Source organism: Acomys minous (genome assembly GCF_964271855.1).
Source record: "Acomys minous genome assembly, chromosome: 10".
In the NCBI taxonomy this organism is placed as follows: domain Eukaryota; kingdom Metazoa; phylum Chordata; class Mammalia; order Rodentia; family Muridae; genus Acomys; species Acomys minous.
In genome coordinates, this window is record NC_140491.1 from 106,042,561 (window position 1) to 106,186,739 (window position 144,179).

The 144,179-nt window shown below is 45.1% G+C and overlaps 2 protein-coding genes and 1 long non-coding RNA gene across 6 annotated transcripts in view; 1 reads left to right on the forward strand and 2 right to left on the reverse strand.

Annotated features, from left to right (window-relative positions):
- Positions 1–8,143: 8,143 nt before the first annotated feature.
- Positions 8,144–108,879, reverse strand: SLC25A12 (solute carrier family 25 member 12). Of its 2 annotated transcripts, XM_084799459.1 has the most exons (18): positions 108,575–108,879; positions 107,557–107,610; positions 83,512–83,654; positions 69,776–69,891; positions 60,482–60,621; positions 52,373–52,519; positions 49,795–49,933; positions 49,084–49,177; positions 46,810–46,894; positions 37,310–37,391; positions 35,386–35,544; positions 32,119–32,171; positions 31,790–31,870; positions 22,326–22,466; positions 20,262–20,400; positions 16,969–17,127; positions 10,646–10,736; positions 8,144–9,204 (listed from the first exon to the last, which is right to left on the reverse strand). In XM_084799459.1, exons 1-18 carry the CDS (start codon positions 108,584–108,586, stop codon positions 8,997–8,999), a joined length of 2,043 nt encoding a protein of 680 aa, XP_084655585.1. In that variant the 5' UTR covers positions 108,587–108,879; the 3' UTR covers positions 8,144–8,996. The 2 variants fall into 2 exon arrangements, with proteins under 2 accessions (XP_084655585.1, XP_084655586.1); XM_084799460.1 differs by lacking the exons at positions 83,512–83,654; positions 107,557–107,610; positions 108,575–108,879 and adding an exon at positions 64,786–64,889 and having other exon boundaries at positions 69,776–69,837.
- Positions 108,880–125,315: 16,436 nt separating this feature from the next.
- The window catches only part of HAT1 (histone acetyltransferase 1), a 47,887-nt gene continuing 29,023 nt past the window's right edge, over positions 125,316–144,179 (forward strand). The window contains exons 1-3 of one of the 3 annotated variants that reach the window (XM_084799468.1): positions 125,316–125,431; positions 126,768–126,872; positions 141,133–141,208. In XM_084799468.1, the coding sequence (XP_084655594.1) occupies positions 125,425–125,431; positions 126,768–126,872; positions 141,133–141,208 (188 nt within the window). In that variant the 5' untranslated portion in view covers positions 125,316–125,424. Of the gene's footprint in view, positions 125,432–125,590; positions 125,864–126,767; positions 126,873–141,132; positions 141,209–144,179 lie in introns of those variants that run through there. The other 2 variants (XM_084799470.1, XM_084799469.1) reach the window with 2 other exon arrangements.
- The window catches only part of LOC311607601, a 311,851-nt gene continuing 300,239 nt past the window's right edge, over positions 132,568–144,179 (reverse strand). Inside the window, exon 3 of the long non-coding RNA XR_014782652.1 lies at positions 132,568–132,585. This is a non-coding gene — a long non-coding RNA (uncharacterized lncRNA). The remainder of the gene's footprint in view (positions 132,586–144,179) is intronic.

Genomic DNA, 144,179 nt, shown 5'->3' on the forward strand with positions numbered 1-144,179 from the left:
ATAGGGAACGCTAAAGACTAAATGCACGTTTTCTTCAATAGATTTAAAACCTAACTGCAAGGGACAACAATGTGAAAGGTGGAGTCATAACATGTAACAACAGATATGTACAGCAGCACAGGGAGGGGACAGGGCTGTGTTAGAGGAGTGCTTTTCATTTTGCTGAAATACAGCTCACCGGAGATATTACAGGGTTGTTATAAAGTAACATGCTTAACATACTTGTTAAGTTTAAATGATACACCATAAAAGAATGTATTTTACCAAAAGCTCATGAGGGAAGAGAGAGGAGGCTGATCTGCAGCTCGTGGCAGAGTGCTCCCTTAGTTTCTGCAAGGCCCTGAGTTCAGTACCCAGCAATAAAAGGAGGAGGAGGAGGAGGACGCCGAAGGAAGGAGAAAGAAAACAAAGGGGAGGGTGGTGGGGAGGGAGAAAGAGAAGAGGGGAACAGAAGGAAAGGAGAGAAGGAAGGACAGAAATGTGGGAGATGAAACTACCAACAGTGACAACAAGGCTGAGAGAAATGAGACCAGGGTTGATACACTGAAATAAATTGTATTTCGGGCATAGTGGCACACAACTGTAATCCCTGACTCGGCAGATACGCTCCAGACTAGCCTGGCCCTCCTAGCAAGGCTTCGACTCTATCTAAAGAGGAAGCCTGGAGTGGTGCTGTGCCTTTAAGTAGTAAAGACACCAGTAACAATAAAATGCTTAGGGATACATTAACTGTACCAGACCTGTAACTAGTGGGAGCTACTCTACCATGTTAGGGCTGCAGTTCTTTCCACACGCCCCCTAGGGTTCCAACAAGATCCCTATCAAACCACCTTGATTAAAAGATAACTGGGGGAAAAAAAGCACATGAAATAAAAAGAATTGGCAAGATGGGGCTGGAGAGATGGACCAGTGGTTAGGAGCACCCACTGCTCTTCCAAAGTATCCGAATTTGGTTCCCAGCACCCACATCAGACATCTCACAACTGCCTGTTACTCTAACTCCATGGGATCCAGTATCTTGTTCTGGCCTCTGTCAGTGCCTGAACTTCAACACGTGACCTTCATACACAGAGACACACAAACATTCTCATACATTTCTTATCTAGGGGCTGGAGAGATGGCTCAGAGGTTAAGAGCACTGACTACTCTTCCAGAGGTCTTGAGTTCAATTCCCAGCAACCACATGGTGGCTCACAACCATCTGTAATATGATGTAATGCCCTCCTCTGGCCTGCAGGTGTACATGAATGCAGAGCACTGTATACATAATTAATAAATAAATTCTCCCCCCCCCCCCGAGACGGTTTCTCTATGCAGCCCTGGCTGTTCTGGACTCACTATGTAGACCAGGCTGGCCTCGAACTCACAGTGATCCACCTGCCTCTGTCTCCCAAGTGCTGGGATTAAAGGCATGCGCCACCACACCTGGCTAAATAAATAAATCTTAAACAAATGTTTTTAATCTAAAAGTTGACAAGTTAATCTTAAATATATACAAATAGAAAAAAAATTCAACATAGTCAAAACAAATCTGAAGAAGAACTAAACTGGATTATTTATCTTCCCTATTTCAAAGCTGAATTGGAAGCAACAGTGCTCAAGATGGTGATGCTGGTATATATCCATAGAGGGGTAGAGATGAGTGAGACTCCATACACAGACCCTTACATGCATGGTCAGTTTAGGCACCAAGGCAACTCACTGAGAAGAAAATGATACACACATGCCCACATACACGGAATAAGTAAGCATACATTTTTCTAAAGGACTACTTCAAAGTAAAGCTGTCAAAAAACAAACAAACAAACAAAACCCTGCACTTCTAGACTGGGTTCAGCTTCTAGTACTGGAGAGAGTTAGATGACACAGGGGAGAAACAACCAGATAAACAACGAACAGTATGAGGCATTCTACTAGACAGCTGTCTCATACTGTTATCAAAGTGACAGGGACTATAGCGTCAGGCTAAGCTGTCTGACCAGCGCCCAGTGCAGCCATCTTGTCTGGCTCTCGGTCAGAAACTCAAAGGCCCCTTTGGGCAGGTTGGGGAAGTCTGAGTTGTATGGATCAACCGATATTATGAAGTCTTCATTGATTTTTTTTTCTTAAAGCAGATTTTAAGATTTATTTTGAGTGTTTAGCCCGCATGTAAATGAATTGTATGTGTTCCTGCTGCCGGTGTAGACCAACAGAGAGTTCCAGATCCCCTAGAACTTGAGTTACAGATGGCTGTGACCTGCCACATGGTTGATGGGAACTGAACCCCGGTCTTCTGCAAGAGCAGCAAGTGCTCTTAACTGAGGAGCTTGCTCTCCAGACCTTTCTTGATTTGTTTTCCCTACTGTGCAGCTAGAGGATACCCTCGTTTGAAGACAGATGCACACTAAAAGAGGGATGAAGCGCAGCATCTCCAAATGACTTCCCATCGGCTCAGCAAAACACGTGAGTGCTTAGGAAGGAAAAGTTAGAGCGTATCAGTGAACCTAGTTTGGGTAGAAAGCTGGAAAGAATTCATTTTGCCCTTTACAACTTTTCTACGGGTTTGAAATTTTTAGTAACTATAATGCAAGAGTACAATGTTTTCTTGCTTGGCAGAAAACATTTTTAAGACCTAAAACTTGTAGCTCCAGGCAAGGTGGTACCCACGTAGAGTTCCCAGAGTGTGAGGTGCTGGGTCAGGAAGAGTGAGAGCTCTGGGCTGGTCCAGGCTACACAATGAGACCCTGTCACAAAAGCTAAAGGATAGAAATATAACTGAGTGGAAGAGGGCTTGCCTACCATGCACAGATCTTGTATTGAACACCTAACGCAGACATGTACACTCACACACACAAGCACACGCACATGCACATACACACACACATGCACACACATAAACATATACAGATTGGCTACAGCATCCAAAAGCATGAGGTAGCTAAAAACACATATAACAAGAGATGTGCCAGGCGGTGGTGGCACATGCCTTTAACCCCAGCACTCGGGAGACAGAGGCAGGCAGATCGCTGTGAGTTCGAGGCCAGCCTGCTCTACAAAGCGAATCCAGGATGGCCAAGATAACAGAGAAACCCTGTCTCAAAAAAACAAAAAACAAGCGATGCACAAGACCCCTTTGCTGAGTATAAATTTTTATTAAGACATGAAAAATTAAGGAGAGCTATAATATGTTCCTAGATCAGAAGCACCCATTATAATGATACAAATTCTTCCAAAGCAGCTTACAGATTCATTACTGTTCAATTAAGTGTCAGTGTTTTGCAAAATGGGTTTTGATAGGCTGATAAAATATACATAGAAGAGCAAAGAACTGAAAAAGAATCATAGCTTTCAAACAACAGGGCAAGGAGCACTACACTGTGTGTCAGGAGTGTGTATCGTACTAGGTACAGAAATTAACAGACAGCGTGAGAACCTGTGTGAGAATTAGGAGAGCCCAGAGACGCGTGTGCTGAGTCTCAGTAAGCAGCGGTGAAGATGCTTCAGGGCAGCTGGAAAGGATAGACTTTCAATAAACAGTCCTGGCAACTGGCTGCCATTCAGAAAGCAAAGATGGACCCCACATTGCCAGAGACACAGAGACAGTTCCAGATGGAACGAATCCTGAATGTGAAAGGCAGCACTTGAAAGTAAATAACAAGAAATCATGTTGCTTTTGTTTCTGCTGTTGGTTTTGGGTGGTTCTGAGGAGCGAACCGAGAGTCTTGCATGTTCTGGGTTAGCATTCTTTACACTGAGCAGCATTCCCAGAGCAATAGAAAAATGTTTTTTAAATGAGATGCTCAATAAGCTAGCCATAAGAAAAAAAAGCAATACATTTAAGCATATTAGAATTAAAATGTTGATTTATCAAAACCATCATAAAAAGACAAGGCACAAATTAGGAAAATGCTGTGTAAAACAAACTCATAGTAATATCCAAAACTTATGACGAACATCATGGGCTGGAGAGATGGTTCAGCAGTTAAAAGGACTTTCCGCTCTTACTGTCGGGCAGTTCACAACCCCTGTAACTCCAGATCCAGGAGACCCAACACTTTCTGACCTCTGGGGGCACTGGTATACTTGTGGTGCACACCACACACACACACACACACACACACACACACACAGAGAGAGAGAGAGAGAGAGAGAGAGAGAGAGAGAGAGAGAGAGAGAGAGAGAGAGAACACGCAGAGGGTGCTCAAGGGCGAGGATAAATCTTTAAAGAGGAAAAGAACAGCTAATTCATGAGATTAGGCAAAAGATTTTAACATGTACTTTTTTTTTATAGCAAAGATGAATTCTAAATGGCCAACATGTGAGGAAAAGGCAAATTAAAACCACTGTATAGGTAGGCATGGCAGTGCACACTTTTAAACCCAGAACTCTGGAGGCAGAGGCACGCTTATCTGTGAGTGTTTAAAGACAGCCTGGTCTACATAGTGAGTTTCAGACCAGCCTAGGCTACATAGTGAGACTTTTTCTCTAATTAACTAATTATTTTTCAAAAATTTACCAAAAATCTAATTTTGGTAAAATACATAAATCAAAACGCCTGAGGAAAATGTAACTTAGTACAAGAGCATGTGGGAAGAGTTTGGTAGGACTGACTAAAGGGTACAGCAAACCCTGTGACTCTGCTTCCAAGTGTCATCGTAAAGATGCACAATACAGAGCCAGTGGGATGGCTCAGTGGGAAAGCATGCGCCGCACAAGCCTGGTGCCCTGAATTTTATTCTAGGAACCCAAGGTGGGAGTAGAGAAAGAACTTCACAAAGCTATCCTCTGACCTTCACAAGTGTGCTGTGGAGCATATGCAAACATCTCTCTCTCTCTCTCTCTCTCTCTCTCTCTCTCTCTCTCTCTCTCTCTCTCTTTCACACACACACACACACACACACACACACACACACACACAGGCACACACACTCAGAAACAAACCACCCTTTTATACACTAATAATTAATAATAATTTTAAAGGCACACTCCAGAATAGATTTCCACAATATCTATAGCAGCATTGCTTATAATAATCACAAGTTGGGAAAACAAATTTCAGTCAAGAGTAAAATAGAAAGTGAATCATAATGCATCCATACCATAGAATGAACAAACTCTTAACTACACACAACGGCAAGGGGTGAACCTTACAAACGTGTTTGGCAAAAGAAGTCTCAAAGGTATATAATTTCATTCATACAAACTTCAGAAAGAGAATAGGGGCTGGAAAGATGGCTCCGGGTAAAAGCGTTTGCTGCACAAGCCTGATGACCTGAGTTCGAATCCCCCAAATCCCACATGGAAAAGGGAGAGAATTGATTCTCAACAGTTGCCCTCTCACCCCACACAATGTGCTGTGGCACCTGCACACCAGTATTCACACACACACACACACACTCATACGCTTCTCACACATGTGCTCACACACTCACACACACACACACACTCACACACATCATTGATACACAATGAAACAAAGGTGTATTGGCATGCACACTTAATTCCAGCACTTAGGAGGCAGAAGCAGATGGATCTCTGTGAGTTCGAGGCCCTCCTGGCCTACAGAGTGAGTTGCAGGACAACCAGAGCTACATAGTGATACCCTACCTCGGAAAACAAAACAAATCAAAACAAAACAAAACACAAATTTATGATGGTGTAGTAACACACAATGAATAAATGTCAGGCTTAGTAGTCCAGACCCATAATCTTAGCACTGTGGAGGCTGAGGCAGGAGAATCACAAGTAGGAAGCCAGCCTGGACCACAATAGGACATCTTGTCTCAAAAAGAGGGAAGGGGGCTAGAGCATTTAGGGATGTGTATATGCGAGTGGTAAAACCATAGAGAAATGACGTGATGCTTGTCAGGGGTGGGGTGGAGGGGGACAGCATGGAAAGGAGTACATGGGTAACTCCTGGAGTAAGAGAATGAGTGTTATCTTAACATGTATGCACACTTTTCTGTGTCTGTGCCTATATGCATTCCGTATGCCTTCTGTATATTTCACAAAAAGAAAATAGACACATGATCAGTACAAATGAAAAGACAGCCAGATGCGGCCGCCCACAGCTATAACCCCAGAACCAGGGAGGGGAGACAAAAGGTTGCCACAGGTTTGAGGCTAGCCTGATCTACACGGGGAGTTCCCAGACTCTGAGGTTACAAGAGTGAGACTCTGTCTCACCAAACCCAACAAAAACTAAAAAGACATTCGTTCGAGCCGGTTAGCAAATAGAAAAATGCAAACTGAAACAGTGAGCGCTCTTTATGATTGGCCTGTGAGACGGGCATCTCGTCTACACCCCCACCCCCCACACCCCCACACCCCCCATAACCCCCCACACCCCCCACACCCCCACCCCCCCCACACCCCCACATCCCCACACCCCCACATCCCCACACCCCCACACACCCCCACAGCCCCCCACACACACCCCCATACCCCTACACACACCCCCACACACCCCACACACCCCCACACACCCCCACACACCCCCACAGCCCCCCACACACACCCCCACACCCCTACACACCCCCCCACACCCCTCCACACCCCCACACCCCCCCCACACCCCACACACACACCCCACACCCCCCACACACCCCCACACACCCCCACACCCACACACACACCCACACACACACCCACACACACACCCACACACCCCACACACACCCCCACATACACACCCACACACACCCCCACACACCCCACACACCCCCACACACCCCACACACACACACCCCCACACACCCCCACACCCACACACCCACACACCCCCACACACACCCCCACACACACCCCCACCCCCCACACACCCCCTACACACCCACACACACCCCCACACACACCCCCACACCCCACACCCCCACACACCCCCCCACACACCCCACACACACCCCCACACACCCCACACACCCCACACCCCCACACCCCCCCACACACCCCACACACACACCCCCACACACACCCCCACACACCCCACACACCCCCACACACCCCACACACACACCCACCCACACACCCCACACACCCACACACACCCACCCACCCCACACCCCCCCACACACCCCCACGCCCCCACACACCCCCACACACCCCACACACCCCCACACACCCCGCCAAGGAAAGGAGGCAGAGACTTCTGTGACAAGCAACATGGCAAGATGCATAAAAAATATAAACTACTTGAGGAATCAGAACTCTCCAACAAGTAACATGCCTGCTCGTGGCACGCACGCCAAGTTCTCCTCCTCTGACTACAGTGTTGTCTGGAATAACGAGATGACCATTTTAGAAGGGCTTCGTACTCCATACAGTGAAACAATACCCAGCTACCAGAAACAAGTTGCGTTTTTTATAAACTGACGCGGAAAGATCTCAGAGACATACTAAGAAAAGCAAGTCACGGAATCACAGACACACTGCATAGCCCCGGTTTTAAATATAGCAATATGTACATATGTAGATATATGGAAAACAGATCGCTAATGTATGCTCCAACCTGTCAGCGAGGAGTAACAGGAATGGTGGTTGAGGAGGCAGTGAGGACACGTTGTCATCTTCCTCTGTACACACATGTATGTAATGCCATGTTCCTGGGCTACTTGTATCATTTTAACAAGCACAGCAAGGACAATTATGCTACGTGTCCAGTTCTAAAGAGACTAATCAAACACATTTAGAAATAACTTCTTTCAAATATCTTTTGTTCCTCGGGCTTCTAGAGAGCTCCGAGTTGCCGATACAGGACTGTCAGCCACCAGCTGATGACTGCGACGGGTGCTTGGTGACTTGGCCCACCTCCAGGCCCGACCCTAATAATCTCTGCACACATCCTCACATGCTGGTCCTTCGCCACAGTTGTGCTTTCCCAGGGCACTTTGCTAAAGTGTGGCTGTCCCTCAGAAGGAATTGTTAAAGAGTTAACACACCCCAGTGTCTGAGTAAGTGGGCTCCAGCTACACTCCTTGTGAGGACCCATGCCCACAAAATCCCCACATAGAAACTTTTCCTTCTCTCTTCCCTAGTTCTTGCCAAAGCAGAACATACATTCCCTAAAGGTCGGAGGGCCGCAGGCCTGATCACGGCTTACTTAGTCAGTAGCGAATCAGACGAAAAGCGCCATGCCCGCGCTGATGAAGGAAACCGACTCCATGCAGACGTTTTGCTGTGCTTTTATTTTTGATTTGTATTATAGTATACGAAGGGGAACTTCCAAACTTTACTCTTTCAACATCTTGACCTTTACCGTGGTGCTGCATACCAGGAAAGAAAAACTAAGCAGGCTGTGTTGGAGCCCACCCCATTTCCATGTTTGTGAGGACAGGAGGAGCAGCTCCATTTGACAGGAAGATTACACTCAGCTGCAAACAACTGGAAACACACCAGCACACACAAAGTCACCAGCTGGTCCTCTGGCATCCACCGGCACGCACCTTTCCCAAGCATCTCTTACGTAAGGCAGCGAGCATTAAGTTTCCCTCTGCCTTTTGTCAGCAAACACCTTCCTGTTCCAGGATGGAAAACAAACTCAGACTGGATACATTCAACACCGATGTCTGATCTCCATAAGTCACCAAGAAGAGAATGAATTTAACTTTAGTACATTTATTCTTACATGATTCTTAATAAAACACTTTCAAAACATTCTGTACAGTTCAAGCCACTCAGAACTGCATTACATCTCTATAAATGTGATTTTTTTGGGGGGGGGAGGGGGTTATGAGGTGCCAAGATGTCTCTGTACAAAGATGTACAATATGTACATTCACTGTAGGTACAAGCTGTGCGAAGCAGAGTCTAGCACACGTGATTCATGCCAAGGCTCAGAAAACGTTTCAACAAATAAGACTAAAGCTTGAAACTGCACTGTGGTTTCTCCCTGGGCATATGATCACTTTAGAAACAATACACACATATAGAAAGTGGTTGACCCCAGCGCAGACAGTACCATGCAGCTGACTGGACACGGTACCGGCCGTTCTCCTGGGCCTCGGTCTGCAGTTGCCATGTCATTGAGCTGCTGCCACCGCCGCTGCTGCCTTGGGCTGAGCCACAGCTACACTAGGAGACTTAAACTTGGGGAGATAAAGGCCAAACTTGTTTTCAATGCCAGCGAAAGTGGCTGTGGCAAGTCTGTAGCCACCGATGTGGTCGGGGTTGGCAGGAGGGAGGTCTGCGATGCGTGACTTTGGTGTTGGTTCTGAGCCAGAAGGTTTGCTGCGGACAGGAAAAGAAGACAGTTAGCTTGGGGTTGATGGAGACACTGACACTTGGAGCATGGCCAGTGGCACCCACACACTGCGAAGAAGGCTGCCTCCGCTCTCCCCGTGTTGCCTCTTGGGCATCAATTGTTACCTCTAGCCTCGCCACACAATACCGCTATCGTATAGAAGAAAAATGGCCCCACCTACAGTGCTTGTATATGTAAACCTCAGACTTCCAGGAGGAAAAAAATGCTCTGAATTAGTGATAGTCTTTGGGACGCTGGCTACGGATGGGCTTCTTCTATGTTCTAATTTTATGCAGGAAGCATGCATGAAATCCACTGTAAAGGTTTATGTATTGATATAATTCAAAAGCTTCTTAAACAGTGGGCTCACAAAGCTTATCATCCAAAGAGAAACAGATTTTAGTCCTTGCTTCTACAGTCTATGAAGCCAAAAAAAAAAAAAAAAAAAAGCCAAATATCAGTATTTGCACACTGCAGTAACAACACTGCTGTTCCTGCGTCTTTTCTATGCATGGGTCCCTCCACTTGGAGCCACAGCTATTCCCCTGCTGAGGCTTGCAGCAGGAGAGAGGGTTCACAGGATCATGAGATAAAGACTCAGAAAAGCACCTGGGCTTGTGGCCAACAGCTAACAGTTGCTTGCTTGCACACTCAGCAAGTGACTGCTCTTCTCCCCAGGGGAGGCCTCGAGTGCTCAGCGTAGAGCAGGTCAATTTGGAGCTTGCACCCTACAATGACTGAGCCTCTTTGAAACCATGTGTGTGAACTAGCTGTAGGAACATCTATGTGCTTAGTGATGGGGGAAGAATCAACTATCATAAATGGAAAAGCAACGAGAAGGAAGCTCAGAGCGTGACTGGTGCACATTTAGATTAAATAATCCAATAACAACCTAATCTTTCTCTCTCTCTCTCTCTCTCTCTCTCTCTCTCTCTCTCTCTCTCTCTCTCTCTCTCTCTCACACACACACACACACACACACACACAAAATGGAGGGGGCTGGAGAGATGGCTCAGAGGTTAAGAGCACTGTCTGTTCTACCAGAGGTTCTGAGTTCAATTCCCAGCAACCACATGGTGGTTCATAGCCATCTATAATGTGATCTGATACCCTCTTCTGGCCTGCAGGGGTTCATGCAAGCAGAATACTGCATACATAATAATTAATAAATCTTTTTTAAAAAGGCAATTATTCACATAGCAATTTAATTTGATGCCTCCCTAAAATGTCCACCAGTTTAATACTGTCCCCTGAGTTCGTAAGGTTTGGCTCGCCTAACGTGGAAGCTTTTAGAGCCTGTTGCTTTCCACGCACTGCTCTCAAAGGCCCCTGTTGCACGCCTCTCTCAGCATTCCCGAAGTGGGTCTACAAAGAGAACAAGCGCACATTGGGCTTGGTGACTTCTTTATAAGAAGTGGCTGCACTTACAGGCCTCCAAAATCTATGTAAAACCACCGCTGCAGAAGCTCATAGGTGACCAGAGTGACACCAAACTGAGGAGAGGACCGGAACACTCGAGCTGAAAAGACAGACGGGGTAGGGTAGACTTAACATCTGCATGGCTGTGGCAAGGCGTCCACTGAGTGACAGAGACAGGGCCTGAAAGCCCGGCAGCCACTGTGGAGGACCCCCACCCCCACCCCAGCATCTACCTGCAGTCCCTGTGCAGGACCCCACCCCCACCCCAGCATCTACCTGCAGTCCCTGTGCAGGACCCCACCCCCACCCCAGCATCTGCCTGCAGTCCCTGTGCAGGACCCCCACCCCCACCCCAGCATCTACCTGCAGTCCCTGTGGAGGACCCCACCCCCACCCCAGCATCTACCTGCAGTCCCTGTGCAGGACCCCCACCCCCCCCCCAGCATTTACCTGCAGTCCCTGTGGAGGACCCCACCCCCACCCCAGCATCTACCTGCAGTCCCTGTGCAGGACCTCACCCCCACCCCAGCATCTACCTGCAGTCCCTGTGGAGGACCCCCACCCCCACCCCAGCATCTACCTGCAGTCTCTGTGCAGGACCCCCACCCCCACCCCAGCATCTACCTGCAGTCTCTGTGCAGGACCCCCACCCCCACCCCAGCATCTACCTGCAGTCTCTGTGCAGGACCCCCACCCCCACCCCAGCATCTACCTGCAGTCTCTGTGCAGGACCCCACCCCCACCCCAGCATCTACCTGCAGTCCCTGTGCAGGACCCCCACCCCCACCCCAGCATCTACCTGCAGTCCCTGTGCAGGACCCCCACCCCCACCCCAGCATCTACCTGCAGTCTCTGTGCAGGACCCCACCCCCACCCCAGCATCTACCTGCAGTCCCTGTGCAGGACCCCCACCCCCACCCCAGCATCTACCTGCAGTCTCTGTGCAGGACCCCACCCCCACCCCAGCATCTACCTGCAGTCTCTGTGCAGGACCCCCACCCCCACCCCAGCATCTACCTGCAGTCTCTGTGCAGGACCCCACCCCCACCCCAGCATCTACCTGCAGTCCCTGTGCAGGACCCCCACCCCCACCCCAGCATCTACCTGCAGTCCCTGTGCAGGACCCCCACCCCCACCCCAGCATCTACCTGCAGTCTCTGTGCAGGACCCCACCCCCACCCCAGCATCTACCTGCAGTCCCTGTGCAGGACCCCCACCCCCACCCCAGCATCTACCTGCAGTCTCTGTGCAGGACCCCCACCCCCACCCCAGCATCTACCTGCAGTCCCTGTGCAGGACCCCCACCCCCACCCCAGCATCTACCTGCAGTCCCTGTGGAGGACCCCCACCCCCACCCCAGCATCTACCTGCAGTCCCTGTGCAGGACCCCACCCCCACCCCAGCATCTACCTGCAGTCCCTGTGCAGGACCCCACCCCCACCCCAGCATCTGCCTGCAGTCCCTGTGCAGGACCCCCACCCCCACCCCAGCATCTACCTGCAGTCCCTGTGGAGGACCCCCACCCCCACCCCAGCATCTACCTGCAGTCCCTGTGGAGGACCCCCACCCCCACCCCAGCATCTACCTGCAGTCCCTGTGCAGGACCCCCACCCCCACCCCAGCATCTACCTGCAGTCCCTGTGCAGGACCCCATCCCCACCCCAGCATCTACCTGCAGTCCCTGTGCAGGACCCCCACCCCCACCCCAGCATCTACCTGCAGTCCCTGTGCAGGACCCCCACCCCCACCCCAGCATCTACCTGCAGTCCCTGTGCAGGACCCCACCCCCACCCCAGCATCTACCTGCAGTCCCTGTGCAGGACCCCACCCCCACCCCAGCATCTACCTGCAGTCCCTGTGAAGGACCCCACCCCCACCCCAGCATCTACCTGCAGTCCCTGTGCAGGACCCCCACCCCCACCCCAGCATCTGCCTGCAGTCCCTGTGCAGGACCCCACCCCCAACCCAGCATCTACCTGCAGTCCCTGTGCAGGACCCCCACCCCCACCCCAGCATCTACCTGCAGTCTCTGTGCAGGACCCCACCCCCACCCCAGCATCTACCTGCAGTCCCTGTGCAGGACCCCACCTCCACCCCAGCATCTACCTGCAGTCCCTGTGCAGGACCCCACCCCCACCCCAGCATCTACCTGCAGTCCATGTGCAGGACCCCCACCCCCACCCCAGCATTTACCTGCAGTCTCTGTGCAGGACCCCACCCCCACCCCAGCATCTACCTGCAGTCCCTGTGCAGGACCCCCACCCCCACCCCAGCATCTACCTGCAGTCTCTGTGCAGGACCCCACCCCCACCCCAGCATCTACCTGCAGTCCCTGTGCAGGACCCCACCTCCACCCCAGCATCTACCTGCAGTCCCTGTGCAGGACCCCACCCCCACCCCAGCATCTACCTGCAGTCCCTGTGCAGGACCCCCACCCCCACCCCAGCATCTACCTGCAGTCTCTGTGCAGGACCCCACCCCCACCCCAGCATCTACCTGCAGTCCCTGTGCAGGACCCCACCTCCACCCCAGCATCTACCTGCAGTCCCTGTGCAGGACCCCACCCCCACCCCAGCATCTACCTGCAGTCCATGTGCAGGACCCCCACCCCCACCCCAGCATTTACCTGCAGTCTCTGTGCAGGACCCCACCCCCACCCCAGCATCTACCTGCAGTCCATGTGCACGACCCCCACCCCCACCCCAGCATTTACCTGCAGTCTCTGTGCAGGACCCCACCCCCACCCCAGCATCTACCTGCAGTCCCTGTGCAGGACCCCACCTCCACCCCAGCATCTACCTGCAGTCCCTGTGCAGGACCCCACCCCCACCCCAGCATCTACCTGCAGTCCCTGTGCAGGACCCCACCCCCACCCCAGCATCTACCTGCAGTCCCTGTGCAGGACCCCACCCCCACCCCAGCATCTACCTGCAGTCCCTGTGCAGGACCCCACCCCCATCCCAGCATCTACCTGCAGTCCCTGTGGAGGACCCCCACCCCCACCCCAGCATCTACCTGCAGTCCCTGTGCAGGACCCACCCCCACCCCAGCATCTACCTGCAGTCCCTGTGGAGGACCCCCACCCCCACCCCAGCATCTACCTGCAGTCCCTGTGCAGGACCCCACCCCCACCCCAGCATCTACCTGCAGTCCATGTGCAGGACCCCCACCCCCACCCCAGCATCTACCTGCAGTCCCTGTGCAGGACCCCATCCCCACCCCAGCATCTACCTGCAGTCCCTGTGCAGGACCCCCACCCCCACCCCAGCATCTACCTGCAGTCCCTGTGCAGGACCCCACCCCCACCCCAGCATCTACCTGCAGTCCCTGTGCAGGACCCCACCCCCACCCCAGCATCTACCTGCAGTCCCTGTGGAGGACCCCACCCCCACCCCAGCATCTACCTGCAGTCTCTGTGGAGGACCCCACCCCCACCCCAGCATCTACCTGCAGTCCCTGTGCAGGACCCCACCCCCACCCCAGCATCTACCTGCAGTCCCTGTGCAGGACCCCATCCCCACCCCAGCATCTACCTGCAGTCCCTGTGGAGGACCCCACCCCCACCCCAGCATCTACCTGCAGTCTCTGTGCAGGACCCCACCCCCACCCCAGCATCTACCTGCAGTCCCTGTGCAGGACCCCACCCCCACCCCAGCATCTACCTGTAGTCCCTGTGCAGGACCCCACCCCCACCCCAGCATTTACCTGCAGTCTCTGTGCAGGACCCCACCCCCACCCCAGCATCTACCTGCAGTCCCTGTGCAGGACCCCCACCCCCACCCCAGCATCTACCTGCAGTCCATGTGCAGGATCCCACCCCCACCCCAGCATCTACCTGCAGTCTCTGTGCAGGACCCCACCCCCACCCCAGCATCTACCTACAGTCCCTGTGCAGGATCCCACCCCCACCCCAGCATCTACCTGCAGTCCCTGTGCAGGACCCCACCCCCACCCCAGCATCTACCTGCAGTCCATGTGCAGGATCCCCACCCCCACCCCAGCATCTACCTGCAGTCCCTGTGCAGGACCCCACCCCCACCCCAGCATCTACCTGCAGTCCCTGTGCAGGACCCCATCCCCACCCAGCATCTACCTGCAGTCCCTGTGGAGGACCCCACCCCCACCCCAGCATCTACCTGCAGTCCCTGTGCAGGACCCCACCCCCACCCCAGCATTTACCTGCAGTCTCTGTGCAGGACCCCACCCCTACCCCAGCATCTACCTGCAGTCCATGTGCAGGACCCCATCCCCACCCCAGCATCTACCTGCAGTCTCTGTGCAGGACCCCACCCCCACCCCAGCATCTACCTGCAGTCCCTGTGCAGGACCCCACCCCCACCCCAGCATCTACCTGCAGTCCCTGTGCAGGACCCCACCCCCACCCCAGCATTTACCTGCAGTCTCTGTGCAGGACCCCACCCCTACCCCAGCATCTACCTGCAGTCCCTGTGGAGGACCCCACCCCCACCCCAGCATCTACCTGCAGTCTCTGTGCAGGACCCCACCCCCACCCCAGCATCTACCTGCAGTCCCTGTGCAGGACCCCCACCCCCACCCCAGCATCTACCTGCAGTCCCTGTGCAGGACCCCACCCCCACCCCAGCATCTACCTGCAGTCCCTGTGCAGGACCCCACCCCCACCCCAGCATCTACCTGCAGTCCCTGTGGAGGACCCCACCCCCACCCCAGCATCTACCTGCAGTCTCTGTGGAGGACCCCACCCCCACCCCAGCATCTACCTGCAGTCCCTGTGCAGGACCCCACCCCCACCCCAGCATCTACCTGCAGTCCCTGTGCAGGACCCCATCCCCACCCCAGCATCTACCTGCAGTCCCTGTGGAGGACCCCACCCCCACCCCAGCATCTACCTGCAGTCTCTGTGCAGGACCCCACCCCCACCCCAGCATCTACCTGCAGTCCCTGTGCAGGACCCCACCCCCACCCCAGCATCTACCTGCAGTCCCTGTGCAGGACCCCACCCCCACCCCAGCATTTACCTGCAGTCTCTGTGCAGGACCCCACCCCCACCCCAGCATCTACCTGCAGTCCCTGTGCAGGACCCCACCCCCACCCCAGCATTTACCTGCAGTCCCTGTGCAGGACCCCACCCCCACCCCAGCATCTACCTGCAGTCCCTGTGCAGGACCCCACCCCCACCCCAGCATCTACCTGCAGTCCCTGTGCAGGACCCCACCCCCACCCCAGCATCTACCTGCAGTCCCTGTGCAGGACCCCACCCCCACCCCAGCATTTACCTGCAGTCTCTGTGCAGGACCCCACCCCCACCCCAGCATCTACCTGCAGTCCCTGTGCAGGACCCCACCCCCACCCCAGCATTTACCTGCAGTCCCTGTGCAGGACCCCACCCCCACCCCAGCATCTACCTGCAGTCCCTGTGCAGGACCCCACCCCCACCCCAGCATCTACCTGCAGTCCCTGTGCAGGACCCCCACCCCCACCCCAGCATCTACCTGCAGTCCCTGTGCAGGACCCCACCCCCACCCCAGCATCTACCTGCAGTCTCTGTGCAGGACCCCACCCCCACCCCAGCATCTACCTGCAGTCCCTGTGCAGGACCCCACCCCCACCCCAGCATCTACCTGCAGTCCATGTGCAGGATCCCCACCCCCACCCCAGCATCTACCTGCAGTCCCTGTGCAGGACCCCACCCCCACCCCAGCATCTACCTGCAGTCCATGTGCAGGACCCCACCCCCACCCCAGCATCTACCTGCAGTCCCTGTGCAGGACCCCATCCCCACCCCAGCATCTACCTGCAGTCCCTGTGCAGGACCCCACCCCCACCCCAGCATCTACCTGCAGTCCCTGTGCAGGACCCCATCCCCACCCCAGCATCTACCTGCAGTCTCTGTGCAGGACCCCACCCCCACCCCAGCATCTACCTGCAGTCCCTGTGCAGGACCCCACCCCCACCCCAGCATCTACCTGCAGTCCCTGTGCAGGACCCCACCCCCACCCCAGCATTTACTGCAGTCTCTGTGCAGGACCCCACCCCTACCCCAGCATCTACCTGCAGTCCCTGTGGAGGACCCCACCCCCACCCCAGCATCTACCTGCAGTCTCTGTGCAGGACCCCACCCCCACCCCAGCATCTACCTGCAGTCCATGTGCAGGATCCCCACCCCCACCCCAGCATCTACCTGCAGTCCCTGTGCAGGACCCCATCCCCACCCCAGCATCTACCTGCAGTCCCTGTGCAGGACCCCACCCCCACCCCAGCATCTACCTGCAGTCCCTGTGCAGGACCCCACCCCCACCCCAGCATCTACCTGCAGTCCCTGTGCAGGACCCCACCCCTACCCCAGCATCTACCTGCAGTCCCTTTCCAAAATGCTGATGGCCCTTCTTCCCGGAGAATCTTTCGGAAACAGTCGATGACCCCGGTGTATGTTGTCTGGCCAGCCCTGGCGGCCACTTGCAGTCTTGTCTTGATGACATCAGCAGGGGTCACCAGAGAAGCAGCAGGAACACCTTTGAGGAGAAAGCCACATTTACTCATCCTAAGGACTTCATGCATCCAACACACAATCCACAACCGGAACCATAAGGGGACAGCAAAGCTCCTCAGACAGCGAGGCATAAATGGAAAGAGAAGATTCCCCAAGCATGACAAGTGCTTCCTACTGAATCAAGGGGGGAAATTTGTGGGTTTGTGTGTGTGTGTGTGTGTGTGTGTGTGTGTGTGTGTGTGTTTCCCCTAGATTAAGGAAATCTCTCTAGTTTGTACCATCCCAATGAACAACGAAAGAGAGAGAAATTCAGGAGTAGTGATAGGAATCCCCAGGTTCCCTTCCTGGCGTTAACAACCTTCATGTTTTTCATCTTTAAAGAAGATGCGAGTGTAGCAGCCAGGCATGGTGGCACACAACTTTAATCCCAGCACTTGGGAGGCAGAGGCAGGCGGATCGCTGTGAGTTCAAGGCCAGCCTGGTCTACAAATCAAGTCCAGGTCACCAAGGCTACACAGAGAAACCCTGTCTCAAAAAAACCAAAAAAAAAAAAAAAAAAAAAAAAAAAAAAAAAAGATGCAAGTGTTTTTATGTACAACAGACTGTACGTGGCACTAAAGCGTGGTGCTCCCAGCTGACTCTTGCCAACCACACAGTGGGGCGAGTGTCAAAAGCATCAAGCATTTGCCAGTTTGAGGCGCTAAGGGAGAAGTGACCAAGCCTCCCCTCCTACCTGCTCACATGACAGCCACTGTAACCTGAGAGCAGGCCAGGCTTCAGGTTAAGGAACAGCAGCCCCCCTGCCCCTGCCCCCATCATCCAAAGGCCACTGCCTTCCCTGTGCCTCAGCTCCCTGGGGTCACCTGAGAATGCAGGAGCAGCAGCAGGACACACGAGATGGGTTTCTCAAGCATGGGTTTGGTTCATAAAACAAAACAGACCTTGAAAAAGCAGCATGACCTTCCCCAGGGGGAAGGAATTCAATTTGGCCTAAATATCACGGTCTCACTGCCAGGCAGATGGAGCTGCTGGCCCTGGGGATGTGTTAGAGACCCATGCCAGTTGGACCAGCCCAGCACACCATCCATTCAGAGGAAAGCAGGTAAATCGCTGACCTTCTGAGGCAGGTCTCTAGCCGCTCTCAGTACCTGCTGGGGAAGCGTGACTGGTGATAATTAGAATAACTCGCCCTTCTGGGACCGCGTCAAATGTCTATAAGCAAGGAGCTGGTGCTGCCTGGGAGCTGCTTATGTGGTTCCATAGCCCACTGGCAAATGCCTGCCTGCTACCCTGTTCATAGCAGTCTGATGAGTACAAGAACGGAGCTAGGGTCGGGTTGGGGGGATGACTTGGTGCCAGGTTAAACAGGTCACTTGACCAAATTAAGCGAGATCACAAATGCCAGAGATCAAGGCATTTGCTGGAACCCCAGACAAGGGCTCAAAGCCCTGGCTTCTTGTTTTTTGTTTGTTATTTAAAATAAGTTGTCCCCTGTTGTCACAAGCAAGAACAGCATATTCATCTCAACACTCCTGAAACCCAAGGCTCCTATTATTAAACACACCATACTTAGGCCAAGCGGTAGAAGAGGGTATCCCAGCAATTAAGAGCCAAGCAATGGCATGGGAGAGATAGCTCTGTGGTTAAGAGCACTGGATGCTCTTCTAGAGGACCTGGGTTTGATTCCCAGCAGCCACAAGGCAGCTCACAACTGTCTATAGCTCCAGTCCGATGGGATTTGATAGCCTCTTCTGGCTTCCTCCAGGAACAGACACGCACATGGTTTACATACATACATGCAAGCAAATGCACACACACCTAAAAGTAAGTAAATCCCTATTGTTGTTGTTGTTGTTGGTTTTTTGTTTTGTTTTGTTTGGGGAGAGGGGAGGGTCGAGACAGGGTTTCTCTGTGTAGCCCTGGATGTCCTGGGACTCTCTTTGTAGACCAGGCTGGCCTTGAACTCACAGAGATTCACCTGTCTCTGCCTCCCAAGTGCTGGGATTAAAGGTGCCACCACCACCCTATTGTTTTTTGAGCCAATGTCTCACTACGTACGTAGCTCTGGCTGTCCTAGAACTAGTCACTATATAGACCAGGCTGGCCTCAAACTCACAGAGCTCTGCCTGTCTCTGCTGCCTCCCACATGTTAAAAAAAAAGACCTAAGAGCCTAGTCCTGGCTCTGCTGAGTTCTGTGTGGGTTCATTAGACAGGTCTTTTCTTTCTCCTGCCATTTCTGCATATTGCTGCATCTAAGGATGCCTGGTTGGTCTCTTCTATTCCAAGTCAGTTCCCTGGTAACCCAATAGTAAGGATGGACGGACAGACAGACAGACAGACACACACACACACACACATCCAGCCTCCTGCGCCCCACCCACTGCTGTGAGTCAGCTCCTTCCTGTCAGGCTCCTCCTTCTGGTAGACTCTCTCCTGCGCCTAATCTGGCGCCTTAGACTACATGAAGTTCTTCCTGTGACCCGCTGCCTCATCTTGAGCCTCCACTCTTATGCCGGCCACAGAGGGAAGGCAGGACGAGCATAACGGAAATCTCTAAGCCCACTCAGCCTACACAGAGGGGAAGCCAACTGGAGCAACCATGACCAAGCTGAACGCTAAAGTCAGAGAAGAGATGAAAATGGAGTTGAGAGCGGAGAGTGGTTTTGCTGCAGGGGCGTGGTTCCGTCTGACGAGAGAGCTGTGATAGCAAAAAGACATGGCTTTGTGAAGCTCAGCTTCTGAGCCAACTGGAGAACCTTCCACCCTCCAGGACAAGTACAAGGAGCAGGCAGGCACCGCACACCAGCACTGCGTCAACAGAGCCACGGATCTGGCAAAAAAAACTTCTCCACCTTCGTTGGCTGCACCCAAGGTTTCAGGAGCCCAGGAGGCTAAGAAACGTGCTAATGACGGGAGCCCAATTTAGATGGGCAGATCTAATTTGGCTCCAAGTTGCTAAGCTGCATTAAGTTGTTTATCCACATTATGCAAATGTAATTAACTCTCATCAGAACCACAGTGCATCCCCACAAAGGAGAAAAGGCGGTTATATTCAGCTAAGTCAGATCCCAACAATAACTTCCAGAATAAAGGGCAAAGTCAGAGATTCTGTGTTTCCTAAGAGAGCTCTTTTGGTTAAGAAAGTCTGTCGTTACCTGCCATGGCTCCAGCTGTTAGGAGATTGATGCCTCCCACGTGTCCATTCTCGTCAGCCAGGAGGAGTTTGCAGTGAGCATACACGGGAAAGTAGATTGCGGAGAAGGGAATGTCTCGGAGGAAACACGCCTTGGCACCCTGTCGCACGGTGAGGAAACAGCGCAAAACAGTGTGTAAACACGGCTTGAATGCCTGGCTGGGAAGTGGGCAGGCATTGGTGACAAGCTGAGATGTCCTTCAAACAGCATTAAAAGTGATGTGAGGGTGAGGGACAGTGGACAGAGTAGACATGCAGGGCACGGAAACTTTTGAAAGGAAAGCGGTTATCCATCTAGGCTAGCCTTGAAAGACTGCTGCATTCTGACAACGAGGAACTTTCTAGCATTTCTAGACAGGCTATATTTGGGGTTTTAAAAATTAATTTTTTCCTGTTGTGGTAATCACACGTGAAACCTGTCCTCTCAAGCATTTTAAAGTGCTGTGCAATATTAACTCCGAGGAAGTTCTGCTGCAGGTCTCTGCAACGTGTCACCAGATAGCTGAACTTTCTGTGCACTGAGCAAGCCAGGCCAACATCTTAGGACTCATAAGGATTTTCGGACTCCCCAGATTGCTTGGCCTGCTCAGCTTTGCTAGGGGTGGGGCTGGGGGGCTTGAGTGGGGATCGAACTGATAGGGTGAAACAGGATAGGCATTAGACTCAGATCCCCAAATGAAAGGCTGGATTCCTAAGCCATCCCCCAAACTAACAAATTACCAAGTCATCCTCAATCAGTCCCAAGCCTTAGGAGGGGCCAGGCAGAACTCCGGAGGCAACGGAGAAGGGGACCCGTTCTAGGGAAGGCAGAGAAAAAAAAACCCCAAAGCCTTCCCTCCTCCTTCCCACCTCACCTTCCACTCAAGACAGCCCTGTCCTGGCCACGGGGAGGGCACTGAACACTTTCCTGGGTGTTGTCAGCCGCCCCTGCCAGCCCAGGCCTGAAGCTTTACCTCGCCAGACAAACGCTACACCCAAGCGTTCCCCGATGGCTCTGTTTTTATAACAACAACAGAAACACCCAAGGCCTCTCACAGGATAATACAGACAGAAGCAATATTTACAAATTCTGCTCTCCAAGGGAATCTCAACAGATGCAGGGCAGAGTGGAGGCATTCACAGACGTGCCTGGCAGCCAGGCTCCCAAGCACCCTGTGGCTGTGTGGCTCTAATCTAGCGGTTCCTAATTTCTTAACCACTGAGCCATCTCTCCAGCTACCCCCGCCCCCGTCCCTAATTTGTAATTTACACATTTCGGCAGTTATAGATCCATAAATAAACTCAATGCTGTAGAAACACAGTCCCCTATAGAGGGGAAATGTCCGTGTTTTCCCTTCTACCAGGGAAAGGAACGGAAAGAAATACTGTCCTTGTTAAAGAAAAATGCTGGCTTCTGCTCCATTACATCTGATCTGTAATGGCAGCAGTAGGTATGCCTGCGGGGGGAGGTGGGGGGACGGGACAGGGGGGCAGGGAGTCTGGTGACTAGGGGAGTTTTGTGAAAGTACAGTAACGGTTGTTGTTTCTTAATGGAATTCATTATTGACAAATCCTCCCACTTAACTTCTTAAAGACTCGACTCAAATGCTGCCAAATAGTATCGTTTTACCACCACCACCGCCACCGCCACCACCACCATGATCGTGATGTTTAAGACATAGGGCAGCCCTCCTGGGACCATAAGAGACAAGTAAGTATTCAGATAAAGTAAGCAGAGGATCAGACTGCAGGCCTTGAGCCATCCATCCCATGGAGAAAGCCGTGAGCCTGAAGCCAGAGGTCCTATGGGACAGGTGTCTTGCCAGCAGCTCCATGAAAGCTAAAAATGTTAAGAGGAGCACGCGCATGCGCGTGTCCATCCCGCTGCCTTTAACGGACGGTCCTGATTTCCTTTGCGTTTTCTATCCCATAGGTCACTCTATGGGATAAGATAGCTCCTCAGCTTGGGGTGTCACTGGGTTTCTGCACTCTCTCATGTTACACTGTGTACCGCAGCTTCTCCACACAGCCGAAGGAACCGACCCACCTTGTACAGCCCAAAAAGTCCCAAGTCCTGGAGCACATTCAGAGCGCTGACTCTGGGTCCCGTGGTGATCTCCCCTGCCACCTGCAGACGAATCTTCACTATCTCCAGAGGGTTGGTAAAGATGACCTGCGAGCCTCCGGCCTGCAAGCAAGGGACACAGACAAGCTCTTTCCACGTCGGAGCTGACAGGGGTGTCAATGAGGGGAAAAGGCACGGGAGACGTCTTTACTTTTTACTGGGGAAGGAAAGGCCCACGTTGTGCTGCTGCAAGGGGGTCTCACGAAGATGTCCCAAAGGCCCCTCATGTCAGTCTCTGGGTTTGTGTCTACGTGAGGCAAAGTCCCAGTTTGTAGCTCAAACTGGCCCGGAGCTCACTATGTTGCCCAGGCTAAGCTAGAAGTCACAGCAATCCTCCTGCCTCAGCCTGCAGAGTATTGGGATTATAAATGTGAACCACTCCAGCCGGATTTAGGTCTATTTCTATTTGAAACACCAAGACCGGCTCTCAGAGCTGATCTTAAAGGATAACATCAAGCACATTCCAAGCAGCAAAATCAATAAATCCACTTTGGAAAACAAAAGTGAATAAAGATGTGCAGGGGTGGGGGGGTGGGGTGGGGAGGGTAGGGGGTGGGGGGGGGTGGGGGGGGGGAGGGTAGGGGGTGGGGGTGGGGGGCTCTGGGTGAGAGGGAGTGCTCAGCAGAGCATTGATTTAGCCCAGCAACTTGCAGAAAGATGAACACAGCGTTAGCCCCACAGAGGTGCCTTCATCAGAGACACACCTCCTCCCTCTCTTACAGAAGCTCTGAGCCTGGACCAGCCGCACCCACACAAACGGAAGGAATTTGAGGAGATGAGATTCAGTATCATCTCAAGACAAAAAAAAAAAAGGGGGGGGGAGTCTTCAAGACAGAGCTGGAAAACAGACTCTCAGAGTACAACACCCCCAGATCACCACTCCCGTGGTGACTGAGTGACAGATTTGATTTTAAACAATCAGAGTGAATTTACATCTGAAATCTGCCAACTAGTAAAGGGGAGGAAAGGGCTGTTTAAAATAACTGCCACGGCTCCTTTTCTGGTTTCCGTAATATAAAGATGATCATGTGTGCCTGATCACGTAGATACAAAAAATAAATAAAATATATATTATCTCCCTTCAGGAAGCGCCGAACTCTCATCTGTGCATTTCTGTCTTAAACTGCGGCTGTTTACGTTCTATAATCAAAACTATATTCATACAATACTCATAATTGTAATGGTATTCACAGAATCACCATCAGCATTGCAGCCGGAACAGCCGCAGCACACGGCCCTCTAAGACAGGAAGTGTGCACCTGGAGGGGCAGCTCGGTTCCACAGGTGTGCAGACGTCACCTCAGTCCCTCCTGAACACCCTGGGGCCACAACACTCTTCAGTGCTTCTGGTTCAAATCCTAACCTTTCAGCCCCACCCCCACCCCCCACCCCCTGACTTGGAACCCCACACCGGCCCTAGACCCCTTTCCTCCTTTAGGCAGCTGACTGTCCTGACTTCCCCAGGGAACTAATCCCCTTTTGTGTCGACACAGCACAGACCACGGCAGGCACATAGGTCCCCGGAACAAGGCTAAACTGACCCAATTTTACATGTTGATTTGCCTGCGTTTCTTTCTTTTATAATCTGCTGCTCTGCAGGCAGACGGGAGCGTTTTCAGTGTTTCAATCTAAGCAAACAATACTTCCAAAAGGATTGCTGGGTGAAAAATTATGTTAAAATGATAATCCAAGTAATTACTCCTGTAGCTAGAACTAAAGACCAAACCAATTGAAAAGTTTACTATTTCCCTGCAATTGCTTTTTTAAACAATGGTTGTAAAGACTGTCTTTGGGGAAACATGCATTATATTCTCACTAAAGCAGATTAAAAGAAAAAAACTATACATTTTTATTATAATCCCTCAGATTTACCACCAGTGTGCTTTATTTAGGTGCTAAGTGTTAAATATGGACATTAGGTTTAAATAAACAGAAAGTTCTTTCATGGTTTTTGTTTGTTTGGTAGTTGGTTGATTTTTTTGAGACAAGGTTTCTCTGTTGTAGCCCTGGCTGTCCTCGAACTCACAGAGATCCGCCTGCATCTGCCTCCAGAGTGCTGAGATCAAGGCGTGCACCACCACTGCTTGTTTATCCTTTCAGATTTTAACCGTTGGTGGATTATCACACCTGGTCTGCCAGCCCCCAGCTCCCTTCTCTTGAGAAACTTCTCTCATCTGAGGCTCTTGGAAATGACTGTCAGATGGCTGCGTTGTGCATTCCTTCAACAGTCCTCCACGTTTCTCAGTGTACAAGTAACTAGCTTTCTTCTAAAGCTGCATGAAAACAGTACAATCAAAGAAAGGAGCCCATGACACACATTGCACATACAGTCACATGAACTGCTATATGCATGAAGGTGAGCGCCTTGGTACCCATCAGACGCCCTGGAACACAGAAGCAAACTGTCAATACAGATCTCTCAGCGAGGGAGCATGGCAACCATGAACAGTGACCCTGTAGCAAGGCACACAACTATCAGGTCATCTCTATGTGGTCCTCGGAGTTTGAGGCCAGCCTCAGAACAGGACAGTCAAAGCTACACAGAGAATCCCTGTCTCAGAAAGGAAATAAAAAAGCTAAAATCATTTATGAACATGAAATATTTGCTATACATTTGATTAGAATTATATAAAAATCTACCTAAGATTATCAAATTTTAAGTGGCTTACTATTAAAACATGATTGGCTGCATCCTGTGAAGAGAGTGTGAGTAGCTGGGGAAGGGTGAACCACACATCCTACTGAAAGTCTCAGACACAGGAATGCATCAGTGATCCTCCAGAGCGCACTTAGCAGAGCTGGCATCTGAAACAGCGGCCTCTTTCCAGATCTCCTGCCTAGGTTTGATCATTTTAACATTTTTGTGATTTTTAAAAAATTATTTGGTACTAGGAACTATAGATTCAAAACTTTTAAAAGCATATATATATGTATATGTATGTATATATATATAAACAAATAGAGCTAGTGATCTGAAATAATAGGCAAAAACTATTTAAAATTTGAATTAAGTCATACACATAGCAGTGGGAGGGGCTGGAGAGATAGCTTAATACTTAGGAGCAGAGGCTGGGAGCCAAACTCATCTTTAACTCCATTTTTAACTCTAGTTCCAGAGCTCTTATGCCCTTTTCTCATCTCTGATGACACCAGACACTCACAAAGTGATATACACACCGCAAAACACCCATACACATAAAATATATCCCCAAACCATAATATACAACCACCTAGATTTAAGCTGATATTGCCTAATTTGACATACTGCTAGGCTCATCATGAAGCAACTTCTGTTATCTATACTGTATTTTTGGTGATTTATTTTTTATTTATATTTATTTATTTTTACTCACCAAACCAAACTTCTAATTCTCTAACTGCTAAATTCTTCATCAGATTTTTACTTGTTTTTCTCAAAGAGATACACTAATAGTAGAACAAGCTTAGCAGTTTTGTTTTTCAGAGTTAATCTGTACTTTTGTTGTCCTAGAACCACACTGAAAATACATAAAAGAGAATAAATCCCATTTAGAATGAGAGTTAACCATACACGAGGAAAACAATATAATAATCACAGCGCTCTACTTCTCGCCCGCTTGTCTTTTAATGAAAAATAAACCAACAAAAGCTGACAGCTGAAGTTACTGGGGAAAGTTTAACTCAGTCATTGGGCTCTTGTGTGCCTGAGGCAAAGGGGATGCACACAGGGTTAGTCTTTTTGACCTTCTGTCCCCAACGATATTACCCCAAGGGCTGGGTCTACAGAAAGCCTGGGAACTGGCCCTGTGTGCACCGAGGCCCTCGCTGCTGCTCACTTCTTTGAACTATTGTCTTCAGTTATTTAAAACCATTTCCCTCCAGCCACAGTGGCCAGTTGGTGGAAGCCTCACAGTTCCCTCACAGGGTCTGAGAAAAACCCAACCTGGTGTTCTGTAGGGCCACGCCATCAACTGGAGTAGACGCACAAAACGTATGCATTTAAAGTAACCAGAGAAAAATCAACAGTCACAGAGTTCGTTGTCTCAAGGACAGACAGCAGGAACAAAGACTGTGCCTTACAGACCAACAAACAGCGATTTTTTTCAGCCCCGAAAGCGACAGTTTTAAAAGAATAAAAGTCAATATGTTTATTGCTGGGTGATATATTTACCAATGTTGTTATGAATCCAGTACCATGGTCTGAGTGAGTGAGTGAGTGAGAGTGTGTGTGTGTGTGTGTGTGTGTGTGTGTGTGTGTGTGCCCCGCCCCTGAAGATTCATAGGTTGGAACCTATTGCCCAGCATGACAGTATGACAAGGCGGGGCCCGGAGAAGCAACTACATTCTAATGGCTCTGGCCTAGCGGGTGGGATTAGTATGCTACAGAAGATGAGGGCAGCGGCTTTGTCTTCCCTCCACATGAGGGCACAGCAGCAGGGTACCCCTGAGACCCACGAAGCAAGCCCTCACCACAGGGAATCTAATGGTGCCTTCATCCTGGACAGCCCAAAATTGTGAGCAATACATTTCTGTTGATTGTCGTTACCCAGTCTATGGCCTTTTGTTATAGTAGCCAGAATGAGCTAAGATGGGAGGTTAAAAAAAAAAAAAGAATCCCTGTGTCCGTATCACACTTCACGTGTGGCACAAAGGCACATGGTGTCTATGTGCGCATGTGTATATGTGATCGTGTCAGTTTGTAGCATGAAGTTGGGATTATACTGATTCCTGGAAGTGGAAGAGGCATGCTGTTTCCACTGCCCTTAAAGATGTGCAAGATACGCTTGTGGAGGAAGGCAGACTTCTTCATCAAGGGAACTGACTAGCTACAGATTTGGGCCTTCAAAACAAAACAACAAACCAGGGGATGTGGAGATGGCTCGCCCGGTGAAGGCGTTTGCCACCAAGCATGATGATCTGAGTGCAGTCTCTGGGACCCGCATAGTACAAGGAGAGAACTGACTCCTGGAAATTTGTGTGTGTGTGTGTGTGTGTGTGTGTGTGTGTGTGTGTGTGTGTGTGTGTGTGTTAGTGCACCAATAAATAAATGTGACAATAAACTTTATAAATAACCAAAAAAATATGTAACAGAGACAAGAGAGCCAACCAATAAATGGCACATGACCTGAACATCTCACCCCATTCAGAATGGCTACCAGATGTATAAAAGAAAATGCTGGAAGGGTCTCACAGTCAAAGAAACACTTCTACGTCCCATTGGGTGCATGTACAGTACCAGCGAGCCTTGAAAACATGCTGCGGGAAAGAAGCCAGACCCGAAAGGTTATATGCTCTGTGGGCACATTTCCAGGGATGATTCAGAAGCGGTGTCTATGGAAGAGTTTACCAACAGCTGCCTAGGATGTGGGGGTGAGGTGGGAAGACGGAAGGGTGATGGCCAATAAGTAACTTTAGGGGGGGATCAGGGGAGGGGGGCTGCTGGTGCGCACAGTGATGAAATGTCCTAAGACTGATTGTGATGCCAGGCGCATACACTCTGTGGATAAACTAAAAGCTACTGAACTGGACACACAGAATGCAGCACTCGAGAGTGACTCTGGTGTCGGTAACGATGCTGTGTTCTTGGGGCCAAGGGGACAGTTCTGGTAGATCTGCATGCACCCTGAGTTTGATGCCCAACATCAGCCATGACATCTGCCTGTGAGATCCTGAACGTGTGCGCACATGCAACATAAAACAATAAAATAAAACAAAAACAAAAATAAAAAACCTTAAGTTAAACCAATCACAGTGCCAGGAAGGCAGCTTATGGTAGAGTACATGCTTCCATATGTTGGGTCTTGAGTTGGAAACCTTACATAAAACACACACACACACACACACACACACACACACACACACACACACTGATTAAAAACACAAAAATGCAAGCCAGGCATGGTGACTCACACCTTTAATCCCAGCACTCGGGAGGGAGAATCAGGTGAATCTCTAGGAGTTCGAGGCCAGCCTGGTCTACATAAAGAGTTCCAGGCCAGCCAGGCCTATGTGGTGAGACCCTCTCTCTCTCTCTCTCTCTCTCTCTCTCTCTCTCTCTCTCTCTCTCTCTCTCTTGTAATTCATTCATTCATTTTACATCTCAATAATTATCCCATCCCTTGCATCCTCCCATTCCTCCTTCCCTCTCGCTTTCCCCCTACTCCCCTCTCCTATGACTGTGACTGAGGGGGGCCTCCTCCCCCTGTATATGCTCATAGGGTATCAAGTCTCTTCTTGATAGCCTGCTATCCTTCCTCTGAGTGGCACCAGGCCTTCCTATCCGGGCAACGTGGTCAAATACGGGGCACCAGAATTCGTGTGAAAGTCATTGCCCACTCTCCGCTCAACTGTGGAGAATGAGACCCTATCTCAAAACAAAACCAGAGAAGAACCAGGAAAGCAAAGCACGTGCCTGCAGATCTGGAAATTTTACCCTATTCTCAAGGCAATAGCATCCCCTCCCATCTACAAGAAACCTGGCCTGGGCTATCGCTGCCCGCCCTTTGCTGGGAAGAGCTTCCTGCTCTGTTAGAACTTTCCTTCCTTGAGTAAGCTAGGAAAACTTTAACACTGGTTAGCTGCAGGGAGAGCCAGTGTGCTTTGCTCAGTGGTGGTAGCAACCACACTCAGCTGAACACCCCGAGGGACACTATATATCCGTCTGATCACTACCACCCAGGGCATGGACACAGGGTCAGGTCCTGTGAAACTGCTTTCCACACTGTTGACCGGCCTCATTCAAGGAAAGAGGTCGTCCTCTGCCCCACAGTGCCTGCTGGTCTATACACAGAAGCTTGGCCATCATCTACGACTTTATTCTCTGGTTTAGCTTACTGGCTTTTGAGAAACACAGCAGGTTATGCTTTAACAATCATCTACCCTGTAGAATGATGGTTCATCCGCAGAAAAAACAAGTTTTGTGAGTGGTGTAGCACCCACGAGCCTAAAGGAGTATCATGAGTTTAAGGCCAGCCTGGGATACACAGTAAGACTCTGTCTAATAAAATTAATTTAAATTAAATCAAATAAAAATAAAAATACCAGCACCACATTTTTTTTACTCTTTGCCCAGAGTCCGACATTACTATTCCTTCTCCTGTCAGCCAATCAAAAATCAGTCATGATTAAACATCCAGAAACAACATGATTAAGGGATAAATTCAGTGCCAACCAAACCTTCAGGGCATCTTAGACTTTGCCTGTAAACAAGAGTCCACACCTAGGAAGAACAAAGGAATCACATGTCTGATTATGGCTTAACCATTTAAGTCACAGAGCAGACAAGAGAGCAGACCAGCACAGAAATAATTAGCTGCTTGGGAAAGAAAACCTACAACCTTCCTTTTCTTTTCCCAGACAGGGTCTCAATTTAACCCAGGCTAGCCTCGAACCCATATGTAACCAAAGATGACCCCAAAATTCTGATTTTCCTCCTGTTAGCCTCCTTAGTTTGGCAGGCACTACCCTTCTATCACAAAGGATGCCTAGCTTTCAAGGGATTATGGGTATGCATATGCTGTGGTCAACATGAGTTAGGAAGCTTCCTAACCAAATGGAAACCAAAACCACCGATTAATATATTTATCACTTACAAAGAAGTGAAACAATTAGAGCATCTACTTACAACATAAGAGGGAGTAGGGTACAATTTTGTGGACACATGTAGGCAGGGGGCTTATTTTTTCTATCATTTCTCACTCATTTTTTCTATCATTCTCACAGCCAAATAAGAGAGAAAGCCCCCCACCCCACCCCCACCCCAAGTGCTGTGTGTGCAAACATGCAAGCCTGGCCTCACCCCACACTCAAGGCAAGGGTCCAGCTGACAAGTCTCATCACGGAGATGCCTGGAGCAACTGCTCCTCCTGACCCCTGGGGCATCTTCTCTGAATTAAAGCTTCTAAGGTCATTGACCTCACCATCTCAGGCTCCATAAGCAAGTGAGAAGGCTTTTGCCAAGACCTCCGGCTAATTCAACCAGAAATCATTAACTTCTCAGGACCAAAAGTAGACCACAAAAGTCTCAGGCAAACCACATTATCAAACGGTGAAACAGACACCCCAAGGAGCACTTGCTGAGCTGCAAACTTAGATGCATCGGCCGGTCTAAAGCCAATGTAATGCTTACACCTTAAACACAGAAGTGTCTGAGCACTGCAAAAGTACAATCGCAACTGCTGGCTCAGGGAATTTGCCAATAGCTACAATATAGGTATAGTCTCTTACTGCCTCTTGCAGCACCATAAGAAGGCTTAGTTAAACTACAAGGGCACCCTCATTCCTACACATAAAGCCCACGGGCCCAATCCACCAGCCCCTCACATTTAAAGTTCTAGAGAGAGAAACGGACAGTACCTAGGCTGGCTATTACATTTCCTTTGACACTTAGGCAGACAAAACTTAAGCATTTAAAAAGTCTAGAAGGCGGGCGTGGTGGCGCACGCCTGTAATCCAAGCACTTGGGAGGCAGAGGCAGGTGGATCACTGTGAGTTCAAGGCCAGCCTGGTCTACAAAGTGAGTCCAGGACAGCCAAGGCTAACACAGAGAGACCTTGTCTCGAAAAACCAAAAAAAAAAAAAAAAAGTCTAGAAGGGAGCTGGAGAGCTGGGCTCGGCAGTTAAAAGCACCTGTTCTTGCAGAGGACTCAACGTTCAGTTTCCAGCAGCCACCAGGGCACCAAACACACATAATGCACTTACATGCGTGCAAGCAAACACACACACACACACACACACACACACACACACACACACACACACACACCTCAAAGTCTAGAAGGGAGAGCTTCAGGAGCTTAAGAGACAAAGCTAATAAAAATAATACTCACAATGAAACCATACAACGGGAAGCAGGAGCAGCTAACAAGGCAAGCCTAGGACCTGATTTCAGTCCCCACGAGCCACATCATGCCACATGTAGTAGCCGTTTGGGGAATCCCAGTGATGGAGGGGGTGGGACCAAGAAGATCCCTGGGGTTCACTTTCAGCCAGTCTAGCCTAATTGCTGAGCTTCAAATGGATGAGTGATTCTGTCTCAAAGGAGGTGGACACTTTTCTTGAGGATGACACCAAGGTTGTACACACACACACACACACACACACACACACACACACACACACACATATACATACATTCATTTTAAAACTTCACTCAAAGGCAATCCTTGGGATCCCCAAGACCCACAGAATGGAAGAAGAGAACCAGCTGAGAGGTGCCCTCTGGCCACCACACCATGGCATGCAACACACACACACACACACACACACACACACACACACATACACACATTAAAGAAAAATGTAATAAAGAATTTTAAAAGGGAAATTCCAATCATACTTCATACCTACCTCACAGAAAGGCTAGAGGGATGTTTTTGCTACAAGAAACACCCAAGATCGACACTTACGCAACCTCCAGCGAGGATCTCTGCTGGCAGTGGGATGGAGCCATCTCTTTTGGTAAATTTGTCCCGGACAAAATCATTAACCTAATTAAGAAGACAAGATCAGTTCATTAGAATTCCCGCATATTTCCTCTGCTGGCACACCTTACGCAACTTAGCAAATTACCAAAATACTTGCCTCATGATAAAAGTAAAGTTTTACCAAATATCTACATACATGTGACATGTTTACAGGTGCTTTGGTGGCATACCAGTCCTGCCAGTATTGATCTTATTTTTTACTTCATGACAATCTAAGTAAATGACATCAGTTCAGTGACAAAGAAACTTACTGTTAGCTTAATGGCCTTTTCTGGTGCCACTCCTATCAACTGTGGTATCAGACCTGGGTGGAAAGACAGAATCATTTGTAAAACACTTGTCGGTATATGAGTGTACAAGCCCAACAAGCAAGTGCATCCCTTGGAGCTGCCCACCAAGTAGTTGAAGGTTTTCATCTAAACGGGGAAAGGGATCATCCTAAAAACTCGTGTGTGTGTGTGTGTGTGTGTGTGTGTGTGTGTGTTTTACAAATCACCAGTTAAATATAATGTCATTTTTCTCAAAGCAGTAATTGTTCTCTTTAACATAGATAGATAGATAGATAGATAGATAGATAGATAGATAGATAAATGATATTTAGACAGACAGAGAAAGCCTCGTTAGCCATTGTCTTCCCAAAAGTACACAAGGGAAGAATGGAGCCTGTGGATTTTCTCCACTTAGTTATGGGTTAGTCCCCACAGCAGCATACAAACACACAGACAGTTTACAGCAGCCAGTGCTTTGGGTTTGGAGAAGCTCAGGGCAGTGTGCTTTAAGCACAGCCAGGTTTTGCTACAGAGGGCAGCCCGTGTAGCACAAAGGAGCGAGGCTGCTACTGAGCATCTGCTTCCGTTATCTTTTATTTGAAAGAAAGCCTCGACTTTAAGGGAAAATGCAGCTTCTAGTACCATCAGTTCGTATCTTCTACAAATGAAAATATATGCCAATTATATATTTTTTATTTACTAATATATGTCAAGCTTAAGGCGTCTTAAAAGACTCCTCAAAGCCAAAGCAATCATTATGCTTAGAACGCTACATTTCCCAGGCTGGCTGCAAACTGGAAAAGAACAATCATATGTAAACAACTCCATCTGTAGCTACCCACGGAGCTCAGCTTTTCCAGAGCATGCAGCTTCACCAGGTTGTTGGCATACTTTCCTTTTTTGCATATATTTTTTTTTAAAAAAAAGATGCTAGCAATAAACACATCTTCTAGCCTTAAAAGCACCCAGTCCAGGGGGAGTGATACGCATGTTGGCGTGCCGGCTCGCTGCTCTCATCTTAAGCCTCCTTGGAGGGTGCTGATGAGTGATTTTCCAGGAGTTGAGTGCCAGCAAGTAATCGTGCATGCAGGCTGCTGTCAGTCAAACTGAATTAACAAACAAATCCGCACACGCTTTCCACGGGCCGCAGACTGATCTAAAACAGGCAAATCAGCAGAGGGCAGTCTTAACTTTCTCACCTTCCTGATCATCATCAGACTCTATATTACTTTTCGCCTTCCTCCACAACAACAGTGGCAGCATGTGTATTTGTTTTACAACTTTCCTCCCTAAAGCTCGTGGAATGTTGATAAAGTACTGATTTGTGTCATTTTATCATTGTTGCCTGCAAAGAAATTTAGCTAATCTGTCAACAACTCTGTCAGTCATCTGACAGACAGAATAACAGGCCAGTTCTAAGCAATATATGACAGTCTCAACAATCACTGTGCTCCCGGGCAGGGCTCCTACAATCCTCTCTAATACAAAAGTCTCTTATTTAAAGGACCCATTTTATCAGCTTAGATCCTGAGTAAAAGCCAATGGCACCCTCCTCTTCTTGCTATGTCACACACCCACATAATTAACAGGATAGCTCCCCCAAACAAAATTTTCTAGAAGTATCTGTCTATTGAGATGGCTATCCACAGCCCAGTTAGATTTCATCTACCAGTTCTGTAGTCACCCTTTGTTACTTAAAAACCATACTGATGGGTCTGGAGAGGTGGCTCAGCGGTTAAGAGCACTGGCTGCTCTTCCAGAGGACCTGAGTTCAATTCCCAGCACCCACATGGCTGCTCACAACCGTCTACGACTCCGAGAGCTGACACCCTCACACAGACATACATGCAAGCAAAATGCCAATGAACATAAAAAAAAAGAAAGAAAGAAAGAAAAGAAAACCATATTGATTAAGAGAAAGGTCATTACTCAATAGTGAAAGATTGGAGACGTCAAAGAAACAAACGACCACAGTGCCACTCTACCGTGACCCCCATTAAGCAGGATCTAGTTAGAAGATCTGAGTCCATTTAAAACAAGTCTTTGCACTGCCAGGCCCAGAACTCCAGATAGCGGCCACCGCTGCCCCTGTAGTACAAGTTATGCAACTGGGATTCTTTTCAGAGCCGAAGGTTCTGACTATTTGAGGAAATGCCATTATACTTGCTCTCAGAAGCAAGGCATTTGAACCTATTTACTCCACACAAAGATCCCTCAACATGTGACTGCCTTCTTTGACTCTGAATATGTCCACACAAATGCCTGAATATGAAACCAACTACAGGTGTTTCCTCTCCTGCCCGCTTATTCAGCCCGTCGCTTTCCTAGGAACAGTTCTAAGCCAAACAGTTTGACAGAGCTCAGGATGAGCTAAGGATTAATACGCCTGGGAATGCAAACAAACACGTACAGTAAATTACTTAAATGCCCTGGACCAGAGCACATTAAAAGTATTTTCAAAGAATTCCAAGTGGCGCCCAAAGGGATTAAAAAATTAATCCCCCCCAGCAAAGGAACCCGAAATTCTAATGTGAAAACACGTAGATGAAAGCCATCCGCTCTTCAAGAAGACAAGTTCCTACAAAGCCCACTGGGGCTGGGAAAAATTCTGTACACTGCTACAGCCTGGGATGCGACAGCCAGGCGCTCAGCAGCAGTCACTGCGAGAGGAGAGAGGACCGCCGTGCTCTGCCTGAGCTGGGAAGAAAGGAGGCCAGCTGAAGATTGGGGGGATGGGGGGGGGGTAGGGTTTTCCCACCTTTTAAGAATTCAGATGATTCAACTAGAAAAGTCTTAACCACGGGTCTCCTTGGAAAAGAAAAAGAAAGAAAGAAAAAAAGACATTTCTTCCCATTGAAACAAGTGTATAGAGAGAGGGTAAACTCACCTTCAAGTAGCACTTGGCTTGGATTTCACAGGGACTTAGTGTTAGTACAATTCCCTCTACATCTCGGAGCAAGGGGCCACTCTGAGGACCTGCCTGTGCTCTCAAAGAGCAGGCAGAGCTGGGAGAGGCACAGGATTTGGATCCCAAGAATTAAAAACAGCAGGAAGGCGGAAAGAACACATCTGTTTACAGACTAATGTGCCAGTCACTGGAAAAGAACTCAACACAGGAACACGAGCAAAGAGGGGGAGGAAAAAGGAAAAGAAACAGCCCTAATTGGTCTCCATAACAGCGAGTTAAAAATCTGCTGATGGCGACAGAAAAATTCCCAACTTCCAGCAGCTGAGATGCGCTTTACTCACCTCGGTACAGTCCAAAGAAACCCTCGTAACGCAACACTTTCTTAAAGCAGTCGAAGCTGTTTTTGTACATCAGCTCCCCAACCACAGAGCCTGTGCCACGCTGGTTCTGCATTCGTGTCTTCACCAGGTCTATGGGATACACCGCAGTGGCCCCCACAGCTGCAAGCAAAGGAACACAGGGAGATGGAGCATCCATAAGGACATCAAACCTCAACCCCCTAAATGAAAGATAAAGCCCAGTGTCTATTCTCACAGAAGACAATCATCTTATTACACTTTTCCTTCTCTTATTAATAGAGCCAAAAGATGGCAGAATGGCAACCAGTGGGTTCCATAAACTTCGAGGAACAATGGATCCAAGGTAGAATGCTTACACAGCGTGTGAGAGCCCGAAAAAAGTCTTTGGTATCTTAAGTCTATGAGTTGGAAAGTAGATTCTGAAACCAGCTCTCAGTTTGCTTAGTGACGTTAAACTGCTATGTATGGGCACCATTTTCTTTTCTTTTCTTTTCTTTTCTTTTCTTTTCTTTTCCTTCTTTCTTTCTTCCTCTTTTAGTTTGTTTTTATTCTTGTTTTTGTTTTTCAAGACAGTGTTTCTCTGGCTCTGGCTGTCCTGGAACTCTCTCCGTATACCACACTGGCCTCAAACTCACAGAGATCCACTTGCCTCTGCTGGGATTAAAGGCATGAGCAACCACATTGCCCATTGGAACCATTTCTTTACATTCTCTATTAAATGCCTAAATATTTCACTGGCTCCTATGAAATGATGGTACACAAACTAAGTGGTTGTAATTTTAAGGTTAGTTCACTGAAGCATTTGAGTAAATTAAGCTAAGCTACAACCATCCTTTGGGGAGAGGTCCTTGACAGCATCCTATCCCTATGTATAGAATTTGGTTGAAAATCAGTCAAACAAGCAAAAATCTAAAAGTCATGTTATAGAATTTCTTGGGGACTGAAATATTTCACAGGATTTAGAGTGTCCTAATTTTTGGCTGTTGAAAACCAGAACATTCTCGGCACCTTCTAAAACTGAGGTTGAAAAGAAAAAATACTAGTCTCCAGTTCCAACTAGTTTTGAAACTTCAGGAGCATTTTAGCCATTTTTGGAGGTCCTTTTCAACACTGGGATTTCAGGTTCTATATGTTTTCTTTGGATTATTTAAGTAAGAATAGTCTCAAGCTGCAGGCATGGCTCAGCAGGCAAAGGTGTTTGGCATCAAGTGTGGCCTCTGGAGCTTAATCCCTGGACCCCACATGGTGGAAGGAGAGAGCCAGCTCTGCTGAGGTGTCCTCTGACCTCAACATGCATGTCCTGACCTGCACACGCACGTGTCATGCACGTGTGTGAGTACACACACACACACACACACACACACACACACACACACACACACACACACACATGTAAAGCTTTTTAACAGACTTTCTAATTTCTGCTATTAGCAGAGCAGGGAGAAGGGATTCTTTTTAGCACATGAACAGCATTTCTGGACACTCTTCAGCCAGTCAAGGGAAAGAAAATTCACAGCCGCTGTGATTCTGTGAGATGTTGTTTTATGTCTTGAGTTTCTGAGCTTGCATCTCAGGTCTTGCCCCTAGGCTGACCCCATAAACTCGGGTTTTCATCTCCACTTTTCACGCTGGCCTTAACTGATGTAATTAAGGTGAGTGGAGTGCAGCGATGCACTTCGGACTCTCCCATCATTACAGAGGTTTTACGCTGAAGACAGACTGGAGCCAGAGGGCCACAGCCATGCTCCGACAAGGGCTCTGATCACAGGTAAGAATAAAGAACCTTCAGAAAGCCCCGGAGTCCTGACCCCCGGGAACAATGAGCTGCACCTTTGCTGAGCTGTCCCCTCTGCTGGGATAACATTACAGCAAGATGAGCCTGAGACACCATAGACATGTCACTCACCTCCAGCAACCGAGCCCAGAGTGAACCTGTATGCAGACTCGGCAATCTGGAGCCAGATAGGCCTGCCCAAGCCAGGAGATTGCTGAGGAGAAGAAATAAGAAAAAAGTCTGAAAAAGTATTACACACACACACACACACACACACACACACACACACACACAAAAGCACTTTTCAAGTTGAAAAAAAGAAAGAAAGATAGAAAGAAATCTAAAACTGAAAAATACAAGACGTATAGTGGGGTTTTGTGTTTGTTTTTGTTTGGAGGGGTTGTTTTTTTGGTTTGGTTTTTTAAAGAAATACCTCAGGGCTAGAGAGAAATGGTTCAGAAATTAAGAGCACTCACTGCTCTTGCAGAAGACCCAGTTTGAGTTCCCGGCACCCTCATGGGGATGCGCAATCACCTGTAACTTCAGTTCTAGAGGACCCAGTGCCCTCTTCTGAGCTCTAGGGGTACCAAGCACTCGTGTGGTACACAGATAGATGGATAGATAGATAGATGGATGGATAGATAGATAGATGGATGGATAGATAGATAGATAGATGGATGATAGATAGAAGATATAAAATGTTCCCCCCAAACACTCCAAAACAATATACTCCAGCAAAAATATATAGAATAGCTTTTTCCTAATTTTCATGTATGGACTGCTACTGGGGACTACACTGTTGTCATTGAGAGGTTTGTATTTGTATGCTTGCTATACTTGCTTTTGCAGTGCTGGGAGTTGAACCCAGGGCCTCGTGGAAGCTGCGTAAGCCCTGTGTCACTGAGACCCAATTCTAGCCCTCCTGAAAGTAAAACTCTTGGGTATGCAAATATACCTGTGTATAACACTTACTCCTCTTCGACTATGTTAATTTCTTTAATAACTTGTTGTTTTAATATTTAATCACTCACTCAGACACTGTAATGTATATGCATTGAGGTGGGGAGGTATATGCAGCCATAGCTCACATGTGGAAGACAATTTTCAGCAATTAGTTCTTTTTTCCATTGTGTGAGTTCAAATGCAGACTGTCAGGCTTGGGAGCAAGTGTCTGCACATGCTGAGTCATCTCACCAACACTTTATTATGGTTTTTGAGACCAAGTCTCATGCCCCAGGCTGATCTTGAACTTGCTATGTAGTTGAGGATATTCTTAAATCACTGACCCTCTTGCCTCCCAAGTGTTGGGATTACAGGCATGCACTACCCATACCAAAAAAAGTCTTGCTCTTAGGAATGTATCAGCAGTGCCCAATATGTAGGCCTTTAATCTTAGCCATCAGGATACAGAGGCAGGTGGGTCTCTGTGAGTCCCAGGCCAGAGAAGAGTAGTCATATCTAACGTCTTTAACAATGATTGCCCTGCTCATATGCCCGCTTCTAACAAGAACCTATGACTTTGCAGGCGCTATCCCATGGGTCCCGCACCTCGGCTAATTTGTCTACATCAATGCATCAGTCTGGAACTTAGTCATTTCAGCATGAAAATATCCACTATGCTCAATAAACAGATTGGAACAAAAGAATAAAATATCTATTTTGTCTTAATGAGTTTTTCAAAAAGAAGAGGAGGAGGAGAAGGAGGAGGAGGAGGAGGAGGAGGCGACAGTGGCTGGTGAGATGGCTCAGCAGCTGAAGTGCCAGCTATGCAGGCCGGGTGACATCAGTGCGACCCTCAGAACCCATGGTGAAGGGAGAGAACTGACTCCCCAGAGATGTCCTCTGAGCTCCACACGTGTGCCGTTACACATGTGCACCTGCACTCGCACACACATACAAACACAGCAATAATAAACAAAACTAAAAGAAGAAAATTAGGGTCGGGCATGAATTCTAGTTCTAAAGGAATGGAAGCAAGGGTTTCACAACTGCCAGGTCATCCCCAGTAAGTTCAAAGCCCATTTGGGCTACATACAGGAGATGCTATCTCAAGAAAACAAAGTTGAATTAAAATATATAGAATAAAGCTAGGTATGGCAGTACGTACTTGTTACCTCAGGTACTCAGAAGGCGAAAGCCAGTGGATCAAGAGTTCAAAGCCAAGGATTGGAGAGATGGCTCAGTGGTTAAAACTGGCTGATCTTCCAGAGAACTCAGGTTCACTTCCCAGCACCCAGATGGGTGCTAAACCATTCTAGTCCCAGAAATACCCTTTCCTGGCTTCCACAAACTACACACACACACACGCACGCACACACACACAGGTAAAACACCCATAAACATAAAATTAAAAACAAGAATTTAAAAAAATAAATTCAAGGCAAACCTTGAGCCCAAAGTTGGATCCTACCTTAAAGAAAAAAAAATGTGTGTGTGTGGGGGGGGGGGAGGTCTTTTCATAAAATAATAGGTCTATGATCCCAAAGAAGCATCAAGTGACCACTAATTCCCTTATTCACATGGGAGATTTCTCCTGCATTCAACAATATAGATTTTTCTTTCAACTCCCTTTCTTCAAAGAATATTTATAAACCCTGCAAAATCCTATGAAAATTGAGGGCTTATTCTGTACTTTAATTCTTAGCTAAAACATCTCAAACTACAAATGCCCAAATGCCTTTTGACAGAAATGTCACCTTCATTCTCATTAAATAGCATTTGTAAGAAAACATACCAGTGTAAGGTTAGCAAGATGCTTTTTTCTTAAGGCTTAGTTATCATTACAACTTATGGTTCCCTTGTAGTCAGGTATGCAGATTAATGTAATTAATGCTATAGGTTTCACGTCATGAATATTCATAAAAGGAACTGGCCCTATAGCTGTCATCCTATTAATGACTATGTACTGAATTGTTAGCATTTAGGTTGAAAGAAAATATTCAGCTCTGAGTAGATCACCTACGGTGAACAAATGGGCCAGGGGCAAAAGCACTCTTTCCCTTATAGTTCAGATCCTGCTCCTAAAGGTTGATACTTAAGGAGGCTAATTAAGTGTTTCTCAATGCAAAACACAGTTGAGACTCTTAAATGACTTTAACTGACTCCCTCGGGAACTTGGAATTTCATTTAAAGAGAGGTTTGTTTTTTCAATCTTTCTTTCTTTCCTTGTTAGTGAATTTATTTGTTAAAGGCAGGATGGGATCGTGTCAGCGAATCAAGCCGCTTTACGTAGCGTGCCAACGCAACGGAGAGAAGGCCTCTCCCAACAACACACACACACCAACGTGGAAGAACAAGAGTAGCTGAAGACAATTTACAGCAAGTGCCTGAGGACAACAAAGCTAGGTTCTACATGAGCTAACCATGTGGTCAGAGGAGCAGGGCAGCGCTCGGGAACGCAAGACAAAGCCACTCAGAGCCACACTTACAACTTTCCCTGCCTCCACTGCGATTCAATGTTTTAGTCTTACAAAGTAAGATTATAACCCAAAGCCGTGACAGAAAGACCAAGGGAGTAGGGGGGGATATAGACTTTATGATGTACTTGTTCTTGTTGGTGTGTTGAGACAGGGTTTCTCGGTGTAGCCTTGGCTGTCCTGTAGACTAGGACGGCCATGAACTCAGAGATCTGCCTGCCTCTGCCTCCCAAGCGCTAGGATTAGAGGTGTGAACAACGGCCACCTGGTTTAATTATCTTCTTTTATTTCTGTACATAAAACAATGTATGTATACTTTCCTCCCAGTCTGAGGGAGTTCAGTGCATTAAAGATGCAGGATATCCCGATCTAAAATGTTTAATAAGATAAAAGACTAATAAGCTCGTAATAGCTGGCATTATCAGCCTGATTTCCTCCCTTTTGAGAACAAGTTTCACTTTTGTGGAACTAGCCAGTAAACTGTAATGTAGGCACGAATCCAAGATCAAAGCTGGCCCAAGAGACTACAAACTACACAAAGAGACAAAGTCCTAAGACTAAGGAAGAACACCCCTGAAATAAAGGTGAAACCACCCCGGTGATGTTTAGGTAGAGCACAACTCGGCTCATTCTGAGCAAACAGCCTAGAGCTTTAATAGCATTTCTCATAAAACAAAACCACACATGCAGCTAGATGCCTGAGAAGGGTCACATAGATCATTTATCCTATACAGTTGAAAAAGTAAATGTGGATCACCCAGAAGGTGGGGTGGGGGTGGGGAGGGTTGTCATTTGCCCATCCTCACATAGGGAAAACCTGGGCTCAATATCCAAACTCTTACAAGCATTAAAAATGGTGTACACCTTTCCTCCACAGCCTTTTATTAACTTTTACTTAGCTCGGTTTCTTCAAATCACAACTTCCATTTGAGGGAAAATGTGGACATAGACCAATTAGTCAGCGCAATGCCTGTCTGGCACAAACCCTGGGTTCAACCCCAGCACTCAGGAGATGGAGGATGAAGGATCCAAGTTCAAAACCAAGCTCTGCTACAAAGTGAGTTCGAGGCCACTAGTTCATTTTTGAGCTGCAAATATAGCTTGGGGTAGAGTACCTGCCTAGTATGCAGGAGCTGAAGTTCAGCTCCCATAACACAAAAGACTCTCCCGATCTCTCTCTTCTCTCTCCCTCACCCTTACTCTGTTCCAAGATACTATTATTTTATGTAGTCCAAGCCAACCTCAAATCTGCTGTCACAGCCAAGGGTGACCTTGAGTTCCTGATGACTCTCTTGTCTGAGTCCCCCCACTTGCCATGTATGGGGATTACAGGAACTTATTGCCACGCCCCCCCCAACAAAGTTACATTTCTAGATAGGTATGGTCAAGCCCACACCTTTTAATCCCAGCCACTGGGAAGACGAGGGCTAGCCTGTGCAACACAACAGGACCCTGTCACAAGCAGAAAAAAACAAACCAACCACTTTCTTACTACATACTATATGCATGCATTCCTTTCCCCTCTTAGTAAATATGCTTTTAAATTTTATTTATTGTCTGTGGTGGTTTGACTAGCCCCCCTCCCCCATAGACTCATGTGTTTGAAAGGAGGTGTGGCCTTGTTGGAGGAAGCGTGTTTCTGTGGTGGCTTTGTTTAAACTACACCCAGTGTGGCACACAAGTCCCCTTCTGCTGTCTGTGGATCAAGATGTAGAACTCTCAGCTCCCTCTCCAGCCCACGCCTGCCTGCACGCTGCCATGCTTCCCGCCATGACGATAATGGACTAAACCCCTGAAACTGTAAGCCAGCCCCAATGAAATGCTTTCATTTGTAAGACTTGCTGTGGTCATGGTGCCTCTTCACAGCAGTAGAAACCCTAACTAAGACACACATGGGAGTGATGCATGGGTGCCCCTGGCTCACACGGAAAAGTCAGCGGACAACTTTGTCAAGTCAGTGCTTTCTTTCTTTTCTTAAATATTTAATTATTTATTATAATACAGTGCTCTGCCTGCATGTACACCTGCATGCCAGAAGATGGCACCAGATCTCATTGTGGATGGTTGTGAGCCACCATGTGGTTGCTGGGAATTGAACTCATGACCTCTGGAAAAGTACTCAGTGCTCTTAACCACTGAGCCATCTCTCCAGCCCCCAAATAAGTGCTTTCTTTTCCACCTGGGTTCTGGGGACCAAACTCAGGTTGTCAGGCTTCTGCAGTAGCGCCTTGTAGCTGCTGAGCCATCTCCCACACCTGTAGGCGCTGTCAGTAAAGACTACACCCAGGAGAACTGTAAAGGCTTGTGTGTCTCTTCGACAGTAGGCAGAACTAAGACACTTGCCAAAGCCGTTATTGCGTGAGGTCACGTGGAGGCCGGAGGCTGCCATCGGGGTGTCCTCCTCTGCTGTTCCCCGCCTTTCCTAAAGCCAGAGCTTGCAGTTTGGGCTAGACTGGCTCGGAGGTGGGGTGGAGACAGGAGGACCCGGGTATCTGAAAAACCTTTGTGTTCCATTTAGAGCTCTGCGTTGCCACTGACAAACGCAAGCCATCCTGTATCTGTTTAAGGAGAAGCCACTCCTGTAATTATATCGCCTCCTTAAAGACAAAGCAAGAAGAGGGATGAAGACTTACAGAGATAGGCGCTATAGAAATGAGCTACCTGGCCTCTGGAGAAACTGCTAGAAGCAAGAACAGTGAGCGAAGAGGAAACAACCAGCAGAAATGCGGCCGCAGAGGAAATGAGGACGCTTGGTTTGAAATAGGGTCCTGCTATGCAGGGTAGGCTGGCCTTGGGCTGAGCACCATCCTTTTCTGCCTCCTGGAGCTGGGCTTACAGGCATACTGGACTGTGGTCCAGCTGCTGAATTGGGATTTTTAAAATAAAAACAATAAATTTAAATTTAATTTATTTGTGAAAGTCAGAGGACATGAGTTGGGATTTTTCAATTCATTAATGTGAACTTTTTTTCCCTTTTTCCTGTGTGTGTGTGTGTGTGTGTACATGCCACAGTGCAAATCCAGAATGCAGAGGACAACTTCCAGGAAATCAGTTGTCTCCTTCCACTAAGTGAGACCTAGGAATCGAACTCAGGGAAGCAAGCTTAGCAGCCAGCTCCTGTGATACCTGTTCTCAGCTGTCACCATGGCTATACCTGGAATTACCTAAAACCTAAGCAGCTGGGTGTGCCTGTGAGGGAACTTTCTTAATTAAATCGTTTGAAGGGGGAAGACCCACCTTCATTCTGCGTCCCGCCTTCTGGTGGCAGCTTATAAAAAGGACAGGGAAGAATAAAGCTCTTGTTCTTTGCCTGCTGGCCCTTGCTCTTACTGGAAAGTTCTTTTTTTTGTTTTGTTTTGTTTTGTTTTGTTTTTTTCAAGACAGCGTTTCTCTGTGTAGCCCTGGCTGTCCTAGACTCACTTTGGATTGGATTTACAGAGCTCTCCCTGCCTCTGCCTCCCGAGTGCTGGAAATAAAGGCGTGCACCACTATTCTTTTCACTGGCATTAGAGATACTTCTTAGGATTCCAGCACATTCTGAAGACCAGCTGAGACATCCAGCCTTGTGAACCAAGCACTGGGTTTTCAAACTTTCCATTGATAGGCAGCCACCATTGGACTAGCTGGACCACAGCCTATAAACCACTCTAATACACACACACACACACACACACACACAGACACACACACACACACACACACACACACACACACACACACATATACTCACTCACACATACACACACACACACTCACACACATATATACACTCACTCCACATATACACACAGACACACATATACACACAGACACACATACACACACACACACACACACACACACACACACACACACACACACATATACACACTACTGCTTAGGCCTGTTCCTCTGGACCAGTAGTTCTCAACCTTCCTAGTGCTGAGACCCCAAACGTAAAATCATTTTTGTTGCTACCCCATCACTGTAATTTCGCTACTGTGCTTTCTGGTGGTCTTTGGAAGGGTCTTGACCCAGAGGTCAAGAGCCGCTGCCCTAGAGAACCCTGACTAATACTGTCCTTTACTCACTATGCCATCCTGCTGCCCCTGACTTGTTTTGAAGAAGCTGGATGAATAATTTTCAGTTACAAGTATCTGGATGCTTGTTTGTTTATGAATTTATCTTTGTGGTGTTCCTGACTGAGTCAGGGTCTCACACACACTACACAGGCCCTCAACCTGACCTTCCGCAACCCCCAGTAGCAGATAGGAAGGGCATCTCCACGGACAGCAAGAGGATGTAACAACAGTGTTCAGTACCTTTTCCCAATTGCACTTTCAAGACTCAAGAGCGATATTCACAAATGCGCAGTATAAAATATTAAAGTTCAATTTGGTAAAAACTCAAATGTTTCAGAGTGAGGCTAGCCTGGATTACATGATTATCCTGTCTCAAAAACAAAACAAAACAAAAACAGGAAGGAGAGAGACTTTGGTAGCAGAAAGCAAGAATTTTGGGCAAGGGAAAACAGAAATCTAAACACTTAACCCTCCACATGCCAGACAAAATACAACAAGAAACAAAGATGCCAAGGGTCTTTTTTCCATTTTCCCTTTGTTTTAACTGAGTAAAAAAAGTTCTTAATTTATTATTAATTACTTATAACTTATTACTAATTAATTTCAGAAAACAAGTCTATGGAGCTCTAGAAGAAGAAATATTTCCCACCAGATCTTTCCAAACCCAATGACATTTTGTTTGTTTGGTTGGTTGGTTTGTAGCTCAGGCTTGAACTATGGCAACCCTTCTGCCTCAGCTTCCTGAGGGCCGGCTTACAGGCACTCACCACGATAACTGGCTGAGTACCTGGATTTCTCATTAAGCTAATTGACAAAGGTGATCAACAGCAAGCTCACCTCCGGCTAGTCACCAAGGGCTCGCCTGAGGAAAAGGCAGACACAACACCTGGACCTTACAACTCCACTTGTCCTCTCCTTCTGGCTCTCACGTTCCCTCCCCATCTCCCTGTTCATCACACAGCTCATAAAGAACAGTGGGAAATAGAAGTTCTTCAAGGATAAACCCAATGAAACATCAGGAGGAAGAAGCCAGCTCCCCCCAAAGCCCTGTGGCCCTCAGCTACACTGCTGAAGCTTGCTCAAATGCTTAGAAGTCCTGTTGTCTGTTAAAAAAAAAAAAAAAAAAAGGTTCCATTCAGTCCTGGAGGTCATCTCATGGGTCTGGCTTTTTCCATTGAGAATATTTATAAAATCCCAAATTCCCAAATGGAGCTGTATTAACATTACAAGATATGGGCCCAGTTTTTATTATATTTAACATTAAAGCAAAACAATTTTTTTTCTGGTTCATTAATTAGATACATTTTCTTTCTCCCTCTTATAATCTGTTAGGCACAACCACAGTGAGGGCTTGTTTCAATTGCAAAACGCTTTGTACTAAAAAAGAAGAAAAAAATCCTGTAAGTATCAGATTAACCATACAAAGTGGCCTGAATACTAATCTTTAAAGATGATTAGGCAAATGACTTGGAAGGAAGTCACGCCTCCAAGCCTTTTGAACTCTTTTTTTCCTCAGCTTTATAAGCTAGAAAAATGAAGCTCAAAAACTAGTTATCACAGCTGGGCAGCGGTGGTGCACACCTTTAATCCCAACGCTCAGGGAAGCAGAGGCAGGGGGATCGCTGTGAGTTTGAGGCTAGCCTGGTCTACAGAGTGAGTTCCAGGATAGCCAGGGCTGCACAGAGAAAACCCTGTCTCAAAAAACCAAAGCAAATAAAAAACCACAACAACAACCTCCAAAAAAATTGTCCCCACATCACCTTGTGATGGTGTGGGAGATATTTTGGTACATAGAACCTCTGAGCTAGGGTTTCTAGGGTATTTAATATTCGTGCCAACTGAAATCTTTAGGGTTGTTATCCTCACCTAATTCAGCTTTCTTTTTTTAATATGCATTGGTGCTTTTGCTTGCATGTATGTCTGTGTGAGGGTGTCAGATCCCCTGGAACTGGAGTTACAGACAGCTGTGAGCTGCCATGTGGGTGCTGAGAATTGAACCGCGGGGGGGTTGGGGGGTTGGGGGGCTGGGGGGTTGGGAGGTTGGGGGGGGGAAGGTCCTCTAGAAAAGCACCCTGTGCTCTTAACCATTGAGCCATCTCTATAGCCCGCCATGTCAGCATTTTTGACGGTGAGGACAGTCCCAGACTGCTCATACCTGTCTCTGAAGCTCGGCCAGGTTGTAAGGTAAGGCTCCCTCAGCCAGCGGAGCTATTCTCTCGATGTCCGCCAGAGTCAAGCGCCTTAAAAGAGAGAATGTTAGACACTGACAAACCCCTCATGTGGAGCACACCTTTCTCCCCCAAACTCTGAAGAGATAGCATTTAAAGGGGCCATTTCCTTATTCACATTTTATGACCATTTTAGTGAGTAAAAACAACAACAACAACAACAACAACAACAACAACAACAAAAAACCTTCAGATTTTATTTATAACCAAAGCAAAACCCTCCAGAGAAATCCATCCCTGAGGAGGGAGTGGAGCTAATGGAACTGAGGTAATGAGCGCTAACAATGAAGAAGTAATTCATGCCAGAGCAAAGGCCCGCACACCCTCCCCTCCACAATGCACACGCCCCCAGAGTCCCAGCAGAAAGGGTAGAAACAAGGAGGAGAAAGATATTTGGGCGCCTTCAAGAGAAGGCACCAGGGTAGGAAGGAGCCTCCCTTTCTTTCTCCGTTCTTTTTTTTTTTTTTTTTTTTTTTTTTTTTGACTTTTACAGTACTCTTCTTCAAAGCCCTTGAGTTTTGAATCATGTGAATACAGCACTAGGAGTGCCAACACTGACTTAAAAATAAGCATGTTCCGTGAGCCAGATAAAAAGGCCACTTCAGATGTAGTTTTGAGAAGGACTTTTAAAAAGCATTTATGTGCATAAAGGAGGCTTTTTGGGGGGGGGAATGCTTGTTGTTGTTGTTGTTGTTGTTGTTGTTGTTGTTGTTGTTGTTTGGTTTTTCGAGACAGGGTTTCTCTGTGTAGCCTTGGCTGTCCTGGACTCTCTTTGGTAGACCAGGCTGGGTTTGAACTCACAGAGATCTGTCTGTGTCTGCCTTTGCCTCCCGAGTGCTGGGACTAAAGGCGTGCACCAGCCAGCATGCCCGGACTTACATAAAGGAGGCTCAAAACACTTGTCTAAAAGTGAGAATTTTAGACAGGTGAGACATGGCCTAGTAGTTTGTGTCAGTCACCAAACACTGCTGGTTCACAAGATAGCTGAAAGACTAAAATGCCATCTCCTGCCCAGCAACACACCATAGGACAAGAAGGCAGTAAGCCACACGTGCATATCCAACTTCTGCAGTCCCCAGATATTTAAAAACTAGTTTTAATTATGTGTGTGTGTGTGTGTGTGTGTGTGTGTGTGTGTGTGTGTGTGTGTGTGGTGTACGCTTGTAAGTAAGTGCAAGTGCCCTTTGGAGCCACTATAGAGTGCAGCAGTATCCTCTGGAGCTGATGTTACAGGCAGTTCTGTGCCACCCAAGTGGATGCTGGGGTCAAATTTGAGTCCTCTGCAAAAGTAGCGAGTGTCTACCTGCAGAGCCATCTCTGCAGGCCCCGTATTTCCGATATTCTCACTTAAAGGACTATGGCAGGTGGCTAGAAGAACCCAGGCTTTTAACAGACTGCTCTCCTCTTTGACTCTGCCCATTTGGTGTCCGTACACGAGGGCTTTTTGTGAAGCTGCATGCCTTTGTATGTTAAATGCCCTCGACACAGTTTTGTGTTTTTAACATATATATGTATATATGGCATAAACATCCGAGCTCGCCCCTGGGGGGACATGATGATGCATCAGGCATGTCTTAAGAGAGTAATGCTCTCTGACACAAACTGGGTACACACTTTCAGAGAAACAGCCATTTCCAGCACTCAAAGAGGACACCACATTCTTCCATGCACTTCAGCCTACTGTCATGAATTTACAACCAAGGTTCTACAAATCACTTGAAATTCAGAACACTTTAGGAAAGCCACCATTAAAGGCATCTTCTCCCTCTCTCCAACTCTGTACTCTTTTCACTTTTCTTCCTTCTCCCTCTTCACTGTCACCCTGAACCCCTCTCTTACTTCCCCACTCATCTCTCTGCTCTTTACTCCTGCTCCTCATCTCCCCTCAGCCTGCCTCCTCCTGCCTCACTGGTCCTCTGTGTCCCCGTCCCCCGCCTCTCTCTCTCTCTGTCTCTGTCTCTCTGTCTCTGTCTCTCTGTCTCTGTCTCTGTCTCTCTGTCTCTGTCTCTCTCTGCCTCTCTGTCTGTCTGTCTGTCTGTCTCTGTCTCCCTCCCTCCCTTCCTCTCTCTTTCTCTCCTATTTCTCTTGCTAAGAACCTATACACTGAAAAAGCTGTTGGTAAAGGAAGGGGTATATGTCACATCCCAAGAGATCTGCCCTGTACTAAACACCATGAAGAATCACAGGAAGGGAAGCGTTACCCCGAGGCGTTATACAGGTCTGCAAGCTGGTACAAGATATCAATTTCTAGTGGAGTAACTTGTCCATAGCGTATGGCAGTCTGGGCAAATTCCTCTGGAAGAGAAAGAAACAAAGGTTAGTATCCCAAGAGTCTAATAAAAATGCAAAGCAAAAGACATTTTAACACCACCGTTCTAAACATGTGAAACTACATTTAAACACTCAGGTTCTGCTTATAACTGCATTCCTGAAAGCCCATGATTTAAAAAAAAAAAAAAAGAGAGAAGTAAGAGGATGAAATTGCAGAAACAGATGAACTAACTTCAATAAGAAAACAATCACTTTCTAGTTCTCACTTCTTTTGCTAATTCACTCTGGTCCCAGAGTTAGAAGATCAAAGTGGTTGTTCTGAGGTCTTCCAAAACATCCTATCATCACTCGCCCAAAAGCAGTTGCCATGGCAACTCATTCCCAGTGCAAACAAGCTATGGCCACACTGCCACTGCCCTGTTTGACAGGTTGGGCCAAGGCTCTTTTCCATACTGTCAGGGGGCACTTTCACCTTGCTGACCTCAGGATCTCATTAACTGCTCCTGGGGTTCCAGGCCCACGTGAAGCCTGAGCAACTGACTTTCCAGATCTCTCGGTTCTGTGGCCGACTTAGACTGGCCACAAGCCTAGCTGATGAAAAGGGACAAATCTGAAGATTCTAATTAACTTGTAAATCTTACCCTTTGTGACTTCAATATCTTTCCTCGTGCCTGCTAACGTGCTGTAGATCTTACGAACAAGCTCCATGTTGTTGAGTAAGGAGTTAAATGCGTTGAAGTAGGAGAAGCTGACTTGGTGCGAGGTGCTCCCCCCAGCAGCCTAGGGAACAGCAACACGAAACGTTTAAAACTCAAAAGTAAGAAACGTGGTTTGGACTCTGCATTTATTTATTTATTTTTTTTTTTCTCAAAGTGGACCCAAAGGAGGCTCTGTCATTAAAACAATTAGCTACCAGCCCATAAAATACAAGGGGCTATCTGACTACAACACGGCCCACTTTGTACCCTTAGGGAAGTCTACACAATTGAGGTTTTAAGGAAGAAAGCAACATCTGGAAGTTGGAGTTCATGGTTCACCCATCGCTAAGGTCAGAAACAACAAATGTAATTATTGCAGATCAAAACCTGCCTACTTAAACAGGATTCTTCAAGACCCTCAACTGTTCAAAGTGTGCTGCAACTGGAAAAATATCAATGTATACTGTGGAATAGTCCCTAAACTTGTTTATTTTTTCCCTATTCACATATACAAAAACCGAGTGCTAACTTTTTTTTTTCCATGCTGTAGATTGAAACCAAGGCCTCCTCTATACTAAATTGTTCTCTCTACCATTGAGCCACACCTCTGGTCTTACTAGCCTTAAAATGTAAGACCACTTAAAGATGATTTGTATTTTATTCTGTGTATACCAGTATTTTGTCCACATGCATTTCATATGCCACACATGTGCCTGGTGCCAGAGAAAACCTGAGGAGGGTGTCAGACCCCTGGAAACTGGGGCTGTGAGCCATCATGTGGATTCTGGGAATTGAACCCAAGTTTTCTGGAAGAGAAGTCAGTGCTCTTAACTGCTGAGCCATCTCTCCAGCCCTGAAACCATTTTATTACATCAACTTTTCTCAATTAAAAAAAAAAGCCATTGTTATTCTTCAGATACCAATAACTGGCTCTCTGATCCTGCATTGTGCATTGTGCAAAATACAGCTCCCCAGAGCTCCCCAACTGGACAGAAGATCTGGTGAGGGTTCACTCTCCATTGAGTTACGATCTCAGGGTTCCCAGGACACAGGGCCACTCACACTGGAAAACAGGTAAGCGGCCTTCATCATTTCTAGAGAAAGAAACTCCTCCCTTTGCCCATCCCTTAGGTATAGTCTCAAAAGAGAAGGATTTTATGTTGTTTTTGTTTGTTTTTCAGTTTCCAAAAATCTAATTTCCAAGCTATTAGGCAGAGGTGATGGAAAGTCGTCACTATTTAAAACTCAAAGAAAGAAGTCCTCGACTTCTGATTTCTCTTTGACATAAATCCTTCGCCTTCTACAGTGCCGATTACAATGGGCAAAAGCGTCTGCCCCCCCCCCCCATATAGGTTTTATTTTTTATTAATGTCAATCTGGACACCAAACGCAGGGCTCATATTCCTTAATATTTTCCTCTGAGGATTATGACTATTTTGGGAAACCGAGGCAGCAGCCATCTAACCCAGTTGGAAAATACAAAATGGACCCCTCCATCCTAATGGACGCTGAGTCAGCCCTTCCTTCTGGAGTTTCTTCCTTTCTTCTCTCCTTCCCTCCCCGATCCCTTTTCTGTCCCTCCTTTCATCTTTGGTTGGGGTTGGGGTGTGAGGTGAGGTATTGGGGGGTGGGGTGGGGGCGGGGAATGAGATGTGGAGGGAAGAGTGACACGTTCCATGGTGACACGTTCCATGGTGACACGTTCCATGTTCAACTTCGCTGAAGAGAAAGCGCAGAAGTTGATCTTTCTACCCCCCGGTGTAAGGCAGGGATGATGATCTCCAGCTGAAACAACAGACGCGCCCACTGGCTCTCCTCCATTGCAAACAAGCAGTAATCAAAACCTTACACACGGCCCAGTGTGAGGGCGAGAACACAGGTACGTAAGGACCTTTTCACCACTGCGTGGGGAAGCAGATGGCATGAGTCTGCTGTGGGTCCACACGATTACCTGCGAGAGATTTGCACTTTGACAGAACAAAAGACCCGCGTCTGGGACGCACACTCTGAAGGCACAGCAAGAGGGCAGAGAGCACTGACTCCAGAGGCTGGTGGCCCCACATTTTCTCCCTGCAATGCTGACGTGAGCGTGGTTGTTAAAGCAGTGCAGGGGCCTGTGAGCATCCTTCCAGCACACAGAGGAAGGAGCCATGGTAACTAGACTGCTAGAGCTTGGGGTGAGAGGTAAACAGAAGCCAAGATGAACGTGAGAATACACTGAAATATAGTGAGCATGGTCTCTTGGACTGGACACTATAAAGGGAAATAAATAATTTGGAAGTAAGTGAGAGCAAGATGGTAGCTTTGGATGAAGCGAGAAACTGAGAAAGACCACTCCCTTACACACACACACACACACACACACACACACACACACACACACACACTGTTTAACCTTCTACCAACCAAACACAAAGCCTTGTTAGTTAAGAGCCATGTGGACACAAGAAGGTGCTCCAGAACACAGTGGTTCAAAACGGTTCAGGAAGTGGATAAAGTGAAAGCCCATCCTCCTACTTACTGAAACTAGGTTCTCCTCCACAAAAGGAGTGAGCATGTGGGACCGAATGGTGACCATGACATCACTGAAATCCAGACCTGAGATCATGCCACTTTTACTTTTGTCTTTCAGCGCAAAGGCTTGCCTCGCATGTTCCAACTGTAATTCCTGCAGGGAAGAGAGAGAAAGAGAGCGCACACATTGAAAGGGAACACGTCCCAAGCATACATTTTGCAAAGAAAGAGAGCATAGACAGACTTCCTTCACATGTCCTCGCTACAGAGAGAAGCAGTTTGAAGCTCTGAATTCACAGCAAAGCTTCCAACTTGTTCGCAAGGCTCATAGATGTGATACATCAGAACTGGCAGTAACAGGAAGGGGTCGGGGGTCGGGGGGGGGGGCGCGAAATGGAACCTTCTGGAAGGGGTGGGGGGAATGGAACCTTCTGGAAGGGGTGGGGGGGGAATGGAACCTTCTGGAAGGGGTTGGGGGGGTGGAACCTTCTGACTTGGACCCATGACTGAAAACAGGATATGGCAGCTACGATACACAACTATTTACTCTTTCCTGCTTCAAGACTTTCTTGCCATCCACAAGGACTTCTGGAATTAAGAGTTTACATTCATTTTCAGTTCTTCACTTTTAAATGTTGTAATCAGAGCCAATCTTTCTTTCTCTCTGCATCAGAGAGAAATATCCAAAAAAAATTTTTTTTAATGAACTCAGTATGAAACTATACCAAATGGCAAATGAAATACTTCCCAATTCTAGAATAAAAGTTACGGACAGGAAACTGCACAAGCTGTGTTTATTATCACCCAGTCAGGCTTTGGGCACAGTCACTCTCAAACTGTTAAAACAGTCCAGAAATTCTCTGAGGTTTTGAACTACTGTAAAATGAAATGTTGTAACAAGCAGTATCAATAAAAACAGTAAAACGTGCCCCAGGGTAGGAACTAAAGTCTAAAGCAGAGCATTCTGTCTTGGGCACCCATGAGGCAATCCAAATGGATGAGCTCGCACAACACATGGTGTGTGTCCAGATGCCACGTTCATGCGCCTTGTGGGCTGGAAACTATAGTCATATTTAAATATTATCCAAAGGTAGGATTGGTTATTGTCACTGCCATTCATTCACCAAGGCACTGCCCCACCTTATCCTGACATTTAAAACACTTTCGGGGGCTGGGGGCTCACTGGTGGAATGTTTACGTGTCATACATGAGACCTAGGTTCAACTCTCAGTTCCCACAAATGGATAGATAGATGGATATATAGACAGATAGATAAAATTATTTTCTGTTGAAGTCTCACTCTTTTTATTTATTTTGTGTATTTATGTGTTTCTATCTAAAAAAAAAAAAAAAAAAAAAGAGCCACGGTCTCATTCATGTAGGTCAGGTTGACTTTGAACTCTCTGTGTAGTCGAAGCTGGCCTTGAACTCTTGATTCTTTTCCCTTCACCTCCCACAGACTAGAATTGTAGGCACACGTCCTCGCATCTGGTTTTAATTATATGTTCCCATGGACTTCTGATATCTCAGTAGTAATTCAAGTCATTAAAATTAGCTTAGCGAGTATTTGTTTCATAGCACAATTAATTATGCTATATATTTGTTTCATGTGGTTTTCTGTACATGTGTGAGATTTCATAGTAAAATTTTGAAACTTCTCGGCAAGGTAATAAGCTAAAGACAAGTATATCGAACCATCTGAATCTTTCAGTGGATCAAGAGCTCCAGGAGACTCTGCAGAGGTGGCGTGTGCCCTCGACACATATGTGGTATGAGAATCCAAATAAAGCAAGGAGCCCGTCAGCATTGCAAAGTCTACAGACAACCACGTGTAATCTAGCACTCCAGAGGTGGGGCTCGAAGGGTGAGAAGTTCAAAGCCAGCCTCGATTATACAGAGACTTTGAAGAAGAGACTTGGATGCTGATAGTCTAGTTTCTAAGTAGGGAATAAGGCTGGAAGCCTCAACAGTTGCTATGGATATGGACTTGGAGTTTTATTTCCTTCCATCAGCCTTAGGTTCCTCGAGTAAATCTCCAGACCGACAATCAACCTTTAAGTTTTCTGCCAGGGTTGGTAAAGGGCAGAGAGGGGGTAGGAAGGTAACTGCTTTGTGTGTTGGGGGGGGGGGCGTTTAGTGTATAGTATGTGTAAGAGTATGTGTGGATGGGAACATGGAAACCACAGGAGGATGTCGGATGTCCTGCTCCATCACTCCCCCACCTTATTCCCTTAAACAGACTCTCTCACTGAGCCTGGAGCCAGGACAGCAGCCACCAAGTCCCAGCAGGTCCTCCTGTCTCTGTCTCACACTGCCCTGGTGTCACAGATGTCCAGCCATGTAAACGTGCTCATCCCCCTTTTCCGGTGTGAGGGTTAGGGATTGAACTGATTCTCGTACTTGCACAGGAAGCACGCTACATGCTGAGCCACCTCCACAACCCAGGTAACCAACCATTCCTTAAACAGACCCAGAGGGTCTCATTTGCTAATCCAAGGGCCTTAACACAGTGACGTCACAGGGTTCCGATGAAACCGCCTAACCACAGCATTTTACAGCCAGGCCTAGAGTTGGTAAACTCTATGTTGGTGGTTTAAATGAGAATGGTCCCCATAGGCTCATGTGTTTACTAGGACTCCATTGGTAGCTGTTTGGGGAGGGTTGGGGGTGTGGCCTTGATGCCCCCCCCCCCACAGTGCACATGAGCACACACACAAGCATATGTACATAAGTAAGAAACAAATCTTTTAAAAATGCAAACAGAGGGACTGGAGAGATGGCTCAGAGGTTAAGAGCACTGGCTGCTCTTCTAGAGGTCATGAGTTCAATTCCCAGCAACCACATGATGGCTCATAACCATCTATAATGTGATCTGATGCCCTCTTCTGGCCTGCTGGTGTACATACAGGCAGAGCACTGTATACATAATAAATAAATAAACCTTTTTTAAAAAAATTTAAAATGCAAACAGAGAAAAAGGAAGTAGAAAAACGAAGTTTGGAGCAGACATCCTTTGGAGAAAATGAAACTGAATGCCCCATCTTTAATATCAATATAGAGGTGGTAAAAATAGTGTAACACTTGAGTAAAAACAGTGTGCTATTTTTCTGCTTTTTTTTTTTTTGGTTTTTTATTTCTTTATTTTTAATTTTTAGACAAAGTTTTCTTGTGTATCCCAATCTAACCTCCAATTTGGAACATTCTCTCTGTCTCAGTGCACAGACTATGTTACCACACCCAGCTATGCCATTAAAATAAATAAATAAACAAGCAAACAAACAACTTCTAAGAAAGACTATTCAGAAAACCAAGTGAACTTATTAAAAAAAAAATCAAAATACAACAAATACAAATTTAAAGCACCAGAAGGAAAATAGGATGAAAACTAAAATAAAGATGCAAAAGACAAAGAAACAAATCAAGAACTGAAATTTTCTTATAATCAGTAAAATGATTAAAAGTAAACTGACATCAATAAATATCATCATGAAGGCAAGGCAGGCAAGCGCAGAGGATGGCTGCACCTGGCATGGGCCACACACATAACCATTTCCTGACAGTATACCTAGCAGCCTGTGTGTAACCCAGGACTCCCACGGGCATCAAGCTGCCCAGGGTCCCTACTCCAAATAATGAGAAAGTTTCTATTCACATGCCTTCCCAGTTATATTCTGTAGGAGGATGGTGGGAGGCCAGCCCAGCATGAACCTGTTTTGGGCACACGGGCAGCAAGGAGAATCATGGCCTCTAAGTCAGCTTTTAAGGAAAATCTCCTACTTACCATCTTTAATTTTTTTTTCAATTAAAAATATATTACTTGAGCCGGGCATGATGGCACCTTTAATCCCAGCACTGGGGAGGCAGAGGCAGGCAGATCTCTGTGAATTCGAGGCCAGCCTGATCTATAACATGAGTTCTAGGACAACCATGGCAGTTATACTGAGAAACCCTGTCTCGAAACAAACTTACAAACAAAAAAGTATTACTTTATAAAATGGGGGAGGCGGGCACACACCACAACATGCATGTGGGCATCAGAGGAGAATATATAATAATTGGTTCTCTCCTTCCGTCGTATGGATCCTAAGGATTGAAGTCAGCTCATCAGACTCGCAGGCAAGTGCTTTTACCCACTGAGCCATCTTGTTGGCCCCGCTATTAACCATCTTGCACCTATGTATACTTAGGCATGCTTATGATTAAAATGAAGTGCGTTATCAAAAGAGTACGGGCAGTGAAGGATATACAACTCAACTTTGTCTATTGAAATAGAGAACTTCCCATATCATACCCCTTAGTAACAAGTCCCCTCTTCTTCCCCCATAAAGAAGTCCTAGGCAACAACCCGGGGCCTGTGATTGCGCTCCAATTCGTGTAGCTGCTGCTCGGTTTTGTGAACTTCCATGTTTTCTCATGTGTACTCTCATCTGTACTATAACTTTGCTCCTGAATAAAGCCCTTTTGAGACTGCATCTGTTCACACCCTTATTTCACATGTCTTGAATAAACAATTAAGACAAGACCTGGAAATAATCATTCTATAAACTGGCCACTGGTGGGGAGGGTGGGGGGGTCCTAAAACACCCCAGACGGCAAGTTAAATCTGCTGTGAGAATGACATTGGCCTTCTTAATGTCAACACCACAAAGCAGAAAGCATACAAGAAATGCTTTTAAAGTCAACATCCAGTCAACTATTTAAGTTTAATGATTGAAGCTTTTCACGTATGAATAAAGTCTCAAAATTCTTTTTTTTTTTTTACTTTTCTCAGAGAGCCAATACAGGAAACATTCTATCTAAAGGAAGTCAACCATTATTAAGGAAAGATGAAATCCAGGGAGCAGGAGATGCGATGTTAACGGAAGGGTAACTGGGCTCAAAGGTGATGGGACGAAGGTGATGGCGATCAGAGAGTAGCCAGCTTAGCTCCACCTTCAGACCGGAAGGCACCGTGTAGTGCCGCTGCTATAGAAAATACTCTGGTGTTTCCTCCGGATGTTAAGCACAGGGGCCAGGACACAGCTCAATGACAGCACTTGTCAGGCACACACAGGGTCCTGGGTACTATGCCCATGACCACGACAGGGAAGGAACAGAGGGAAGAAACGGGAATTAACACAGGACAGCATGGCTGCAATCCTATCCATAGCTATATGCACGAAAGAAGTGAAAGTAGGTCATCTAGTGAACATTTGTGTGTGAATGTTTCTAGGAACTCCTGTGTACAAGAACCAGAAGGTTGCCAGGTGTGGTGGTGCACGCCTTTAATCCCAGCACTCGGGAGGCGGAGGCAGGCGGATCGCTGTGAGTTCGAGGCCAGCCTGATCTACAAAGTGAGTCCAGGACAGCCAAGGCCACACAGAGAAACCCTGTCTTGGGGGGGGGGGGGACTCAAAACAAAAAAACCAGAAGGTCAAGCAATCTATGAATGGACAAAAATATAGTCATGCAATGAATATTAAGTCAAAAAAGGGAATTAAGTAGAGTATCACTACAAGATCAAATATGAGTAGTTCTTTTTTTGCTGTTTGCTTCTTGAGAGAAGGTTTTTTCATATGGCCCAAGTGTGAGGCAAATGCACGTTTGAACTCCCGATCCCCGTGCTTCCGCCTCCTAAGTGCAAAGATTACAAGTGTGAACACTTACACCCACGTAAAGGCCTAGTGGCTGTTGAAGCCCTGGGATTGAACCTACGGCTTCACATACGCTAGGCAAGTGCTTTACCACTGAGCTATAACCCCACTCCCAATATGGCTAATTCTTTTTCTTTTCTATTTTTTTTCTTTTTCTTTTTCTTTTCTTTTCTTTTCTTTTCTTTTCTTTTCTTTTCTTTTCTTTTCTTCTTCTTCTTCTTCTTCTTCTTCTTCTTCTTCTTCTTCTTCTTCTTCTTCTTCTTTTTTTTTTGGAGACAGTCTCACTATGTAACCCTGACTGATCTAGAACTCTATAGACCAGGCTGGCTTCGAACTCAAGAAATCTGCCTGTCTCTCCGCTCTGCTTCCTGAATGCTGGGATTAAAGATGTGGTCTATCACATTTGTCTCACTATGGATAATTCTTTAAAATATTATGTTAAGTGGAAGAAAAAAGACACACGGAAAACCCTGGCATATAATCCCACTCATGTGGATTGTCTATAACAGTTACATCCATAAAAACCAAAGGCAGATTGGTAGCTCCCAGAAGCCGGGAGAGAAGTATTGATGGGAGCGACTTCTAAAAGGTCTCGGGCAGTTCTTTGGAGTAATAAACAGGTCTGGGATATGATGGAAGCTGCAAAATACATTAATGTTCTGAAAGTCAGAAAACTCTACTTTTAGAGGATCCGTTTTATACTCTATTTTATACAAAAATCTATTCTCTCCTCCTCTATTTTTTTGTTTTTGTTTTTGTTTTTTTTTTTTTTTAATCCTCTGCTATATTAGGAATCAACCCCAGGGCCTCATGCATGCCAGGCACTGAGCCACACTCTTGGAGAGTCCCACTACTGTGAAATTGATAGGTAACCTCCTGTGTTTTAAATGCACTAAAGAGAGTTTAATAGTGACAGGATGGATGCCTTAACATTACTAAGTAGAAAAGTAAACAAACCCTGGAGATCCCCAACAAAGTAATAGTTCTAGGCACTAATTAGAGGTGTGCCTCACTATCTGTAAGGTACTTGGTTGCAGGACCCAATCCCACCGGTCCTCTCCTCACAGAAGCTAAACAAGTACACTGTTTGCAGATAGCCTACTTGTGTTCCCCCTTACACTTTAAATCATCTCTTTCATATAGCATACGTGTATCCTATGTTTTTTGCATTTATTTATTTAGTATATTTTGTCTCTCTTTCTCTTTGTTTATGTGCGTGTGTGTGTGTGTGTGTGTGTGTGTGTGTGTGTGTGTGTGTACATGAGGTTAGAGGCCAGCTTGCAAGTTTCAGTTCTCACCTGCCACTACAAGAGTTTAACGGATCAAACTCAGGTCATCACACTTGGTGGCAAGTGACTGTGCTCACTGATCCATCTCACCAGCTCCTCTTACATAGCTGAAAGCATGTCTATAGTATTTATACAGCCTAATACTACTCTGGGGCGGTGGTAGTGCAAGCCTTTAATCCCAGCACTCAGAGGACAGAGGCAGGCGGATCTCTGTGAGTTCAAGGCCAGTCTAGTCTACAGAGAGAGTCCAGGACAGTCAAGGCTACACAGAGAAACACTGTCTCAAAAAACAAAAACAATAACAAAACTAATGCTGCAGGAGGTGGTGGTACACACCTTTAATCCCAACACTCAGGAGGCAGAGGCAGATGGAGTTTTAGGCCAGCCTGTCTACATAGTCAGTTCTAGGCTAGCCAGGGTTATACTGAGAAACCCTAACTCAGAAAAAGGAAAAGAAAGAAAAACAAAAACAAAAACAAAACAACAACCACAAAAAAGCCCCAAACTATGTAAATGTACTATAATTGCACTTTATTGTTGAAGGAATACTGACAAAAAAAAATCTGTACATGTTCAACAATGATACAACTTCTCCCAAATATTTTCTACCTGTTGTTTCTTGGCTCCACAAGTATGGAGGGCTGTGTTTATGAAATTATAGCCATCCCTATAACCATTGGCCTAAACAGACTTGTGACATAACTATAGAAAGGATGAGGGTGGAAAATGTCCAAGTCTGTGCTTGGCAGTGAGAGCCGAAAGAACTCCTAATCTCCAGCAGTAAGAATCCAACCAAACGGGCTGGAGAGATGGCTCAGTGGTTAGGAGCACTGTCTGTTCTTCCAAAGGTCCTGAGTTCAATTCCCAGCAACCACGTGGTGGCTCCCAAGCATCTACAATGTGATCTGATGCCCTCTTCTGGCCAGCAGGTGTACATGTAGGCAGAGCACTGCATACATAATAAATAAATAAATCTTAAAACATACATACACCAAACACATCTGAAAGCAGAAAAACTAAGAAGGGAGAATAGAAGTCGATTATTTAAATATGAGGATGCACGAGGAAGGAAAATGGCCGCAAGAGTTTAAAGAGCTTGCTTCAGTGGACGGGAGATGAAGCACAGGGTTAGACGAGGACTTCCTCGGTCTCTGCGCCAGACAACACGCGTGCCCGGGAAGAGCGGGCGCCTACCTGGAGAAACTGTGTGAATTCCACATAGTTCAGGTGCTTCTTGCGATTGTGCCCAAAATGCAGCCGGATGAACTCGCAGTCCCAGTTAAAAGGGATGTGATGATGGATAATGGTCTGTCCAAAAATCTCCTTGACATTTTCTTAAAAGGGAAAAGAAAACCGAATCAGTCACGCTGACGGCGAACCATCCAATCCACTGCAATGCTCCTACAGAGAAGAATTAAGAAAAGTTTAAAAAGTCAAGGCCGGCTGGCTGCTTCTACTAAGAGGAACTGTGAATCTCTCTTTGTGCCCAGAAACCCATGCAGGAACACAACTGACACAAAATATAATTTTTCACTTAAGATTGTGTACCCTTACATATAAGGCCGTGAGATTCTTAATTTCTCTTGACTTAATTTTAATTAGGAAGCGGTTTCTATCTTGCCATATAAGTAGCTGCTGTTTTACATCCCAGCATAAGCTCAATAGTGTTCCCCTGGTTCCTCAAGGAGTCGAATTAAGCCTTTTATCAGAAGCATGAATACCTAAATTACAGTATAATGCAATATTTGTCATACTAAGTATGCTTTGATTGAGGTATGATTATTACATTCACACTAGCCTGAATATGACTATTGAAGACGGCTATAAGAAATCCTTCCAACTATCATTAGCTCAGCAGTAAAGCACCTTATTAAAAGCTGATAGTGTCAAAAATAGGGTCTTGCCACAAAGCCTCAAAATCCCCCTAAAATCTATGATTAATAGTCTGAACTATTAAAATATTTTAAGATAAGTGAAATTAGTGATCTGCTTGTCAATGGAGAACCATACACGGCACACTAGCTTTTTAGTAGGTACCAGTCACGCTGTACGCTACAACCAGGACTCTGTTGCTTGTCTTCATGCAGTGGCAAGATCATTCACTTTCTTACAGTTCTACATCGATTATGAAAATTGGTTCGCAAATAACTGGTGCTTTAACAAGCAGAGACTGGGTAGACTAATTTAGAAGCTCATGCGAAAAAAAAAATCATTAGCAAAATTAAGAGAGCAGAAAGCCTTTTTAGTAATGTCTTAAAAAGTAAATTATTTTCCAAATTCAGCCAATGTTATTAGTGAAAGGGTTTTTACCGTCAGTAGCTATCAATTATCCTAGAGAATTAGTAAACAGAGGTTTGATGTTTTACAGTCTTTGAAGACAATGCCAATCTCATAGCCGGCGATGGTGGGTAATGGATTCCCTTGGTTTTGTGTAGCCTTTTCTTTGGGAAAGCACTCCATTTGGGTGGAACTCTGACCTGGAACTCTCCTAGTGGTCTGGACTCAAGGTAATGGCTCTAGTTCACAGGACGTCACTGGGGAGATGGGACGCTCATCTTCTCTCAAACAGATGCAGGCTTTCTCAGCTAAGTGGCAATAAGATCTCAGAGTTTTCAACCCACGTCAAGTATGATCACCTGAAACAAACTAAACACTGCATGGGGTTTTTATTTCTCAAAAGATTTCAGTTCAGTATCAATTCATGAGATTCTGGCTCAAATTGATACAGACCATCATGCTTAAAGCTGGGCCCTGGGGTTGTAGCTTGGGTAGAAGGCTCACCCTTCATGCTCAGGATCATGGCCCCAATCCTCCACCACCAGCCATCGGGGTTTCAGGTTGTAAAATATGTTAAAGCTTATAAAGTAATTAAAATAGTAAGGACTGTAAAAATGTGTTTAGGATCCATCTAATATAATTAGTCACTCCTGTCTCAGATGAACTAACTTTATGTATTTTAGAAGTCTAACAAACCAGACACGGTAGTGCATGCGTTAGTCCCAGCATTTGGGAAGGAGAGGCAGGAGGATGTCTGTGAATTGGAGGCCAGCCTAGTTCACGTAAGGAGTGCCAAGCCAGCTAAGCTACAGAGTGAGATCCTATCCCCCCCCAAAAAATAAAAAATTAAATTAAAAAGGTCTAACAAAAAAGGTGTTTAAATTAAAGATGAAACGTGTAGGGCTGAAGAGACGGCTCAGAGGTTAAGAGCACTGGCTGCTCTTCCAGAGGTCATGAGTTCAATTCCCAGCAACCACATGGTGGCTCACAACCATCTATAAATATGATCTAATGTCCTCTTCTGGCCTGCAGGTACATATGCAGATAGAGCACTGTATACATAATAATAAATAAATAAATCTTTGAAAAAAGATGAAAAGTGTAATGGAATGTAGAATAACGTAACATAAATCATTGCATATATGAAGCAATACTAAGTTTGCTAAAGAAAGGAAGTTAGCTTTTATTTTAAAGGTATTACTCACAATGATCAATTATTTAATAGGAAATGTACATACTGCTGCACAGCAGGTCTGAGTCTACTTAGCAAGGAAAAGAAAGGTGCCTGCATAATTTTTATGTAACAGCAGAAAAAACTGAATCCCTTTTTGTATAATTTGGAAATATCAGAATCTTCATGAATTTGCGTGTCATCCTTGCGCAGGGGCCATGCTAATCTTCTCTGTATCGTTCCAATTTTAGTATATGTGCTGCCGAAGCAAGCACAAGATATCAGAATCTTAAGTGCAAAACAGTCTCAAAGGCAAAGACTCAAAAGCCTTCAAACAAACAAACAAAATGTAATGGTTTCTATTTTTTTTTCTGACATCACCAAAAGGATATTTACTAACTAACTCGTCTTTATTATTTATTTGTGGTATTGGGTCTTGAACCCACGGCCTTGAGCATGCTGGGTAAGCCTCTTTCTACTGATCGACTCCCCCAATTCTCTTTTGTTTCTTTTTATTTTGAGACAGGGTAGCGTCTCACCCTGAAGCCCAAGAGGGCCTTGAATTTACAATCCTCCTGTCTCAGCCTCCGAGTCGCTGGGATGACAGGCATGAGCTACCATACTGGGCTCACAAACTAAATGTATAAAACATACTTGAAAACTAAACTCCTATAGTTAAAAAAAAAAAAACTCCTCGTTAATGGGGAGCTAATGATCAGACCCATGCCCTGCCAACGCCAAGCAAGCCCTCTATGGAGGAGCCATACCCAGGCCTAAAATGAAAGCTTCAATGGGGAATTCTGTCTTACTAACTTCCTAGCAACCTCTGGAAACCTAGGCGCTGTTCAAGCAATTAAGACAGTGGTCTACAAGAGTCAGAGCAGGCTCTCAAATACAGAAGTGGCGTTTGCACAGATACAAAAGCAGAACATTTTCTACTTCTCCCCAAATGGTCCCCTGACAGGTCTGTACATGGTTTCCTTGTGACATCATCCCCAGTCTATTAACTACTCTGTGACACTCAGTCCTTTTCATCACGCCCCGGGCTGCAATTGGAGTGACTGGGGGCTGAGAAGACTGTGATCCTACCTCAGCACCTCTTGAGATGCAGTCTACAAATCTGTCCCTATCCCATGACATTCGTCTGAAGCTGCCTGAGGAATGTCACAGAGTGGATGTGGTCTACATTCATAATTGCCACTGTTCTTTCACTAGGGAGTGTTTACAAAACAAAGCCACACAAACGTCCTGGAACTAAGGGGTGTAGACCTGCGTGAGGCAATGGCCTTATCAGCACTCATCTTCCTGGGTCACCAGGCCTTGCATGACCCGAGAGGAGGAGACCCATCATTAACCCCAAGCACGCCTGACCCATCTTGCTACTCTGCGTAACAGCCTTCCCACCCAAAGAGAATCCGTCTTTCCAGTGGCAAACAAGGATCTTTAGCTCCAAATAGCACTCTTTACGAGCACTGTTTCTGTGGCCACAGCTCTGGCCTGGCATGACAGTCACATCCTGGCCAGCAAGATCATGATCCAGGAGGTTATACTAGGTTGGCATTGCTGAGAGAAACGGGAGTCCGTCCATTCATGGTTCTGACAGAGAAAACAATAGAGCCACTTTTTCACTGCCTGCAGGGAGCATGGGTTTAGGGAAAAGGCGCTTCATAATTCCTTTGAAAACTGGGGCCAGATAACAAAAGTAGCTCGTCACTATGTTCTCTTTGCTCAAAAGGAGAGGAGCGCAGGATTTGTGTGGAGAGCAGGTGACCGGTAACAACGTGATTAAGTAAAAAAAAAAAAAAAAAAAAAAAAAAAGTTCCAAGAACGTAGATTAGTCAGTTTAGCTGTATCAGTCACTTAGAAAGAATGGACTAGGTGAAATGCTCCTTGCAGCATAGTCTGGAAATATGTCTTAACAGGGGGGTTTTTTTTGTCTCCCCAGCAGCCCCCACTGTGTCTCCCCACGTCATCCACCCTCATCCCCTCCCATGGTCCTCATGGGTGCTTTCTGCAGGGTCTTCATCACCTTTCTGCAGTACAAAATTACCTCTGACCGGGGCTGGCACTCTTCTCCAAGACTGCCACCGTGCCTGCTCCATGAATGAGCCTGGAAGGAGCAGCTGTACCAACGGTGTGGCCAGAGAACTCCTCCTGTAGGTATACAAGCTGTCAGCCCCGTGACACAGCCCGCCTACCATCAGCCCAGCTTGACATCCTGAGTTCAAGGATCCCAGCCCAGCAGGAGTCGCTGCTTCCAACCTCGAGGCCTGAGACCAAGCATTCTTTATGGCTGTGGGGGGGGGGTAATTTTTTTTTTTCTTTTCCCTCTCTCCACAGCTTGGTTTCACCTGCACAGTTCTTAGGGTGACGTCAGAGAGGTCCTTAGGACACCTGCGGTAAACCGGTGACTTCCTAGAGTATGTACAACTGACCGGACACAAGAGGGAGATTTGTGGATGTGCTTTTCAGTGAAGGACAAATTGGGAGGAAAGAAGAGGAACAACTAGGAACCCAGAAAAGAAAACAAACAGCCACAACAATCACAACGGAAAAGAGCAACAGCAGGAACTGGTAGAGGAAGTCCCAACGGCAGCATGCAGACTCTCTCAGCTTCCAGGCTCTTACTTCCAGGAAGTCCTGGGTGAGCTCCCCGGCACTCGGGGGGAAGGTGTTGTTAGCCCTTTACCTACCTCCAGAAGGGATTACTGTGTGATCAGTCAAATAGAGGAGTCCCGCGGCCAAATATACGTAAAGGTTCATTTCTCAGGACAGATGAGTTCACAGTTAGCGAGCATCTCCGAAGCTACAAGCCTTCACAGTCTACACTGAGCGGCACAAAACCGAGGGAGTCCTCTCCTTTAGCCTCAAACCCTAAAGCTGCTCTAGTGGCCTTGTGCGTTTTGTCCAAATTGTTCTTCCTGCGATGTCTGATAAGCATACAAAGACTCTTAAAATTTCTTCCTGGTTTAATCAAACACCCATGTGCCTCTAGTGCGTACCAAAGTATCATCGTCTTATGGCCGTTAGAATCTCACATCATCTACGTCTGTGGTTCTGTCTCCACAGAGAAAAGGCACCACAGTGTTCTTGGTATTTATGCTACCATGTCCTGACACTCGGAATAACAGCAGTCATTGTGGCTTCCCTTTGGGGAAGAGTCTGTTTATTGACTTGCTGTACGCTGTACACCCTGACAACCAACACGGTAATCTGTCAAAAGGCATCCCTGACTTAGAAGGTCTATGCAGTACGGGTGTGTCCTTGGAAGAGTTCAATTTTATGAGCTCCCAGTCCTAACTGACACATTGGGGCACAAGGTGCATGAGTGTTTAATAGAAAATCTAGAGCATATAGTATGCTTTAAACGTGTTTATTAGTAAACAGGCAAGGGCTTCTTTTGGTTCTGTTTGTTTTGGGTTTATATTTTGAATTAAATCTTTGTTAAAACGGTAAGTACCTTCTTTAAAAATGTTTGAGATAAACGCATGGCGGGAGACAAGAACACCGTGCAGTATTACCACTCAACGGGGATCAGGTTACCTGCACCTAATTCTACCAGCAGGATACCAGCACGCCTGTGGGTCACAGTGAGGCACGGCCACATGTACACTGTATCCAGCACACGCTTGTCATGCAACGGCCTCCACACGGCTCAGGCCAGCTGGCAGTACCAGAGATACAAGCCAGTAAGCAATTACCCACAGCATGCATTAAAAGTGTATTAAAGATTATTAAGGAGAAAAATACTACTTTATTTATTTAAAAAAAAAAATACAGAACTCCAGAATCCTCCCCTGAGCTTTCATTCTAACACGTATCACCAAGGCCTTGATAGAAGCCCTCTCTCCAGAATGGAGGCATGTCTGACAACAACAACAGCAAAACAACCTTGTCTGGCACTCAAGAAGACGTTTGATGCTGCTGTGTATATAAATATTTGCTAAGATGCTACAGCTTAAATATATAGCTTGATGTGCATAAAAAGCATATCTAAAACAAAAGCACAGATGAGATCAATATATACAAATACACAGATAACACTAACACTGTTGTCAGGGTCCATGGATCATAGCAATGGCAAAATCTCCATCCGATTACAGTTTGCATCCGGGACTTCGCCTAACTTTCCCTCATGCGCACAAGGGATAACTGCGCCTTAAAAAGCTCTGACTAAGAAATGGAAGGCCATTTGGTGCAAAGGATTTAATGCTAGCTAAAATGAATTAGTATTAAGTTTCTTTTCCCTAAACTTGTGTCTATAAATATTTGAGCAATTCATCTTATTAAATGGATACAAACATGAAAAGTGACCTTCATCACATACCCAAAAATCCTATAAAAATAAACTTCAAGATGATGATTTCCTTACGCAGAGAATCTAGAGTCTTGAAAGGAGTGGGCCTTAAAAAAAAGCTTATTACATGGCATTTGCTGAACACAACAGCATGTTTTCTTAAAGACACAAATCAAATATTTTCTTTTCTAATATCATCGCTTTCACATTAGTTGAAAAAGCTGCACTAAGAGTGGAGCCTGGGCTCAGTGGCAGAATGCTTACCTAGAATTCATAAGGCCCCGGGTTCAACTCCCAGAGCCACAAAAAAAGAAAAAGAAAAATTATGTAAAAGTGGATCTTCAAAGCTAGTGATAGGACAGCCAGAGGAAATGATCAAAGCCCTGACAAAATGGGAGTGAGGGGAAGAGAAAGAGAAAGGAGGAATGGGGAGTGGAAACAGAAGAACTGGACACATTGGCAAGGACCTCAGGACCTTTTAGGTATCCCGTGATAATCTTATCTGTACATTATGAACAGGAAAAAAAAAAGTCTTTGGGGCAGGACCCATATGTCCTTCAGATTATGGTAGGTGTTATTAAAAACTCAAACTGATTTTCCATCCTGACTATGCTTCTTAAAATCCTAACTCATAAGCCATAATCTAAGGGAAAAACAAAAGGCCATAAAAGAATAAAGTCAGGGCCGACTGTCCATGAGTTTTCATCTTCATGAAGTGAGGTGTGTGCCAGCCACTCAGCTGCTTCCTATATTCATTTTAGTCCCCTAATCAGTAGTGACAGGAATCTGGTGATGGTCTGTTGGATGAAGTGTCTTCCGTGACACTTTTAAAAAGACATACACACACACACACAAGTTGGGGAAAGCAACCAAATGGAACACACACAGTACTAAGGTAGAAGACAAAATAAATTTCCTTTTTTTCCTTTGGTTTTTCCAGACAGGGTTTGTCTGTGTAGCCCTGGCTGTCCTGGAACTCACTATGTAGACCAGGCTGGCCTCTGCCTCCTAAGCGCTGGGATTAAAGGTGTTCGCCACCATCGCCTGGCTGAGAAACCTAACTCTTAACGTACACATGATATAAGCACGAGATACCGTCATTAACTCAGACTCATGTGTCCAGTTCCCCAATATCACTGCGCCATGTTTAGAAGGGGGCCTTGTGAGCACCGTGCTACCTACTGAAGGAGAACGCTCAGCAATATTTAGTGCTCCAGTGGAGCTGATGCTGATTAACGAGGTGATTAACGAGTCCCTGTGCTCCCTCTGTAGCTCTGGCTGTTTGTGCAGAAGAAAAAAAAATCAACATTCTTCAGCTGCAGAACAGGGGCGATGCACAGTTAGCTTTATGGTGAAATGTAAAGAGCCCTGCAGAGCATTTTTAGGTGAAAATGTTCTTCACGGAAGAGGGTTGAGCCAATGAAGAGAGGAAACAAAACAAAAAAACAAATGAAAACCAAGGCCAAAGTAGACAATGTGTCCACCAAATCACAGGCACGGTACAGCTGCTGGCCCGTCTGACAAACTTGTACTTTCTCGTCATTCTTATAGTTATGGTGGTATTGCTCTGTTTGTGGGGTTTTTTGTTTTGTTTTTCAGGACAAGGTCTCTATATAGCCCTGGCTGTCCCAGAACTGACTATGTAGACCAGATCAGCCTCAAATTCACAGCGACACCTGCCTCTCTGCCTCTCGAGTGTTGAGAGCCACCATGCCCTGCCTTGATCATAACTAAAGCATCAGAGGAGATAAACAGTGCTGTGACTTAGGGAAAGTCTGAATTTCAAGGGTTTCTCTGCAAATATTGTGGCAATTCACACCTTAAAAGGGGGTCAATTTCATTCGTAGGTGAGGAAAAGTGCTGGAAAAGTGAACATCCCAAACCTTGCTGAACTTAAAAATGACTAAGATAGAAAATTCCATGTTATTTGTTTTAACCATAATAAAAAATGTTCTCAAATGTTAAAAATTTTTTAAAAGGTAGAAAGGGGCCTCTAAATCCTTGCAAATACTACATTTTTTAAATTGAAAAGCTGCTGAAGAAAAGGTTAACCAACACTTTTACTAAGCATAAACTAACTTCTACAAATGATCTTTAAAGATGAGCGATAGCTTAAAAAACAAGGAAAGAAAGAAAAGAAAATTTCTAGTGTGTATCCCTGTGAGACAACGTTCCTACCAAAGAAGTTTCTCCATCTACCTTGGGAGAGACAATTCTACCATCTAGGCTTTGTTCCCTAAAACCACGGCTCTAAAGTGGAAGGGGCTTCGGGAGAAACCCCGTCACCCCTGAGCCTCCTTGCAGGTGGAAAACAGCAGGGTAGCTGTTTTCCCCAGATGTCATAGAGAGAAGCTCCAAACTCCCTACTTGGAAATAAAGTAAAAGAAAAGCCTTTCAGAATGAGAAGGCAAGCGTGGTAGTTGTGCTTCCCCTCCCTGAAGAACGTCCGCACAGGCTGGGCCAGCGTGAAGACGGCTCATCCCACTCTCAGCTGGACCAGCATGAAGACGGCTCATCCCACTCTCAGCAGGTTGAAGTGTGAGTGTTTGAATGAGCTGAAGCAACAGCGTTCATCACTTCCTTAACACTCTGAAGAAAGTGACGTCACTTTTAGGAAAGCACTGCTTCACTCACTGAGTAGGCCCTCAATAAGCAACATACACCCAGTAACGGCATCTGGGAGTGAAGAACTGAGCCAGCACTGGGAACTTATTACTTTAGAATCTTTTTGGTTTCCCCTTACCAAATGTCACCTCTCCGTCTCCACTCTTGTCAAACAGTTGGAAAGCCACTATGAACATGGAATCTGGAGCACATAAAACAGATTCAAATGCCAAAAACTCTTGATAGGAGATCAACCTGGAACACAAAGTAAAATGTGACTGGGGCTGGAGGGATGCTGGCTCAGCCATTAATAAGAGTGTGCACTGCTCTCACAAAGGGCCCAGACCTGGTTCCTAGCACCCACACCAATAACTCAGTCACCTGTAGATCCTACGTCCTCTTCTGGTCTCCACAGGCACTCACACACAGGTGTACACACACACATACATACACACACATACACACATACATACACACACATAAACACACACATACAGACACACAAACACACACACATAAACACACACATACAGACACACAAACACACACACATACACACACACAAGTACACACACATACACACACAAACACACACATACACACATACATACACACAAACACACACATACTCACACACACACATACATACACACAAACACACACATACACACATACATACACACAAACACATACACACACATACTCACACATACACACATACATACACACACAAGTACACACACAAACACACATATACAGACACACAAACACACACACATACATACACACACAAACACACACATACACATACATACACACAAACACACACATACACACACAAACACACACATACACACAAATACACACACGTACACACGCACACAAATAAATTAAATATGTTTTTAAATGATAGTCTAGTAGAAAATAGGAAAATACTCGACTTTTTAAAGCAGAGATGGAATTTAATAAAAATATTTTTATATTTATTTTATTTTTGGCACATACATTTATATTATTACACATAAATAAAATAAACTACATACAGCAAGAAGAACCACAAAACAATCATGAATTATATAAATGTCACATTCATGGTGTTTTGGCTAATTGTATTTGGCACCCTTGCAGAAAACATTTTTTTAAAAAAAGATATTTTAATATAAGCTAAAGCATGAGGGTTAAGAGAAAGAGGCCCCCAGGCAAAAGTAAGATACGCCTGAGAGCTCTGGTGTGTGCTTCTCCCAGAAGTCATAGCTCATACCCCGGGTACTAACTCCTTGAAAGAGAGAGAGAGAGAGAGTCATCAATACCAGACATTTACTATGCATTGCTGTATGAACGGTAGCTCAGGGTAAGCAGGTGGCAGGTGAAGAGTACACGTATTTGTGGATGGGAAGGAATAGTATACTTTTGTAAGCCCTTAACAAATTAATGGGCATGAGCATTAGTCAATCATCCCTAACATCACTGGGGTAGGAAAAGACCAAAAAGAAGCCTAAATTTAATCAATAGTCTCTTGACCCCAGACTGCTGACATTTTTATCTGGATAATCTTTTGCTGTTGGGTCTTCTGTGATTTATAGCACAGTTAGCAGTATCCCTGAGTCTGAGCAGGAGATATCAATTTCATCTCTCAGCTGTGATAAATGAAAATGTCTGTAGACATTGTCAAAGATGTCCTAGAAAGCAAAATTACTCTCATTGAGAACCAATGATTTAGAACTAATCAACAATTTGGAGAAAAACGTAATGCTCTGCACGAAGAAAGGTGTTAACTGCTGCCACAGAAACGCAGCCGGTAGGAAATGGCAAGACAGTGTAGAGGTCCAAGAAAATAAAATGCTGGTCTCAGTGCTATCGTCCCTGAACCTCCTGTGCCATGAGAGTGGAGCGGAAGAAGAAGAGAAAGTACAAGCTGATGCTTGTGATTAGAAAACTGAGGCAGAGAACCCTGTATATTACCTCATTCAGCCCTGGAGGCTGTTGGACCAGGAATAAGGGATGCTGGGGGCAGGGATGCTGGGGGCAGGGATGCTGGAGGCAGGGATGCTGGGGGCAGGGATGCTGGGGGCAGGGATGCTGGGGGCAGGGATGCTGGAGGCAGGGATGCTGGAGGCAGGGATGCTGGTATAAATTGGACTGTCTACTGCTGCCAGCCATTCATGGATCTGAAGCTCCACCCACCACCAGATCACCAGGAGTGCCTGAGAGACTGCCCCGCTTACAACCAAAACAGTTCCCATTGACTCTCTGCCTCAAACTGTAGTATTTTACTTCTGTTTTCACTTGTGACCAACTGTAACTCGGGGTACAAAAAGTCATCTCTTTCTCATTGTCTTGGCTGAAGAGTGTGCATGTGTGTGTTCATATATTTTCACTGTCTCAGCTAAAAATTATTCACATATACACACATGTATGCATATATATGTATGTTCATATACACACCTAGTGATTTCAAAATGGGTACGGTGGCACATGCTTATAAATCTAGCCCTGGGGAGACGATGAGGCAAAGGCTAGCCTAGGCTACACAAGGTAATAGGGGCTGGGAATCTTTTAGAAAAAAAATTGTATTTGTGGCTGAGCATGGTGTCGCTTTTAATCCCAGCATTTAGGAGACAGAGGCAGGAAGATCGTTGTGAGTTCAAGGCCAGTCTGGTCTACAAAGTGAGTCCAGGACAGTCAAGGCTACACAGAGAACCCTGTCTCAAAAAGCTAAATAAATAAATAAATAAATAAATAAAATTTAAAAAAAAGCTATGCCATCTGGATCTTTCAGCATAATTAGCCAAAGGACAGAAATTTAAGTGCAATAAATTCAATAACTACCTTGCTAATTATCAAAAAGGTTGAGAACTGTATTGTTCTATTATGTTTGAAAAGACAATAATAAAAATTTAAGGAACCCTCTAGACAAAAGGTGGAATCTGACATTACTGAGTTTCTAGAACTTAGTAAGCCCTAAGATATATATTTAGTGAGTTCTGAGATTAACCAGTAGTCAAAAATAACAAAAACTGCCTTTAATGTCCACACGCCAGCCGAGTCAGAAGTCATAACAATCTTAACCATGGAGATTTCATGTTTCTGTGAGTTTAAGGCCAGCCTGGTCTACAAAGTGAGGCCAGGACAGGCGAGGCCAGGACAGTCAAGGCTAACACACACACACACAGACCCCGTCTCAAAAACAAACAAACAAACAAGCTGGTCTGCAGAGAGGAGTGGCACCTGAGCTCAGGGGTGGACCCTTAAATTCTGTTGTTTGTTTTGTTTTGTTTTTCGAGATAGAGTTTCTTTGCATAGCCTCTGCTGTCCTGGACTCATTTTGGAGACCAGGCTGGCTTTGAACAAACAGGGATCCACCTGCCTCTGCCTCCCGAGTGCTGGGATTAAAGGTGTGCTCCACCACCGCCCGGCGGACCCTTAAATTCTATACCTGGGATTTAAGACCTACCATCTTGTATAGCTGGCAATCTTCCTTCATCCGTCCCGGAGGCTGCGGTATCATCGACCTCACTGACAGACGTAGGGGCTCGGAGCCAACAAGACACACTAGCCCTCAACAACCGCCGTTTCCGTTCCCCGACCTCCATCAGCAGGAGACAGTCAGGCATGCGACAGCTCACCAGGTCCCCGAACTTTGCCGGATGTGTCCCCCATTCCTGGCTAAGGTACACCTGGCTCACCTGCCGCCTCACGTTTGCTTCCCCCTCGAGGTATACAGGCTCATTGTACACGGAGCTGGACCGGAAGGAATGCCGCTTAGCCGGATGGGTGGGTTAGCAGGACCTTACTCAGGCAGTGAGTGAAAGGAGGTTTCCTATGACACAATTTTCAGTGAAACGGCTCTTCTTTATTTGGGGGGGGGGGGGCGGGTTGTAAGGGTTATATATAAACCTTGGGGCAGGGGTTTTCGAAGTTAGTATAGATCATTGGCTGGTCCTAAGGTGTTGGGAATGCTTAGTTTGCAGTGGAGAGCAATTCCAGGGGCTTGCTGGACATGTCCTTATAAAGAACTGGGGGAGTTTTAACCTAAAACCTGGCCAGCAAGCTCCACGATCACCTCAAGGACAGCAGAGGTGGGGGATCCTAAGGCTACATGCGCTGGGACACACAGGCCCAGGCCAGGGAGGGTGTGGTCCTACTCCTGCCAATTTCAAAATGAGATTTTCGGGGTTTGGACATACTCAACCTCACTCTTAACCCAGGCCAGCTCCCCTGGTCGCAAGGCTCCACAGCCCCGCACTCATCTATTCTTGGTTTGTTTGTTTGTTTTGTTTAAGTTACATTTTATTTTGCTCTTTCTGCTACTCTTGAAGTTTTGATTGTGACCCTAACCACTGACCCACCTACCCAGCTGTCTTTCTGCTAGTCTTTTTTTTTTTCTCTTTTTGCTATTCTTAGTGGATGAGTGTCCAAGTGGCAGTATTACAAAATTCTCCCTTAAATGCACAGTTATGAATATTGACAATCTATTTTTACCCTCAAACTGAAAGTACAGAAAGATATAATAGAAAAAGTCCTGCCATAGTTAACATTTGTACTGAATAATACATATCAGACAAGTAAAGGAAGATTATCTTCTAAGTAAAAATACCTTACTAAAGATTGAAAATAAGGCCATGTGTAATGGCGCACACATTTAATCCAAGCACTCAGGAGACAGAGGCAGGTGGATCTCTGAGAGCTTGGGGCTAGCCTGTACTATGTAGTGACTTCTAGGACAGCCAGGGCCAAAGTGATCCCTGTTCCCAAAAGAAAAGAAGGAACCCAAAGAGCTGTCTGGGTGTAGGGTGTACCCCATGAGCTGTCTGGGTGTAGGGGGGCACCCTGTGAGTTATCTGGGTGTAGGGATGCACCCCTTGTAACCCCAATACTAGGGAGATGGAAGCAAAAGGGTAAAACTTCAAAGCTACAAGGGAGTTTAAGGCCATCTGGGACCACAGTCTCAAAAAAAAAACAAAAACAAAAAAAGCCGGGAGTGGTGGCACACTCCTTTAATCCCAGCACTCGGGAGGCAGAGGTAGGTGGATTGCTGTGAGTTCAAGGCCAGCCTGGTCTACAAAGTGAGTCCAGGACAGCCAAGGATACACAGAGAAACCCTATCTCAAAAAACTAAAAGCAAAAAAAAAAAAAAAAAAGTAGTATATTTTTGTTCACAAGTATAAATGATCTCCAAAAATATGCCTCCTGTCACGGACCCACTCGTTCTCAACAGCTGTGACTGACAACACCTCCTGGATCCTTCCGGCCTTCGTCCTTCATTCTTTAAACTGTAGCCAGAGGGATTTCTAAGCTCTTCACAAAACAAAAAGAAGCTTTGCCATTTAATTCACCTATCACACAACCTGCCTGCTTAAGGTCTGTGCTCCAATGACAGCTTCAACGCAGAAGTGTCTGACCACCACACGCTTGGTGACAGAACACTATCTTCCCCTAAAAAAGGAACTCAACACCTGCACAGTCATCCCATGCTCTCCTCTCCTGACTTCCCCGTTCCTTCTACTCTCCAGGCCCTGGGAACCACTTACCTTTACGTCTCTAGATAGCCACCTGCTGCGGACACAGTTTTCTTCCTGCATTCCTCCTGACTGCAATTATACAAGCCTTGACTAACACGGAAGCATGGTCACCCGTGTGCAGCGCTACAACCTACTTTCTACTTCCTTTTAGTTTCCACATAATGACTAAGAGTCATGGGACAAGCTGGGCTGCATGGCGCACGCCTATAATCCCAGCATTTGTGGAGGCAGAGGCAGGCAGATCTCTGAGTTCAAGGCCAGCCTGGTCTACAAAGCAAGTCCAGGATAGTCAACACCATACAGTGAAACTGTATCTCAAACACACACACACACACACACACACACACACACACACACACACACAAAGAATCATGGATTGGTTTTTCTGTGCCTGATTAATACAGAGGAATCTTTCTAAATGCAAATCTAATCAACTCAGTTCCCTCCTTAAAACACTGTAACTGTTCATTCATTGGTCATCTTTAAGGAATAAGGGCCAGATGCCTCCTTAGTCTTAAGTGGCCAGGTTTGGACCACACATTATGAGAACCTGTAATCTAAAGGACTAGACCTAAGCCTTAATGTGGCTTGTAGTCCTAAAGAGCTGACCCTGAAGACCCTGCACCTCTCCCCTTGCTCTTCCTACCCCGACCCTGGCACTCTCAACAATGGGGATGACGCCTGTTCCTTCCGCTAAGGGCTCGGAATGGTCCCCCACCTCCACCTCTAGGCTTTTGTGCATTCAGTTTGCCCCACACAGCCCAGTGGAGGCCTCTCGGTGCCCCAGGTTCCTCATCACGCACTCTTGCAGTAGGGCACTGTACTTTTTCCAGACCGTTGTATACAATCTTATAAGAGCAATAATGTGACTCAATTTTAAAGTCTATCTGGACAACTTGTTATCCAAAAGAGCTAGGCTTATCAAGGAACACAGGCCTGGCTCAGGATAAGAATTCATAGATAAGCCAGGCACGGTGGCACACACCTGTAAGGCATCACTGTGAGTTCGAGGCTAGCCTGGTCTACAAAGCGAGTCCAGGACAGGCAAGGCTACACAGAGAAACCCTATCTCAAAAAACAAAGAAGAAAAACCCTCTTAAACATTCTTGAACAAACTCACTTTAGAACACAAGTGTGTGGAGAGACAGACCTCCTTATAGAGTATTAGGAAAACGCCTTGACATTTCATTCTGGTTTTCTTTGCCTCCGCTCATCTAAAACATATATTCAACCTCGTGTTTATTATCACTTACAGCACTTTAAAATGTGTTTAATAACAATGTGAAAACTCACGGTCTCCAAGACAACGATGCGTGTCATGTCTTTACCCTCTAGGGGGGAAACTTCAAAAAAAATGAAGATGGCATCCCCATGCTCAGTCAGTGTGTGGTCGTGTGGGTCGCAACTCCTTTGAGGGCGAATGACCCTTTCAAAGGGGTCGCATATCAGATGCCCTGCGTATCACATATTTATGTTACATTATGTAACAGTAGAAAAATTATAGTTATGAAAGAGCAATAAAAATAGTTTTATGGTTGGGAGTCATCACAAGATGAGGAACTCTATTAAAGGGTTTTGGCATTAGGAAGGTTGAGAACCACTGTGTTAACTGAACTTAAATGTTAGCTCAAGCTAAAGAGCCTTAGGTGAAATTGAGTCCTTGGAGGAACCATCCACTATGAAAACTGCCTGCCCGGCCACTTTGCTACCACAAAGTGCAGAGGAACTAGGAAAGTATAGTTGTCCCATTAAACAAATTTTAGGCACATGAGCACAGATGGAGCTGCAGCATATCAGGACCAACCACCCATTCCACACAGGCACCGAGCCGAGTGAGATGCAGCTAAGCATGTGGGAGGCCCTGGGCTCCATACTTAGCTCCAAGAAGGACAGAGGGATGGGTAGGAGAAAGGAGAGGGGAAAAGAGAGAGTCAGTTGGTGGTGCTGAGCTGGAATGAAACAAACGGTCAGCCATGAATAGGGTCACTTGGACTGACACATAATCAAGGAAAACGGTGGCCCAGGCACTGGGTGCCAGAAGCACTCACTAGCTACATTTTGTTTTGTTTTGTTTTGGTTTGGTTTGGTTTTTTGAGACAACCTTTCTCTGTGTAATATCCCTGGCTAGCCCGGTGGTGGTGGCGCATGCCTTTAATCCCCCTCGAAAAACCAGGGATATATATATCTCTCTGGCTGTCCTAGAACTCTCTCTGTAGACCAGGCTGGCCTTGAACTCACAGAGATCTCTTGCCTCTGCCTCCCGAGTGCTGGGATTAAAGGCGTGGGCCACCACGCCTGGCTTTAGCTACATATTTATTTAATGCCTGAAATTTTATAATGAAGAATGGCCAGCATTGTCTCTTCTGACTATAAAAGTAATTCTAAAAGCTAAAACCAGTAGGTAAGCTGATTATGTGGTGGGTTTTTTGTTTGTTTGTTTGTTTGTTTTTTTTTTTTTTGCTTTTTCAAGACAGGGTTTCTCTATGTAGCCTTGGCTGTTCTGGACTCGCTTTGTAGACCAGGCTGGCCTCGAACTCACAGCGATCCACCTGCCTGTGCCTCCTGAGTACTGGGGTTAAAGGCATGCGCCACCACCACCCGGCTGATTATGTATTTTTTAAAAAAAAATATGAATGAACTTGTAGCAATTTGATTTTTAAAGTCTCCAGAATTAAACATCAAAAACACAAGTAATCTTGAAATATAGAATAAGTCATATGCTCAGTAGTAAAACTTTGTTTTTTTATGATAGAAAACCAAAGACAAGCTCCTTAGCCAGCAAAGACCACAAGCTGCTGGTTAGGGAGCAGAATTTGCCTCACAGATGTGTTTTCTTTGGCAAAGAACTACTATGTTAGGAAACCCTAAGATTTCATACAAATATCCAGTTTTCTGATTTCCCTTGACAAATTGTGAGCTTGGGCAACAGGAGGGTTTCTGGTCCCAAGTGACACTTGGCAGCTCCTGATGCCAAGCAGAAACTGCCTCTGAAAAAACAGCTGCAGCCCTTGGCTGCCCGTGTCTCAGGACACTGGGGACTCTCGGGGTTTACTATGTTTGGCGAGCAGCTCCTATCAAAATGCAAGCCCTATCGAGCCTGCTAAACTGATGCACTTTGCCCATCGGTGTACTCAGACGTGCACCACACTGCTAGGTGGCTCGGGTGTTGGCGCCAGTAGGGGCAGATCTACAGGCATCTACTTTCCTATGGGACCATCCTCAGGAGAACATCAGGCATGGGTTAGCTCATCAGGTCCCCAGACCTCGCAGGACATGTACCTCATCCCTGGCCAAGATCCACCTGACTAACCTGGTTTTTAATTATTTTTACTGGGTGCTGGGAGTTCTTATTTGAATTGTGTGCTGTATAACTTTGCAGTAACACAGTTTGTGAATATGTAGTGCATTTTCCCACTAGGTTCCTTATCAGAATGGAAACTAACGCAATGCAAAAAATGTTCGTTACCATTGTAACTGTCTACAAAATTTTTGTAAAATTGCCAAAATTTCTGCCAAAATGAATGGGTCTTTGACAGGTATGGTACATTAAAAAAAAAAAAAAAAACTCATGAAGAGTCAGAGGGGGAAAAAAAAGGCTGGGTCTACCAGAGAAATTCTGACTAACTAGACTAAATATAGAAAGCACCATCCCAGCAGTTACAGTTTCAAAGAAGCAACTGTCTAAATATTTTAGGTCAGATCACATGATAATAGTCTCTGAGATCTGCATTTAATGCATAAAATCATCTTGCTTTTCATTACGCAAGTAGAACTCCAGGAGAGTTTCGGCCACGATCCCACCAGTACTGCTTGGCCGACGGCTGGCTTTTAGACAACCCATCAGGCTGTCTATAGCAGACGACACTGTTTTCTGCGCGACTCTATAGCAAGCGCCTTATCTCACCGCCTACTGGCGGGAAACTCACCGGCTAGATAACATCGGGGGCGGGGGGTGGGGGGGGTGGGGGGAGAGAGCAGGGGGGAGGGAGGGGGAGAGCAGTGGGGGGGGGGGAGGGGACCGGGGAGCTGTCCTGTGCTCACTAAGTTTTGTGCACATAAAGTTCCAAAAGCAATATAAAAGCAGTGACAGAAGACCTCTCTGGAAGAACGGGTAATCTAAAAGCCGGTCTCAGATCCGATCAACGAAGGATCACTACTGACCAGTCCTACGCTAGCTCTCACCTCACACTTAACTGATCCTATTCATCCCCTTGGTTTCCCTTTGCCACAGGTGATTGTATGTAATATCACTGCTGACATCTCAGGTTACACCCTGGAGGACTCCGGACTCCGTAACCGGATCATAACAATCCTTCCTTCACTGTCCTGGGTGATGGAGACAAGAAATGAATGATTATTGAGTACAAGAAGAAAGGGGGACTAGGCATTAAGACTATTCCAGCACTCAGGAGGCAGAGGCAGGCGGATCGCTGTGAGTTCGAGGCCAGCCTGGTCTAAAAAGGGAGTCTAGGACAGCCAAGGCTACACAGAGAAACCCTGTCTCAAAAAAAGAAAGAAAGAAAGAAAGAAAGCTGATCACTCAATATGAGCCTCGCTTTTCTTAACTCTTAAACAGAAACTGACTTCTTTGAATAAGTCAAACATATCAAAGACTTTGATCCTGCTGGATTAAAATGTAAAACCTTTAACTATAATACTTAGCCCCTTTGAAATTTTCCCCTTAGAAAAATTATGATGCAAATCCATCCATTTTACATGACTTCTAAAGTTCATGATTTCTAAACACAGTGTATCAAGAAAAAGGCAAGAATCCACGCTTCCTTTAAAAAAATTTTTTTTCTACTTTCCTCTGATTCTAGAAGTAATTTATGGGCTAAATGAGACTCTGTCCCAAAAACATTAAAAATAAAAATAAAAATAAATAAATAAAAAAAGGAAAGAGTTTGCCAGCTGTGGTGATGCCTATAACCCAGCAGTGAGACTGGGGGATTACCATCCATTTAAATACATATCTTACAACATCGCCCCCTCAAAAAAAAAAAAAAAAAAAAAGAAGAGGAAGAAAACAGTGAACAGGGAAACTCGGCTGGGCAGTGGTGGCGCACACCTTTACCAGCAATTGGAGGCAGAAGCAGGCAAATCTCTATGAGTTTGAGGCCAGCCTGGTCTACAGAGTGAGTTTCAGGACAGCCTAGGCTACTACTACACAGAGAAACCCTGTCTTGAAAAACAAACAAACAAACAAAGCAAAAAAGGTAAACTCAGCCTGTTGTGGTGCTGACCACCTTTAGACTTGGCACTGGGAGGCAGAGGCAGATGTCTGTGCGTTATAGGCCAGCTAGAGCCACATAGTGAGAGTCTATATAAAAAACAGAGTAAACTCAATTCACCATTACTAGGTTTTTCACACACAAAAGCTATTACTGATGCACTCTGCCAACTAGGACTCTACTTGACTGCATGAAAAATGCCCTACTTTAACAAAACCCTTCAGCCTACAAGAATTGTATAAAGTTTCAAAGGAGAAATAAAACAAGATGATCATAAGAGGCATGAAATCCTTACGTGAAAAAAAAAATGGGTGTTCTAAAACCATCCAGAACTGGAGAGGTGGCTCGGCGGTTTAGAGCACTGGCTGCTCTTACAGAAGATCCGGGTTCAGTTCCCAGCACCCACATTGTAGCACACAGCCATGTAACTATGTCTCACCTGGCCTCCTTGGACATTTCATGCACAGACATACATGCAGTCAAAACACGAAATAAAACAAGGGGGGGAAAGTAGGGCCGAGTGTAGGGCTGCACACCTTTGAGCCTGGCACTCAGGAGGCAGAGGCAGGCAGATCTCTGGGTGTTCAAGGTCAGCCTGGTCTACATAGTGAGTTCCAGGACAGCCACAACTAAATAGAGAGACTTTTGTTTTAATAAATAAATATAAAACCAGGTCTGAGAACCAATGAACAACAAACATGTATGTGTTCATCTTTAATGATTCGAAAAGAAGAAATTCTAATTAAATTAATTAATTCCCATAGGCCTTCTGTCTAACCAGTACCTAGACTCTATACCTGGTCAGCAGCTAAGGAGCTGATCTGACATTTAAAATATTTATTTATTTATTTATTTATTTATATATGAGTGCTCTATCTGTATTTAAACCTGTATGCCAGAGGAGGGCATCAGATCTCATTATAGATGGTTGTGAGCCACCATGTGGTTGCTGGGAATTGAACTCAGGACCTCTGGAAGAACAGACAGTGCTCTTAACCACTGAGCCATCTCTCCAACTCCCTGGCCTGACATTTTAAAATACTAGACAAAGCTTTTATAACTTACATCCAACGCCTGCCATTGCAATGGTGCAACTTTCCAAGTCATTAAAGATGCAATGAGTTAGCATTTGTTGACTGTCCCAAACGTCATGTACTGGGCCAAGTTCTATGGGACAGTAAGAGTGAACTCAGAGCCAGCTCTTGAAGGAAGGAACTCTTGTGGCAGCCTTGCTACTTCAGCCATTACAGTTGTTGGCTAACTGGATCGCATGAGACCAGGCTTGCCTTTCTCCAGCCCTTTCTAAAGCCTGCTCATATTTATAGTGATGGACAGAGATGTTTCTCCATCCAGCTGTTCAAACAAGCACCTCTACAGCTCAGAAAAAGATCCTGGGCCCTTAGGGATCTGGAGATATAGCTGAAAACTGCCATAGCGTACAGTCATTTTCTTTATCTAATTCAGTATTGCATTTGCTCCACAACCCAGCCCCATGCAATGTTACTAAAGTTAACAGCTCCCGCCGAGGAATGGACTAACAACACAGTAGGATGAATCTTGTTGCTTCTGTGACTTCACACCCAGACAGCAGCAGGCTGAAAGTACCCCAAGACTGGCAGTCACTAAGGACAAGACACACAAACACTGAGCACACAAAGTTCCCGGCTTCACTCCAACTCCATCTTCTATAGCAACAAAGTAATAACACAGTGGTCACGCCAAAATACAACAGAAATTCTCCACTGCTTCTACACACACACACACACACACACACACACACACACACACACACACACGCACGCACACACACGTTTGTTCATGTTCCCATGTTCCGTGGCACTCCTTTTCCCCTGCCTGCAATTCTTCTCCCTTTCAGTCTGACAACCAGAAAGCTCCCACTGGTTTCATGCAAGTGTTGCCTCTTCTAAGATGCTGCCCTAACTATTCAAAGAGTTAACCAAGCTTCTGGGGACTCCTTCCTATATATACATGGCGTTACTCTGTCTTACCCCAGAAATACTGACCTGGTTTTTTGTTTTTTGTTTTTTATTTTGTCTTTGTCTGGTCCTCTCTTTCCCACTAAGCTTTGAGTTTATTCTTAAGGTCAGCAACCTCATTTTATTCATCCTTTATATATAAGCATGGCAAATTGTGGTGTTTAACATAATACTTTCCAACTAAATAAGCAGAGAGATGAATACAGACCAGTCCCTAAGTCCCTCATAGAGAGCTATATCCTCCTAACATGCTTTAATTTACTTTTTAAATTTCCTTTATTACTGTTTGTAGCTTGCTTACTGACACATTCTAACACCAAGAGCAATGCCTGGCACATTAGCAGGCACTCAGCATTTTTCAAATAAATGAATACAAAAAATAAAATTAGTTATCAGAGACCCATCCTGAGAAGATTATTCAATATAAAATATGACTTTGTGAGCCGGGCATGGTGGCTCATGCCTTCAATCCCAGCACTTGAGAGGCAGAGGCAGGTGGGTTGAGGCGAGCCTGGTCTACAAAGCAAGTCCAGGACAGCCAAGGCTACACAGAGAAACCCTGTCTCAAAAAACAAAACAAAACAAACAACAACAAAATGCCTTTTTTTTTTTTAGAAAATAAGAAATAACAACATGGTTGGTAATGGCAGTAAATAATAGTATTTTTATAAGTTCCAGAGGAAAGATATGATTACTATTAAAACTCTAGATATAGAGTAGGAAAGATGGCTCAGTAGTTAAGATCACTTGCTAGCGTTACAGATGGCACAGATTCAGTTCCCAGTACCCAACTATCTGTAACTCAATATTCAGAGAACTGATGCCATTTCTGGCACACCATGCAGACAAAACAAATTTTAAAATAATTCAAAATATAACTTGGTCACAGTGATGTCCCTTTAATCCTAGCACTCAGGGACAGAAGAGAGGATTTCTTATTCAAGGCCAGTCAAGGCTGTATAGCAAGATCTTGTCTCAAAAAAAAAAAAAAAAAAATATATATATATATATATATATAGAATATAGATAGGTAGATAGATAGATAGATAGATGTGAAACTTACAGTTTTACATCTATAATAGAGTATGTATAATTGGCTTTCAGAACATTTATAAACTTTCTTACCCATCCTTGGTTTGATCAGCTACTCCTGCCAAGAGCTGCACGATCTTTGGGTTGCTGTTCGGATCATTGTACAGGCCAAGATAGCGCTGAACAAAGTCTTCTGGGGTCATGTAATGTTCCCCATCCACCTCCGTGCTGGCATACTGGAAGATAAGTGAATAAGGCACATTGAAAACATAGCATGTTTCACTTTCACCGTTATCTGGTAGCTAACAGTTGTGTGGGGGTAACGGAAACCAAAGGACAGTTTTGAAATCAAAATAAGGATGACGAATGTAGGCAGTGTCCACTGGATACTGAAAGTGTAGAGCAGTTGAGACCACAGTAAAGAAGCAATGCGTGGGCAACACTGATGAGCCCTGAAAATCTGCTGGGTGAAATGAGCCATAGTGTAGGATCCCATCTATATAAAATGTCCACAAAAGCAAGTCCCTGGATAAAACACAGAATTATGACTGCCAGGACCTGGGAAAGGGAGACAGGAGCTAACCACTCAATGAGTGTGGGATTTCCTCTCAGAGAATGTTCTGGAATTACATAATGGTGAAGGTCAGACATTATAAATGTTTAAAATAGATCCGCTAAGTAGTACACGTGATCACAACAAGAACGTTTATATTATGTGGAGTATCATATCTCAATTAAAAACACATGAGGCGGGGCAGGAATGGTTCTGGGGTTAAGAGCACTGGTTGCTCTTCCAGAAGACCTGGATTCAGTTCCAAGCACCCACATGGCAGCTGACAGCAGTCTGAAACTCCAGTTCCAGAGGACCTATCGCCCTCTTCTGGCCTTCTAGGGCACTGCAACCATGTGGTACACAGACAAACTTGCAGGCAAAACGCCCACACACAAAAAAATAAAAATAATTTTTTGTTTGTTTTGTTGGTTTGGTTTGGTCTTTTGAGACAGGGCTTCTCTGTGTATCCCTGGCTGTCCTGTAACTCACTTTGTAGATCAGGCTGGCCTGGAACTCACAAAGAATGGGCCTGCCTCTGATTCCCTGAGTGCTAGGATTAAAGGTGTGCACCACTACACCTGGCAATAAACAAATGCTTAAAAATAAATAAGTAAACAAAATACACAAGGGCTGACACGATGACTCAGTAGGTGAAGCCACATCCTAACAAGACTGACAATCTGGCCAGCCATGGCTGTGCAACGCCTTTAGTCCCAGCTCCCTGGGAAGCAGAGGCAGGAGGCAGGCATATGGCTATGAGTTCGAGGCCAGCCTAGTCTACTAGGCAAGTCCAGAACAGCCAAGGCTACACAGAGAAACCCTGCCTCCCAAAACCAAAAAAAAAAAAAAAAAAAGAAAGAAAGAAAAAGAAAAAAAGACAGTTCGATTCTTTTACCATGTGGGTCCCACATATCAAACTCAGGTCCTGGAGCTTGGAAGGTAGTATGTTTTCACCAGCTCTACTCTCAAGCTGGCCCCAGTAGAACTTTTTTTATTTTTTTAAAGAGTGAACTAAATCGAAGAGAGATGTAGCATCCAGAGGTGGGTGGTGCTTGGTGCTGCAGCCCTGGAGATGACCTACTCTAGATCAGAGCAGAGAGCTGCAGAAAGCAAAACCAACAGGGAAAACCAAAGCCCAGATTGCCCTGGGCACAGACTGAGGAAGAAAGGGATGCTGGGAAGAATGCAGTTCTGCTCAAATGCCACTTCCTCACGGAGACTCCACTTTATCACAACTCTCCACATGTGGCCTTGTGTCTGTCTACATCCCCCAACCCCACACCCTTTCGTAGCTGTTTTTCCCTTTCATGCCTGTCCCTTTCCAGCACCGCACTTCACCGTCTCCCACCTAAAACATCAGAGGAAAAGCTTTGTCTACCGTGTTCCCTAAGATGCCCCCAGCAGCAAACACTGCCTGGCACATAGTCGGCACTCAAAAACCAAACCAAAACAAAAACCAAACCCAAACCCAAACCCATTAAATTAATGAATCAGTAGTAGATATACAAATAAAAAACAAATAAAGATTTGATACTCTTTAGCTCTGAAAATGTATTTTCCTCAGACAAAATAGGAAATATCAAAGTCGGTGGCTTGAGCTGGCACAGTGGGGCATTCACACCTGTAATCCCCAACACTTAGGAGGCTGAGGCAGGAGGATCCTAAGTGTTTGAGACCAGCCTGGATCTGGTAAAGGCCCTCACCACGAAGCCTGACAAGCTGAGAGTTCAATCCCTCGCGCCCACACGGTGGCAGCTGTCTTCTGACCCCAAGTACACTGTGCTTGCATGCTACACGCATGAGTGAACGGGCACACGAGCACAATAAATAAAATACAGCTAAAAAAAAAAAAGCAGGGCAGTAGGTGGCACACCTCTTTAATTCCAGCACTTGGGAGGCAGAGGCAGGTGGGTCTCTGTGAGTTCGAGGCCAGCCTGGCTGGTCTACAGAGCCAGTTCCAGGACAGCCAGGGCTACAGAAAGAAATGCTGTGTCAATAAACAAATAAGCAAGCCCGGCAGGGTAGCACACCTGAAATCCCAGCACTGGGGGAGGTAGAGGCAGAAACAGGAAAATCAACCTTAGTTCAAGGCCAGCCGGGTCTATATAACAAGATCCTGTCTCAAACCAACAACCAAAAAAAAAGCACAACTTAGTTGAAAATAAACAATATCTGCAGTCAGGATAATGTTGATACTTCATAATAGTGAATAATCATAGTGAAACATTCTAACTGTATTGAGACGAGCAGAGGAGAAACCTGAAAGTATTCTAAGGAAGCTTGCCTAGGCAGCACACGAAGCCCTGGCCTCAGCCCCTAGTGTGGAAGCAAAGGGAAAAGCCTATAAACATTAGCAAAAAGATACAAAAGGGCTGGTCGCAGTGGTGCACGCCTGCAATCCCAGGACTAGGGGAGACAGAGGTAGACAGATATCTGTGAGTTCGAGGCCTGCCTGGTCTACAAAGCAAGTCCAGAACAGCAAGTCTACACAAAGAAACCCTGTCCCAAAAAACGAGACAAAACAAAACAAACATACGTATATATATGGAAATACCAAAATAAATAGCTAAAAGGTCACGCAGTTGCCTCAGGGGAGTGAGATGAACAGGAGGATCAGCACAAAGGATTGTTGGTTTGCTCTTGGGTTAACTTATGAACTGAGAAAACCAAGCCGTTAGTTCTTTCAACCAGGAGGGAATTTAAACCAGAAATACTTCCTTTGTCTTATTCCGAAGACATGAGAGGTCACAGCAGGTGCTGTGTCAACTTGGAAAAGGAGGCTAAGGTGAGCCTTTTCACTGCTGCTCTATGAAAAGCACTTGAGAAGCCCTGGCTAGAAATGAATCATGCCCTGGCCGCGTGACTCCAGGAGCTGGTCCTGAGGAGTCTCATGCTTTCACCCTGGCTCTACTACAGATCAGCTCACGTGAATCCTCAGACAAGCTCTTTCTTTTCCTAGGACTCCAGATCATGCACACTTCCATGCGATGAAGATAAAGCAAATCTTTGATATATTGAAAGAGTGGGTCTATAAGCAAAGCAAAGGATCAAAAACAAACAAACAAAAAAAGCAAGCCGGGGCTGGAGAAACGGCTCAGCATAAAAGCATGGTACAGCTCCTGCAGAGGACCTGAGCTCAGGTGGCTCACAAATGCCTGTCACTCTAGCTCCAGAGGCATCCAAAGCTTCTTGCCGCCTCAGACACTCACGTTCACAAATACACACACACACACACACATATACCATGTGCGTGCACACACACACACACACACACACACACACACACACACACACACACGCACAGTTGAAAATAATAAAAATCAACCTTTAAAAAAGAGCAAACTGGGGGCTGGAGAAATGGCCCAGAGGTTGCCAGCACTGACTGCTCCTCCAGAGGTCCTGAGTTCAATTCCCAGCAACCACATGGTGGCTCACAACCATCTGTAACGTGATCTGATGCCTTCTTCTGGCCTGCAGGTGTACATGCAGGAAGAGCACTGTATACATAATAATAAAATAAATCTTTAAAAAAATAAATATATGTGATATAATCTTAAAAAAAAAAAAGAGCAAACTGTAAGCCGGGCATGGTGGCACATGCCTTTAATCCCAGCACTCAGGAGGCAGAGGATCTCTGTGAGTTCGAGGCCAGCCTGGTCTACGAAGTAATTCCAGGACAGCCAAGGCTACACAAAGAAACCCTGTCTCAAAAAACCAAAAAAAAAAAAAAAAAAAAAAAAGCAAACTGTTTGAGATGTTAGCAATATCAGTACATGAATTCTGGATGCTGATAGTAGGAAGTGTATTCTGCCAACTCTTGCATGCACTCGTTCCCTTGTTCGCTCTTCAGCACTTCGCTTAGTAGGACATGTGGATTGTGTTTTATTTTGGATTTGGTTTTGTGACAGGGTCTCCTATATTCTGGGCTGGCCTCAAACTCACTGTTGTGACCTTGAACTGCTGAGCCTCCTACCTCCACCCCCACCCCCACCCCTACCCCAGTTCTGGGGTTGCATGCATGAGCTACCATGCTGAACTGGAGATCAAACCCGAGCTTAAGGCAACAGCTGGGCAAGCACTCGGCCCAGCTACATCCTCGGCCCCTGGACAGGTTTTCTGCAGGGCGCAAAAAGGCCAGGCAGGAGCAGAGAGAGGCGCAGCGGTCGTGTGGACACAGGCAGTGGCCAGGGAGGTCAATACAAAGCAATCTGATAGCAGAACTTAAGGGAGCCTGACATGTCAGCCACCAACTGGGGCATGACTGCCAAAAAGGGCGCAAGCGAGGGCGTAAGAAGTGCGCTGTGGGAGAAAGCAAAGGGGTGGCCACTCTAAGGGGAGGTGGGATATGTGGGAGGAGAGAGACCCCAATATCTGATTTCAACCTGGGGGGATAATTGTAGAAACGAGAGGAGAAAAAAAATCTTTGTTTGTCTCTTTCTGGGAGAGGGATTAATTGGAGAGAGAAATAGTAATAAGGAGAGTGTGAGGCTGCGGGTGGGTGTGGTCCACTGGTACAGCATCTGCACAGCCTGAAGGAGGCCCTGGGTTTGATTCCTAAATCACCAAAAAGGGGCGGGGCATGGAATGGACACTGTTGTCCTGTCTTAAGCGCCGTAGCTGTGTGTTCTCTCTTCCTGTTTAAGGAAGACAAAAAGAGAAGAGCATGAGAGGGTAGACAGGAGGTGGGTAGCTCGGGAGAGAGCTCAGGGGTAGGAAAGCTCGCTATGCTAGTATGAGGCCCGAGTTCAGATTCCTAGCACTCATGTAAAAAGCCAAGGGTGACCATGCAAGGGTCTGCAGCCACAGCACTTGGGAGGCAGGAGGATTGCTGGGACTTGTTTGCGGCCAGTCCACCTCCAGGTTCAGTAAGAGGTGGCACACATGGGTTCTTGCACACACATCCCCACTCCTGCCCACCGTGAACATACACCACACTCACAAATAAGGAGAAAGAAAAAGGATGGATGAGTCAATACACACTGAGTACCCCAAAATGCCTGGGAGCAGAGGGGGTGTTTTTGTTTGTTTGTTTTTGAGACAGGGTTTCTTGATATAGCCTTGGCTGCCCCAGAACTCATTCTGTAAACCAGGCTGGCCTCGAACTCACAGAGATCCGCCTGCCTCTGCCTCCCAAATGCTAGGATTAAAGGCGAGCGCCACCACCTGGCAACCGGAAGTATTTTTAATTTCAGATTATTTTTAGAATACTTGCATTACTAATAGGAAATCTTTTTACTGCTATTGCTTTTGTTGGTTTGCTTGATTTGGGGGTGGGGGCAGGGTCTCAGGGAGTCTAGGCTGGTCTCAAACTCACTATATAGCAAAAAATGGTCTTGAATTGTTCCTCTTGCCTCGGCCTCACTCAAATGCTGGGATTACAGGCACTACCACACCTCGCTCCTTAAAGTGATATCTAAATGCAAAGTTCCATTGCCTCATGCATACTCTCGTGGTTGAAATGAGAAATGTTCCCAATAGTCTGGGGCATTTGGACACTTGGTCCCTTGTTGGTGGCTGTCTGTGGGGGTACGGTGGTGCAGCCTTGCTGGAGGAAGCATGTCACTGGGGCCAGACTTGAGAAAGTAAAAGCTGGGGCTGTGGAGATGGCTCAGAGGTTAAGAGCACCAGCTGCTCTTCCAAAGGTCCTGAGTTCAATTCCCAGCAACCACAGGGTGGCTCACGAGCACCTGTAATGAGATCTGGTGCCTTCTCGTGGTGGGCAGGCACACATGAGGGTAGACTACTGTATATACAATAATAAATAAATCTTTTTTTTTTTTTAAGAAATTAAAAGCTTCACACCACTTCCTGTTCTCTCTCTATGCTTTCTGTTTGTGTTCGAAGATTTGAGCTCTCAACTTCCGGCTCCTGGTGCCAAGCCTGTTGCTTGCTGCCACACCTCCCTGCCCGGTTCCTCTAGAACCATAAGCCCAAGTAAATAAACACTTTCTTCTACAAGCTACTTAGTCATGGTGTTTCATCCCAGCAACAGAAAAGTAATACACACACCTTTCTATACGCGGCCTGAAAGTGACTTTAGTACCTTTTTTTCCCCCAGTGTGCCTGTATGTTTGATCTCAATCCATTATATAGAGTCTGGTACAGAACTTTCTGCATATATCATCAAATTACTACTCAAAAACTTGGATTTGGCCGGGCGTGGTGGCGCACGCTGTTAATCCCAGGACTCGGGAGGCAGAGGCAGGCGGATGGCTGTAAGTTCTAGGCCAGCCTGGTGTATAGAGCAAGTCTAGGATAGCCAAGGCTACACAGAGAGACCCTGTCTCGAAAAACCAAAAACCAAACCAAACCAAAACAACAAACAAACGAAAAGCTTGGATAGGGTTCGCTTTACAACCGTGCGGAAGCCACCTTCTCAAGAGCAAGGAGTGAACGAGAACACAAGTCAGGTTGTCAGCAACAACCTGCAGATGGAGGTGCGTGATCTCCAGGGCCTGTGCCTGGCTGCCAGGGCAAGCACACTGTCTATCCAGGACACACAGTGAAAGTGCGAGGCACCCAGGGAGTCCCCAGGATCCCCTTGACTTTAAAACCCAGGACACAGCAGCCAACAAGGAAAACAAATGCTTTGGTTGCCATGCGCTGACACAGACCTTGCCAGTACCTACGGTTATAAATGACACCCGAGAACAACTGCCCCTCAGGTGCTCTTCCCCGCCTCTCGCAGTGTGCTTTAACTTGATTTTAACTGAAAGATAGAGTGTGTAGCTGAAGGGGGTGGGGGGGGGACACCCTAAGTCTTCTCATCTTCAGGGAGTCAGTACTTGACTTCTACAGAAAGCAGTGAACTAATTAACCTGTTAAATTAGAGGCAATTACTTGGCAATGTCAGGAAGCCTGTTGCCTGTACAGACAGAACCAAAGAGAGTTCTGAATGGAAAGTAGGAGCTACCCGGAGTTGGTTAAAATGCTAAAACGAATTAGATATTCTACCAAGAATATCTCAAAAACAGGCACCTCAAAAACAGGTGATACTAAGGCCGTGGAGGCGACCTGCCATGGGAGAGCGCACCTAGAAAGATCAGTGCCCAGCTCCAGGCCGGCAAAACACACACACACACACACACACACACACACACACACACACACACACACACAAACACACACACCTCTTCTTTCACATTCATTTATTTACATGTGAAAGAGTGCGCACATGCCACGGCACATATGTGGAAGGCAGAGGACAACTTCCGGGAATGGGTTCCTTGCTTCCACCATGTGAATCCCAGAGGTCAAATTTGGCTCATCAGGCGTGACACAGGCAGACACAGTTAAAAATCTGAGCCACCTCACCAGACCTGTACACACGCTGTGTTTAAACCCAAAGTACTTTAAAAATAGCTTGTAAAATAAGTATGACCCATTCATTTTAAATAATTTCCTTTTAATGTTTCTCTTAATTGGCTGCTAATAATAGAGTTGAATTTGGGTCATTTTTTTTTTTCCGGTTTTTTGAGGCAGGGTCTCATGTAGCCCAGGCCGGCCTTGGACAAGCTATGTTGCTAAATACGACCTTGAACTCCTCGATCTTCCAGTCTCCAATTTCCAAGTGGTGAGGCTGCACACAGGCACCTCTAGACCCAGCCTGCTGATAAGGCTGTACCCAGATTTTTATTTATTTACTTATTTATTTACTTTTAGGAAGTAAAGATAGCTTGTAGTGGTGCTTAATTTTAGGCCTCCCATTAGGGATCCTGAGGCCAGCCTGAGCTATACAGAAAGTAAGATTCTGTCTCAAACAGAACAGAAATTTAAACCAGGTGTGATGGCGCACACCTTTAATCCCAGCACTCGGGAGGCAGAGGCAGGCAGATCTCTGTGAGTTCGAGACTAGCCTGGTCTACAGAGGGAGTCCAAGACAGCCAGGGCTACACAGAGAAACCCTGTCTTGGGGGGGAAAAAGCATGTGCTACTCTTCCAGAGGACTGGAGTTCAGTCCCCAGGACCCATGTCAGGCAGCCACAGCCTGTAACTCCAGCTCCACTGAATCCTATGCTAACTTCTGGCCTCTAAGGGCACAGCACTCATGTGTACATACACATGATTTAAACCCTTAAGTAAAGCTTGGAGTCTTTCTTTTTTTTTTTTTTTAAGATTTATGTATTTATTATGTATACAGCATTCTTCCTGCAGGCCAGAAGAGATGGTTGTAAGCCACCATATGGTTACTGGGAATTGAACTCATGACCTTTGGAAGAGCAGTCAGTGCTCTTAACCTCTGAGCCATCTCTCCAGCCCCCAGCTTGGAGACTTTCAAATTAACATTATGCTAAAGATTTAATAGCCTGAGACATTTAATAGTTTTAGAACATCTTTCCCATTTTTCCCTATTATTTCAAAGGGTAACCTAAAATAACTTGAAATAAATTTGAATATTATTCCCTTATGCCAAATAACTTTAGAGTTAATCATCTGCCATTTTAACAACGTCTCTTAAGCCGTTGCAAATCCTTGCTGGGCAAGAAGTCAAGGGCACATGAAAGACACTGACGGGGAGACGCTGACAAAAATAAGTGATCCAATTTCGAGATTAAATTTTTTCAGCCCAACTCAAGCGTGTGGAATGCAAATGGGCACACAGCTTCCAACACTTTCAGAAACATTTACGTTTACCCACAGTATAGTTCACATGTGCTCGAGAAGGCCTTGGCTGTGTGAGGCATGAAAAACAAAACAGACCTTATGAAGGCTTGGAGCCCTCATACACGTCATCAGAATCACATATTAAAATCGGCAGGGTTGTATATACAAAAGCATGTTGTAATTACACGGAGCTATCTGTGGCTGAAGGGGAGAAGATCATGTAACCCAGAAACGTTTGGATTTTTGAAGCCAAAAGATGAATACATCAAGACCTCACCTGACTGCTGTGAACCGGGTAGGAGCAACTCCCTGGCAATTTGCTAATGTTAACCTTAAGTGACCTTTCAAATACATGGCATCTACCTTACAAGCTAACCGTGTTAATTATAGCTTACTATGCACTCACACAGCTCTAAATTTCTGCTAAGGAAGGAAAAGGGATTATCTCAAAAATTCATAACTGGAACGAATTTTTTAAAGACTAAAAATGATAAAATTTAACCTGAATGGTGTAAGTTTAAAAATAGATTCATTGGTGGTTTTGATTCAAAATCATCAGTGTGTCTGTATATATACGTAAACATACATACACATATTTATTACTTATTTATTTATATTTTTTTGGTTTTTCAAGACAGGGTTTCTCTGTGTAGCCTTGGCTGTCCTGGACTCACTTTGTAGACCAGGCTGGCCTTGAACTCACAGCGATCTGCCTGCTTCTACCTCCTGAGTGCTGGGATTAAAGACTTGCGCCACCACATCCGGCTCCTATTTATTTATTTCAATGCTGGACTCATGCCTGTAACATTAGCACTCAGGAAGGCTGAGGCACACACACTGCCACAAGTCTGAGACCAGCCTGAGTTAAATAGCAAGCTCAAGGTCAGTGTAGGGTCCTGAGTAAGACTCTGGCTCAAACAAACAAACAAATAAGTAAATAAATTACAAAAATGAAAACGGAGACGTTAAGAACACTTATGGCCCTTCTAGAGATCAGTTTCTAGCACCTTGTCAAGCAGTGGGAACCACCCCTAACTTGAGCTCCAGTGAGTCTGACGCCCTCTTCTGGCCGCTGTTGGTAACTACATATACATGCATGTAATCCTGTACAGACATGTATATGTAATTACACAGTCATAAATTAAATATAATTATATAAATAATGTAAAATAAAAAATATTTGTAACATTGTGACTTACAACTTTAAATAGAAAACCAAATATATATGTATGTGTGTATGTTTGGTTGGTTTTTTGTTTTCGGTTTTTTTTTGTTTTTGTTTTTGTTTTTTTGAGACAAGGTCTCACTGTGTAGCTCTGGCTATCCTGGGTCTCACTATGTAGACCTGGCTGGCCTTGAACTCAGAGATTATATAATGTAACAAGATCAAACTTTTTTTTAAAAGTATGCTTATGAAATCTGAGGTCACATATCTAGAAAAACTACTTTTTAAGCCAAAAATCTGTGGAAATCAAATCTTTTTGTGTTATTGTACATTCATCATAAGCCCGTGCTGGGCACTATGCCTGACAGCTCATGCCTAAACAGATGGGTGTCATTGCAGGTGAGTGAGACACACCACAGTGTTAGGAAGGGTGGCCTGTGGGACAGTAAAACCAGAGTCAGAAACTGGGGCCCTGAACCCCAGGCCAGTAACTCACTGAGGACCTCTTGGGAGGAAAAAACCAGCTCAGTTGGGTACCATGGCACCTGTCACTACAGCTTCGTGGGAGGCTAAGACAGAAGAATCACTTGAGAATGGCCTGGCAGCACCGGTAGACTCCACCTGTAAATAAACGAATGTCACACTGCTTCTTCCCGTTTCCTGACTACTTACAGCTGGCAGCACCGGTAGACTCCACCTGTAAATAAGCGAATGTCACACTGCTTCTTTCCGTTTCCTGACTACTTACAAGCAAAATAGCTGGGCCTGCTGTTGGGAGGAAAAAAGATCTTTAATACCAAAAAAACTGCTTGGAGCTAAAAAGACACGAGTGTTGAAATCAACATTCTAAAATGCTTGGATGCCAGGGGTGATGGTCCACACCTTTAAATCCTAACATTCGGGAGGCAGGCAGATTTCTGAGTTCAAGGTCAGCCTGGTCTACAGAGCAAGTTCCAGGACAGCTAGGACTACACAGAGAGCCTATCTCAAAAAACAATGAACAAAACAAAACAAAGAAACAAACAAACAAAATCAGGGGGCTGGAGAGATGGCACAGCGGTTAGGAGCACTGGCTGCTCATCCAGAGGACCTGGGTTCAATTCCCAGCACCCACATGGCAGCTCACTACTGTCTGTAACTCCAGGTCCAGGGGGTCTGACACCCTCTCACAGACATACATGCAGGCAGAACACCAATGCACCTTAAAATAAACAACTTATATTCTAAAAGACAAGAGTAATGTTTGGAAACAGGAACGGGACAGCAGTACTTCCCTCCTTACTGAACTTCCCTGCCTTTCCCAATCATGAAGGAGTTTCTGTTTTTCGCCTCTCTCCAAGCCGAGGCTGCCCGGGGGAGTGAGAGGGTGAGAGGGTGAGGGGGGGGTGGGGGTGGGGTGGGGGGTGAGCGGGTGAGGGGGGGGGTGAGGGGGTGAGGGGGTGAGGGGGTGAGGGGGTGAGGGGGTGAGGGGGGTGGGGGCGGTGTCTGCCTGCCAGCAAGTCAGCTGCGCTGCCTCTAAGCAGCTCTCTCTGCATATTGGACACGCAGCTGTAGTGTGCGCAGTTTCTCCACTACCACGCCACCTGCGATGAACTAACATTTCAGATCTTAACATCCTCCCGGTTTCACTGTCGCCAGAGATGACAGTCACTGAGTTTGGTAACTGGAGCTAACTATCACACAGAGCATTGCTGTGTGGAAAAACGCGCTGCGTGGACAGGCGAGGAGGACATTCCGTACTGGCACAAGAGCTTAGAGCAGGAAACCAATCCTCCGGCCACCCTTAAGGCCCGTGTTTCCCACAGAAGCCAAATTTAGTCAGGAATTCACGCCCTTTCACTGCACACTTAGTCTGCACGAGGAGCAAAGACCACAACACACCTGACACACACACTTTGAACAACAGCGGGATGTGGGATTAACCTAATATGGATTCACTGTGGGAGGGCTGTAAACCTAGCTCTCCGAAGAACGGAAGTTTACAAAGTTTGGGCCCAGCCTTGACTACAGAACTTGACTAAGTTCCAGGAAAGCCAGATCAACACATCTTGTCTCAAAAACAAACAAAAGGGCCAAATTGGCTTTTTTAATTTTAAGAACGTCATTAAGGTTTCATTAAGTTAAAATACTTTTAAACAAAAATTCAGTGAGTAGCCGGGCGTGGTGGCGCACATCTTTACTCCCAGCACTGGGGAGGCAGAGGCAGGTGGAGCTCTGTGAGTTCGAGGCCAGCCTGGTCTACAGAGTCCAGGACAGCCAAGGCTACACAGAGAGACCCTGTCTTGAAAAACCAGGAAAAAAAAATAGACAAGAAGATTTCAAAATTGGGCTTGCAAGATGGCTCAACGGGGAAAGGAGCTTACCACCTGACGATGTAAGCCTAATGGCCTGAGTTCAAATCCCAGAACCCATGTGAAGGCGGACGGGGAGAGACAACGCCACAATGAAAAATTAGATTAATGCTTTAAAAGGTTGTAGAGCTAAAATACATGCATGTTTTCTTTGTCTATTATAGCTAGTCCTACTGTGAGGTGGGACGAGGCGATTCCTCACAGATGAGCCTTGTAAGTACTGAAATCGACTCGTGCTAACACTTCCAAAAATGATTTTCTCTTCAAAATGAGCAGAAACCTTGGAAATAAAATAATGACCTCAGAGAATCCAATAACTGGAACCAGGAAGCTTCCCAGGGGAGATTAAGTTGAATAATTAATTTGTATTGTTCTTTAAATAAATATTCCAATCTCTAGTACTAAGTAACCATGGGCACATTCAAGGAGACTATATGTTTATAAGCCTGGATGAATTGTGTCTCTTTGCATATCCAATTAAGGTACAGTTCCTAGGGAGATAGAGTACCTTGACGTTGTTAAGGTTTGATTTAAGACCCACATTCTGCCACAGATCTTAAATAGATCTCACTTTGTTTTGTTTTGTTTTTTCAAAACAGGGCTTCTCTGTATAACCTTGGCTGTCCTGGAAGTCACTCCACAGACCAGACTGGCCTCAAACTCATGGAGATCCACCTGCCTCTCTCTGCCTTCCAAGTGCTGAGGTTAAAGATGTGATCCAACATTACCTAGCTATAAGTTTTATTTTTATTTGGGTGGGTGAGTGTGTGCTCCTGTGGGTTCGAACCACCCAACAGGTGCTTGGGAAACAAACTCATTCCCTACACAGCAGCAGTAAGTGCACTTAACCACAGAGCCACCTCTCTAGCCCCAACAAAAAGATTTTTTTTTTTTAAGCAGAAAGTAACAGTGACTCTGAACTAACTAACGGTTTATAATTAAGCCATTATTGCTTTTTGGGTCTGACTAAGTAACTGATAGTTCAGGAGGAAACAGCTGCTGCCTACCACAGACTCAGATCTCCCCGCCTCAGACCGTGACCATAAATCGTCTCAGAACTGTCGAGGGGAATTACCACTGAGGTTGATACATCTGCGCTCAGGGCCTCGTGAAGACATTTGGATGCATGTCTTAAGAGTGGACCTGATTACTCACACAGGATGATTGTCTTAGCTGGGGTTTCTATTGTGATAATGAAAACCTCATGACCAAAAAGCAAGTTGGGGAGGCAAGGGTTTATTTGATTTACGCCTCCAGATCATAGTCCATCACTGAAGGAAGCCAGGACTGGAACTCAAACAAGGCAGGAACCTTGAGGCAGGAGCTGATGCAGAGGCCATGGAGGGGCACTGCTTACTGGCTTGCTTAGCCTGCTTTCTTAGAGAACCCAGGACCATCAGCCCAGGGATATCACCTCCTACAATGGGCTGGACCCTCCCCCTTTGACCGCTAATTGAGAAAATGCCCTACAGCTAGATCTTTTGTTTTGTTTTTATTTTGTTTTGTTTTGTTTTGTTTTCCCAAACAGGGTTTCTCTGTGTAGCCTTGGTTGTCCTGGACTTGCTTTGTAGACGAGGCTGGCCTCGAACTCATAGCGATCCTCCTACCTCTGCCTCCAGAAAACTGGGATTAAAGGCGTGCGCCACCACATCTGGCTCCTACAGCTGGATCTTACAGAGGCCTTCCTCAGCTGAGGTTCCTGTCTCTCTGACGACTCCAGCGTGTGTCAAGTTGACACAAAACCAGCCAGTACAACGACAAACACATGTTAACAGCTGAGTCACTTTATTAGTTTCAGCACAGTTATCCAGACGGAGGACTTAAGATAGTATTCAAGGGGGAAGGGCGTCTTGCTGTCTATGCAGAGCTGGAACAAGGCACTAAGGCTTGATTTGTTCTTAGTGAATCAGGCAGTCTTTAGCAATCACCTCAATTACTCTTTACAGCACCTGCCTGTACTGAGTGTAACAGCCCTCAGACAGAAAATAGACTCCAAAGGCAACACAAACACCTAAGGCACATTTACAAAGGGTCAAATGAGGATTCGAACCCATGTTGGAAGCCAGGCGTGGTGGTCAGTGCCTGTAGCCCAACACATTGGAGTGTGAGAAAGGAGGATTCCTAGTTCAAGACCGGTGAGTCTCTACAAACAGAACAAGTCCAAACCAAACAAACACACAAGACGTTAAAGAGCAAAGCAAACCATGCAGCCTACGAAGCCTACGTTAGCTTCCACTGGATTCCTGCACGTTTGTATCCTGTTCAAGCAGTTGTAAGAGCACTGCTGACAGACAGAAGGAAACTGGACTCAGAGAATCAAGATTCTGCTCAAAGCAGCCATCCACAAGGAAGCGCAAACGTAGAAAAACCAGTTTACCTATCAACGTGATCTGCTTAGTATGATCTGTTGAAATTATAATTTTAAATATTCCAAAGTGAAAGAGGGGGAAAAAAGGCTGCAACATTTCTATTTTGCTGCTAAAAAAACAAAACAAAACTCTAAATTATTCTGCATGGCCAAAACACAAAGGCCTGCTGGACTTGGCTCCTTCAGCCTCATCTCTCACTGGCCTCCTCACTCAGGGATGCTTCAGGCCCACTGGCTTCCTTCCTAGCTGTTGAACATAGTGAACCATTTCACACACCCTAGCCACACAGGTGTGCACGTCCATGCACTAGGAACGCTCTCCACCATGTCACCTTGAATTTCCGCTCAGTTCTTAACACCAACACACTGTTGGGAGCCTTCACTGACCTCTTGAAAATAGTGAAAAATGGTGGTACTTCCATCATCCTTTTTCTTTGTGTGTGTGTCGGGGGTGGGGTTTCGAGACAGGGTTTCTCTGTGTAGCCCTGGCTGTCCGGGACTAGTGTTGTAGACCAGGCTGGCCTCGAACTCTCGAACTCAGAGAGCCCTCTGCCTCTGCCCCACCCCCACCCCCCACAAGTGCTGGGATTAAAGGTGTGCGCCACCAGCTCCTGGCTTCATCCCTCCTTTTACTTCCTCGTTGTACTTGCCATCCCTGTAGTGATCTTTTTTGTGTGTGAGCTTTTTTTTTTAATGTCTGGGTCCATCCTAGATGCTGGGGATCCAAACTCAGGTCTTGATGTTTGTGTGGCAAGCACTTCGCTGGCTGCTACGTCCCCAACACCTTAAAGTCTCCCTTGTAACGCTATCGTGATGCACCTTCCACACCTGACAACCCACGCCCACGTCCCTTCTCAGCCTCCCTCCCAAAAATAAACAAACGCTATAGTACGTTAGCAAATACTTAGTGAGCCAAAGTTTCTTTCCCGTAAACATTTATGCCATTTCAAAACCCCAAGAAACTCATTTTTGCCTTACGTTATCGCCACCTTCCATTTATTCTTCAATCTAAAAATAACAAGACAGGGCTAGGCATGAGGTTGGATGGTACAGCACTTGCCCAGTATAAGCAAGATCTGGGGTTCAATGCACAAACAAACCAATAAATAAACAAGTAAATAAAATAAATAACATGTAAGACCAAAAAGCGCACTTTCATGTGTTATGTGACCTTCTTTGTCCATTGGTGCTAATGAAGAATAGGAATCAAAATAATATTTGAACTCTATACGACAGCAAACTTTGGCCCAACATACATAGTTGTGTGTTATATAGTCTCAATGTGTGTTGTATAGTCTCAGTGTGTGTTGTATAGTCTCAATGTGTGTTGTATAGTCTCAGTGTGTGTTGTATAGTCTCAATGTGTGTTGTATAGTCTCAATGTGTGTTGTATAGTCTCAATGTGTGTTGTATAATCTCAATGTGTGTTGCTCCCAGCATACACTGAACCAATAAATGAACACAGAAAGTCTACCACCTCAAAAAGAATTTAGAGATCTTTTTAAAACTGTAAAAATCTAGCCGGGCGCTGGTGGCACACACTTTTAATCCTAGCACTCGGGAGGCAGAGGCAGGCGGGTCGGCTGTGAGTTCGAGGCCAGCCTGGTCTACAAAGGGAGTCCAGGACAGCCAAGGCTACACAGAGAAACTCTGTCTCAAACAAAACAAAACAAAACAAAACAAAACAAAAAATGTAAAAATCTGTTGCAAGTCTACTTTGCCACAAAGCACTGAGAAGGCCAGCTCCTCTTTGGGACATTTGTCAGATTTGTAACAACAGCCTGTTGCATCCTTGCTGTCCCCAGCTCACCTGCCTCTTCTTACTTCTACTGTGCCTGTTCACTAATGCACCCTTCTGATGTAGAAGAACTGGGCTGATGATAGTGTGTGGGAGAGAAAGGTATAGGAAGAAAGAGAAAACTCAAGAAATAACAGTGATAAGGGGGCAACAGTAAGATCTTAGCTTGAGAACCGGCTGTAAAATCACAGCGCAGTTGAACAACTAAGAATCCATCTGCTGGGAGATCCATTTTCCTAGGCTCAGAAAGGCAGAATCCTAGAGAATATCATTTATTTTATTTTGTTTTTTTAGATTTATTTATTTACTTTATGGATGTGGATATTTTCCCTGCATGTATGTATGTGTACCTCATGCATGCTGTTGGGTACCCTGGAACTGAAGTTATCAATGTCTGTGAGGTACTATGTGCATGCTGGGAATCAACTGTAAGCCCTCTCTAAGAGGACCAAGCATTCAAAATTGCCGAGCCATCTCTCCAGACCCATATAGCTGGGGCTAGCTAACAGAAAACACACAGGTTAGAGATGTAGCTCAGTTAACAGAATGCTCGCCTACCATAAAAGCCTGGTTTTGAACCCTGCACCACATCACCCCTGAATGGTGGTACACACCCATAAATCCCAGCATTTGGGGAGTTAGAGGCAGGAAGATGAGATATTCAATGTTATTCTCAGCTACTCAGTGAACTGGAAGCTAGCCTGGGATTTATGAAAGCCTATCTCCAAAGAAGGAGGAGGAGGAGGAGGAGGAGGAGGAGGAGGAGGAGGAGGAGGGAAAGAAAAAGGAAACAAACAAACAAACAAAAACTCATCAAACTTTGAGAAGTCCTAAAGACCACAGGAAGCCTGGCATGGTGATGCACACCTTTTATCCCAGCCCTCGGGAGGCAGAGGCAGACAGATCTCTAAGTCTAGGCTAGTCTACAGAGTGAGTTCCAAGACAGCCAGGGCTATACAGAAAAATCCTGTCTCAAAAAACCAAATATTTTTTTGTTGTAAGCCTAGCCTTTAACATCTGAGCTCAGAGAGATGGCTCAGAGATTAAGAGCACTGGCTGCTCTTCCAAAGGTCCTGAGTTCAATTCCCAGCAACCACATAGTGGCTCATAACCATCTATAATGAGATCTGGTGCCCTCTTCTAGCATGTAGGTGTACATGCAGACAGAACATTATATATAATAAATAAAACTTTAAAAAATAAATAAATAACACATGGAAAGAAAAGGAATATTTCCCTATACTTGAGTTGATGTTTCTCTTTTTGAAGCCCTTCATGAATTCCACACATGACTCCACTACACACAGATGTGCCTGCACTTTCAAAAAGGAATTTTCTTTTTATTGTCTTGTATGACAAATGATTTTGTTGTTGCTTAAAGATTTGTGTTAGAGCTGGGTATGGCGGCGTATGCCTTTAGTCTCAGCATTCAGGAGGCAGAGGCAGGCAGATCTCTGTGAGTTAGAGGCCAGCTTGGTCTACAAAGAGAGTTCCAGGACAGCCAGGGCTTATTACATAGAGAAACCCTGTCTTGGAAAGTGAAAACAAACAAATTATGTGTATGGGCCTGAGTACATGGTACACCTGCAGGTGCAAGGACATGCAGGTGAAAGTTCGTGCAGGTGCAAGGACGTGAGGTTATTCACAGAAGCCAGAGGTCTCCTATTTCCTGGAGCTGGAGTTACCTGTGGTTGTAAGCTGCCTAATGTGAGAACTGAACACGGATCCTCTGCAAGAGCGGAAAGTGCTCTTACCCACCAAGCCATCTCTCCGATTTGTTTCATTGTTGGGTTTTTTGTTGTTGTTGTTTTGGCTTGGGTGTGTGTGTGTGTGTGTGTGTGTGTGTGTGTGTAGCCTATTTTGTTGTTGTTTTAAGGGGTTTATTGAGACAAAGTTTTTTTTTTTTCCATGTAGTTCAGGCTGGCCTGGAACTGGTGGGCCTCAGCCTCCTGAGTACCAAAGTATGGGTGTATATTGCTCTACTCGACTCTCCATTGTGCCCTAAAGTTCAAAATTAAATATTTCTCAGCTGTGGTGTGGTGGCTCATACCTTTGATTCGCCCACTTGGGAAGCAGTGGAAGAGGCAGGCAGATCTCTGTGAGTTCGAGGCCAACCTGGTCTACAGAGAGAGAGCCAGGACAGCCAAGACTACATAAAGAAACCCTGTGTAAAACAAAACAAAAAATTCCGGGTATGTATGTGTGCATGGGTAGTACCCACGCAGATGTGTTTGCTTGTATGTGGATGTGTAGGCCCCGAGTTAACATTGGGTTTCTGTTACCACTGCTCTGTAGTTTTGAAATAAGGCTCCTTGATGAACCCCGACTCTACTGCCTCAGTAAATGGATTACTACAGGATGTAGCTGCCATACCTGCTTGGCTTTTATGTGGGCTCTAGGCATCTCTGGTCCTCACCCTTGTGTGGCAAGCCTTTACCCACTTACCCATTTCCTCAGCCCTCTACAGACTTTCAAAGAGAACATTCAAATGATACTGAACTCAAATTTACATCAAGATCTTCCTCAAACCAGATTACACTAATGGAAGGAGAGATATTTTAACCTTTGACTTGTCCTTTTTGTTTGGTTTGGTTTTGGTTTTGGTTTTGGTTTTGATTTTGGTTTTGGTTTTGGTTTTAGTAGACAGGGTCTCTCTGTGTAACCTTGGCTGTCCTGGACTCACTTTGAAGACCAGGCTGGCCTCGAACTCTAGATTACTGGTGTGTGCCACCAAGTCAAGCTGATTAACCCTTTTTATGAAACCTCTACTTCAAACTCTCACCACACCACTTCCCCTACCTAGCTCAATTCCCCCTTCAACTAGGAATGTCCGCTCTAAATTGGCTGCTGAGTGTCTGCCCTGCTTCCTAACAAGGATTTGTCTAGCACTCATACAAACTTGTATGGTTAACCTGACTTTTTCTTTTGGGGGGGCAGGCAGGGAGTTCAAGACAGGGTTTCTCTGTATAGCTTTGGCTGTCCTGCATTTCCTTTGTAGACCAGGCTGGCCTTGAACTCACAGAGACACCTGCCTCTGCCTGGGATTAAAGACGTGCACCACCACGTCCTGATAAAGCTGCTTTTCTTAAAGGAAAAAGAGAGAGAGAGAGAGAGAGAGAGAGAGAGAGAGAGAGAGAGAGAGAGAGAGAGAATGGGTTCTAGAACTCATTTGATTTGACAGTGGTTTTTATCACTTGTAAATTCAATGACATAAAAACAAGTTTTTGTTTTTGGTTTTTCAAGACAGGGTTTCTCTGTGTAGCCTTGGCTGTCCTGGACTCACTTTGTAGACTAGGCTGGCCTCGAACTCACAGAGATCCACCTGCCTCTGCCTCCCAAGTGCTGGGGTTAAAGGCGTGCGCCACCACGCCTGACTGAAAATAAGTCTTTAATCTATATAACAGACCTACCAAATCTACTCCATAATAGTGGATAAATATTATCAACATATTTAGGGCACTGACCTAGTACGCACTCTAAGTGACTGAGAAATATCAGCAGCGGCTGCCATTAGTCCTCTGTGAGCCTCTGTCCTAGACAAACTGATGCACCTGCTCTACCTGAGGCCATGCTTCCCCCTTCACGGTTCCCGACTTCCTCGGCCACAGCCTGTTAGGAAGGGAGCAGGCCTCAGAGAGGACTGCATCTGCCCTCATTCGGTCTTGGCCCAATTTTCAGCTTCAATTAGTATCAAATTACTTCACTTGATGATTACTACTAAATGAGACACAACTGCATGGGACATGACAAATATACTTAGTAAATATTGTCGAAGGGCTGGGAAGACGGCTCCGTAGATAATAGAGCTTATTATACAAGCCTGATAGCCTGAGTTCAATGCCCGGGACTCACTCTGAAAGGAAAGAACTGAGTCCTGAACGTTGCCCTCTCACTTCCACACATGGACTGTGGCCTGTACATGCCCACACGCGCACACACACATAAGCGTACTCTTTTAAAAAGTACATGATAAACATGCTAAATACTAAAATGTAGCTAGAGGGTATATTTTGTTTGTTATATCCAAGATGTTAATAGGCCATATGGATCTATAATGAAACTTTTTATAAAAGTACCCTATTGGGCTGGGCATGGTGGTGCACACTTTTAATCCCAGCACTCAGGAGGCAGAGGCAGGTGGATCTCTGTGAGTTCCAGGCCAACCTGGTCTACAAAGTGAATCCAGAACAGCCAAGGCTACACAGAAAGACCTATCTTGAAAAAAAAAAAACCCAAAAAGAAAATAAAAGTACCCATTGTTTTAAGAAACTAGTTTAAAACAGACAAACCAGAAATAAAATCCTAATATACGCTAGAAGGTAACAAAAAGTTGCTCTAGTCGGCTGGTGGTGGCGCACGCCTTTAATCCCAGCCCTTGGGAGGCAGAGGCAAGAGGATCTCTGTGAGTTCGAGGCCAGCCTGGTCTACAGAGAAAGTTCCAGGACAGCTAGAGCCGTTACACAGAGAAACCCTGTATTGAAAAAACAAAGCAAAAAGTTGCTCCAACTTGACACAGTGTCTTTCAGGCAGCTTTATGCTTTCCTGGGGAGTAAGTATCTTTATGCTGCTTTTTCTTGCCTACCAGTAATGCTGAAGCTGAGTACAGGCCCTCCTGCTTGGAATCCCAACACTGAAACTGAATTCAAGGTTAGCCTGAGCTACGTAAGTACCAGGCCAGCCAGGGTTATGTAGCAAGATTATGACTAGCAAATATAATAATAATAATAATAATAATAATAATAATAATAATAATAATAATAATAATAATACTTGAGTCAATACTTTGTTTATTGCTAAATAAAAATCAATAAACTTCACAAATTCTCAGTACAAAAACAAAATACAAGCCGAGCGTTTGTGGCTCACACCTTTAATCCCAGCACTTGGGAGGCAGGGGCAGGCGGATCACTTTGAGTGTGAGGCCAGCCTGGTCTACAAAGTGAGTCCAGGACAGCCAAGGCTACACAGAGAAACCCTGTCTCAAAAAACCAAAAAAATAAAAATAAAATACAGACAACATCAAAATTATGTTTAAAAGACTAAGGGTTTGACTCAGTGGTAGAACGTTTACCTAATGTGTATGGGAGGTTTGATTCCCCAGTATCACAAATTACTAATAATGTGCTGTGATAATGCATGTCTTTAATCGCATCACTTGGGAGGCAGAGGTATGCAGACCTCTATGAATTCAAAACCATCCTAATCTACATAGTGAGTTAGGGATAGGGGACACACTTGTTTCTGGTACCCGGAACAGGGCTCTTTTCACTATTTTATACAGAATCTCAACTGGTTCCTTCTATGACTCTTAACTAGAAAATGAAATCATCTCTATTACCCAAACTCTTCAACCAACTCTAATCATGTGACAGGGCTTATACTAATGTATTTTTGTATGTCCCAGAGAAAACTTGCAAGGAGCAAAGGCCTTAACACACAGTTGGTGCTGCTCTATTAAAGTTGGGCTCCTTCCCGAAAGGACCTTCCTAATACACTTTGTAAAACATAAGGCTCCCAAGAAGTATGGTGCCTCACACTCACAGCTCTAGCACTCAGGAGGCTTGAGACAGAAAGATCAAACAAGTTCAAGGGTACTCCTGGCAGGTCCCTGGGAGTCTGACTCAGCCTGGTGGTATAGCTCCAGGCCAGCCTGGAGGTACATAGTAAGACTCTGTCTTAAATAAATAAATAAATAAGGAGGAAAGGAAAAAAAGAAAGAAAAAAAGAAAAAGAAAAAGAAAGGTTGGACTACACAGTGAGCCTTTGTCTAAAAAATAAAAATTAAAATTAAAAATAAACTCACTTCTCTAGTTCTTTTTTGTTTTCTTTTGGTGTTAACACTCAAACTCAGGGCCTGAAACAAGTAGGTAGATGCTTTACCCCTGAGCAATGCCCCTGCCTTTGCCAGCTCTTTTTCATAAATGATATTGTGTGTGGTGATCTATGCAGCCTCTTCCCCAGCAGCCTAAGAAAACTACCTGTCTCAGATAAAAGTGTCATCCAGCCTAGGCTCATTGGGAGACGCTAGGATCTGTTCCGGATATAGGATCAGAGACTTTTGTAACCGAAAGGAACCTTGAAGGTCACCTTTCGTTTTCCAGAGGAAAATGACACCCAGAAGGAATCTGCCTAAGGTTAATTATCTACAGGGAACCTACACCCAGAAAGTAAAATTCTCAAAAACAGCTCTTCAAAGAAAAACACAACGGTTAGTAAGATACTTTAGAAATTTAAGAAAGCAAAACCAAAAACTAAGCATAGTCAAGTCACTGACTCTAAAGCTTAACATAGGTGAGGTATTATAAGGTAAATCCTTACAATTTTTCTTTTTTTTAGAAAATGTCTACGCTTATTTTGCCTGTGTGTGTGTCTATGCACCACATGCATGTGGTGCCCTCAGGGGCCAGAAGTAGATGTCAGATTCCCCAGAATTAGAGTTACAGGCAGCTGAGTGCTGCCATATGGGCGCTGGGAATCCAGTCCGGGTCTTCTATCACAAGCAGTGCTCTTGCCTGCTGAGCTGTCTCTCTAGCCTCTTCCCTTACTTTTAAAAATAATTTGTTATAAGTGAGCACGTGGTTATGTGTGTACATGAGTATATATATATATACACACACATATATATAAATATATATATTATCAGAGGACAACTTTATGTAGTTAGTCCTCTCCTTCCATTTTTATATGGGTTCTAGGTAAAGCACCTTTATCCACTGAGCCATCTCACCAGCCTCCTTGCAACAAAATCTAAAGCAAAAGCCTTGTATCAACCACCCAGCCCCTCCCCCTCCCACTCCCCTCCCTCCACTCCCCCCCCCCCCACAGATCTATGTGTGGTAAGTGGAAGGGAAAGCACAACTTTAACAGTTACATTATTATCTGTGCAACAATCGACATAGACACTTATGAGGAGGAAAAACCTTATATCATCTTAAAGTCATGCAAACGAAAACAGGAACTCCAGGAAAGCCTCTTAGAAATATAAAGGACATCTTTCAATCAGCTGTTACTACGAGTACAAACAGCCCGGCATGATGCCAATCACAGACCTCAGAAGCACAGGCAGGTAGATCTCTGAGTTTGAGGCCAGCCTGGTCTTCAGAGCATGTTCCAGGACAGCCAGGGCTACACAGAGAAACCCTGTCCCCAAAAAACAAAACAAAGAGTACACACTACATCCTCCTCTCATGTTTGTGAGAGTACAAGGAAGTAGAATATTTCTCAAAGTTAAGAGCTTGAAAAGCAATGATGATTCTGCTCCTTTCATTTTTTTCCCTCACGTAAAATTCTTTAACTTACCTGTAGGAATATGTTTCTCAGCTCATGAGGATCACCTCTCTTGGTTGTATGCACCTATGGGGGGGGGGGGGGCGCGGGGAGAATGACACACGACTGGTTAATGCTTAGCTAGAAACCACACAATCTCTTTAGATTATAGTTTACATCTGCTAACAACGTGCTTATCTTTCGTAAGGGCATTTAGTGTAAAACAACCCCAAAGCATAATTGCTGATAACACCTGTCAAACTGGAGATCTATGGCTAAGCGCTGGGGAAAATGGGTGTGAGTATCCCAAGACAGAGCCAACTACGGACGGTACTTCCTCTGAACTGGAAAGGGAAACCAAGCAATATAACCGTTGACTTTATGCCACATCTACTAGCAATACAGCAGCAGCCACCAAGCTGCATATCCCGAGAGCCTCAAGAGTGGAGCAACAGGAGACATAAAACACCCAAATTAATAGCCGGGCCTAGCAGCCTTTCTTGTGGAAAGCAGTAACGGCTCATCGTCATCTCGGCGACCCTTTCATCATCCAACCTAAACCTTGAGAGCTGCCACAAAAAAAAACCGGGTACTTTCGACCATCCCGCAACCTGTCACGCAAATGTCAAGCAGAGCCCTGCGCTGTACTGAGGCCCCAAATAATGACAACACCCACCCCCTCCCCCACAGCGGATGCCCTGGGTATCCCCGGCTTTCCTGTCCACTTGCTCTCACTCCCTCTCCGATGCTCTCCAACTCTGTGCTCGCAATCCCATGTACCTAGGGCAAAACACTGCTCTTTTCCTCCTCCCATCGGTGGTCCTCCCGAGCCCCACCAACTCCCGATCCCTCCTCCTTCCCCTCCCCCAGCCGGGCATCCTCTTCGCTCCAGTCCAAGCCCCGCAAAGCTCTTCACCCGCAATCTAGAGCCCCGGGACGCTCTGGCTTAAGGACCAGGCAAAGAAAGCAACGGAAAGAGGCAGGGGGCTGCACTCGGGGCCCTTGGAACGTCTCTTATGCAATAAAGGCAGCAGCAGAGAGTTGGAGTCACCTTGACCGCCATGCTGTGCTGGGAAGCCGGGAACGAGCGAGTGAGCGAGCAAGGCCGAGCTGTCAGGGCGCGCGCGCGCCACGGCCCGGGGCCGCGCCCGCGCTCCCTCCTGTCGCGGCGCCGCTCCCGTCTATATGCAAATGAGCTAGAGCGCGGCGGTGCACACCGAGAGGCTTCGCCTGGTCCATTTGAGGGCCAGCGGGACGGTCGCACCTCTCGCCCGGGACACCAGAGTTCCAGCCACTGGATGCCGACGCGCCGCGAGAGCAGAGGCGCCTCCCGGCCAGCCCCAAGTCCCAAGGCCTGGCGGTGGGTGTGGCTTTGGGCACTGGCTTCAGCCAAAGTCGGTTCCCTCTAGGGGCTTAAAGGAACACTTGGGGCCTCAATTGAGCAAGATTTGGAAGCATCTGAAAGCTTGTCCCATTAATAATGAGTTAATGACAACTAGTGACAAATACTGACAAGAAAAATGATAAGGAACTACCTACTTAGGTTTTTTTTGTTTTGTTTTGTTTTTTGTTTTAAAGAAGAAAACCTAAGTAAACATAACTTCAGAAATACGCTCCTAAATTGGCATTCCTTGGGGGTACCTTTAATAGTTTATTAATAGACTCGCTTCACTTTCTTAACAACTCAAACCCTTTGTGCGACATATATAGAAAACAACTTCATTTATCTTGAAGCTGGCACTATGCTGCCTCACACTCTTACACAAGCCCAAAACACTTCTTCATTGAATCCTCAGCTCTGCCTTAAACAAAAAAACAAAAAAACAAACCAAAAAAAAAAAAAAAACAAAAAAAGTCTCTAAAACTGAGTCTTGCCATTAAGATATCTGAGGGCCAGGCAAGTCGCTTTTGTTGGTGGAGTACCTGCCTAACATGCACGAAACCCCGGGTTCCATCCCAAGTAGCATATAAACTCAAGCTCAGCATAGTAGTAGAAGGTAGGTAGCATACACCTGTAATCTCAGCACTGGGAAATGGAGGCACTATGATCAGAATGGCACCCTCGGCACACGTCTTTAATTACAGCACTCTGGAGGCAGAGACAGGCAGATCTCTGTGAGTTCAAAGCCAGCCCGGCCTAAAAAGGGAGAAAAAAATTCTATCAGGTCACATATTGATAATCACTCAAATATTTACCAAAATCCTCCTTATGGTAGACACAGGCCTATTTGTAAAGTGTGTATATAAATATACACATATACATATGAAGTGTGTGTATAAGCAGTTTATTGCAAGGACTTTTAAAAAAAGAGTTATTTATTATGCATACAGTATGCATCAGATCATATTGTAGATGGTTGTGAGTCACCATGTGGTTGCTGGGAATTGAACTCAGGACCTCTGGAAGAGCAGTCAGTGCTCTTAACCGCTGAGCCATCTCTCCAGCCCCTATAAGGACTTTCTTTGCCACCATTATCATAACCTGTTATGAAACTAAATAGCAGTCCTAAACACTGTAGCTATCTGCCTTGTTCAGCTATCCTTAAGTGTTGCAATATTTGATTATCCACTGGGTTGTTGCAGGAGAATGGGTAAGGAACGGATGGTGTCTGCTATAGCAGGATATTGCCTGCTCTCCTGTGAGCTAGTCATGGATTCCTTCCTAATATCTTTGAAGCCAGGCAAATGTATAAGTTTTTTTAAAAGAAACACAGTTTACTTGCTCAAAACTGATCATTAATGGACTTGACATCGGTTTTGTGAGTGGGAAGCAAATGAGATTTTAATTGTTTCTTCTCATTATAGTGTTAGAATTAATTTACTTAATTCATAAAGTCATATTCATGCCCCCCAAATACTTACATCTATCAATAAATATGTGATATTTGAAAATATAGAGCCAAGGAAAAGCCACTTAGAGAACGTGTTTTCCCAGAATCTCAACCATATAAGGGATTTTTTTGTTGGTGATGGTTGTTTGATTTTTGTTTCGTGGGGGTTGGGGGTAAGACAGGGTCTTTTTAGCTCAGGCTGGCCTAAAGCCAATCAAAATCTTTCTGCCTCAGCCTCCAGAGTACTGAGATTATGAGCATCCACCACCACACCTAGCTTATGTGTTCATCTTTCTAAAAATATTTTTTAAAAGACTGGGTGCACTCCTCTAATCTCAGCACTTGTGAGGCACAGACATGAAGATATCTTTGAGTCTGAGACCAAACTGGTCCACATAGAGAGTTCCAGGATCTATGTAATGAGACCATGTCTCCAAAAAAAGTTACATGTATGTATGTATGTATGTATGATGTATGATGTTGAGGCCTGCTCCTTTTGGGTAGCATAACTATAGATTTTTTATTTCAGGCCTACCAGCCCATCATTTCAGTTCATTGCTGATGTAAAAAAAAAAATCTTCATAGAAGATCAGCTTGACCATAAACTATGGATTTATTAATCAACAAAAATTCCCCAACCACAAACCCAACTGCCTCCAAATACCAGGCACACTTTCAAGGTTCGCTAGAACTTCTTGTTAGCAAAATAACTTGAGTCAGAGCTGACCACACTGTTCCACCATTCACCTTCCTGAAGGAGCTAATTTCGGTTTTTACCTTTAAATATACAATACCACTTTCCCTCAAAGACTTGGTTCAGGTCCCCAACTGGCACCTCCCTGAGCTTTGAAAATAAAGCTTTCATTTTAAGCTTCTATGTCTGAAGTGAGTTTTCTCAATTTCCACCTGGAACCCAATGTGTGTGTGTGTGTGTGTGTGTGTGTGTGTGTGTGTGTGTGTGTATGTATGTATGTATGTATGTATGTATGTATGTATGTATGTATAGTGGTTTTTTTGAGACAGGGTTTCTCTGTGTAGTCTTGGCTTTCCTGGACTCACCAGGCTGGCTTCGAACTCACAGTGATCCACCTGTTTCTGCCTCCTGAGTGCTGGGATTAAAGGCATGCGCCACCACTGCCCAGCATAAAATTTAGTTTTTTTAAACAGTTTTCTCTCTCTCTTTTTAGGTTTTTGAAGACAAGATTTCTCTGTGTAACAACCCTGGCTGTTTTAGACTCACTTCATAGACCAGATTGGCCTTGACCTCACAGAAGAAGTCCACCTTCCTCTGCCTCCCAAGTGCTGGTGTTAAAGCCATGGACCACCACACCAGAGTTCTCTTTTTATTTTTTCAAACTAAGATTAAAGGTGTCTGCCAGGACACCTGTAGGAAGAAGTTTCAATTATGTTTTGAAATGCTAATTTAAGTGCCTTAAGATCTTGTTACCACCCTGTCAGGGGGGCATTGTTATGAATGTTGAACTATCTCCTGTAACCAGGTGATGATAAGGAAGGTTCCCCAATTTTCTGTGATTGGCTAAATAAAGATGCTGAAGCCTGGGTATAAGAGACGGAGGCGGAGTTTTAGGTGCCCCAGTTTAGGTTGAGGGAGGAGGGTGGGAGAGAAGGAGAGGAGGTGGGAAAAAAAATGACACTGAGCACATGGCTGAAGGAACAGACAGGTGGAGCAGCAGCCCTCGGAGTCATAGATTTGCAAGTGATTGGTTTTCTGTGGGTTTTAAAGGTACTAAGATTAGAGTAGCTCAGAGTCTGCCCAGCATAGTGCTTACAGCTTAAAAATAAATCATGGTCTATGTCAATCACTGGGGAACTAGCTGGTTGAAAAAAAAAAACTACTGCCTTAATAATTTACTATATTGGTTAATATAGAAAGAATAATTCATCTTTCTACAACAGTCCTGCTGGAAGTTTTTATTTAAGTCATAAATAATGTAAAGGTCCAAAAATGGCTGAAGGAAGACCCCAGACTCAAATAGCATTTAAAAAACAAAGAGTGCTTAATTCTTCAGAAACAGCCTGCATGCAGAGGTCAACCATCCATACAAAATGTCGGCGACCATGAGGAGAAGCTCAAAGGCCCTTTTAAAGGCTTCTAGGGTGTCGCAAGTCGAGGGAAGAACCTCAAGGAGAAGGTATTGAGATTTTTACAGATGCTTTATTAGTCACACACTGGTCACACTTCACTCAGACATGCCGGTACGTCTTCCAGTCTGCTGAGTCCAGCTGCAGTCTGGTTGATGGCTTCACAGGTAAGGCTCTCTATCCATCCTGGTGCACTGAATGGTCCACAGCGGGCTTCCTTCTCTAGGTCCGGGCCCCAGTCTGGTCCAGTCTCTGACTGGTCTTTGGATTTGCAGAAGTGTATCCAACTTGATCAGCACAGTGGCAGGGTCTTAGTTGGTAAACATCATGGCCGGCCTGAAGTGCTCTTATTTTATTTATTTGGGGGGGGGGTTGATACAGGGTTTTTCTTGTAGTCCTGGCTGTCCTGGACTCATTTTGTAGACCAGGCTGGCCTCGGATTCACAGAGATGTACCTGCCTCTGCCTCCCGAGTGCTAGGATTAAAGGCGTGCGCCACCATGCACAGCTCTGAGGTGGTCGTGTACTCAGCTTATATGCCCTGTCTATGTTGGGAGGAGTTGTACCCTCTTTTAGCCAATGAGATATTGAGTTATGTCACTCGTTTTACATTATGTTCAGGTGGATAACTTATGTCATTTCTTAACCATAGGAAGCACACTGTTTCACTTATCACTACCAACATTAGGGTTTGTTTGTTTGTTGTTTTTTTTTTACTATCTCCTCTTTGTTTTACGTGTTCTCTTCATAGGGGAATCCTATTTGTGGCTAGTGACTGCATTGAGATTGGCTAGTACATGACTCTAGTCATGGGCCTTTAAGCAATGTCTGACTCTCATTGCCCCCTCAAGTATTGCTCCATCTCAAAGCCTTGAGGGAGGTTTAAGAGCTGACATGGAAATTTTAACACCATGGGTTGAACATAGGGATCTGATTGTACTCACTTGGGCCCTTCATTAATATAATTTTTTAAAGATTTTTTTGAGTGTGCCATATATACGTGTGTGCATACTGTGTGTGTGTGTGTGTGTGTGTGTGTGTGTGTGTGTGTGTGTGTATACACATTATACATATATGGGTCTGAGCAGGCCAGAAGAGGGCATTGAACCTCTGGAGCTGGAGTTATAGGTGCCTATGAACCACCCACCATGGGTGCTGAACTCAGGACCTCTAGAAGAGCAGTGAGCGATCTTAACCACTGAGCTGTCTCTCCAGTCACAATAAATCTTAAGGAGCTGGAGAGATGGACCGGGGTCAGCCCTTGCTGCTCTGGCATAACATTGCTGTTCAGTTCCCAGAACCCACAGTCTGTGCCTCATGATTGCCTGTAACTCCAGCTTCCGGGGACCGGATGTTCTCCCACATCTGTCATCCCCAGGCATTAGCCCACATGCACCGCCACCACCATTTAAAATAATATAATTTGTAAAACTCTTTTGTCTTGTGTCAGTGGAAAGGCAGCTGTAGGTAACAATGGAGTAGGGCTAGGATGTTACTCCATAGTAGAGTGCAGGGCTAGCATGTGCAGGGCCTCGGGTGGAGACTCAGACACGCAACATATGTGCAAACAGCGGGGTAAATGGTCTCAGTCTAGGAAAAAAAATAATATAGCTGGCAGAACAAACATCCTGTTCAGTCCCTTCTACCACCCACCCCCTCCTACTCCTGGGAATCTACTTGGATGCTGTTTTTATTCTCTTCTTGCAAGAGACCGGCATAGAAGATGCTTTAGAGCTGACTCAAACTAAAGAAAAAGTGTCACTTGAAAAATTGTATGTGGGCTGGAGAGATGACTCAGCAGTTAGGAACACTGGCTGCTCTTGCAGAGGACCTGGGTTCAATTTCCAGCACCCAAACGATGGTTCACAGCTACCTGTAACTCTCAGTTCCAGGGATCCCAGTGCCCTTTTCTGGCCTCCCCGCACACCAGACACACACGGTGCACAGACATATATTCAGGCAAAACCACCCATCCCCACAAAAAATAAATAATAAAATCTTACAAACAAACACAATTTAGTCAGGCAGTGGTGGTGCACGCCATTAATCCCAGCACTCAGGAGGCAAAGGAAGACAGATCTCTGTGAGTTCCAGGCCAGCCTAGTCTATAAAGTGAGTACTAGGATAGCCAGGGCTACACAGAGAAACACTGTATTGAAAAAACCAAAACCAAATATATTTAATCAAGAAAATCCCAGCACTTGAGAGGTACAGGCAGGCATATCGCTGTGAGTTTGAGGCCGGCCTGGTCTACAAAGTGAGTCCAGGACAGCCAAGGCTAAAGCACAGAGACCCTGTCTCAAAAAAATAAATAAATAAAATGTCCATTAAGAGACCTGCACCAGCTGGGCATGGTGGTGCACACCTTTAATCCCAGTACTCAGGAAGCAGAAGCAGGTGATCTCTGAGCTCAAGGCTAGCCTGGTCTGCAAATCAAATCCAGGACAGCTAAGGCTACACAGAGAAACCCTGTCTCAAAAAAGCAAAATTTTTAAAAAGTGAGAGACCTGCTAGGTATGGTCGTACATGAATGATGAACCCCAGCACTTTCAAATCTGAGCCAGGAAGATTGTGAGTTTAAGGCCAACCTGGGATCACATAGTAAATCTGAAGATAGCATGAACTGTGAAGTGAAATCCTATTTCAAAAAAAAATTTTAAAGACCTGTACAAGAATGTTTGTAAAAAGTGGAAATAGCCCAGATGCCTAAGTATGGTATATTTACAGAATGAAATATTATCCAGAAATTTTACAAAAGAAGCAGATTTTTTTTTTCTAGACAGGGTCTCTCTGTGTATCCTTGGCTGTCCTGGATCCGATTTGTAGACCAGGCTGGCCTCGAACTCACAGTGATCTGCCTGCCTCTGCCTCCCGAATGCAGGAAGCAGATTTTTGATAACACACAACAAGGATGAGGAGAAACCATCATGTCAGGTGATGTTAAAAGTTTTACATGGCATCACAGTGCACAAAAGAGCTAACACCAAATGTCATTCATATAAGGCTCTAAAGATTTATTTATTTATTATTATGTATGCAGCTGTCTGTCTGCATGTATGCTTGCACACCAGAAGAGGGCATCAGATCCCATTATAGATGGTTGTGAGCCACCATGTGGTAGCTGGAAATTGAACTCAGGATCTCTGGAGTCACTGCTCTTAATCTCTGAGCCATCTCTAGCCCCTATGTAAGGCTCTAAGACAATCAGAACTAAAGTATGATGGGAAAACGAGCCAGAACTGTGATTGCCAGGACAGAGGAATGTACAGGGAAAAGGCAGGTAACGTGCCTGCGTGATGATCACACTCTTTGCTTTGCTAGGGTTTGAATACAGTTTTCTTTTCTTTTCTTTTCTTCTTTTTCTTTTTTTGAGACTAGGTTTCTCTGTTATCTTGGCTGTCCTGAACTCACTTAGTAGACCAGACTGGCCTCGATCTCACAGCGATCTGCCTGCCTCTGCCTCCTTTTTTTTTTTTCTTTTTGAGACAGGGTTTCTCTGTGTAGCCTTGGCTGTCCTCAACTCTCTTTGTAGACCAGGCTGGCCTCGAACTCACAGAGATCTGCCTGCCTCTGCCTCCCGAGTGCTAGGATTAAAGGCGTGCGCCACCACACCCAGCAGCCTCCCACTTTTAAATTGTTTTTTTTAAGACAGAGTTTCTCTTGTAGTCCTGGCTGTCCTGGAGGCCAGGCTGACCCCAAACACACAGAGATCCACCTACCTCTGCCTCCTAAGTGCTGGGACTAAAGGCGTGCTCCCCCACGCCCAGCATTAACATAGCAATTCTGTGAAGTTGTATCTTACGTTTATTTATTTATTGAGACAGAGTGTCCCTATATTAATTACCTTGGCTGACATGGGACACACTATATAGACTAGGCTTGCCTCTACCTCCCAAGTGATGGGATTAAAGGTGTGTGCCACTGCATCCGGCTTAAATGTATTTTGAAATGCATTGAAGAAATTAGAGATATTTATGAATGAGTAGAGAGATATATGGGCATATCTACTATGGAGCATATAGGAGCTTGCTGAATATTTCTTCTATTTTTCCAACTTCCTGGAAAATCTCACAAATTGTGCCAAGTTTTTACATAACTAGTGGCAACATACTCCTGTTAGTTAGCTGGGAACGGTAATGAGACCTCTTTCTTTTTTACATTTTTTTAGTTATGTGTATGTCTGTGGGGGGGTATGTACACATGTACATGCAGGTGCCCCTGAGTCCAGAATCCCCTGGAGCTGAAGTTACAGGCAGTTGTCAACTGCTTAACGTGGGTGCTGGGAAGCAAACTCGAGTCCTCTGCAAGAGTAGTATGTGCTGTTAACCACAGAGCTATTACTCCAGCTCAGAGACCTACGTCTTAACCACCAACAGATTTCTTACTTTGCTGGAGCAGAGGGAAATAAAACTGAAATTACCTGGCAAACAACATACCTTGGGGACAGGGGAATCTGTGAAGATTCTATTGCACTGAGTGGGGAGGGGTGTGGTTTCGTTCGCACAGATTCAGACAATTATTGTATGCCATTGGGCAGCGGCAATGCTCGAGCAGCTGTGTGTGTTTAATCTAATCACGACCTACAGGGAAGACCCAAATGAGCTTGTAGAATCTTATTTCCGTAGCCAGTGGAGAAACTGGGCGTGCTATCTGAAGCCTAAATTGGAACGCTCCTGTTGGACAGCTAAGGTGTAATTCTAGACGGAGAAACTCAGGCTTTGGTAGGCAAGACTCTGCAAGGGCGTTGTGACCTTGGGTTGCTAAGCCAGGAGAAAGATGATAGATGAAACTAACTCCTTTGAGTAAGAAGTTTCCAAAAGGGGAGGCAGGCTTGTACCGGGAAATGCGAACGTCTTCCGAGGGAAAAAGAGAAGGTGTTTCACTTCTCTGTTGAGAGATAAATGCCATGGAGCAGAGACCACGGAGGAGTGCTGCTTCCTGGCTTGCTCCCAGCTACCTTTTTCGTACAACCCAAGACCGCCTTGCCTAGGGATGGCACCGCCCACAGTGGGCTAGGCCTTCCTCTATTGATTAGCAAACAAGAAAATGCCCAGGACACGCCCACAGGCCAATCTATTGGAAGCAAGTCCTTAATTGAGGGTCCAGCGTCCCAGATTCACACACACACACACACACACACACACACACACACACACACAGAGAGAGAGAGAGAGAGAGAGAGAGAGAGAGAGAGAGAGAGAGAGAAGCCAGTTTTCAGAAAAGGAAGTAGGAATAACTATAGTACAAAGAAATTCTTAAAAAATTAAGTCATGAGTATGTGTATGTGTATGTATGTATATGTGTGTGTGTGTGTGTGTGTGTGTGTGTGTGTTTAGGGGACAACTTGGAGGACTGGTCTCCTACCATGTGAATCCTAGGGATTCAACTCAGGTCGCCAAGCTTGGCAGCAAGCACATTTATCTGCTGAGCCATCTCACAGGACCAGAAATTCTTTCTAAAATACAACATTAGAAGAATGAGTGCAGTGTTGTGTCATATGCCTACCATCCTAGTACTCGGGACATAGGAGCAGGAGGAGCAGAAGTTCACGGTCATCCTGGGTACCCTGCCTCAAAAAAAAAAAAATGTTGGAACAACAATAATATAGTCCCTATCAAATTATACTGATCCAAACAGGGTGCACAGCATGTGCCTGTAATCCTAGCTTTTTGGAAATTCAACCAAAAGGATTAGGAGTTTAAGGCCAAGGCTAGTCTCGGGTAGCGGGACGTCAACTCAGAAAAAGGAAACAAAACAAGTTGTACTAATCAGAATAATAGCAAGAGCATTGAAATTAGGATGTTCTGGAGAAGCAGAACGAAGCAGGTGAAAAATGGTAGTTGGACCTGCTGGTTATGGGAGCCAAGGGAACAGGTCTGTGGAGCGTTTAATTTTTTCTTCTTCTTCTTCTTCTTCTTCTTCTTCTTCTTCTTCTTCTTCTTTTTTTTCTCAAGACAGGGTTTCTCTCTGTGCAGCCTTGGCTGTCCTGGACTCGCTTTGTAGACCAGGCTGGCCTCGAACTCAGAGATTTGCCTGCCTGTGCCTCCCGAGTGCTATGATTAAAAGCGTGTGCCACCGCGCCTGGCTGAAGTTAACGTTTTTTTATCCAGAAAGAAGGGAAGCTGAGAACAAAGGACAAACTTGACTGAAATTAGAGGTCTCAGTCAAAGCTGCTCTCCCTATGTTCCATTTCCAGCTGTCCTGACAATATGATTCCATCTAAGGGCAATGGCACTGTATAAGAAAAAGTATGCCAGGTGTGGTGGCACATGCCTTTAATCCCAGCACTCGAGAGGCAGAGGCAGGTAGATCGCTGTGAGTTCGAGGCCAGCCTGGTCTACAAAGCAAGTCCAGGACAGTCAAGGCTACACAGAGAAGCCTTGTCTCAAACACCCCCCTTTAAAAAAAAAAAGAAATCAAAATCATGTATTTATGGCAAGTATAATCGTACCCACTAATCTGAATACTTTAGACAAAGCAGAGTCCAGATAATTGAATTATCTCTAAATCACAATTTCATGTGAGGTGAGAACTGACCAGATACCTAAACAAACTGACTATTTTACTTCTTTCTGTTATTTATTTGTTTAAGGTTTACAATAAGCTCCGTTGATGATTGCTTTTTGTAAACTTACTTTGGATGATGGATTCTTGGCTACACTCTGTGACCATATAAATTGTGGGGTTTTTTTTTTGTTTGTTTGTTTTGGTTTTTGATCACTTTTTCAAAGATTAACACTCCAGTGTTTCAAGAGGTAGACTAAATAGTGTTTCCTCAGTTCTTTCCCTTTCCACCAGAAATTGAATATTATGCTTGGCTTTTCCCATTATTAGCAGTCATTGCGGTTTGCAGGGAGCCCATACATGTAATTGTTAATATTACAGGTATTTCAGAGAACAGGTCTTTGAGCAATCCAGCAAAGATTCTTGTGGCCCACCTGATGTGAAATCATCTATCCCAAACTGTTCTATTTCCAACACCAATTTGTGTGCATGTGTTCGTGTGTGTGTGTGTGTGTGTGTGTGTGTGTGTGTGTTGTGTAGATGTAGGCGCGTGTGCCTGCAGAAACCAGAAAAGCATATTAGGCATTCTGTTCTATCACTGTCCACCTTCTTTACTTGAGATGGGATCTCTCATTGAGCCTGAAGTTTGCTCTTTTGTCTAGACTGGCTGTAGTGAGTTCTGGCTACCCACCCATCTCCACTCTTCTATGATGGGGTTATAGGCATACATGGCCACGCTGGCCTTTGTTTTTTGTTCTTGGGTTTTTGTTCTTTGTTTGTTTGGTTTTGGGGTTTTTGTTTTGTTTTGTTGTTGTTGTTGTTGTTTGTTTTGTTTTTTGTTTTTTCAACCCAGGGTCTCTCTGTGTTAGCCTTGGCTGTCCTGGACGCACTTTGTAGACCAGGCTGGCCTCGAACTCACGGCGATCCGCCCGCCTCTGCCTCCCGAGTGCTGGGATTAAAGGCGTGTGCCACCACGCCCGGCTTTGTTTTTTCGTTTTTTAAAAACATGAATTCTAGGAATTAAACTCAGAGTGTCATGCTTAAGCAACAAACATTTGGAGCTGGCTCCACAGCCCTTCCAATTCCAATTTTTAAAAAGATTTATTTATTTATTATTTATACAGTATTCCTCCCACATGTGTGCTTACGTGTCAAAAGAGGGCACCAGGTCTCATTGTAGATGGTTGTGACCCACCGTGTGATTGCTGGGAATTGAACTCAGGACTTTTGGGGAAACAGACAGTGCTCTTAACCTCTAAGCCATCTCTCCAGCTCTCCCCCTTCCAATTTTTAAAAATTTTTAAATTATATTTTTTGTTTACATAAACATTTATATTATTACACATACACACAATAAACTACATACAGCAAGAAGAACTACGAAACACGCAGGAATTATATAAATGTTACATTCATAGTGATTTGGCTATTTGTATTTGGCAAACTTGAAGAAAACATCCTTCCTATCTTGGTAAGTCTAAAACTCTGAATGAAAATCAATATCTATCATATCTCTAGCAACTTAAGACATCTATACTTTTATAGTCTTTGCACTTGAGGGGTAGAGGCAGAAGGATCAGACATTCAAGATAATCTTTGGCTGCTTAGTGAATGAAGTTTCATGTAGCCAGCCGGGGTTGGCTGAACACTGAACTAACTGATGCCAGATGGCAGGATCTTATGGCATAGGAACGGTAAAATGATGAAATCATATATTGTGAACAAGACAGACAAGACTCCTCTACTGAGATATGGACTTGAGCTGCCAACTTCAGCTTGGGCCAAAGGGAGACAGCACGGAGCCAGAGTGGGATCTGCTGCTATTGCTTGCTGAACAAAAAGAGACTGACCACCAGTCACCGCCATAGTTTAAAAGATGGTTTCTGCTGGGCAGTGGTGGCACATAGCTTTAATCCTAGCACTGGGGTGGCAGAGGCAGGCAGATGTCTGAGTTCAAGGCCAGCCTGGTCTACAGAGCAAGTTCCAGAACAGCCAGACTACACAGAGAAACTCTGGAGAGAGGGTGGGGGGGAGAGGAGAGGAGAGGAGAGGAGGGTTTCTTGTTCATGAGCATCCTTGGCCTCGTATTTGGTGCACTGAAAAGCAAACTGTTCGGTAACTGATAAGGTACAGATGGGATCATTGCGTAGTTCTGGCTTTATGATAGGGCTGGAAGCCTTCTCTTCTTAGCTTCTGAGAAAGCACATGGCAGGTTAGAAGGGACACATATCTGCTTTGATGGACAACTGGCCAAGTTAACATTGTATTATAGTTGTTGTCAAAACCTTCTCAGGAGATCAACATGACTTTATGAAGAGCTGAGTAGAGTCTGACTCAAGGCTGAGGCAGTGAAGAGGATAGGCAGTTGCAACATGGAGACGGAGAAGCAAGCCTTTTCTCCCACTGTAGCCACCTGTCAGATAATTTTCAGCTCTAATAAAGAGTCAGTGCTTGCCGGGCGTGGTGACTCATGCCTTTAATCCCAGCACTTGGGAGGCAGAGGCAGGTGAGTTCGAGGCCAGTCTGGTCTACAAGGTGAGTCCAGGACAGCCACGGCTACACAGAGAAACCCTGTCTTGAAAAACCAAAGGTGGGGGGGGGGGAGGGAGGGAGGGAGAGAAGGAGAGGGAGAGGGAGAGGGAGAGAGAAGGAGTTAGTGCTTACAGCAAAAGTAGCAAAGGAGTATAAGGCTTGTGCAAAATAGCCTAGGCAGTTGCCATGATAACACATGTCATAGGCCTGTCCACAGGGTGGGAAACTAGCCACATGGTTTAGCTATAAGATCTCCAGAATTGGTTATCTCAAGCCGGGCATGGTGGCACAAGCCTTGTGGATCTCTGTGAGTTCGAGTCCAGGACAGCCAAGACAACACAGAGAAACCCTGTCTCGAAACAAAGCAAAGCAAACCAAACAAACAAACAAAAGAATTGGTTATCTCCAAATCCTCTAGGAATGTGTGACTCTAAAGGGTTCATGGAGGCTTCTCTTTGGTAACAGTCCCCTCTTGTCTTTGGCATTTGTGCAGTCATCTGGGACCCTGTTACTTTTAGCTTGATTTAGTCATAAGGCGTATCTACTCTGTAAACATTTTGGCCTTGTGTCTCATTAGGTGTTTTATAACAAAGCTGTTGAAAACACACATAACCAAACCAAACAAAACACACATCACACTTTTTGGGTTTTTTTGGCTTTTTTTGTTTGTTTTTTGTTTTTTTTTTGTTTTTTTGTTTTTTTTTGTTTTTGTTTTGGTTTTTCCAGGCAGGGTTTCTCTGTGTAGCCTTGGCTTTCTGGACTCACTTTGTAGACCAGGCTGACCTTGAACTCACAGCGATCCACCTGCCTCTGCTTCCCGAGTGCTGGGATTAAAGGCGTGCGCCACCACTGCCCGGCCACACATCACACTTTTAACTGGCAACAGGCAGGGATGTGGAGGCAGGAGAATCAGAAGCACAAGGTGCTATTCAGCCAAGTAGCCAATATATGAGACCTTTTCTCGAAAAACTTAATAAAAAGAAAGAAAGAAGGGGCTGGACAACTGGCTCAGCAGTGAAAAGCATGCGCTGTGTGCAGCTCCTTTAATACCAGCTCCAGTCGGGCGGGGAGCTGGCACCGTGGGCCGCCTAGTCCACTAGGACTAATGTTCTCTCTCTCTCTCTCTCTCTCTCTCTCTCTCACACACACACACACACACACACACACAGACACAGACACACACACAGACACAAGATTTAAACAGTAAAAGTATAATCTTAAACCAGGCATGGTGGCGCAAGCCTTTAATCCCAGCACTAGGTAGGCAGAGACAGGCGGATCGCTGTGAGTACGTGGCTAGCCTGGTCTACAGAGCAGGGCAAGTTCCATTAGAGCCAGGGCTACACAGAGAAACCCTGTCTTGAGAAAAAAGAAAGAGAGAAAGAAAGAAAGAAAGAAAGAAAGAAAGAAAGAAAGAAAGAAAGGTGGTTCATTAGAATGACAGATTTTAAGATAGGCCAATGGCACTTGGCTGTCATCCCAGCTCTCAGGGAGGTAGAGGAAGAAGAATCAGGGCACAGTGAATTTGAAGCCTGCCTGGCCTGCATGAGACTCTGTCTGAAAACCAAAACAAGAAAATGACAAATCTCCGGAGGAATACTGTCACTCACTCCCTGGCACCCTGTAGAATTAATAATTTTTTAAAATTACAATTTTAAACAAAGTGTTGGTCACAATTTTCACTCTTTAGTTTTTAGTTTAGTTTTTTGTTTGTTTTTTGAGACAGGATTTCTCTGTGTAGCCTTGGCTATCCTGAAGTCCCTTTATAGATCAGGCTGGCCTTGAACTCACAGAGATCCACCTGCCTCTGCCTCACTGAGTGCAGGCATTTATTTTATGTGTGTTAAGTCCTCTACCTGCATGTACCCCTGCAGGCCAGAAGAGGGCATCAGATCATTATTACAGATGGCTGTGGGCCACCATGTAGTTGCTGGCAATGAACTCAGGACCTCTGAAAGAGCATGCAGCGCTCTTGACTGCTGAGCCATCTCTCCAGCCCCATGTCAATATTTTTTTTAATGATGACGTTGAGACAAGTAACTAATATAGGCCTTTTCTTACATTAGGATGGAGGCAGAGGTGGGAAAACCTCTGAGTTCAAGACCAGCCCACTCTATATAGCAAATTTCAGGCCAGCTAGGAATCTGTATCTCAGACAAGCAAACAAATGGGAAAGTAGTAAGTCATGTGCCTACACATGTAAGGCCAGAAAAAAAAAGCCAGCTAAACAAACAACAAACAGAACATTCAAATGTCAGTAATTTATAATGCCTATAAGCTTTTCCTTTTACAGTATTTGTATACTTTTTCTTTTCTCACAGTAGTTTGCAGTATGAGCTGGTCTGTTTCTTCTTTCCCATTTAGGAGTCATCTATGTGAAAAGAGGTTCCTGGATAATTGTTCCCAAACCGATACTTGTAACTTCTACCCTCAAGTCCTCATGGCTTCTTTTTTTTTTTTTTTCTCGCCTTTTTCTTTTCTTTTTTTCTTCTTTCTTTTCTTTTTTATGGTTTTTCAAAACATGGTTTCTCTGTTTAGCTCTGGCTGTCCTGAAATTACTTTGCAGACCAGGCTGGTGAGCAAACTCACAGAGATTCGCCTGCTTCTGCCTCCCTGAGAACTGGGATTACAGGTGTGCGCCACCACGCCCAAACACTGAGCCATCTCCTCAGCCCATCCTTTTTTGTAAGGTGTGTGTGTGTGTGTGTGTGTGTGTGTGTGTGTGTGTGTTTGTGTGTGCAGGTACATGTATGTATGGGCGCTCATGTACAGATGTGCATGAACGCGAAGAACAAAATGCTATGCCCAGCATGCCTTGGTCCTAGAAACGAGACTAGAGATATCAAGAGAGTAAAGAAAGGACAGACAGCTACACACAAAAGCTGGCACCAGGTGGGCTGTGGGTCCTCTGATAGAGGGGCACTGACTTCTACTGTACACATCCGGGAACCTCGGTGTTTGTTATGTAGGGAGCACTGTGAGGAGGGGTTAGCTAGTCTCGTAGAAGGCGTAGAAGGCTTTACCAATTATCTGTGATCCAAGGCCCTGGTCCTTGACATAGCCATGTCAATGTCACCAGCACACATTTCACTCAGGATTTCATTTGGGCTTTACACATTCGCTCAAGGCTTGCTAGGTTCCCCTTATTAAAAGACAACTTTGGAGTTGATGTGACGTGATGTAGTCAAGCTGTGACGACCTCAGGCAAGCCCAACTCAATCAAGCCACTTGAGGTGATGTTAGTAACCATTTTGATGAGCTAAATGGTTGACTAGAAAATTTAAGAGCAAAAGCAGGTATTTTCTAAATTTTAGTTTTATTAGTTGAACATGTAAGCATGTATTCTAACTTTCGGGGGTCTTCCGTCTTGGGCTCCTGAGTTCTTTAACATGACATACATATACATACATACATACGTATTGAAAACATACATGGAGTTTATAGTGGGTTAGTGGCAGAGCGTTTTGTCCAGCATAAGTCGGAATCTGAGTTGGATACACAGCTCCATAATATAAATAAAAGTCACAGAGGGAAAAAAAATTTTTTTAATGGATTATGGCGAAGTGGAAACAAGTAAAAAGTTTAAAGTTTCGGTAAGAAGCCCCCACATAAAAACTTGCGTTCGGGCCAAAAGGAAGGATTTTTACCCTCTGGGAGGGTGGGAGGAAAAGAAAGTCTCTAGCCGCCAGCAACCGTGAAGACCAGCGGGACAGTAAACTGCACTAGCGGTGGCTAGGCAACCACCCGCGCCTTCTCACAGTATTAGCCCCGCCTCCTGGAGCACTTCCGCCGCCGCGCCCCTGAAACGTCCTCATTGGCTCGTGTCTCGCCGTAGATGGGCGGGGAAATGCGTCACAGTTGAGGTCATTTCCGGCCCGGGAGCGCGCGGGTTGATTTGTCCTTCCTCAGCCGCAGGCGCTCGGACCTCGGAAATGGCGGGTAAGTTCCCGGGAAAAGTTTAGCAAGGGGAGGAGGCAGGTTGTTCTGGGGAAGAACGTTGAGGCGGTGATGACAGTGGCCTCCTGGAACCTTCGAGCTCTAGCCGAGGTTCCAGAAGGCCTCTCCCTTCCCGCGAGGCACGGAGGGTCGGCCGCTGGCTCTTGGTGGGCCGCGCTCCGCGCCGCCGCCCCCAGTGCTCGCGCTCTGCGCCCCCCGTTGGCCGGCGAGCCCCGGGCCGAATGCGCGGTTTCGTCTGGTGAAGGGCGGCCAGCCTCGGGGCCTGTTTGTTCTCGCTTCTCCTTTGCCCGCTGCTGCCCTAATGTAGTTCATCGGGTCCGGTTCCCGCCAGCTGATGTCCAGGGCTCTGCCCACCTTCCCCGCAGCCAGGTTCTGAGCGAGCGCGGTGCTGCCTTGGTTCAGGGCACACTCCAGGTTCCTTAACCCTTCAGGATTTCTGAAATCATTTTTAAGATTTCTGTTGAGAAAGACCATTCTACACTGCCAAACTTTTCTTTTAGAGTGAGACTTCTGTACTGCATGTGGTAGAATTCTCTTTTTCTGCTTTATTCATTCGTTTGAGATAACTAGCCTTGAACATTTAAGAACGTTTAAATTGCTGTTACTCTGGGCTTGTTTTGAGAATGTTTTGATGTGTTTTCTTTTTTTAAAGTTACTTATCTTTTGAAATCTGGGCAGTTTTCTGTCATTTTCTCCCTAGTGCCTTCACATTAGTATCATTACATGGTAAACACTCCACTTTCATAGACATGCTGGATTAACAAGCTATGTATTTGAAGTTTGCACATATTTAAGAAATGGTTTTTCTATTAGATGGGAGCTATCAAGTAGGAAGTGGAGTACCCTGGTATCATAAAAGGAATGAGAATTATATTAAAGTTCACACCGGAGCCCCACCCCTTCGAGTCTGCTGCCCTTCAATTAAGCATGTTCCTTAGCCGGAGTTAATGAGTGAGAACTGGGGTTGATGCAGTACGTATTTAAAAGTAATTTCTATAACATAGAAATCTTTGAACTAGGTTCTGTAATCTCATATGCAGGGCAGGCTGCCCTCCACCTTAGATACTGTCTTCTCAGCCTCCTGAATGATGGAATTACAGGCCTGTCTCAAGTGGTTTTATTTTTGAGACAAATTTCTCTGTGTAGCCTTGGCTGTCCTGGACTTTGTAGACCACCCTGGCCTGGAACTCACAGTGATTGCCTGCCTTTGCCTCCAGAGTGCTAGGATTAAAGGCGTGCATGGCCCTTAGCTTACTTCTGATAAAAATCCTACTTATAGGTATTTAAATTACAACCAACCTATTAAAACCTCTTCCAGGATTTGGTGCAATGGAAAAATTTCTGGTCGAGTATAAGAGTGCGGTGGAGAAGAAGCTAGCTGAGTACAAATGTAACACCAACACAGCAATCGAGCTGAAATTAGGTATGTATGTCATTTCAGAATGATTTCGTGTGTACACCTGAGTGTGTATATAAGGTAGCCTTTTAAATTTTGAAATAAAATTTTATGTTAAGAATGATGATGTTATTGGAAAAGGTAGGAATGATTTTGCTTCAGTCTGCCTACTTGTGATATCATTGCCTACCTGCCACGGCGTGTGGCCTTGCCCAGGGCTATATAAAAGGACAGTCTTACCTCAGCCCTCCTTCTTCCTCTGTCTCTGTGTCTGTGTCTTTGTCTGTCTGTCTGTCTCTCTCTCTCTTCTCTCCCCATGCTCATTTAATAAACCTCATATATTCTTGGTATTTCTGCATTTGTTGAATATTGAGATTTTATGCAGTCATGAGTTATGCTGTGGAATGGGTAGGTGAAAGATACTGTGGCACAAAGTCACAGGCATTTGTGATCTCGGCTTCTTTTTTGTTTTGTTTTGTTTTATTTTTCAAGACAGGGTTTCTCTGTGTTAGCCTTGCCTGTCTTGCACTCACTTTGTAGACCAGACTGGACTCGAACTCACTGCGATCCACCTGCCACTGCTTCCCAAGTGCTGGGTTTAAAGGAGTGTGCCACTACACCCGGCTGTGATTTCAGCTTCTTAAAAGTATTTACGTTTTGCTTTTGAAAATGACAGACAAGAGCTGGGCAAAAGTGGCACACCTTTATTCCCAGAACTTGGGAAACAGAGACAGGCAGATCTCTGTGAGTTTGAGACCAGCCTGCTATACATAGAAAATGATAGGCCGGGTGTGATGGCACACGCCTTTAATCCCAGCACTGGGGAGGCAGAGGCAGTGGAATCGTTGTGAGTTCGAGGCCAGCCTGGTCTACAAAGCAATTCCAGGACAGGCAAGACTATACAGAGAGACCCTGTCTTGAAAAACTGAAAAAGAAAAACTTTAAAAAAAAAGAAAAAATAAAAAAGGAAAATGATAGATAGTAGCAGGAGTTGGTTAGGATGTGAAAAAAAAAATCATGTATTGCTGGTGGGTATCTAAAATGATATGATAACTTTAAACTCTGGTAAAACACCAGTGGGTAAACAGATAAAGTATGTTATAGCTGTTCAGTGGAATACTATCTGACAATAAAAAGAAACGTAGTTCTGATACTTGTCACACACAATGTGGGGAAACCTCAAAAACATGCTAAATGAAAGAAGCCAGGCAAAGCCACCATAGTATATGATTCTGTTTTTTTGGAATGGTGAGAAAGCTGGGCGAGGTGGCACAAGCCTGTAATCCCAGCACTCAGGAGGCAGAAGCTGGCAGATTTCTGAGTTCAAGGCTACCCTGGTCTACAAAGCAAGTCCAGGACATACAAGTCTACACAGAGAAACCCTGTCTAAAAAAAAAGAAAAGAAAGAAAGAAAAGGAAAGAAAAGAAAAACATTTAGAAAAGACATCTGTAAAGAGCTATTACCCCAGGCCAAATGTAGGAACAGGGTAGGCTTGGATTTGTTTGTTTGTTTTGTTTTTAGTTTTGATTTTTCAATACAGAGTTTCTCTGTGTAGCCTTGACTGTCCTGGAACTTGCTCTGTAGACTAGGGTAGCCTTGAACTCACAGAGATCCACCTGCTTCTGCCTTCTAAGTGCTGGGATTAAAGGCATGTGCTACCACTTGAGATTTCTTTTTGTGCACAATATAATGAATGTTTTAAAATTAGTTTGTGGCAGCACTAAGTTTACTACATTGTGTGCTTAAGTAGAAAAGCATAAATACATGTTTGTGAATCCTGGTTACTTTGCTTTCCGTACCTTAGTTTCTTCTTACTAAAATGTAGTTACTAGTACTCAACTTGAATTATGAAGTTCAGTGCAAATATACTTGATGTAGAAAATGTCTAGTAATTACTAACTGCTATTATTGAAAGAAATATTCCTTAGCTTAAACTTTGACACAGCCTAGCATCACCTAAGAAGGACCCTCAATTTAAGGATTTGTCCTGTGGGCATGTCTATGGGGGATTGTCTTGATTGTTGTAAGAGGGCCCACTCTTGTGTCTGCAGGTGATTCTAGGCTATATGAGGAAGCTAGCTGAGGATGAGCTTGGGCTAGCTGTCAAGCAGCATCCTCCACAGTTTCTGCTGTACTTTCTTGGCTGAGTCCATGGTTAGAGATAATGTAGGCTTGTCTTTGAGTTTCTGTCCTCAATGATGGACCTGAAACCATAAGCCTAATAATAAATCCTTTCCTAAGTTGTTTTTGGTCAGTGTTTTATTACAGCACCAGAAATGAAACCAGAACCAATATAACAAATACAATGAAAGTGACAGAAAGTAATAGTTTACTGAGCCCTAACTACACAGAGACTTCTACTCTAAATCATATTCTTTGTGTATACGTTATTTTTCTAAAACTGACATTGTTTTGTATAGGCCACTTTCTTTTGAAAATATCCACGCGTGGCGTGTGCACATAAGTTTGTGGGTGTGCACATTTGTGCATACATATGCAGAAGTCAGTGGAAGACATCTGCTCCCTTCCTCCAGCACTCTCCACTGTATTTCCTCGACACAGGGTCTCTAGCTGAACTAGAAGCTGGCCTTTTCTGCTAGGATGGCATGGCAGTGAACTCTGGGGATCCACATATTTCTGCTACTCAGTGCTGAGGTTTACAGATATGCATAGCCATGCTCAGCAGTTTCATGTGGGTGTTGGAGATGGGAACTCAGGTCTTCATGTTTGCGGGTCAAGTGCTCTTACCTACTGAGCCATCTCCCTAGCCTTCTTAACAATATCTGGAAGTGCCTGCCTTGTAAGTTGCCTCAAAGAGATTGTCTCAAAAGCCTAATGACCAAGTTTGATCCATGGAATCCACAGTGGAAGGAGAGAGCTGACCCAGAAAGTTATCCTCTGACCTCCACACATACATACATGGTGTCATGTGCCTGTGTGCAGTCACACATATACAGGAACACACTATAATGCTATCTAGAGGATTATTCCCTTCTCTCACATATCATCTGTCTTTTTGTTTGTTCATTTGTTTTCATGGTTAACATAATTTGTTGTTGTTACTTTCTTTTTTGAGACTGGGTCTCTTGTAGCTGAGGATGGCCTTAAATACCTCCAAGTTCCACTTCCCAAGAGCTGCACTACCGTACCGGCTCTTTTCTTTTTTGAATCATGTTTATGTTATCTCTGCATTAACTGTTTCTGTACATGTGTTTTTAAAAAGCATATAGTATAAAATCTGCTACCTTTACTATTTTGTTAGTTTTTCTGAGATGGGATTGTGCTGTAAAACCCTGGCTTAATCTCAACTCTTAGGCTCAAGTGATCCATCTACCTCAGCCTCCTGGATAGTTGAGACTACAGGTGTGCATTAGTATACAGTAGCATTTGGTCATTATCATTTTTTTTATGGGTAGATCTACAGAACATTTTCATCTTGTTAGACTGAAACTGTGTTTGCTGCTTGGCCACACTGGCCCATAGGGTGTGGCACTACCAGGAGGTGTGGCTTTGTTGGAGGAAATGTGTTGCTATGTGGGTGAGATCAAGTTATGTCCAGTGTGGCAGTTTCCTTCTGCTGCCTGGGGCAAGACATAGAACCCAAGTCCATCTCCAGCACCATGTCTGTCTGCACACTGCCATGTTTCCCACCACGGTAATTGATAGTTACAAGCCTATGGGGACCAGACTTTAATTGGCCCCCCCACAGGCTCATAGGGAGTGGCACTGCTAGGAGGTGTGACCTTGTTGGAGGAATGTGTCACTGTGGGGTAGGCTTTGAGGTCTCCTGTGCTCAAGCTATGGAGAACAGTGCTTCCCACCATGATAACAATGGACTAAACCTCTGAAATTATAAGCCAGCCCCAATTGAATGTGCTTCTTTATAAGAGTTTGCTGTGGTCGACTCTACCTCCTCCCTCTCTCTCCCTTTTCCTCTCCCCTTCTGTCTCTGTCTCTTTCTGGGGTATCCCTTTCCCCCTTTCCTCCCCCCCCCCCACTCATTTAATAAACTCCTCTGAACATTAAAAAAAAAAGTTGCTGTGGTCATGGTGTCTCTTTATGGCAATAAAACCCAAACTAAGACAATGCCTATTAAATATCCATTTCTCCCAGACTCTAGCCACCATCATTTTATTTTCTGTTCCAAGAATTTGTCTGAGATGTCTTATAAATGAAATCATACAGTATTTGCTTTATGTGACTAGTTTATCAAGTTTCATTCACATTATAGTATATGATATAATTTCTTCTTTCAGAGATGAATTACTAGCATTCATGTGTGTGTGTGTGTGTGTGTGTGTGTGTGTGTGTGTGTGTGTGTTTGTCTGTCAGTCCTCCCATCCACATGCATGTGTGTCCATCTATCCATAAGATTTACTTATTTTATGGTATGAGTTTTGCCTATATGTGTGTGCCTTACATGTGTGCCTCGTGTCCTTGGAGGTCAGACAAGAGGGTTAGAGCTCCTGAAATAGATGGTTGAAAGCTACTATGTGGGTGCTGTGAATTGAATCTAGGTCCTCTGCAAGAGCAGCAAATACTTGTAGCTGCTTAGCATCTCTCCAGCCCCATGATAATTTTTAAAAAAGATTTATTTATTTATTTTGCCTGCATGTACTCCTGCCCCCCAGAAGAGGGCACCAGATCTCATTGTAGATAGTTGTGAGCCACCCTGTGTTTGCTGGGAATTGAACTCAGGACATTTGGAAGAATAGTCAGTGCTCTTAACTTCTGAGCCATCTCCAGCCCCCCATGATAATTTTTAAAAAGATTTATTTGTTAATTATTATGTATATAGTGCTCTGCCGCTTGTACCCTTGCAGGCCAGTAGAGGGCATCAGATCACATCATAGATGGTTGTGAGGCACCATGTGGTTGCTGGGAATTGAACTCAGGACCTCTGGAAGAGCAGTCAGTGTTCTTAACTGCTGAGCCATCTCTCCAGCCCCCATGATACTTTCTTAATAATTTGCATCTCTATTACTGACCTACATCCTCTAGTCTAGTCCTTAGATTAAGACTTGTGTCTTTTTTTTAAAACATTGACTTAAAATTTATTTTGTTTTTGAGATGGGTTTTATTTGGACTAGGCTGGTCTTAGACATGATATGTAGCTCAGGATGACCTTGAACTTTTGACTCTCCTTCCTCCATCTCTTGAGTGTTAGAATTATAAGCATGTGAATCCATGTCCAGTTTCTGTGGTACTAGGAATCAAACCTAGGGCCTTGTGCATCCTAGGCAAGCAGTATAAAGTATTTATCCTCTCTGATAATAAGGACATCTAGTCATCTCTGTCTTCTTTAACTCCTCATCTTGCTTTATATGATGTCTATTTTATCAGATACAAATTTTATTGTAAGATTTTTATTTTACCTTAATTTTGGTTTATTTGAGACAGGGTTTCTCTTGTGGTCCTGCCTGTCCTGGACTTGCTTTATAGACCCTACTAGCCTTGAACTCACAGAGATCCACCTGCCTCTGCCTCCTAAGTGCTATGATTAAAGGTGGGTGCCACCATGCCTGGCTGATAATTTTTAAAAGACTTTATTTTTATTTATGTGTATCTCTGTCATTGTCTGTGCAGATGGAGGCCAGAAAAGGGTTTGGGATTCCCTGGAGCTGGATGCATAAGGAGTTATGAGTAGCCTGATATGGGAGCCTAACTGCTTGAGAGCAGTAAACACTTTTTTTAAAAGATTCATTTATTATGTATACAGTGCTCTGCCTGCATGTACACCTGCAGGCCAGAAGAGGGCATCAGATCACATTATAGATGGTTGGGAAGCCATTATGTGGTTGCTGGGGATTGAACTCATGACCTCTGGCAGAGCAGTCAGTACTCTTAACCGGGGAGCCATCTCTCCAGCTCCCAAGAGCAGTAAACACTTTTAACCACTGTGCCATCTCATTTTAATTGGGACAAAATGAAAAAGCTGGGCAGTTGGGGGGAAACAACAGCATGTTCATATGTTGATGCAAGGTATATCAGATAAGGAAAAATTATTGGGGAGAAAAGGGGTATTTATAGATTTGATGTATTTGAGAATATGATAGGGGAAAGTACTCTATTGTTGATTAACCTTAGGTAGTGTCTTAGTTACTATTCTTATGCTGTGAAAAGACACCATGACCAAGGCATTTTGTAAGAGAGGGCATTTAATTGGGGACTTGATTATACTTTCATAGGGTGAGACCATCATGTTGGGAAGCATGGCAGCAGGCAGGCAAACATGGCACTGGAGCAGTAGCTGAGAGCTTACATTTGATCTACAAGCAAGAGGAGAGAGAAACAGGCAGAGAGAGAGAGACAGACAGACAGACACAGAGACTAGGCCTAGGCCTAGCATGACCTTTTAAAACCCCAAGGCCCACCCGTAGTGCCATAACCTACTCCAACAAGATCACACCTAACCCTTCTTAAATAGTCCCTGCACTGGGAACCAAACATTCAAATAAATGAGCCGATGGGAACGGTTCTCATTCAGACCACCACATTCCACTCCTGGCCCCCATAGGCTTGTAGCCATATCATAATACAAAATGCACTCCGTCCCCATAGTCCTATACAGCCTCAACTCTTAAAAAGAAGTCCCTAAGTTCAAAGTCTTCTGAGACTTAATTAATTATAGCCCCTATAAAATTAAAAATTAAAAAAGAAAGCCAATTCCACATTTCCAATGTACAGCATGACACAGAATATGCATCACAAAAGGTAGTATTGGTTACAGTGGAAATACTGGACCAAAGCAAAACTGAAGCCCAGTAGACAGGGCAAACTTCAGATTCTAACAACATGTCTGATGTCAAAGGGCTCTTCAGTTTCCCACTCCTTCCAGCTTTGTTGACTGCAACAAATTAAGTGCACTCTCTCATCAGATATCCCATAACTCCGTTATCTCCAACACAATCCAAGTTTCACTTTTGTAGCTTTACACAATGACCTCTCTTGGCCTCCATGAAGGGACACCCTTGCCATAAGCCTGACATCAGCAGCTTTCTTTGACCTCAGAGGAAGCCCCTTTCCATACTCCTGTATCCCTGAGGAAGCCAGGACATTTCCAAAAAATGCCTGCTTGGTCTGGAACCTGGCCCTCTCCCTGAATTACAATATTTTCATTTGTTGAATAACAAATTGGAAACTTAGATGAGAGGGGTCTTGGCTTGAGGGTACCACTCCCTTTATTCCATTTCTCCCTAAACTTCTCATCTGGTTGAGTACAGGGTTTGGCTCCAACATTAGATTTCCTGGTGTTCTTTTTCTCCTCAAATTGTACATCTTGGTTTTTTGTTTGTTTGTTTGTTTTTGTTTTTTTCTTTTTCATTGTAGATATGCGTGATCACTAATAACCATGTGACATAGCCAATACTAGGCTATCTTAATCTCTGTCAACACTATTAATCCAAAAACTGTTTGATTTAGCCTCCAGCAGATTCTTAGGTCAAGGGCCAAATGCAGCCACATTTCTTTGTCAAAATATTAAAAGAATGGTCTCTAACAAAGTGCTAATGTTGGTCTCCTGAAACCTCCTTAGTTCACATTGCTGTCAGCACTGCTATCTTCCACACTAATACTAGGATGGTCCATTTATCCCTGATTACAGCATTCAACAGCTTTCCTAGTTCAAAGGCCCAGTGTCCACATTCTTTGAACAAGCAGCATGGTCAGTCAGGCCCTTCATAACAATATTTTAGTCCCTGGTACCGACTTCTTAGTTTCGTTTCTATTGCTTTGAAGAAACACTATGACCAATGTTAGACTATTAAAAGGTAGCTGACCTTAGGTGGGACCATGTTTATTCACAGTGAGGAGACACTTTGTTACCCCTATGTATGGATGGCCAAGATGCCTGTAGAATAAGATGGAGTGTGACCCTTCATAAGGGTGGAAATTACTTCTGTAGTCTGCAAGGGAAGCTGGGAAATGTAGTCTTTCTGCAAGAAACTAACATTCGTAACTCTTGAGGATATTAAAAATGCAGGGCTGTTTTCTGCTGAGGAAGGTCTTTGTCAGGAGGGGATACATCTAGGGTAATTTAAGAGGGGGTACTCTGGCCATGTATGGGGGTGAGGGTGTGTGTTCATATACCATCCTGTGTTTGTGAAGAGACTTGGAAAATAATTATTAGAGGCCTGTAAACAGATGATTTAATTACAGAGTAGAACTGAGATTTCCCAGGAAAGTTGAGAGATAGGGAGGAACAAAGATGGCAGAAAGTGGGCATAGAATTGGTTCAGGGTGACAGTGACTGGTTCCATTGCCAACGCTGTTGCACCAAAATGAGGTACCTGAAGTAGCAGGGAGCTTATAAGGGAACAAAGGAAGGGAACAGGAGAAAATAGGGGAGTAATGTAAAGAGTTATATCTGGCCGAGGGTGAAAGGGATGAAGGCCCCTTTTAACCAGGTTTCTCCATAGCATGTAAAAGATCTTTTTGCTGATGTGTTGGGAGCAAATGGAACTGTTATGGGGTGCCAGCTATTGGCAGAGCTTGCAGGAAACATTATTTGGGTATACGGTGAAGTTCAATAAGTAAAACATTTTAAAAGACGGGAAAACGTAAGCATGAGGATAATGAGGAAAGAGTGATGAAGGCAATGAGCCAGATCGGGAGGGGACCAAAAGCCCATACAAAGGATGTGCTGGGGAGAAGATGTCTCCATAATATCCAGCTGTTAGCCATTTTCTTCATTAGTGACTGATGGGGGAGGGCCCAGCCCATTGTGGGTGGTGCCATCCCTGGACTGGTGGTCCTATAAGAAAGCAGGGTGAACCGGATATGGTGGCGCACACCTTTAATCCCCACACTCAGGAGGCAGAGGCAGGCGGATCACTGTGAGTTCGAGGCCAGCCTGGTCTGCAAAGCGAGTCCAGGACGGCCAAGGCTACACAGAGAAACCCTGTCTTGAAAAACCAAAAAGAAAGCAGGATGATGAAGCTAGGGGAAGAAAGACGTTAAGCAGCACCCTTCCATGTCCTCTGCATCAGTTCCTGCCTCCAGGATTATGCCCTGTTCGGTTCCTGTCCTGACTTTCTTTAATGATTAGCAATGCTGTGGAAGTATAAGCCAGATAAACTTTTTTCTCCTCAGCTTGCTCTTTGGTTATGGTTTTTGTTGCAGCATTAGAAACCCTAAGACATAGAGGAGGCTTATTGTTGAAATTTTTCTGGTCCCTGTCTGTAGGCCCCGTTTCAAACTAGTTAGGATTTGTTGGCCTGGAAGCAGTATGTCCACAAAGGAGAGCACAAATCCCATTTCACTAGTCATATATAGTCCCGTTTAATTTTAGAGTACTGCAGCAGTCCAGGACAGCCAGGACTACACAGAGGAACCCTGTCTTGAAAAACCAAAAAGAACAAACAAACAAAATTAAATGAGTTAAATGCACTAGTAGTACTGGCTGGACTAGACTTCTGTAGGATAAGGTAACTGTAATTAGCTTTTTGTTTACATCAGACTCCTGGAAGCTTTGTAAAAGAAGTCAGCCTTTAAGGAATGAGTCTAAACAGAAAGCATCTAAGTGATATTGCTTGCTTTCACATACAGTGTACTTCTTTTACATACAATGTTCTTATATATTTGTTTGTTTGTTTTTGTTTTTTTGTTCTGGTTTTTCGAGACAGGGTCTCTCTGTGTAGCCTTGGCTGTCCTGGACTCCCTTTGTAGACCAGGCGCCACCACGCCCAGCTATATATTTGTTTTAAATAGTAACAGTACCAGCTGCTATTAATGAACAAAACCATTATCAAGTAAAACAAAATCTTTGCTTAGAAACAGTTCAGTAAGGTAAAGTTTTTAAAAATTTGGATTATTACCTTAAATAATCATATATACTATTTGAAAATGCAGGACATATTTTTGTTAACATTAAATTGTTAAACCTATATTCTAAGAGACAATGTAAGTTCTATTTTCCAAAAAAGATATTATTTTTAATTTTCAATATACAAAGTATACTTCCAGGTAGTGTCTGCCTTGTTAAGACTAAATGATTCACTTTACAAAGTTTTCAAAAATTATTCCTACTAACAAGACCTTGTAAAAAGTTTACATTTTTGAGCAGGGTGGTGGTGGCGCACACCTTTAATCACAGCGCTTGGGAGGCAGAGGCAGTCTGGTCTACAGAGTGAACTCTAGAACAGTCAAGGCCACACAGAGAGACCCTATCTGGGATGGGGGTGGGTTTACATTTTCATTCTCTTTACTCAACCAACAGATGAAAGGTAAAAACAGTTATGTCACATCTGTAGTAAATAATTCATGTCATAGACTCAATTAACAAAGAAGGCTAACCCTCCTTCTGCGGTCACCATGTACTGACAGCAGTAAGCACATTTCTTAACATCATTCTGTTAAAAAATAGGTTGGTTGTTTAGAGGCATACTTTATAAAGCAATATAACCAAATTCAATAAGCTTTAACAAATATTGGCCTTGGGAATTTTTTACAAAATATCCACAGGCATTATGCTAAAGCCTGCATACCTCTTGTAGGAAATGCAGGCAGGCACTGGAGCTCGTTATCTCGGTCGATGCTAGCTTACAGTCTCACACCACAAGTGAGCCCAGGTTGGAGAGAATCTCCTTCATCTAAGTCATCTCCTGAAGAATATAAAAGCTAGCAATATCATTTAATAGAATCATTTGTTGACTATAGATAAAAGAGTATCAAAGGTATCATTTGGGTAGTCTGAATAATTTTTCAAAGCTGTGAGTTTGATGACAGAATATCTGGCATCCTCCTTTAATGAAGGAACATGGGTAGGTAGGGTTTGGACCCTGGAATTAATTTTTGTTGAGAGGAAGAATTGAATGCAAGGGTGAAGGGCATGAACAACTAAACTGGCATGCAAATCTCATCCCAGTCAGGTGGGATAGGCTTACATGTACAAGGTACAGAATCCTCATATGTCAGTTCCAGGGACATTGAGGGCAGAGGAATTGTTATTTGCCTCTAAGTTTGAGATATTTAGGATGTGAGTATAGACTTTGAGATCCTCCATTAGGCAAGAATTCATCCTCCTGTCACGAGAGACATGAGAATTAATTCATCTTTACATAGGGAGGAAGTTTTTTCTTGTTTGGCTTATATAGCCAGAGCTGGTCAGACCCATGCTGCTGGAGGCAGAAGACTTCTGGCAGGTCTTATTTTCCAAGCATCCTTGTTGTGTAAGGAGATTAGCCCACAACTTAACTATGGTGGGATAGTGCCCTGTCCAGGGGAACTACTTGAGCCTGAACATTTCCTCCCATTGCAAGTGTATTATAAATTTAGCCCATTTTACTTCAGTCAGTCAATCTTTTATAACCCTTAAACCTTTTATAACCTATAACCTTTTATAATCCCTTAAATTTAAATTTGTTTTGACTTGTTTCAGGCTTAACTTTGACAACATGTACAGAATACTGTATGATGGGCTATAACAAGACTATAAGATAGGAAATTAAAAAAAATTGGTCTCGGCTGGAGAGATGGCACAGAGGTTAAGAGCACTGACTGCTCTTCCAAAGATCCTGAGTTCAATTGCCAGCAGCCACCTGGCTCATAACCAGCTATAATGAGATCTTGTGCCCTCTTCTGTTGTGCAGGTATATATGCAGGCAGAATACTGTATACATAATAAACAAATCTGTTTTTAACAAACGGTCTTTTCTCCCAAGCTTGTCTTTATAAGTAAATTACATTTGTACATTCTATGACTACAAACACAGTTCTGAGCATATTAAAGAATTCGATCATTTAGAAGGTGATTGAGCATTAACTTGCACATCTTAATTATCTTTAACAGTTTACAAACAAGTTGGTATATTTTAATTTTTTTTCCTATTAAGTTTGAGTCTTAATTTTTTTTGAAATAAAGATTGTTTAGTATCAAAATAAACTTTAAACCGTAAGTAGAGTCCACAGAGAAACTGGGAACCTCATTTTCCCGATTCTTTTATAAGTACTTTTACAAAATGCCAATTTTTATATGACTCAGTTTCAAAACAAACCATCTTGGTAGCTTGGTGATGCTTCCTTAGTCTAATAAAAGGAGTACAGTGATAAGGAGAGAACATAGTGGGTCTGCTTGTTTTATGGGTACTGTCTTATTTGATTTATACCTGGTGGTCATCTTAACCAAGATGGTGGTAATATGGCATGCCCTTTTTTTAACCTTAGAGAAGGTGGTGACTGAGTCACATGGATGCTAAGATTGCAGCAAGCTACATTGTTATACTCCAAGGTGGTTATCAGCCACATAGCACTCAAAAGTGAAGCCATCAGGCACACTTTTCATAAACAAATGTTGAATTCAAGTTACATACATGGTATGGCATAGCAAATTAAGATTATACAGTCCTTTAAAGTTACACTCTATGAACTTAAAAATTCTAAAATAGTAAAAAAAGTTTTAGCATAAGCTTTAAAGATAATGAACAAAACCAACAAAGGGGGGTGGTGGGTGTTGAGAATTAAGAGTTAAACACCTTGCCAATTATAATCTCTATAGGAATTAGTTTACTTCTTAGTTGTTCTCAAGCACAAAGTGTCCTTTCCTGGAGTGTTCTGCTTTTCCCTCCTTTTCCCTGTCAGAGTGAGGTAGGTGGCTTTCCTGACTTAGGATGGAGACTTTGTAGGAAACTTAAACAAACATGCTTGAGTCTGGGGCAGATTGGCCAAAATCCAAATCTAGAGCCCACGTTCTCAGCAGAGTAAAACAGCCTGAAACAACTTTAATATGGTCCATAGTCAAAGGACATTTGGATCACTGTAGACTAAACTGGGTGATCTACATATGCATGACCAGTTTGTGTGTGTCTGCAGTTGGGACACACAACTTGAAATGCTTTTACTTCTTGGCTGTTACAAGTATACCAAAAACCTAAGGCAAAAAGAGTTCTATGAAGATACCGGTTTGGGGGCCCAGTAGATACAGTGTCAGGCATTCTGGTTCTGGGTGTGGTTGCAAGCTAGAGCCTTGAGAAAGATTAGTGAACTGTAAACTGTGTGGGCGAGGGGCCTTGGACCAAGCTATCATTCCATCTTATGCAGTTTAGGTAATCAAAAATTCTGAACTGGGGCCATTAGTGGCCATTTATCCAGTGTATATTGAAGCTAAGTTTGCGTTGAAAGGCTAAATTCTAATTGGCGCTCCTTTAAGTTAGCCTTCAAACAGGCAGAGGAGTTTGTTTTGGTACAGGATATTTGGAACCCATGGCTGGGCTCAGGACCAAGGTGCAAACAGGGTTCCAATATCCAGTTGCTCAGCTCATCCTCTACATTTGGAAATGACCAAATGCACCTGGAAAGTAAGGGGGTGTCCAACCTATATAGTGACAGGGTTAGGCCACTGCAAGGTAGTCAACTCTTGACTGAGGGGTAGGCCAGTGGAGAATTTAGAATTTAAACTTTGTTCCAGCTGGTGGGAAGCCTTTGACTGATAAAAGCTCCCATGAGCCCCTAGCGAGGGTGCCCCTGAGTTAGGTCTGTGATTACCCTGACCCAGTGTTTGCTATGTTGTGTGTGTTTTGGCTAAGTGCATGCAGACTGACCTGGAACTCAATATGTATCAAGTCTAGCCTTGAACTACTAATCCTCTGCCTCCATCTCTCAATGATGTGCCACCATTCCCAGTTTAACTTTCCTGTAGCTAAAATAAGACAGGATAAACTATATCTTTTCTGTATTTTTTCTAAAAATTGCAGGTGATTTTGTGTACTAGGAAGTGAAGAAGCTACATGTTTATAAACAGTGGGACAATCGGCACAAGTGAGAGTCAAAGGAGAGAACCTGCTGCACAGTTAGTTGTCCTCTGACCACACACACACACACACACACACACAGTGATAACATCTCTCCTTGTCCCCCCACCTCCTTCCCTCCCTCCTTCCCTCCCCCCCTCTTATTAATAATGGCATGTTAGGGGCATCATCAACTTATCCTTGTTAGAATGTTTTGTACAGTATTGTTTTCATTTCCTAGATGCTGTAGTTTTTCATATCTCGAAGTATCCTGTTTTGCGTTTGTTTTCTCCTTTCACTGTGTGTAAAATATAGGAATGTAAAAAATAAATCACATTCCCTCTGGCATACTGAGTTTCTCAATTTTAGAATAAGATTTTGATGTTGAAGTTTAGTATAGTCTACTTTTCAGGGTTTATCAGTCTTATGAAAATCTAGTGTAATCATACAAGGAGAAGAAACATTTTTAAATAAGAAAAATATTGGCAACAGCTGTAGTGGAATTCTTGAAATAGAAATGTCGGTCACCTTTAATGTCTATATATTTTATTCTTTTAAACAGTTCGTTTTCCTGAAGATCTTGAGAATGACATTAGAACTTTCTTTCCTGAATATACCCATCAGCTCTTTGGGGATGAGTAAGTAACATATTTGCCAAATTAATATGGCAAAAAACCCAAAAACCTATTCTTTTCTTTTAGGATTTGAAAGTCAGACTATATATATATTAAAATCTTAAATTTTATATTAGCATATTAAAATTCATATTAGCACTTTGTATGTTTAGTGTTGCAAACATGTATATTTTAATTCTCACTGCAGTTTTAACCATTGTATTTGCTGCTTTGTACATTTGTGGAATTGAGTAGTTGCCTAAGAACATATAAGTGGCTGGAGTTCAGATTCAGACAATCTAGAGTTCATATTTATTATTACTAATTTTTAGTTCTGCCTACCTCTTGTCATACTACTTTCAATATAGCAGAACCCCTAAAGTTACACTCAATAATTAAATAAGCAGTTCAAGAAGTGTGTGCATGCGTGTGTGTGTGTGTGTGTGTGTGCGCGTGCGCGCGCGTGCATGCGCGCACGTACCCTGTGCATGTAATAGTGCATAGAAAGCAGAGGAGTGTGTTGGTGTCCTGCTCTCTCACACTCTCATTCCTTTGAGACAGAGTCTCTAACTAACCCTGGAGCTAGGGCAGTGGCAGCAAGCTCCAACTATTGTCTTTTTCCACTCCCCACAGCACTGGAGTTATGGGCCGGTGCATGGCTTTTTGTTTTGTTTTGTTTTTTGGGACAGGGTTTCTCTGTGTAGCCTTGGATGCCCTGCAACTTCCTCTGTTGACCAGAATGGCCTTGAACTCACAGCACACATATATTATTTTTAGTTATGTGTATGTGTGGGGATATGTACACATGAATGCAGTGCTCATGGAGGACAGAAGAGGGCATCTGATTCTTGGAGCTGGAGTTGCAGGTATTCATTCGGTCTGAGAACCAAACTCTGGTCCTCTGGAAGAGCATTGTGTGCGCTTAACAATTGAGCTGTCTCTCCAGCCTCTTGATCCTGAATTTTGAGACTTAGCTTAAAAAAATAACCATGGTGGGGTTATTTAACATTGATAGGGTACTGTTTTCTTATATACAGTGTATGTGGTTCTTTTATTATTATTTTTTCTCTCTGTGTAGCCTTGGCTGTCCTGGACTCACTTTGTAGACCAGGCTGGCCTCGAACTCGCAGTGATCCGCCTGCCTCTGCCTCCCGAGTGCTAGGATTAAAGGCGTGCACCACCACTGCCCCCCCACCCCCCACCCCCCACTCCTCACCCCCCACCCCCCACCCCCTGTTTTATTTTTTTATTTTTTTGAGACAGAGTTTCTCTGTGTAGCTTTGGCCATTCTGGACTTGCTTTATAGACTAGGCTGGCCTAGTACTAGGATTAGTTGCGGTATTTCCTCATCCTCCTTTCAACTGAAGTGGATTTTTAGCCTTTGTGTAGACATCTTTGTGTAGGCACATTTTACAGAACCTGCAGTTTGAATTTGTTTCTCAAAAATTCAGAAAGTGCCTGTTTTTTCAGTTCTACGACCAAGGTAGTATTGTATCTGTAATGTCACACCAGGAGGTCCATATGTAGTTTGTTTCATTGTTGGTTGAAGTAACCTGGTTAACTTAGAGGAGTCTGAAAATTTTCTTCACTATACAGGTAAAGTTTTTTTTTCCTTTTGTAAATTGTAAGTAGTTTATGGGGAGATGCTCTGAAGACTGAAGATGTCTGGCCATGTATGGTGGTTAGTGTTTTTGATCTCAGCTGGGGAGGCACAAGTGCAGATCCACAGGTGGATCTCTGTGAGTTCAAGGCCAGCCTTGTCTACATAGTGAGTTCCAGGACAGTCTCAAAACAACAACAACAGCAACAACAACAAAAGATTGAAGATGTCCTTGCAGTAGTTCTAGCACCCATTAATTTAATCAGTATTTTAGTATGATAAGGTGGATTTCTAATTCAGTGCCTTCTACATTTATTATTTGGCATTAGCATAAGGACGAACTTCCAAGTATTCATTTGTTAATATTAGAGTCAATTCAGAGATTGTTTTGTTTTGCTTTTTGAGACAGGATTTTACTTTGTAGCCCTAGCTGGCCTGGGACTTGCTATGTAGACCAAGCTAACCTTGAACTCAGCAGAGATCCACCTGCCTCTGCCTTCCCAACACAGGGATTAAAGGTGTGCAGGCCACACCTGGCAAAGGCTTTTTTTTTTCTTTTTCTTTTTTTCTTTTTGTTTTTTTTTTGTTTGTTTGTTTTGTTTTTATCAAGACAGGGTTTCTCTGTGTAGCCTTGGCTGTCCTGGACTCGCTTTATAGACCAGGCTGCCTTCGAACGATTCACCTGCCTCTGCCTCCTAAGTGTTGGGATTAAAGGTGTGTGTCACCACCGCCTGGCTTAAAGCTTCATTTTTAAAAAACATTTGAGACATTTAAAAACATTTTAAAAAAACATTTTATTTGTTTGGGTGAACAAATTGAGTGTAAAGGACAGTTTGCAGAGGTTGGTTTATTTTCTCTACTTCACTCACAGCTGCTTAACTCTGGGCTTCAGGGCACCCACTGCCTTCTCCTGGCTTCTTGGGATACTCTTCTCACAGGATGCTCATGTGCCTGTGGCACACACATAATTAAAAATAAAGCAAAATTTAAAAATGGAAGAATTCATTTTAAAAATAAAAACAAAACCCAGCTTTACTGAGATAAATTGCATCTATATAATCAATTTTAGAATGTTTTTATTACTCTGGCCAAAAAGCCCCATTCTGAGTCTCTTCAGTCCTAGGCATTCAGTAACCTACTTTCTGTCTCTATAGAGTCATCTGAGCCAGGTATTTTAGAATTTGTCTCCCTTTCCCAAGATTCTATGTGATCTAGAAAAGGGAGTATCAGTGCTTTATGCTAGTAGAGAACAGAGTTGGAATTCACAGAAGAGTTGGGTGATTTACTGCTTTGAACAGTATGGATGCTAGTGATGAAAGCAAGTGGTAAACTGAAAGAACCTGCCTACGGCTACCTGTTTGCCTACCCTTGTTGGAAACACCTTCTAGCAATAGC

What these genes read in the sequence shown, in the direction of transcription:
- SLC25A12 (XM_084799459.1), bottom strand. An exon ending in AAAAGGCCATTAAGCTAACA is followed by an intron (nt 31,871 to 32,118) that starts GTAAGTTTCTTT and finishes CTTCTTAATTAG; the next exon opens with GTTAATGATTTTGTCCGGGA. An exon ending in TACATAGATTTTGGAGGCCT is followed by an intron (nt 9,205 to 10,645) that starts GTAAGTGCAGCC and finishes TCCTGTCCGCAG; the next exon opens with CAAACCTTCTGGCTCAGAAC.